Source organism: Geotrypetes seraphini, chromosome 1 (genome assembly GCF_902459505.1).
Source record: "Geotrypetes seraphini chromosome 1, aGeoSer1.1, whole genome shotgun sequence".
Lineage (NCBI taxonomy): Eukaryota > Metazoa > Chordata > Amphibia > Gymnophiona > Dermophiidae > Geotrypetes > Geotrypetes seraphini.
In genome coordinates, this window is record NC_047084.1 from 311,622,582 (window position 1) to 311,744,477 (window position 121,896).

The following is a 121,896-nucleotide window of genomic DNA, read 5'->3' on the forward strand; positions in this document are numbered from 1 at the left end:
ATTGTTTATTTTAATTATTTGATTAAACGCCTTATCGATTCTACAAAGCGTTGTACAGAATAAAAAAAAATTTTCCTTTAGACAAACAATATTACAATTAATACATACTTTTTTTTTTTAAAAAAAAGAAAACTACAGACGAACTATAATACATACAAAGTTGTTGTGGACGAACGAACAAAAGACACACAAGGTAAAGAGGGGAGAAATACAATAGTTATAGTAAATGGAAGAGACATTAATGGAAAGAACAAAAGGGCAGGGAGATTAATTTAAAAAAAGTAAAAAAGAGATTAAAATTAAGACGTCAATTAAAATTAAATTTAAGATAAAGTAAAACTTCAGTTAAAAGCATCTTTAAATAGGAAGCATTTTAATTTGCTTTTGAATGATGTTAGATTATTTTCCATTTTTAAATACAACGGAAGAGAATTCCAAATCGTTGGGGCTGTTACCGAAAAAATGGTAGTACGACGTGTGCCAATCATCTTCAGTGAAGGGATATTAAGGTTAGATTGGGTTATGGATCTCAAAGATCTTGGTGGGTCATAAGGGATCAATAATCTATCAATGAACGCTGGAGAATTGTTTGCATGGTTTTAAATGTTAAATCAATACTGAAACTTTTGGATGCCACTTATTCCAACAGATCTTCCTTTTCAGTTTAAGAGATTGCTAATTCCAGTGAGACTTGCATTCATTCACCACTATAAAGTATCTTTATTTGAATCCATTTACAGTGTTATTGCTATAATTAAATACCCGTGCAACGCCGGGGCTTCAGCTAGTGGTTAGTAAAGTGAACTGGGGTCAATTTCCACTGCAGCTCCTTGTGACCCTGGGCAAGTCCATTGCCCTCCATTGCTTCAGGAACAGAACTTAGATTGTGAGCCCACTAGTAGAGAATGGTATGGGGAGAAAGTTTGTCTCCATCCTCACCCTGTCCCTGTCCCCACTTTGAGACTTTTATATTAACGGTAAATCTTTTTATTAAACTATAAAAAGGGACAATACAGTATTTTGGGCAAATGTTCATAAATCAAAAATAGATCATTCCATTTCACTCTGGTTTTGGTATAACTTTCCCAAAGAATCGGTTGCTGTGTTTTTATATCATCTGGAAAGATAATTGGATTGTCTTTAAGATATGGGTGCAGAAGAAAACCAACACAGTGTAGCGAATGAACAAGAAAATAAGGACCTGGATTCTACAAGAGCTGCCAAATGTTAGGCAGCAGCTGCCCATGGGGTTTTTCTTATCTCCTAGTAGGCGGCAACAAGGTTTATTTGCTCTTATTCTTTCATTGTGTCGTTAGTTAATTCACTCTTTGGCCATGCCCTGTGGCCACGCTCCGCTACAGCAGCGTCCTTTTCACACACAGGAGATGGGCCTAGATGACATCAGGCGTCCATCTTCTGCGGTGCCTGGCAAACAAACCGGCAACAGTCCAAAGCAGTCAAGATGGTACCAAATGGAGCCGCTGAGGCAGTCAGGAACAGGCAAAAAGTCTCCTTCAAATACCAACAGAGCAGGTACTTCCTCTGACTTTTTTCAACAGCGGCGACCTTTTCACACGCAGGAGATGGGCCCAGATGACATCAGGTGTCCATCTTCTGCGGTGCCTGGCAAACAAACCGGCACCAGTCCAAAGCAGTCAAGATGGTACCAAATGGAGCCGCTGAGGCAGGGCCGCCATCAGGGCAGAACTATCAGTCCTGCATTCAGGGGCCCGGAGCTGACAGGGGGCCCGGGCTCCCCCAGGGTCCTAGGCCACAGTCTAGGGAGGGGGCGAGCCGCCCCAGGTGCACAGGAGAGAGCTGGACGGTGAACCCGCGGAGTTCAATACATCTCGAGCCGCGAGGCTCGTCTTCTATTCCTACCTGCCCTGCCGCTCACATATAGCCGATCGGAAGTGTTCCCCGATGTCAGCGCTGACGTCGGAGAGAGGGCTTAAGCAAAGCCTGCCCTCCGACATCAGTGCTGACGTCGGAGAATACTTCCGGTCGGCTATTTGTGCGCGATAGGGCAGGCAGGAAACAGAAGACAAGCCTCGCGGCTCAAGCTCCGTTTTGCTGAGAAAATTGCAAAAATGGGCTGGGAGGCAAACGCGGAACACAAAAGGGGGGAGGGAGTGCGGTTTGGACACAAGGCATGAACTTGGGAGAGAGGAAGGGAGGGAAAGAGATGCTGAGGTGGGGGAGGGAATGTGTTTTTGGACACAAGGCATGGACTTGGGAGAGAGGAAGGGAGGGAAAGATATGCTGAGGTGGGGGAGGGAATAGGTTTTTGGACACAGAAGGCATGGACTTGGGAGAGAGGAAGGGAGGGAAAGAGATGATAGTGTACACGGGGAATAGAAGAAAGGAGAATTTTTGGTCATAGGGAGGGAGTGAGGTACAGATAGTGGCATACCAAGGTGGGGGAGGGTGGGGGGGCGGTCCACCCTGCCCCGCCCCGCCCCGGGTTTATGTCCCAAGGGGGTGCACAGCTGGCCACCCTCCAGTGTTCTCCCTAGGCCGGCAAACTGCGGCTCTTTAGCCACTTGAGTGCCACCACCGCCATCGGGAACAGGCCGGCGCCGAGTTCTCCATGCATTTCCCTGTGGGGCCGACCAACTCTCGCCACTTGTGTCAATTCTGACGTCGGAGAGGACGTTCTGGGCCAGCCAATCGCTGCCTGGATGGCCTAGAATGTCCTCTCCGACGTTAGAATTGACGTTGGGTGGCGAGAGTTGGTCGGCCCCACGGGGAAGAGAAGCAGGGCAAACTCGGCGCCGGCCTGTTCCCGATGGCGGCAGTGGCAGCCTATTCCCCAGTGGCGGTGGCAGCATTTTCCCAATGGTGGTGGTATAGGGGAAGGCAGGGAGAAAGAAAGAAAGGGGGGGGGGACAGGAAGCCAGAAAGAAAGAAAGGGGGCAGGGTGAAACAAAGAAAAATGGGGCACGGAGAGAGAGAGAAAGACAGACATACAGGACGAAAGAGGGTGTGGAGAGAGAAAGAAAGAAGGGGGCAGGGTGAGAGAGAGAGAAAAACAGACATACAGAAAGAAAGGGGGTATAGAGAGAGAGAAAAAGAAAGAAGGGGCAGGGTGAAACAAAGAAAAAGTTTGGGGAGGGAATGAGGTCTGGAGGACAGGAAGTGCAACCAGAGACTGATGAAATTACCAAAGGTAGGAAAAATGATTTTATTTTCAATTTAGTGATGAAAATGTGTCTGCTTTGAGAATTTATATATGCTGTCTATATTTTGCACTATGGCCCCTTTTACTAAACCGCAATAGCGTTTTTTAGCGCAGGGAGCCTATGAGCGTTGAGAGCAGCGTGGGCATTCAGCGCAGCTCCCTGCGCTAAAAACCGCTATCGCGTTTTATTAAAAAGGGAAGGGGAAAATTTGTCTATTTTTGTATAGTTGTTACTGAGATGACATTGCATAAAGTCATCTGCCTTGACCTCTTTGAAAACCCGCGGAATATAAATGATAATTAACATTTTCTCTGCGTACAGCGTGCTTTGTGTTTTTAAAATTTTATTGTTGGTAGATCATTTTGACTTGGCCACAAAGGTAAGGGGGAGGGAGGGGAGCTGCTGAAAGACATTTAGTAATCCTTGCAGGCTTGACTGTGCAGGGAATTATTTTTGTAAAATCATGTTTTGTTATGTGACTGGCATTATTTAGACTTTAATTTCTATGAATGAATAAAATGAAAATGATATAAATTACTTGCTTGTTTTTATGTGCGTGCGCTGAAGGAAAGTGGAGAGAGAGTGGGCTGAGGACGCTGAAGGGAAATGGGGAAGAGAGTGGGGAGAAGACGCTGATTTATAAATTGACAATTGTACAGAATATTGTTTCTTTTTTATATTCATCCATAGCTGCATGTTAATGATGTGCTCATATGCACTTATTTATCATCATAACATATACATCATCATTAACATGCAGCTGTGGATGTGTAAGGACAGGCTGAGGAGGATGGTTGGGAAGGAAGGAAGGTGCACATATCAACATATACATTTTTAACATGCATGATGCAGCTATAGGCAAGCTGAGGAGGATGGGATCATACAGATGTGTATGTTCAGATATGCGCTCAGATGTATAGTTTTTTCTGATATATTTATTAAGCTTACAGTATTTATAAAAACACATTTAATACTTGTTACAAAAAATATTGTGCAATTGTGATCTACTTCTGGCCTACAAAGGTCAAAAGAAATCCCAGAAACAGGCAAAAAGTCTCCTTCAAACACCAACAGAGCAGGTTCTTCCTCTCTGTTCTTCTCGCTTTAAACCTTTTTTACCCACTCATAAACCTTTTGTTAATATCCGACGGTGAATTTCCACAGATTTCACTCCCTCAGTCCAAAGAAAGTGCACTACTGCATGTTGTTCTTCAATGGTGCAATCTTGCAATGGAGCATCCATGTTTCTGACCTCGTGGCTGCTAACACGATTAAAGGCTGCACTGTGCAAGGACGAACTATCCAACAGGCAACGTATGAGTACATATGTTGCATTTCACTAGTTCTGTTCTGGTTATTGCATAATTTAGCAATTGCCTTTAATTTTTTATTTGCCCTTGTACATCTGGTAGCACTATAGAAATGATAAGTAGTAATAGTACAATATCTTTCGTCAAAGCCTTACAAACATTGTAAAGATGGAGATGGTAGCTAACTGTTATTAAATGTTGGTTTTTATAAAAAATAAAGTCAGGTCAATATTCAAAATGTTTTTAACTGGTCAGAAACAGCTCCAGGCCAGTTAAATCCATTGTTCAGGGCTGACCAGTCATTTTCAGTGGCACTTAACCGGTAAGTACCACTAAAAATGTCCAGTTAGCACCTATCTCAAAACGGGCTATTCTTTTTCAGGGGGGGGGGCATTTTGGGGTTAGAGTTATAACTTGACTAATTAAATGTTGATATTCTGCACTTAACTGGCCAAGTTAACTACATAAATAGGATTGCAGAAAAGTCAGGCCTAACATTTATGTGGTGCCTCATAACTGGCTAAGTGCTGAATATTAAACTTAACTGACTGTTCTTTAGCCAGTTCCGCAAACCCAGAAATTCAATGCCGGAGCCTGGACATGGCCCGGCATTAAATTTCCAGGTATACTACAGGTGGCAGTCAGCAAAATGCTGAGTGCTGCCAGCTGAATAGCAACCCAAGTGATTTTATAACTGTCATGAAAGAATACATTGCTGTTTTTCCTTGTTTGAATAGCTATTTATTGTGGATAGTTAATGTAGCTATTGGCATGGTATTGAAATTTGATATCTAACTGGGCTGAGAGTGCTAATTAGATTGTGGTTGGATTGTACTTTAATTAGTTTAAGCCGATCCAACAGCTGCGACCCTACTTGTCACTAATAAATCTAGCGATGAAGGCTCATACTAAAGTAACAAGCAGACTGGACTACTGTAACTCCTTATTCTTGAGACTGACTGAGAGGGAGGGAGTTTTGCCACCTTACGGTAGATGGTGCTAACTTGCTGCATTAGAGGCTGTCAGAGGGACGGGGCTAGCCTGTGAGGTAGTTAAATGCCTTGGAGCAGAATGGATCAGAAAAGCATGAGGAAAGAGCAGGACAGGATTAATTCATCAAGGGCCCCTAGGTACACAAGTACACTGGGCCCCCCTGCCCTGCCCCACCCCACCATGCGCCCAGGCGGTAACAGGAAGCTGCGTCAGAGGGAAGCTATGGGCAAGCAGCAATGCTTCCACAATTACAGTTCCTGTTGCCTTTCTTACCCGCGTTGCTTGCTTGTCTTACTTTCCGTTGATGGGGGGCCGCGTTGCCGATCGATGCTGAAGGGGCCCATCGCCGTTTGGAAAAAACAATGTTGATGCCCTCCTTCATTGGGTCCCCCTGACCATTTCGGGCCCTAGGTACGTGCCTACTTGGCCTATTGGTTAATCCTGCCCTGGGAAAGAGGTAATCTAGCAGGAACCCTGAGCAAGGATGTGCCCGTGGAGTTCTGGCTTGATTGTAGTAGCTGAGGAGAGGAAGAGGACTGGCTCCAGCTCAGACCCTTGCATTCCTGTGTGATTTAAAATTCATGTTTATGCCTCCCTTTTTGGAGAAGTGAGCAGTAAACGCACAATACACAATTTAGGAGCAGATTAATCAATTTAAACTACCAAATGGGAGGAAAAAAACAGAATTCTTAGCTGGTACCAGCATCTGAATCTAAAAAATATGATAAGAATTCCACCATTGGCTGCCAGTTTGATAACAAAGCTGACATGTGGCCAAATATTTTGCTCACAAGGTTGAGGTTTATTAAATTTTCCCTCAGTTAAAGGTATGCTTTATAAATGAGTATTAGACAGGTCATGTTTGTTTCAACCAACACACATTTGGAACAGTTTATCTTTATTAGACAACTTATTTTTGGGATGAAACAAACATCTTCAAGGTTATATTTAGTTATTCAAGACTTGTTATATTGCTTTAACTAACAAGTAGGGCAAAACAGTGTACAATACTAGTAATATAGCATTACATAGAGGAAGGGAACTCCAAAGAAGCATAAGAAGGGGAGACATAACAGAAATTCTCAGCGACTAAAACAGGGATGAGAAACACCCGCACACCAAATCCAGCCTAGTCCTCAAAGATTTGTAAAAAAAAGAAAACAGCTAGGTTTCAATTTTAGATTTAAAGAGGGGCATAATCAAAAGAAACGTCTAAGTCCAATTTGGATGTAGGGCGCTAGTCTCCCAAAGTCGGCAGCGGCAAAATGTCCATTCTCGAAAAATATGTCCAAAATATTTTTTTTCAAAAATTATCTAACTGTACGTCCAGGCATTTGATCATCCAGACCTCCACTTCATCTATCTTTAAACCACATTCTTGACCACAAATTCATCCAAGTCTGAAACATCCAGAACAAGACCTTTTGGGTGTGGGAGAGGTCAGCAAAGTGATGGACTGTCTACCCAGACATGGCAACAGAGCAGTGGAGCATTGCTGTGAACTTCACAAAAAGGGTGACACATAAACATCTCACCACAACTCCTTTATAGGTCATAGTGTAGCCCCCCCTAACCCACTAAACCCACCTGTCTATAACCCCAATAGCCCTTATGGCTGCAGGTGGCACCTATATGGCAGTACAGTAGAGTTTTGGGGATTTTTGGTGGGCTCCCATTTTCTAGCATTGATGTAGAGGTTAGAGTGGCTTATGGGCCTGGGTCCTCCTCTCTATGGTTCACTAGCCCACCCCCTCGACTACTTAAGCTACCTCTGTGCAGCTCTACTAGGCTTTCCTATGCCAGGTGCTGATGTTCTGTAGGCAGGTATGTATGTTTTTATTCTGAACACTGTGTGGGTGCAAGGGGGTCAGTGATCACTGGGGGAGTGTGTGGGGGTCTGTACTTTGTGTCTACAGTGGTTATCTGGTCACTTTGGATACCTTCTGTGCACTTAGACCTGTTTTTAGATCGCCTAAGTCACAACATATAAGTTCTGTCCAGGCAGCCTCGTAAAACTTTCGATTATTCCTGCAGTACCATTAAGTCTAGGTCGGCCCATGTCCTACCCTCACCATTCCTCCTAAAATGCCCCTTTCAGCTCTGGGCATACAGTGGCATTCAGAGGCCTAAAAAGTTCCTGGATACGTCTAAAAACCCGTTTTGATGATCAACACTTGGATGACCTGTCTTTTATGTCATCCCAAGTGCCAATTTAGGCGGGTTTTTAGACGTATTTCTGTTTTATGAGCCCCTTATTGAATAAGTTAGGCACCTAGATCAGCTAGGTGCACTGATCTAAGCGCCTAACTTAAGGCGCCATTTATAGAATCTGGGCCTACATGACTATCACTGAAAACTCTTCTTGCTCTACATAGAATTCTCTCACTAACAACTCCCAACATGGGTTACTATCGGATGGTTCACGGAAGTTTCGCCCCCCACATTTCGCCCCCAGCAATTCGCCCCTCACATTTCGCCCCCGCACATTTCGCCCCCCGGATGTTTCGCCCCCACACATTTCGCCCCCGCACATTTCGCCCCCCGGATGTTTCGCCCCCACACATTTCGCCCCCGCACATTTCGCCCCTGAGTGTCAGACTATTCCTCTCGCAGGCGATTTCTTTGCCGACACGACGGCAAGCTACAAATTCAAAGTGCACAGCTGGCTGTTCTCACTGCCTCTAATGTCGGCCCTGCAGCTCCGGACTTCCCCACACCTGCTCTCTCCCCCCCCCCCCCCGATCACTATTATTTTAAATGTTATGGCAGCCACGGCGCTGTATCCATCGGAGGAGACTTCTAACCTCGGCCTGCCCCGGAACTCTTCCTGCAACAGCAACTTCATGTTCCTGCCTAGGCGGGTGGTGGCTGCAGGAAGAGTTCCGGGGCAGGCCGAGGTTAGAAGTCTCCTCCGATGGATACAGCGCCGTGGCTGCCATAACATTTAAAATAATAGTGATGGGGGGGGGGGGAGAGAGCAGGTGTGGGGAAGTCCGGAGCTGCAGGGCCGGCGTTAGAGGGAGTAAGAGCTGATGGTGCCACAGGGTCCCGCGTTGGGGGGGGGGGATGGTGCCACAGGGTCCCGCCCCTCCCCTCTACCTTGACTGGCTGACAGGCTAGGCAGACGCTGTGCTTAAGTAAGCGTGTCGCTCCTTTTAGATTCAAAGCTCAAAAGACTGGGAAGGGGAGGAGGAGACGTGGCAAGAACAGGCTCATCTGCACCCCCTTAACTGTAATTGGTTGATAGAATTGACAGACAGTGCACGCTACCTCGGCCTGCCCCGGAACTCTTCCTGCCCCTTCCTCTCCAGCCGGCCAGCGATTAAAGGTTAGTGGGGGAGAGGTCCGGAGGGGGGGATGTTAGCATGTGTGGGTCCGGAAGGGGGCCTCCTCCATCAGAAGTGGTTGGGCACCCTCTTGCCGGCGATTGGGGGAGGCGTCCTCCGGCAGGAGAGGGTGGGCATCCTCCTGCCGGTGATTGGGGGGTTGGTCGGCCTTTGGCAGGAGGGGTTGGGCACCCTCCTGCTAGCGATCGGCGGAGTGTCGAGAGTGTCCTCTGGCAGGAGGGGTTGGGCACCCTCCTGCATGTGATCGGGGGGGGGGGGGTTGGTCGGCCTTCCAGCAGGAGGAATTGACAGACAGTGCACGCTACCTCGGCCTGCCCCGGAACTCTTCCTGCAGCCACCACCCGCCTAGGCAGGAACATGAAGTTGCTGTTGCAGGAAGAGTTCCGGGGCAGGCCGAGGTTAGAAGTCTCCTCCGATGGATACAGCGCCGTGGCTGCCATAACATTTAAAATAATAGTGATCGGGGGGGGGGGGGGGGGGGAGAGAGCAGGTGTGGGGAAGTCCGGAGCTGCAGGGCCGACATTAGAGGCAGTGAGAACAGCCAGCTGTGCACTTTGAATTTGTAGCCTGCCGTCGTGTCGGCAAAGAAATCGCCTGCGAGAGGAATAGTCTGACACTCAGGGGCGAAATGTGCGGGGGCGAAATGTGTGGGGGCGAAACATCCGGGGGGCGAAATGTGCGGGGGCGAAATGTGTCTGGGGGCGAAATGTGGGGGGCGAAATGTGAGGGGCGAATTGCTGGGGGCGAAATGTGGGGGGCGAACCTTCCGGATCCCCTATCGGATAGCGGTGCCCATTACCAGGAGAAGATATGATTAGATATACAACTTATGACAGGACAACTTGTGTTTTGTTCTGCTGAAGATCATATTTCAACCAGAAAATGCTTAAACAAGCTGGCCCCCAAAGTAGTAATGCTAAAATGTCTTTTATCAAACTTTAAAATAGTTTGTGTTCTCTACTGCAGTAAATTCAGAAACAGAATTGTAATCCTGGCCCACCCTTTGATAGTTTACCACTTTTCTTGCACACAGGTATAGGCACAGACACGTGTGGTTTCGAAGTGGACTCAATGAGCCACTTCTAGTGATAAACTGCTGTTAACAGTGATCTCCAGTCGTGGCTGGCATCGAACCATTGAAAGGATTGCCTTGCGGAATCTAGGAATCAAAAAACAAAGTATGATTCATTAGTTATATTTTAGATTATACAACAACAGACCACACTAGAAGAAACAAATTATCTACACCTTGGGCTGTAAATGCTGATCTGAAAACAAGAGTCCTTTATCTCACAATAAGTTCCCATTTTCAGAACAGTTAGTGCTATTAAATGTTTATGTTTGAAAGGTTTCTACTGCTTTGTTTCTATACTGCTGTTCACACGGTGGAATGATATAGAAATCACAAGCCAAGGAGTGGAAATGTCCAAAACAGACTTGTGGACTCAGATGTATTTCACCAAAGATCCTTTATTTCATCAAACAAATAACTCAGTGATATGACATGTACATGTTTCAGCCAAGATGGCTTGCCTCAAGAGTCTTGCAAATCACATGGTTGACAGAAAAAGATTGGGCTACATAAAGACATCTACTCAAGTCGTGCATACAAAACTATGGATAATTGGAAGCTCCGTACTGAACGCTAGAGCACAGCCATTTAGAATGCTCTTGGAATTGGCTGTGCTCCAGCATTCAATACGGAGCTTCCAATTATCCTAATGCTGCCTAACTTGCCATTATTAGAATCTGATCTTAACTGGATAGTGTTATGGTGGTCAATGCTAATATACCGTGGTATTATATTTTTGTCACCGAGTATTAGTGGTTAGGCCAGCAAGCATGATCTAACTAGGTGAAGGGGCTCATTTTCAAGGCACTTAGACACACAAAGTACCATGGAAACATATGGTACTTTGTATGTCTAAGTGCTTTCAAAATGAGCCCCTGAATCATTTTGAATACTGGTCCCTTTGTAACCTGATCAGTGAACAGTGAAGAGTCCAGGCTCTCCCTGGTTTCATGGTCCATGGAGTATGCTTAGGTTTACCATATGTAACCATAGGTATGCTGGCAACCTCAGTTTGAGCCTAAGTACTCAATTTAGAGAATGACACGGTGACAAAATTCATCACCGTTCCCGTCTCCGCGGATAACCGCGGGAAATAATCCCATGTCATTTTCTAGTGTCTATTTCAACCTCAGTCCTTCTACACCAGCATTCTTCAAAGCAAAGCTTCCGGGCCAGTGGTTGTGCCCAATTATACTCTGATTCTTCCCTCTCTCCTTAAAGAATGACATGAAGATGGTTTCCCGTGGTTATCCGCGGGGACGGGAACGGTGATGAATTTTGTCACCGTGTCATTCTCTAGAAATAACACCACCCCCTTCCAGCAACCACTAATGATATATTGACTGATGTTTGTATAACTCCTCTGAGGGGCATAATTATCAATGTAAGTTACCATTAAGAAATGTCATTTTACCACTAGGTCCCATCTTATATAATTTATTTATTGTAGTATTTATACAGTATACCATTTATACCCTAAGCAGTTTACATTCCGATACTCAAATATTTTCCCTGTCTGTCCCAGAGGGCTCACAACCTGTCTAATGTACCTAGGGCAATGGAGGATCAAGTGACTTTCCCAGGATCACAAGGAGCAAAGCAGACTTTGAACCCACAACCTCAGGGTGCTGAGACTGTAGCTCTAACCACTACGCTACACTCTCCAGTTACTAATGCTGTAACTGGAGTTAATAGTAAAATAACACATCTTAACAGTAGCCTATGTTGATAATTATGAGCCTGAGTACTCCGATATAGGCAGAATAGATCATCTTGCAGGAGAAAATTCCATTTATTTGGGATTAAGCTTAGGAAACGAGAAATGGCTGCAATTGATTCAAAATGCTGCAGCCAGACTGATTTTTGGAAAGAAAATTTTTTTAAAAAAAATATATTTATTCAAAATGGCAGATGACCCAAACAGGAAACTACAAGGGGTAAAAGAACTGTACAGGAGGCATAATAATAACAGTAGGATGTCTAGCAGAGCCAAACCTCCCCAAACATCAACTACAGCAAGGGGGAGGCCAGCAAAAATGTAAACAATGAACCAATCCAAAGTCCCCACCATCCAGGACAAGTAAAAGGCCCGAACAGACCAGCAACCATAGCATTTAAATATTAAGAAACTCAACTACCCGCAAGCAAATCCATAGCATCCCAAACACCCCAATCCACACAACAGACATACATCAAACATACAACAAGCAATGCAAACATACTACTCAGACTGACCTCCCCGATGAGCCCCCCCTCCCCCTTGGAGTGCAAGCAAGGAAGGCCCGAGGACCCAAGCGGGCCTCTCCGGAAAGCAAAGGTGGTGCCCCAGTCAAAGGGCTATCATATGGTAAGGAGATCCAGCAAGCCCCCCCCCCCCCCCATAAAGTCACATAATGCTTCATGTCCAGTCTATGGGAATGCTCATAGGAATGAATCTTGAATTGAGCCATCTCTTGCAGCTTGGCCCACCATTGAGCAGTGGGAGGTGAGTCCTCAGACACCCAGTAGGTTAGGATCAATTTTTTGGCCACTAAGAGGGCATTGTACAAAAATCTACATTGGAAAGGGAAAAACCCTGCTCTCGCAGAGAGCCCTGGAGGCCCAACAAGAGGGTGTCATAATCACACTCTATGGGTCTGTGGAGGACAGATTCGAGGAGACCCAAGAGTCCCTGCCAAAGGGTAAGATCGGTGCACTCAAGAAACGAGTGTATGTAAATGCCAGGCTTACATTTACACTTGATACAGAGGCCACTATCCCACAAGTCAAGCTGCGCCCCCCTGTGCCGGGTGATGTAAGCTCAGAGCAAAATTTTATACTGCAGCTCCTGATAGTTTGCGGACTTAGAGAAAAGATAAAGAGTCTGGAAACAGTCTAGGAACTGTGGGTCAGGAATGCTCTGGCCCAGATCCACCTCCCAGTGCTCCCTCAGTTTACTCATCCCAGGAACCCGGGAAGAGAGCTGCAATGCACCATACCAGTGGGACAACCAATTGAATACCGGTGGGGTAGCCACAAAGATCTGATCCAGAGGTACAGAGTCCCAACCATCCACACAGTCCTGACTGGTGGTGGTCCAGTAGTGTCAAAGCTGAAGGAAGGAGAACATATACTTAGAGGGAAGCGCCCACTTCGCCTCCACCTGATGAAAGGAGGGAAAGGGAGCTTCCACAAGGTCCAATAGCATCCCTGCTGAGCCCAATCTTGAAACACACTGACAATCCCCAGCCAGGCAGAAACCCTGAGTTACCCTCAAACATCAAATATGGGGAGACCACAGCTGGTAAACCCTGTCGCCTCCACCATCACAGTCAGGCCTGCCGAAAGGGTGACAGGAAACGAAAGCGACCCTCCCCTTCCCCCCCCCCCCATGTGGGCAGTATGGTCTGGTTGAGAGTACGGTAAATTAAAGAATTGGAAAGGTTGGCTCCAACCCACAACCCATCTGGAAGGAAAATAGCGATCAGACCCCGTATAACCCTCGTGAATCCAGCGCATGAGAGCAGCAACATTGTACAACTATATGTCCGGAACATTTAACCTGCTGGCCCTCTTATTCAAGGTCAATTTGGCCAAAGCCATGCGGGGGGCCTTAGACTTCCAAATGAACCATGAGATTAAAGATTTAAAGCGGAGTTTGTCCTAGCGGTGGAGCCATAGCGGCACTGTTTGAAGGAGATAAAGTAGTTTAGGGAGCAGGACTATTTTTACCAGTGCCACTCGCCCCAACAGACCCAAGGGAAGATCCTGCCATCCCTGACATAGTTTTCCTAATTAGATCAAGATGGCGAAGGACATTCATAGAATAGAATGTGGCAGGATTGGTACTCAACTAGATACCCAGATAACGAACAGGGGCAACCGAGGGCGGGATAGGGAGCAGAGTGTGCCACGGTTCCGCAGTTCTGCTGAGGAAACTACATTTGCTTCCATTTCAATTGAGAGTTTAATTTTACATGGACTATTTGTTCCTTTGATGTCTTTATCTCTAAACACCATGAGATCTTCGGGCATGAGAACAACTCATATGTATAAACTTTCTTTCCCATCATTAAGAGGAATCAAGTCCATTAGTAAAATTTCACACTCCTTTCCATACTTAATAATAATAATAATAACTTTATTTTTGTATACCGCAATACCACAAACAGTTCAGAGCGGTTTACAGGGGAAGAGACTGTACATATACAGCGATGATACAGAGAAATATTGTCAAGTACATTAGTAACCAATTTCAATTACAAGAGAGTGCCGAGAGGGGATAGGTAAAACCGGAGGAAATGGAGTACATTGGTATGCAGAGAGAGGAATGGGAAAACAGGAAAAGAAAGAGATACGGTTAGTGTGATATGGAATGGACTACCTCCTCAACTCAGATCGTGTTTATCTCTTCAGATCTTTCGCAAAACCTTAAAAAACCACCATGGGGATCCAAGATGGCCGTGGTGCAGACGCTCTGAGAGCAACGCTTCTGACCGCTCCACTTGTTTTTCCTTTTCTATCAATCAGCTTAACTATTACTTATTTTAGATGCCGAAGAGAAGGGGCAGGAGCGCAGCTGGTGCCTTGCGGCGCCCCAAGGTGCCCTCCTTCAGCAGAATCGACGAGATATTGTGGCGGTTGGAGGAGGCAGTCCCTTCAATGTCAGGAGCAAGCCCGTTGAGAGCACCAAAGGGGGCGAGACTGGGGTAGGCTCTCCAGGGCTGGAGACCACCTAAGCCCCGACTTGAGAGCTCCACCTCCGTGTCCCCGGTCAGCCAGCTCTCCAGGGGTGGAGGAAACCCCGGAGATGGGAGAAGTACTTCCTCTTGAGGCAGCAGAGTCACCAAGGAAAACTGAGGAGGCAGTACTCTCCGATCAGAGAGTAGCTGCAGAAGAAACCGGGGCAGGACAAGCAATCGGAGGTGAAAGATCCCAGCCAGTACCTAACCAGGGAAACTTTTCTTCTTCTGACGGTGAGCATTTTTACACTCAGCAAAGTTTTCCAACTTTTGAAAAACCAGCACAAGTGACTTTAGATTCATTATGGGACTTGATTACAAATTTCACTAGGACTATTAGCCCCAATTTCCAATACATTGAGGGGAAATTGATTCAACACTCTAGAGAGCTGAAAGATTTATCAGCGGATATGACTGTTTCAAAAACCACGACTCAAAAGCTTGATCAAGAAATTTCTATGACCAAACAAGTACAGGAGTCCCTAATTAAAGACAATATCAATTTAAGAAGAAAATTAGAGACACTTGAAAATAATTCCCGGAATAATAATTTGAGATTAATTAATTTTCCTAGATTGACTTCGACTACTCCTAGGGAAATGCTTAGGAGATATTTGATAGAAATATTAGAAGTGTCAGAAGAAACTTTACCACCATTTGTCCAAGTGTACTACTTGCCAAATAAAGAAGGGGCCCAAATGCAAGTTAAAGTATCGAATCAAGCATTATTGAATGTTTCTGAGTTGCTAGAAACCTCAGATAGAGAAACAGTTGTACTCTCCACATTGATTTTGACTGTAGCTCTTGCTATTGATAAAACATGGCTATTGAGACTTTTCTTTAAAAATAGACATAATGAGTTCCTTGGCTGTAAAATACAAATATTTCCTGACCTTTCTAGAGAAACTCAAAAACGACGTAGAGAATTTTTGTTGCTGAAACCTGGAGTCACTTCACTGGGCGCAACTTTTTACTTGAGACATCCTTGCAAGTGTATTATTTGCTACCGTTCACTTAAATATGTTTTCTTTGAACCACAACAATTAACAGCTTTTCTGGCTATGTCTCGACTGGATAAAGAGAAAACAACAGCTCCATAATTATATATCTGCCTATCTCTCAGTTTAGTCTGTAATCTATTTTCTAATAATATTTCTTTGTTCGCTCCAATGAAATCTTGGATCCACATTTTGAGGACTTTAGTTGACTTAGAAGGAAGATTTTCTTGTATTTAGTTTTTTTTATTGGATTGTATATGATTTATATTGGATATAGGTCATATCCTTACTAACTCACTTTCTGTACAAGTGAATATTGATATGTCATTTGAAAAATTAATAAAAATAAAGATAAAAAACCACCATGTTTCATCGTTTTGTAGGCTATAGTGCCAATGAATGTTAATGGATCTTTCTTTGTGATCTAATTGTGTAAACTGAATCAAGCTCCTATTTTTAGGAGGTGATTCGGTATATAAGACTAAGAATTAGATTAGATTAGATAAGACAGGGCTCCAGGACAATTCCCACTGAGAGATGACCAAGAGCCTGAGAGTCATGGCAGCAGCTGTGCTTAGATGATGAGTGAGGTGTGCTCTCTGGGCACACTGTGAGCCTTGCCAATGGAAAGCTTGGGAGAGAGCATACAAGAGCAGAGTGGTAGAAATCTGGAACGCTCTTCCAGAGGCTGTTATAGGGGAAAGCACCCTTCAGGGATTCAAGAAAAGGTTAGATAAGTTCGTGCTGGACCAGAACATACACAGGTGAGGCTAGACTCAAATAGGGCACTGGTCTTTGACCTAAGGGCCGCTGAGTAAGCAGACTTCTGGGCACGATGGACCACTGGTCTGACCCAGCAGCGGCAAATCATATGTTCTTATTTAGAAAGTTCCCTTATCACACAAATAACTGATGTCTGCTACAGTTGATGGAATCATGTTAAGCAACAGATTCAGGCCACTGAAATTAGGAGCTATAGAGTGGCATTTTAGAAAGGATGTTCCACTCAGATCTATAAATGTCACCTAAAGTTGGATGCACAACTGGGCATGCAGTTGTAGAATAGGGCCAGTTATACACACAACTTAATTAGGTAATTGGCACTAAACTGTTCAACAAGCAATAAAACCGATAATTGGCTTTAACAAGCACTAATTTGCAGTTGCATATGTAACTGATTGCACCCCTATTCTTTAAACTGCATGCCTAACTCCTCTCATGCGCAAATGCAAAGGGTTGTTAATGTGGGGAGGGGGGTGGGCAGATCAGGAGTGTTCTAACTATTCTTGTGTGCTCTTTATAGAATAGTCGCATTTAGGCATGCAACTGACGCATTTAGATACAATCATTTACACCAGCCATAGACATGGCATAAGTTGTTGCATCTAAAGTGTGGTGCAGAACCGCAAACTTAGGCCAGTATTCTATAACAGATTTGGCATGCAACTCTGCCATTCTAGAATATTTAAGTTCAATATATTTATTTATTTTCAATTTAACAGCAAAGCAATACATTACCGAGTCATACATAATGATGATAAGACAAAATAAAGAAAGGAAAAGGAGACAGTCAAAAGTATATAATCAACAGTCTGTAGTACAAGATGTTAATAGTAAAGTAATCGGACTATGAACAAATGCAGCAAAAAAAAAGATTAATAACAGCAGTATCTCACTTCAGGCTAGTTGCGCTAGAGAGTCGCAATAAGAAGACATTAAATGCCAAACATCATCATGAGAACGAGAAGTACCTCTTTTTTCAGCAAAATGGTTTTCATATCTCATTATTAAGCAAACATTATTCCACCATAAATTATAAGTCAAATTGTCAGCATGTTTCCAATTAGTTAGCACAAGTTTTATAGCAACCATTAATAAACATCTCAACAATTTTGCAGCAGAGTCATCAAGCTGAGCATGCAAGTCATATCTACTATATATTATTATTGACAAGGATAACCCTTCCTGAAATCCAAAGATCACAGAAACAGTCTTCCAGACTCTAAGCCAGAACGTATGAACAGGAGGGCAATAAAAGATCATGTGATCTAGGGTTCCCACATTAGACTTACAAAACCAACAACAAGAGACATCAGAGTTAGGTAGTTTAGCAAGCTTAGAAGGTGTCCAGTAAGCTCTATGCATTAAGTAAAACAAGGATTGTTGAATTGATGAGGAATGAAGTGAAGAGTAAATTTCTTTCCAGATTTTGGGTCTAGTCGAATGATTGATGGTAAGGCCAGTCTCTTGTGACCATACATCCCATAAACTCAGGGACGAATTGATTTTCAAATCAATAAAGATAGCATACCACGCCACAGTATGACCCTTGGGTTTACACGTCATTAACTCATACAATCTCCAAATGGAGGGTTTTATATTTTTGGAAATGGACAGGTTATAGCCTGCCTTAATGGCATGACATAGTTGCAACCATCTGTAATAATGTGAGTGAGGTAGATTATAAGTTTGGCGTAAGGAATCAAAAGGTATCCAGGAGCTATCACAATATAGGTGATTGAGGAAAGCAATACCAGCTCTTCTCCATGTGGGCCAGTTGACTGATTTTCCTTGTATTTTAATTTTGGCATTATTCCACAAGTATACATATAGAGTATCTTCCCATTTCGTTTTTAATAATTGATCAGTATCTCTAAGAGCCAACTTAGTGGATTTAAGTGGTTCAGGTAAAGTGGATACTGATGATTCAGTGAAGGTAGAATAAAAGATGTCAACATCAGTATGTTCCTGTTCAAGTAGTACCCAGGCAGGGATGTTCGAGGAGGGGTGCCTGGTATGCAAGTGTGACCCCTGACATAACAACATAGCAGTGTGGTATTTGTAAAAACTGGGAAAACGAACACCTCCATCTAATTTGTCTTTTTTCAATTTTTGAAGGCTAATGCGAGGTGTTGAATTATTCCACAAAAATCTTGAAAGCAACGTTTCAATGTGTTTATAGGTGGCTTTCGGTAAGTAGACAGGAATCATATTCAGAGTGTAATTTATGACAGGAGCAATCATCATCTTAATAGTGTCGAGTCTACCCCATCACGATAAACGGAGAGGTGACCAACGATTAGTAAGATTACTTACAGAGGTAATAAGTTGTTCCGCATTACAGCGCACAGTTTCTTCAATGGAAGGAGAGAAATAAACTCCAAGGTATTTAATTTTTCTTCCTGACCAGCGTAGACCAAGCTTTTGAATTGTATCATAAACCTCAGGAGAGTTCAATGACATCACTTCTGTTTTGGACAAGTTCAGTCTATAGCCCGAGATGCTGGAATAAGAATCGATAGTCTTTAATACATATTTAATGGAGTCAACTGTAACATACAGCAGCACATCGTCAGCATAGGCCGATAGTTTGAGGTCACACACTCAGAACATTTGATTCCATGGATATCAGGGTGTACTCTAAGTGCAATGAGTAAGGGTTCCAATGCTATGTTGAACAGTAAAGGCGACAGAGGACACCCCTGTCGAGTACCTCTCGCTGGAGAAAAAGGGGCGGAAAAGGAACCGTTTATATATATCCTTGTAGTCGGAGCCTTATATAATATCTTTATCATGGCAATAAAAGCAGATGGGAAGCCAAACCAGTGCAGAACCTGAAATAAGTACATCCATTCGATCCTATCGAACGCTTTCTCTGCGTCGAGACTCATTGCCACCATAGGTTCAGCTACATTTTGAGCACGAGTTATAACGTTAAGAAATGTACGAGTGTTATTATTTGATAATCTATTAGCTAGAAAACCATTCTGGTCTGCATATATGAGTTTGGGAAGAACCCTTTGAAGTCTCGTGGCTAGCAATTTAGCGTATATTTTAGCATCAGTATTAATCATCAATAGAGGTCTGTAATTGGAGACATCAAGCGGATCTTTATTTGGCTTAAGTAGTACAATAATTGAAGCTTCAGTAAATGAGCCCCTCACGTCTCCGGAAAAAATGAGATAGTTGAAAAAATCAAGGAGATATCTGTACAGTGAAGGCCAAATAAAATTCGACTGTAAGACCATCAGGCCCGGTGTTTTAGCCTTTGCCATAGACATGATAGCTTCTTGCAATTCACTAATAGTGAGAGGTTGACATTGTATTGAGTTGTCCGAGTCATCAACACAGTCATGCGGTAACCGAGAAAGGAATCCAGTTGCATCAATAGTCGAGTCCACTTCGGATGTGTATAACTTCTTGTAAAAAGTTTGAAATGTAGAGAGTCCATCTGCCGGATCAGTTAATATCGATTTATCCTCAGTACGAATCGTAGAAATAGTAGTCTTATCGACTCTTCCTTTCAAATAGTTAGCAAGGCTATAACCACATTTATTTGATTCCATATAATAAGTGGCAGATTTAGCAAATACTTGTTTGGCAGCTGATTTGCTCAATGAAATATTATAGTTATAACATGCGGCTTGTAATTTTCCTAATATGACCATGTTATTAGGATGTAAGTAGTGAGATCGTTCAAGGTTTTTAATCTCTTTCTCTAATTTTAGAAGGTCAGACATAACAGCTTTACGTTTGGAAGCAGAAAAAGAGATAATAAGCCCTCTGACGTAAGCTTTGAACGCATCCCAGATATAGGTCCAGTTGGATTCAGCAGAAACATTAAAGGCAAAAAACTCTTCAATTGCCTTAGATAGATAGTCAATAAAGGCAGGGTCCTGTAGAAGAGTGTTGTTAAATCGCCAGGGACTCAAAGAGAAAACTTTGGCACCAAACGCAGAGAACTTAAGTTGTACTAAGGCATGGTCTGACACACTGATTTCCTTAATGTCAGCAGAGTCTATAAATCTCATAAGTGAAGGACTCACTAGAAAATAGTCTAACCTGGAGTAGGAATTATGAGGCGTAGAGAAGAAAGTGAATTCAGTGTCATCAAGATGAGTAATCCTCCAGGGGTCAAGTAGTTGAAATTGGGAAATGACATCCTGTAACAAAAACCAGTTTTTGGACTTTTTGTATGGCATATTGGGTTTTCTATCTTTCAAGGGATCCTGTATGACATTAAAATCACCACCTATGATACAGTGATAATCCCTATGTGTGTTCAATATGTCAGCCAAGTCAGCGTAATAAGACACATCATCAATATTAGGACCATATACATTCAGGAACATGAGTTTAAAATCAGCAATGTCAAGAACTACCTGAATCCATCTACCAGCAGAGTCAGTACGATGTGACACAATGGAGATATCAGAACGCTTCCTGATAAACATCATCGATCCATTTTTCTTCCCCAGAGCAGGAGAACATATAACAGGAAATGCCCAAGGGAAGAACCACTTTTTAGCTTCTGGTTCAGTGAGGTGTGTTTCCTACAAACAAATGACATCTGCCTGAAATCTAGATAAGTAAGCATGTATTTTCTTCTTTTTGATGGAATTATTCAGCCCTTTAACATTAAGAGTTAGACAGTGTAATGGCATGTGAAATAGCACAGAAATAACAAGCTGGCACTGTAATCCATGCTGCAGCAAATTAGAAGAGAAAAATCTGACTGTGAAATACACGAGACTGTCAAAAATATAGCATACATACGTATAAAGGTCATCTCGTTATCTGTAAGGAAGCTAACCACGGGATAGTGAACTCGTGAAGAGAGGAGGAACAAATATATCCCACACAAGGAAACATCTTAAACAGTAGTATATGGTAAAATAACAAGTTATCAACATATCAGTAACTCAAATAATCAGCAAATAAGGGCATTCAGTCACAACGCAGGCTTTGACAGTAAATGTAGAATAATAACACATATCATGCAGTTGCAGGAAGTAAGCACTACATTAAGTGGCATCAATAGAGCTAGGCACCAGATTTTCCAGGTAGTCAGCCAGCTCATGAGGATGCGTGAAATCTTTAGTAAAATTGTTAAAGGTAACCCGAAGTTTAGCTGGGTAGAGCATCCCAAATTTGGCACCAAGTTGTTTCAGACGAGGTCTATATTCCAGTAATTGTTTCCTCGCCTTGGCAGTCTGCTTGCAGAGATCCGGCACAATCAGAAGAGAATGACTTTCAAACTTGAGAGGTGCTTGAATGCGTGCCTGCTGCAAAATCTCAAGCACTTGAGGATATCGTAGCAGACGGACAATCACTGGTCTTGGATATTTACCTTGGGCAGCTATGATGGGACGCGGTGCGCCCTTTCTATTTCCATTGGGTGTTTGAAATTCAAGTTGAGAATCTTAGGGATGGTATCCTCAAGAAATTTAATTAGATCTCTCCCCTCACGAGCTTCAGGTAGCCCCAGTATTCTAAAATTGCTCCTCCGTGATCGATTACTTTGGTCTGCCAGATTATTTTCAAGCAGGGCTATCTTCTTTACTTGCCGCTGTAGTGTTTTAATGTTTTCTGTATTAACATCCACTTTTGCTTCAACCATGTCCATTCGAGCGTTCAAATTAGCCAGCTCAGCTTTAAATGTAGAGATCTCCGACAGGATCTCATCCGTGGCCGATTTGTTCTCAGCCATGAGGGAGCGAAGGGCGCGCATTTCTTCCAGCAGTGAGGCCGCGGTGACGTCATCGATTTTCAACGGGGGTTTGGAGGGAGAAACCAGCTCCAAACTCCTCTGTTTTCCGGTTTTGCCCGAAGCCATTTCGTTTAGGAAAATGATTATCTCGCTGTGCACTAGAAAGCGCTGCAAAGAAAGTTGATATCAGGGCTTTCAGTGATCCTCACGCGGGAGCAACTCGTTCAAGCAGCCATCACTTCCAAGGCTCACTAGCGCCCCCATTCTAGAATATTTAGATATTTATTCAATTTTCTATACCATTCTTCCCAAGGGAGCTCAGAATGGTTTACATAAATTTATTCAGGTACTCAAGCATTTTTCCCTATCTGTCCCAGTGGGCTCACAATCAGGGTGGGATACATGCAACTTCAAATGCTTTATAGATTGAAACCAATATTACCAGTATATGATTTCCGTACTGTGGTTCAGACATTGATCCTGAGTAGGGTGGATTATTGTAATTCACTATACTTAGGAGTTGTGAAAAGGAAGTTGAGGGCTTTGCAAATGCTTATCAACTCCGCTGCACGATTAATCACAGGGGTTCCTAGGAGTACCCATATAAGTCCTGTGTTGAAGAAACTATACTGGCTCCCTATGAAACAAAGAGTGTAGTTTAAGATTGTTGCGATTATACAACAGACATGGTATCATGCTTCCCCAAAGATCTTACAAGAATTCTTTGAGATCTATAAACCGAGAAGAGAGCTTAGAGATATAAATGGAATGAAATTAAGTTTTGAGGGTAAAATGTGGACTATGCATGCTAGGATCGGGGCATCAATGATATCTGTGGCTGGTGTAGAACTATAGAATGCCTTGCCTGGTATCCTGTGGTTTTGTAAGGGGAGGATGCATGTTAAGAAAATGCTGACAACTCAATTATTTGCCAATGCCTTCTTATGCTAAGGTATATTTCAGTTAATAATTGCCTTTTAGAATTTTTTTTTGACAGCAATGTATGATTTAAAGCTTGTTTATATTTCTGAATTGATTAAATTTGCATTCTATCCCTGTTTATAACATGGACGATTAATGATGTTGTTTAGACATGTCTATGTTATTTGTGATAATCGTAGGGAAACAAGATTTTATGTATGTGATATGGAAAATGTATAGTTGTATGCAGTATATAAAATTTATAAATAAATAAATCAATCTAATGTACCTGGGGCAATGGGGGATTAAGTGACTTGCTCAGCTGTAGCTTTAACCACTGTACCACATTCTTCCTACTTTTTGGCACCTAACTTTAGCAATCTATATAGAATTTATCCCTGAGGTACCTAAATGTCAATGTTCTATACATTCAAACACAAGGTGCATAAATGTAAGCAAGTTGTTATAGAATTGCCCTTATATGGGCTTAGAAGAAAAATACGCAATCTGATAGATTTTCCCACACTTACTTTTTATTGGCAATGACATAAATGCAGGGATTATAGAAGGTGGAAGATTTTGCAAGCAATGGTGCTATGATGGCCACAACAGGTGAGATCTGCTTTGGGTCTCCAAAACAAGACCACAAGCATATGATGGAATACGGAGACCAAGCCACCAAGAACATTAAAATCATTACTATGGACATCTGTAATGCAAACAGAAAAGTTTCCAGAATTAACATACACAGCATGTACTTATCAAAATATCCTTCTGGAATTTCATTTCAAAATTAGACTCAGATAGTCCATGTCAGCACTGACATTGAATATCTGGATCTTCAATGAACCCAGAAGTTAGGTGGGTGCTAGCTGGCATTCAGTGCTTGCACCTAACCAGGCAAAGACAGAGCTGCTTTTTATGTGGTCCTATCTGGCAATGACTTGTGCCCACATAACTTCCAGGTCCACCCCGACTCCATCTCTGGACCCCGTGGCAATGCCATGATTGGGTTGCAGAGTCAATAGTTCACAGCACTACCTAGTTAAGTGCCATGAATGCTGGAGGCTGGCCACCTGCGAAACAAGGACCTTTTGGGGGTTAATTTCAAGGTGTTCTTGATGAATGAATGGAGTTCCTGATCAGATAAGTTTTGATTTGCTGACAAGTTTGGATAAGAGGCTGCAGAGACTATGTTCGTAAGAGTGTATGAAGATAATTGATGCAAATCATTTATACTTTAAACATTGCATTAATGCAAATAGTGACAGTATTAAGATTTATCAATGTTCTCGTATGTTAACTGCGTGGTGGAGGTGTTTTATGCCAGTGATGGACTGTGAGAAACATGAGTGCTCCATAAAACTCTGAGCATTTTTCCTTCACATTTGGTTAACATATAAAAGATCTACATAAAAAGGATTTTTGTAGAAAATTTGACAGTGATATTCACATAGAGTATTTGAATCAATGTTTTTAAAAAATGTATATATGGTTCTATGATCCCCCATTCCTCTTTTTCATAATTGTGTCTTTCCTATATTGAGACAAAATGTATAGAAAATGTGCAAACACTCTTATTACAGCTGATTTCAGTTCTATTTTTACAACACAGGGGTGTCAAAGTCGGTCCTCGAGGGTCGCAATCTTGCCGGGTTTTCAGGATTTCCCCAATGAATATGCATGGGATCTAAGTACCAACTGTGTTTATCTATGATTGACAAGCTTCTATGAAAACCATAATAGGATGACACTTATTACCTTTGTGACATCAATTTGATCGGACCATTCCATATTGATGCTTTCCAAGCCATTATGACTAGTGTGCTGTTTCACTGTTCGGGAAATATTATAGTAGCCATAAAACATGACCATTAATGGAACAACAAAGTTAACAACCACAACACTCATTGTATATGAAACGAAGGATCTGCAAGTGAAAAAATAAAAAGAAAAAAAACCCCATAACCAGAAAGACGATTACATCCAGTTTTCCCCATATATAGATTATAAAAAGTCAATGCAATGCTTAAATTGAACCATCCCTTTTACAGTCAAAGCAGTCCCAACTTGAGTAACACTTTCAAAGTTTGGTCTGAAGATCATGATCCAAAATGCTGGATGCTGGATAGAGTGAGGAACAAAAGACATAATTACAGATCTGAGATGGATCCTAGAAAAGACTAAAGAACACAAAATGGATATCTAAATGCTTTTCACTGACTACAGTAAGGCCTTTGACTGTAAATCATGAAAACCTCCGGGCCACATTAAGAAGTATGGGTATACCAGAACACCTGATTATTGTCATGCACAACTTTTACAAAAATTGAGAAGCTACAGTTTGAACAAAACAGTAAGAAACAGAATGGTTTAAAATCATCAAAGGTGTACAACAAGGCTGCATATTTTCTCTATGTCTGTTTAATTTATATAGAGAAAAAAAAATCATCATTATGAAAACCAGGGTGTAAAAATTGATGGAAGATACATCAACAACTCATATGTATGTTTATGCCAATGACATTAAAATTCTTACCTGGTTTGTGCCAGGTACTTGTGACCTGGATTGGCCTCCGTGAAGACGGGATACTGAGCTAGATGGACTATTGGTCTGATACAGTAAGGCTATTTTTATGTACTAACCCCATTGACATGCAATCTCTTAATCAGAAACTCAACACTGTTGCCAAATGGCTATCGACCTGTCAGATGAAACTGAACCCAGTCATGCCAAAGACTCTTATTACTGCTCTTATGGTCCCTTCTGTGCCAATTCTTATCCTAGGCCAGGGGTAGGCAATTCCGGTCCTCGAGAGCCAGAGCCAGGTCAGGTTTTCAGGATATCCACAATAAATATGCATGAGATAGATTTGCATTTCTTCCACAGTTTAATAAAACCCAGCACTAATTCCTCATAAGAATATAAGAATAACCCTACTGGGTCAGACCAATGGTCCATCAAGCCCAGTAGCCCGTTCTCACGGTGGCCAATCCAGGTCACTAGTACCTGGCTAAAACCCAAGGAGTAGCAATATTCCATGCTACCGATCTAAGGCAAGCAGTGGCTTCCCCCATGTCTTTCTCAATTGAAGACTATGGACTTTTCCTCCAGGAAATTGTCCAAACCTTTCTTAAAACCAGCTACGCTATCCACTCTTACCACATCCTCTGGCAACGCATTCCAGAGCTTAACTATTCTCTGAGTGAAAAAAAATTTCATCCTATTGGTTTTAAAAGTATTTCCCTGTAACTTCATCGAGTGTCCCCTAGTCCTTGTAATTTTTGACAGAGTGAAAAATCGATCCACTTGTACCTGTTCTACTCCACTCAGGATTTTGTAGACTTCATTCATATCTCCCCCTCAGCCTCACTAGTTATTCCCATTTCTATATCATTTATAAAATGTTACAAAGCAGCGATTCCAGCACAGACTCCTATGGACTCCCAATATCTACCCTTCTTCATTGAGAATACTGACCATTAACCCTAAGCTCTGTTTTCTTTATTTTAACCAGTTCTTAATCTACAATAGGACACTACCTCATATCCCGTGGCTTTCTAATTTTCTTAGACATACAGTCAAAACCTCGGTTTGCAAGTAACGCGGTTTGCGAGTGTTTTGCAAGGCGATCAAAACACTCGAGCAAACCGTAACTCGCAAACCGAGCATTGACTCAATTTGCGAGCCCCACCCGACCCCACCCCACCCCCAGGAACCAGCTTTGTTGCTCCCCCGAGGCCACCGGCGCTCCCCCTCCCCCACTGACCGGCCCTGTCCTTACCCGTGTGCCGCTGGTGTTGGAAAGTGCCTGCCGCCGGTTTTCTGCTGGGCTTCTGCTGGGCCTTGAGCATCTGCACATGCTCAAGGCCTTCTGGCTCTCACCCACTCCAAGATTCTCATGAGACTTGAGATCTCATGAGAATCTCAGAGAGGGTGAGAGCCAGAAGGCCTTGAGCATGTGCAGATGCTCAAGGCCCAGCAGAAAACCAGTGGCAGGCACTTTCCAACACCGGCGGCGCTTGGGTAAGGACAGGGCCGATCACTGGGGGGAGGAGGAGATCACGAAGGGAGGGAGCAGCGCCGGTGGCCTCGGGGGAGCAACAAAGCCGGTTCCTGGGGGTCAGGTCAGGTGTCGGCTCGGGGGTCAGCTCGGGGGTCGGGTCAGGTGTCGGCTTGGGTCAGGGGTCGGGTGGAACGAATCATCCAAGTTGCCATTATGGCCTATGGGGAAAGTTGCTTTGATATACAAGCACTTTGGATTGCGAGCATGCTTCTGGAACGAATTATGTTCGCAAACCAAGGTACCACTGTACTTTGTCAAATACCTTTTGAAAATCCAGAGCTTCAAATTGTTTTTAAAAAAACTGTTGGTTCTAAATTTAGGAATGTAAAAATGTTTTAATTATCCCTTACAAGTCATTTTTCCTCCAGTTGATTGTGCATGTTGCTCCAGTTGGGTCCGGGGCATAGCTGGACCAGCCTACTATGGGCATCAATGCCCAGAAAGCTGCATTGACCCATGCAGCAAGGATCATAGCTGTATAGCTGCTGGTAGTCATTCTTTTTCCTGTAGCCAATGGAACAATCCTTTTATTACCTTCATGTATTCATTTAAAAAAAAAATGCATACAATTTTTATACCATCAGCATTTTTAGGACTCTCTTCAAGGCAAAAAATAATTTAATAGTAACATGGAGTAACCCCTATTCTTTTTAACACAAGCTAAGCAGAATACACAGCTTGTACTTTGTGATACATTGCCCCTCGGTCATTGTGGTTGCATGATTAAAAGTCAGGGACTTTGTTAAGACATGGGATCTCAGATACAATAGATTGTGAGAATTGTATTGTGGGTAATCCACAATTCTTTAATTTTTAATTCTATTTTTATGATTACTACGTATACAATCATAAAGAAAAACATTATGATAATTGAAATAAAGAAATTATTCATCTCTCAAGAAATAAGGAAATAGATAAATTAACAATTTGTACACAATCTACGGGATTAAAGAACTGAAATGATTTAAATAAAGGTAATATACAATAATAAATTTTGGACACATCTTGTCAACTCAAATTGCTAAGGTAATTCACAATTCCTAGTAGATAATTGCTGCTTTCTGTTTTCTGACTCAGGGTGTAATTTTGATTCCAATCAGTCTGTTCTAGAAGATGAAAGCATTGGAAAAATTGCTTATACTTGGTGACAAATCTCCATTTCAAACAAAGTGCTCTGAGCTGAGCTTTCAACTACTATTTCAACTACTATTTGAGACTCCCAGGTGAAGTATTATTAGCCTCAGGCTCATGGTGCAAGTGAAACGTGGTGCCAAAATCCCATCCTGGCATCTCTCCATATAGGAGTTTACATGTAGACTGGACTGGGATTTTGGTGCCTTTTATCACCCTGAGCCAGTGCATCATCTGATCCAGCAGGGGGGTGGGACTTGAGAGAGAGTGGGAGATACTGGTTCACAGGTGGGGGTGGGAGAGTGGCAACAGAGATACCAGATTGCAGGATGGGGGAGAGCACCAATCCAAAGTTGGCTATGTTACCAAAGTCCCTTGAACTGGCCCTGGCTCCTTTCAGTTGAAGAATTAGATTCACCACAGCTTAATAATTCAAAGACTCTATGCAGTTATATTTAATTTCATTTCATCTTATGGTATGTTCTAAGACCCTAATATCCATAAGCAACTCCTACCCAGATATGTGATACTCACTGGAGTCAGTCGCTGACTTTTGACCAAGTATGAAACTCTTAGAAAATATGGGTTAACCAGAAGCAAAAAATCATCTAAGAATATATGATACTAGTATTTTAGCCCGTTACATTAACGGGTGCTAGAATATATGTCTGTCTGTCTTTATTTCTGTCTCTCTCTGTCCCGCTGTCTTTCGTTCTGTCTCTCTCCCTGGCCCCCTTTGTCTGTCTGTCTTTCTGTGTCTTTCCCTGTCCCTGTGTCTTTCTTCTTTTCTTTCTGTCTTCCTTCCTCCCGCTGGTGCTAGAATATATGTCTGTCTTTCTTTCTGTTTCTCTCCCTACCCGTCTTTTTCATTCTGTCTCTCTTCCTCCCACTGTCTGTCTTTCTGTCTCTCTCCCTGCCCCTGTCCCTGTGTCTTTCTTCCTATCTCCTTCCTACTTTTACTGACTGGCTATCCATTAAAACTCCCCATAGGCGTCTTTTAAGTTAAAAAGAAACTTTGGCCCGGCCTGTAGGTCAGGGGTTTCTCGGGCTGACAGCCACCCGCTGCTGGTGGCTCCATGCTCGCCTGCTGCGGCATGCAGCCGCCGACAGCCGTGGCGACCTGCAGTTGCCAGCAGCCGACAGCTGCCACGGCCTGCAGCCGCCGAAAGCCACCGCGGCCTATAGCTACCATGGCCTGCAGCCGCCGACAGCCACCACGGTCTGCAGCTGCTGACAGCCGCCACGGCCGACATCCGCCTCGGGGGAAGAGAGAAAGAGAGAGAGATTCTCGCGCATGCGCTCTCCTACCTGCGGTGTCCTACAGCGCACGGAAAATGGGAGCACGCAGGTGGGAGTGCGCATGCATGGCTTAGGTTTTTATTATATTAGATGTACAAGCCAAATAGAAGTTATGATATCATATAATATTAATGTGTATGAGGGATCATCAAAAGTCAAACCACTCTATATATCATGACTTCATAAGAACATATATATGCTGGGAGCCAACATGGTGTCTGAGTCAGATGCTAATGAGCTCCTGCACTCCTGCTTGTGTTTCATGGCAACTCGCTCATGCTTTCACATGGGTAAGAAGGCCAAAACCAGGGTTGTTCCCTTTAGCGCCAGAGGCGACCCTGCACCGAATCAAGCAACGCTGGAGAAGTTTGGAGTCTAGCTACGAGAGGAAATTGCAGTCACTTTGGCTGGGCACACTGAAATTGAGCCAGGCCAAAACTCAGAGGGAGTTTTGTTTAGTCCTTCAATCACAGCCCCACCTCAGCCTGGAAGAAGTCTTGCTGCGGGGATACATGGGAGAATGAAGGGCTGGTTGTTGAACCTGAACGTTTTTTCATGTGAGCCACAAGTTCTAAAAACCAACAATTTTCCAGATTTACAAGTATTTTCATGAGCAACCCTGTAAAATCTGTGAGTGACATTCCTAGAATGTATGAGCAATTGCTCACATGCTTAGCTTAGAGCGGTGGTCACAAACTCAAACCTTTTGCAGGGCCACATTTTGGATTTGTAGGTTCTTGGAGGGCCTCAGAAAAAAATAGTTAGGCCCTGATTCTGTATAGGACGCCCGGGAGAGGTGTTCTATATAGAATCGGGCCTACACTAACCCCGATTCTGTAACTGGCATCCATGTTACAGACGCCGGTTAGAGAATCGGGTTAGAGCAGACGCGGCCGCTACACTTATCGCAGCAAGGGCTTGTAGGCACCTGGGCCAATCAGGCCTTAGGAGTAGTGGGGATGGGCGGACCAGCTATGCCTAAGGCAGGAGGGTTTCGGCACCCTGCTGCCAGCGATTGCGAGTTTGGGGGGGCGGCGTTCTCCTGCCGGCAATTGGGAGTTTCGGGGGCGGTGTTCCAGCAGGAGAGGTTCGGCACCCTCCTGCCGGTGATTGTGAGTTTCGGGGTTCGGCACCCTCCTGCTAGTGATTGCGAGTTTGGGGGGGCGGCGTTCCAGCAGGAGGGGTTCGACACCCTTCTGCCGGCGATTGGGAGTTTCGGGGGATGGCGTTCCGGCAGGAGGGGTTCGGCACCCTCCTGCCGGTGATCGGACAGACGGCCGCGGCCACTATACTTATTGCGGCAGGGAGATCCCTTGCCACGATAAGTATAGCGGCCGCGTCTACTTACAATGTAGGCCAGCATTTTGCTGGCCTACATTTTAAGCGTCTCTTCCTCTACTAGGGAGACGCGTAGGGCCGGCTAGGTTCGCCTAAGGCCCTTAGGCGAGCTTAGGCGTCTTGCAGGCCTCCCTAGGCTCTCAGAGGCGCCTTCAATATAGGCAGCTGCCTGGGGAGCATTTTTTTAAAAAACGTGCATCCCGATTAGTTGATTAGACAGCTGAAGGATACCTACAGCTGCCTAAAATTGGGACGGCACTTTGCAGAATCAGGGCCTTAATGTCTTATTAAAGAAATTACAATTTTGAATGAGGTAAAACGCTTTATAATTTATAAATCTTTCCTTTTGGCTAAGTCTTAATAATAATATTGTCATTTATAGCTATAGAGACATGATCAAGAAACTGTTTTATTTTACTTTTGTGATTATGATAAAAATACCGAAGGCCTCAAAATAGTACCTGGCGGGCCACATGTGGCTCCCGGGCTGCAAGTTTGAGACCACTGGCTTAGAGGGAACATGGCCTGGTCTGAGGTTTGGCCCCTAGGAGAAAGGGCTGCCTCTGGGTCCCGGTGAATTGGAGGAGAGTGGCTGTTGTGAGCATGGAGTCCTTGTGGGACTTGATTCAAGGTTTGCAGTCATCTTTCCACCTTGTTTCTAATTCTTTCGGAAATGAAGTTCATTTATTGAAAGAAAATTTGGATCTGGTGCATTAGAAGAGGGAGTTAGTGAGTTGCAGAGTTTTTCTTTGGTGACTGTTAAAGATAGAAATATTATAGCTCGCAAGCTGGAGTATTTATTTATTTATTGTTTAAGATTTATTAACCAGCTTTATGATGAGATTTACCCAAGGCAGTACAGCAGGTATAATTCAACATAAAACTTATGATTTTGTTAACAGCACAACAGTAGTAAAAAGACCAATTATAAATACTATGAATGAGAGTAGTATAATGGGTACACCTCATGTCAAACTGATTGACAGGTGAGATAAGATAAGGATCGACCAATCAGCGTTCACTTCCGGGTTAAGCCCCGCCCATTGTCCCGCCTTAGTCTCCGCCCATAGCCCCACCCCCACCCATGGCCCCGCCCTAGTCTCCGCCCATGGCCCCGCCCCTCCCATAGGAATGAATGGTGGTAGCCCCGCCCATGGCCACACCCCCCGCCCATGGCCCCACTCCACCCTTCACCTAAGCCCCGCCCCTCCCATAGGAATGAATGGTGGTAGCCCCGCCCATGGCCACACCCCCCGCCCATGGCCCCACCCCTCAAGCCCCGCCCCTGCCCCTGTCCCCACCCCTCAAGCCACGCCCCCACCCATGACCCCGCCCCCTCAAGCCCCGCCCCCGGAAATGCACTTTTGATGACATCACCGGAAATGGGGGCGTGTTTAACCCCCAAAAATACGCTTTCTGATGACATCACCGGAAATGGGAGTGCCTGCCCCCTACCGGAAATGCGCTTTTCTGATGACATAGGCGGAAATTGGGTAAATGACGCGGCGGAAATGCGCTTTTCTGAACACGTAGGCGGAAGTAGGGTAAATGATGCGGCGGAAATGCGCTTTTCTGAACACGTAGGCGGAAGTAGGGAAACAGACTCGGTCAAAACACCCACCCAGAAAAGAAGCGTCTTTATTTTAACAGTTTTTAGTTAAAAGACAGGGTTTAAGAGCTCACAGATAGAGCAGAGCAGAAAACAAAAGGCATTCACAAAATCTTTCCTGCTTTTTAAAACAGAGTAGGGGCAGAAACAAACGAGAAAAAAAAAAAAAAAAAAAGTTGCATTTGCTTTTAACATCCTTTTCAGTAGGAATTCTGAGCTAATGGTTAATGGGTCAGCTCCCCTATTGTCATGGTAACAGCTGATAAGACCCTTGCAACACCCCTCCCCCTGATAAAACCAAGGGGAGAGATGCGGAAGTGTGTTTAAACATGTCTGAACTTGTCCCGGCCCCCCTACTGTTGTCTTAACAATCTGAAAAAAAAAAACACAAGGCAAAAGTCTTTATTGAAGCAAATTTTATTATGATCCACATGCGGCAGGAAGCTATGGAGGCATTAACCCTCTACTTCAAGCGGCTAAAAAGAGTGATATAACAGTTCGGAGAAAAGATGTGGTGGATTGGGTCACCGGTCAAAACGCATACAATTTACACAGACCGGCTAGAATCCATTTTAAAAGAAATAAAACAACAGACAGTGGCAAAGTGACTTAGTCAACATGTCAGCCTTTGCCCCCCTTATAACAACGGTTACAAATACATCTTAACGGTAATAGATAACCTGTCAAAATATGCACGGGTCGTTTCTTTAAAAACAAAAACCGGTCGTGAAGTTACCGAAGCCTTTGAAACAATATTTAATTTAGGGCGTACATCTGAAAAACTTCAAACAGACAAGGGTAAAGAATTTTGTGACCCATAATGATGTTAAAGCAGCTGTAGTGGAAAGATTTAACAGGACTTTAAAATCCATAATACCTTTACTTACCAAGACGTCCTACAGGCTATGGTGTACATCCGTATGGGCACGCGTTTCCGGTTGCCGCGCGGCGGCACACGTACGGCACAAAGGAAACATAAGTTTAACCCCCACCCTGACAGGTAACACCCCCGGAAATACGCTTTCTGGTGACATCACAGGAAAAGGGAGTGCCTGCCCCCGACAGGAAATGCGCTTTTCTGATGACATAGGTGGAAATTGGGTAAATGGAGCGACGGATATGCGCTTTTCTGAACACGTAGGCGGAAACAGACTTAGTCAAAACCCCCCCACCCCAGAAAAGAAGCGTCTTTATTTTAACAGTTTTTAGTTAAAAGACAGGGTTTAAGAGCTCACAGATAGAGCAGATCACAAAACAAAAGCAGATGTCACCTAACAGAGCTCTGTTAAAAAGGCAAAAGTCTTTATTGAAGCAAATTTATTATGATCCACACGCGGCAGGAAGCTATGGAGGCATTAACCCTCTACTTCAAGCGGCTAAAAAGAGTGATATAACAGTCCGGAGAAAAGATGTGGTGGATTGGGTCACCGGTCAAAACGCATACAATTTACACAGACCGGCTAGAATCCATTTTAAAAGAAATAAAACAATTGTGTCAGAAGTTGACAGACAGTGGCAAAGTGACTTAGTCGACATGTCAGCCTTTGCCCCTTATAACAACGGTTACAAATACATCTTAACGGTAATAGATATCCTGTCAAAATATGCATGGGTCGTTTCTTTAAAAACAAAAACCGGTCGTGAAGTTACCGAAGCCTTTGAAACAATATTTAATTTAGGGCGTACACCTGAAAAACTTCAAACAGACAAGGGTAAAGAATTTTTAAATAAGTCTCTGAAGAATTTATTAAAACAAAAAGGTGTTAGCCATTTTGTGACCCATAATGATGTTAAAGCAGCTGTGGTGGAAAGATTTAACAGGACTTTAAAATCCAAAATGTGGAGATATTTTACAGCCCATAATACCTTTACTTACCAAGACGTCCTACAGGCTATAGTGCACAGCTATAATTATAGTTTTCACAGAACGATACAGGCGAGGCCTGTAGATGTGACACCCTCAAACTCTTTGCAGATTTGGAAAACAGTCTACGGCAGTAACATCAAATGCGATCCCACCGAGGATCTCTTAATGAAAGGAGACCATGTAAGGCTATCAAAACTTAAAGGAAGATTTCAGAAAGGTTACGAACAAACATGGACGGATGAAATATTTATAATAAAAGATGTTTTAAACAGGGGTCAGAGAACAATATACAAGATACAGGATTACGATAGCGAAGCTATACAAGGTTCTTTTTATCCTGAAGAATTACTAAAAGTCAAACCTCTAGAGGACAGAATATACCATATCGAAAAGGTTCTAAAGGTAAAAGGAGGGGGTAAGAACAAAATTTGTCTCGTGAAATGGAAGGGGTGGCCTGATAAATTTAACAGTTGGGTGAAGGCCTCAGAGATTCAAGACATCTGATTTTGTCTTTTGAAACAGCACAGAGAGAGAAAAAAAACAAAATGAATGACGGTGGCTTTTATATCACATTGCCTAGCAATGCTTCGGCAGCTATGTTTCCCCGTAATACCAGCTCTAATTTCACCATACAAATAGCTAGGCCTTTGGACTTACAGGGGCCGTGGGAAGCGGGGCTGGTGGAAATACAATACCCACATACTTGGGAAAATATTAAGGAAGACATAAAGTACGTTGTCACCTCTGCAGAAGGAAATGTACGCCAATTTATAATCAAGAGTGGATATTATGCGACCATGGGGAAGTTATTGGAAACCATGAATCATGATATTAGAAGCGCCTATGAGTCTGAGAAACCGCCGAGAATCATATATGACCCCAATACGCGAAGAATTCATGTAAAATCAGAGGATAAGTCTGTTATTTCTACAAGGGGTGATTTGGCAACCATTTTGGGGGTAAAGGCTAATGTTAATACAAGGCTTTCTCATTTCCCAGCAAATATAGAGGCCGGCTTTAATACCCTCTACGTGTACACCGATATTGTAGAGCACCAGTTAGTAGGTGACCATTTTGTACAACTGTTGCGCTGTGTTCCAGTTCTAGGGCCAGTGGATAAGTTTATCACCCTCACGTACGATAAACCGCACTATGTACCTGTGAACAAGCAGCACATCGATACCATCACAATTGAAATAAAGACGGATCAGAACAGGAACGTCTCATTTCATTACGGGAAGGTGATCCTTAAGCTTCACCTGCGACCCAGGAAGACTGTAGTGTTTTAAAATGTTGGTGTCTAAAGATTACGGAGACCCCAAAGCATACAAAAATTATTACACAGCACAAGCCGGTTATGGACTTTCAGGATATCACGGAACCCCTGTCATGTACGGTGCCGGTGTAGGTGGCGTATTTCGTAGTCTCTTTAGAAAAGCAATACCGCTTTTGAGAAGGGGTTTTGAAATTATTAAACCACATGTGAAAGGAGCCGCAAAAAACATAGCTAAAGATGTCATGGGCCATGTCGCAACAACCGTTCTAAATAAAATAAACCATTCCGCAGAGCAGGCGGGGTCGGGTCTGGCTGTGGTTAGACGGGGTGTTAAAAGAAAGAGGACCCACCCTCAAGAGGTTCTGCAAGGACCTCCAAAACCTTTTAAAAGAAAGAAACCTCAAGGTAACAAATCACAGAAGCTATCCAGCGGATCCAAGAAGAGAAGGACCCGTTCTACGAAACGTGATATATTCTAAAAAACCATGGCTTTTGTACACAACGGCTCTGAAGAATGCGTTAAATCAGAACTAGATCTGTTTGAGCTATCCCCAACCCAAACCAGTATCGAAAAAAGCATCTATGTGGAAATACCACCATTATCAGCTTTATCGGAAACAGCACCTTTGGACTTCTACATAGCGGGGCACGGTGAAGACTACATTGATTTAAACAACACTCTCCTGCATCTGACCTGTAAAATTGTGAAAGAAGACGGTTCAGACATTGACGCAGCCGCCAAAGTAGCCCTGGTAAACTACCCGATTGCATCTATTTTTAGCCAGTTGGATGTTACCCTGGGAGACCAGCTGATTAGTCAGAGTAATAACTGTTACCCCTACAGAGCCCTCATAGAGCTGATCCTCAATTACGGTGAAGGAGCCCTCAAATCACAGTTCACAAGCGGCCTGTTTTATAAGGATACAGCCGGACATCACGATGTTAGAGATATAGGTGCACGTAATGTGGGTTTTACCGAAAGGGCTCACTTTACAGCATCTAGCCACAAGGTGGAACTGTTGGGACATTTACACAGCGATCTATTTTTTCAAGAAAAGCTACTCATCAACGGCGTAGATCTTAAAATAAAACTGTCACGTAACAAAAACTCTTTCTGTTTAATGAGCGGTGATGCTGACCAAAATTATAAACTCCTTATCTTAAACGCTGCCCTCTTTGTAAAGAGAGTTAAAGTGGCCCCTGGAGTACGCTTAGGACATGCTGAAGCTCTACTGAAAGCTAACGCCAAGTATGCGATAGACCGTGTGGGGTTGAAGGTGTTTAGCATACCGGCCGGCTCCCGAGTGACTAATCAGGAAAATCTCTTTTTGGGGCAGTTACCAAAGCTCATCGTGTTGGGTTTTGTGGATAACGACGCTTTCAGTGGTAATTACGCTAAAAACCCTTTCAATTTTAAACATTACGATATTAATTTTGCAGCTCTGTATGTAGATGGTGAACAAGTACCCGGAAAACCTCTACAACCTGACTTTGAAAATGGAAATTGTGTGAGAGAATTTTTGCAGCTTATTCAAGCGACAGGTAAACACCTGAAAGACAACGCCCTCCTGGTTGACCGTCAGGAGTTTTACAAAGGTTATATGCTGCTAGCCTTTGACCTATCGCCGGACCAGGAGTGCGCTGACCACTACTCGCTGATCAAAACCGGTAACCTGCGGGCTGAAATACGTTTTGCCAGAGCTTTACCACACACTGTGAACATGATTGTGTATGGGGTTTTCGACAACGTGATAGAAGTTAATCATAGAAGGAATGTTCTTTTTGACCATTCTTGAACATGAACACCGTGCAGATCTTCCGTGTTTTAAAGAAGGACCCCTGTGTTGCAGAATCTTTTTTAGATGTACTGCCCAGTGACTGGTTAACAGGATTAGAAATACCAAGGAGGCCTGTGGGAATTGTCGTGAACACACACCCACACAACCTACCAGGTGAACACTGGTTGGCCCTCTATGTGACCGGGGACGGGACAGGAGAATTTTTTGATTCTTACGGACAACCACCGGATAGTTTATTCTTTCCTAACAGCATTATGAACTTTTTCAATAAACACTGTAAAGCTGTATTATATCATAATAGACAGTTACAGCACCCGCTGTCTGAGGCCTGTGGCTATCACTGTGTGTTTTTTTTACATCATCGCTGTAAAGGGCAACCTTTTGAAAATATTTTAGAAATGTATTCTGAAGATTTAATGCAAAATGATGAAATGGTACTGAAATTTGTAAAAAATAAAAAACAAGTCATGTGTAGACCTTTTCAAAACCCATTTCATACACCCCAGGGTTGTGTTTCCTACCATGAATGTCATGCTGTTTCTAAATAAAAAAAAAGTAAACCTTAAAATCAAAATGTCTGCAGTCTTTTATTTTCATTTTTAAAAAACATTATTTTATTGAAGACATGTTTTTATACACTCAGCCACCGGTAACTGGGTAATAATTTACGTCTTTTATGAGGAAGGAGTTCTTTGGTCTTGGCAGGTTTTGTATATAGTTCAGGAACCTTCATAGCTGGGCTCTCCTTGAGACGTAACAGTACCTCTCTGTTGGCTGTGTTACCTACAACCGAGGAAGGCATATTTAATTGAGCTAAGGTTTGCATGAATTCCCCCCAGCCTAGGGGCTTTCTTTGCCCTGAAAGAGCATGGGTCTGCGTAACACTGCGAACGAGGTCGAGCAGGTTAGAACCACTGATAGGTGTTCCTTGGTATACAAATGTACCATCTCCCACCCAGGATGCAACACTTTTGTTTTTTGACAGTTTGTTAAGCAGGACTTCGGCATTTTTCCTATAGCGCGTATTGATGCTGTTTAACACTTCTTGAACCACAGAGTCGGGTGGTATACTATTTTCTGGAGCGGGGGTTGTTGAAGTATCAACCGGTCCCTGTAGATACACATTTAGCTTTTCTTTTTCCATATCCCTTTGTCTGTTCAACACGAGATAACGTTGTAACACTTCTGAATAACGTTTAACTTTTTCATGGTCGGACATACCAGGGCTCTGCAGTATGTTTTTCATTTCCTCGTCTAACCTAAGTATGGTTGAGGTTCTAATATTTTCTTCCCGGTCTACGGGGTTTCTCAAGCGCTCGAGTTGTTGACTAGGGACCAGGTACATTTTTTCAGCGTGATGCATCAGCGGTTTGTCAGAAGACCCGTTATCAACGGTATAGCAAAACTTAACAAGGGCCCTATAAATCCGCCCGATTGTTTCACCAATTGCTTCTTTTTTTTCTTAAGGGTTAATCTTTTATCACACAGTCTTTTTATGGCGTGACGCTTCCCTTTTAAAACCTTTATCTGGTTTTGTGAAAGCGGGATGTTACCTTTTAGGGTGTTGAGAGCTATTTCAGCTATAGCAGCCACCAAATCATCAGAGGCTGTATTCAGGATGGCTTTTCTGTGCTGCGACGAGGCTTGGACTAAAAGTTTTAAAAGGGGCAGGTTTCTCTTTACACGGCTAGACATGTTACCTGAGACACGCCCCAGCGTATATGAAGGGGTCTGGTTATGTATTCACAGCCTTTTACGGGTTGATTGTGGTTTTACACAATATACCGTTGTCCAGTCTGGCGGGAAAATATCCGTTCTCAATCTGTAAGCCTCAGGCGTTGTGGTATTTAAGTCCACACAGAGATAGCCGTACGGTTTTCTGGTGGCATCCTCGAAGGCTTCTAAAAAGAATTGTGATTTTCCAGGGTACATCTGCCTAGCTAGAATGGCTACCTGTAACTTATCTCTAGGATTCTTAAAGAGAACGATGTATTTAGTGTTTAAAGTTATAGTCCGGCTTGTTTTACCCTGGCAGAAAACATTCTGAACTATATATATGATGCTCAGGTTTCTGTGATGTACGTACTTAGTAAAGGCATTCTCTATTTCGCCGCTTTTACAGGCAGAATCCATTAGATCATCTATAATAACCAAGTTTACTTTATGGGTTGGAAACATTCGGTCATCGTTAAAAGTATCAGGCAAAATGTCCGTAAAAGTAATAAAAGGATATTTATTTAACATTTCTTTATACAAAGGCTGCCAACAACTATAACACCAAACAATATTGTCAGGCATGACAGACAATACACGGCCAGCGTGTTCTAACAGTTTTTTAACAAAGAAGCTCTTGCCTGAATTGGACGGTCCTGCTAATATACAAGAGAAAGGGTGCGACCAGCGGACATCCACCGTTCTAGTATCCGTAGGGTAGTGTGTTGAACCCATCCTCCTCCTTCACTCTTTTGTCATACACAACTTGCTGTGTTTTTTTAATCACGCCGGTCTCTATAGCCCACCTCTTTTTGTTTCTTATAATACCGGTTTGTTGCACCCCTATCTTTTTCTGGGGTAAACCCTCTGCACCCGGTTTGTAGTCAAAAACTAGATCTTTTAAACTAGTAAATTTGATTTTCAGGCTGTTTTCTACATTTAACGTTATCCCTTTCACATTCATACAGGTCTTTCCACTTGTCAGTTTGTAACCGTATGTTTTAGGACCATCTGATACATACTCTGTTATATGATTCTCGGCGGTTTCTCAGACTCATAGGCGCTTCTAATATCATGATTCATGGTTTCCAATAACTTCCCCATGGTCGCATAATATCCACTCTTGATTATAAATTGGCGTACATTTCCTTCTGCAGAGGTGACAACGTACTTTATGTCTTCCTTAATATTTTCCCAAGTATGTGGGTATTGTATTTCCACCAGCCCCGCTTCCCACGGCCCCTGTAAGTCCAAAGGCCTAGCTATTTGTATGGTGAAATTAGAGCTGGTATTACGGGGAAACATAGCTGCCGAAGCATTGCTAGGCAATGTGATATAAAAGCCACCGTCATTCATTTTGTTTTTTTCTCTCTCTGTGCTGTTTCAAAAGACAAAATCAGATGTCTTGAATCTCTGAGGCCTTCACCCAACTGTTAAATTTATCAGGCCACCCCTTCCATTTCACGAGACAAATTTTGTTCTTACTGAAGGATCCCTAGCTAGCTGACATGGCTGGGTCACGGTGTAGATGAAGAAAGCTTTATTTTAGATCAGTGGGTCATAATCAGTATAAAGAACAACTTGTGACTCCATTTTACTGCTCTGAGAAATCACGTATGCATGCAGGCCTGTACTATGTATCTGTCTTAGTGCCTGGTACAGCCAGGAGGCAGAGGAATGTAGATGCTAGTTAGCCTAAGATGTGTAGATTATAGGATGGATTTATGGTTTTGTTTTTCTCTTTGCTCCTACCTTTTGGTCAGAACTGGTCAAACTGGTTCGGACTGGTTAGGACCCTATATAATCTTTGTGTTTGAAATTCTCAGGGTCTTCTGTTTATGCAGCCAGTTCTGCTCAGAAGTCCAGCATATGCTTGTTTAATAAAAGCCTTTTTAAATCTCTTCAGTCTCTGGCTCAAGTCTCTGCACTACTAACGGAGGTCCTTATCCTAAAAGGTACCTTCATTTGGCGCAGCCGAACAGGGACTTGATCTACAGACTTGAGCCTGTTTGGCACGATCGTCTCCCTCGGAGGATTTCAAACCTTGCCTTCTACGAGACCCGTAATAGCCGGCATTAACCTGGTGGTTGACCAGGAACGGTCTCTCGTCGAAGACAACGGATTGCACCTCGAGAAGGAACACATCGGTGGAGATTTCTGGCTCCTGGTTTTGTTGTGCCGGTACCGGACCTGTCTTGGTAAGTGAGAAGTTGATTTCTTCTCTATCCTGTCTCTACCTTTCCTGTCTAGTAACTTCTTAATCCGACGTGAAGCGCGGGGAGGTATATAGGATTCTGGTTTCTGGAAATTGGAATTTTTGTAGGGTGCATATACAGATTGTATAATATGGGTCAGAGCAGCACCAAGCCCACCGACCCCCTTCAGATTATGCTTAACCATTTTACTACCGCCTTTTCTGGCGATTATGGCGACCCTAAAATGACAAAATCTACCCTCACTAAATTTTGTGCATATGAATGGCCCACTTTCGGTGTAGGATGGCCCCCCGAGGGTACTCTGGATTTGAATATTATACGTCAGGTATATATCCGTGTCACCAGTCCCACTGAGGGACATCCTGATCAGTTCCCTTATATAGATAGTTGGTTGGATACGGTCCGACTAAAACCTTCCTGGCTTAAACCCCAATTGGACAAAGCTACCTTAGTGCATGTAATGGCCCTCCGGCGGAAGGTCCAGGAAAACTGCCCAGTTTTATCCGAGCCATTAGATAGTGGACCGGATCCGTTGGAACCCTCAGCGCCCCCTCCTTCGTATACCCCTCGACCCGATTTGAACGTTCCTGTCGGTCTTGGTGACCGTGATATTCAGGATCCCGATTTACCCCCATCCCCTGATTTGCCTCCCCAACAAGCCCTCTACCCTCAACCTGACCCCCAGGCAACCTTCAGCCCTCCCTTGCAATCTCGCCTTCGACATCGTCCTGATAAGCCCGCTGCTATATTTCCCCTCCGACATACTCTCACCGCCCAGCTCCCGGATGACCAAGGGTCTCCCCGACCTCCGATAACCCATCTGGTATACACCCCCTTTTCAACCACTGATATTTATAATTGGAAAACGAACTGTCCGCCCTTCTCTGAAAAACCTCAAGCTACTATTGATCTCCTTACCTCCATATTCCAGACCCACCTGCCCACTTGGGCAGACTGTCAGCAACTTTTAGTCTGCCTATTGAGCACTGAAGAACGGCGCCGAGCCCTTTCTGAGGCCCGGAAACATGCCCAAACTTTAGCCTCCGTGGACCCGAATCCTGACAACTGGCTTACGATACATTTCCCTGACACAGATCCCTCCTGGCAACCTGACCAACCTGCCCACATGACTTTACTAGATTCGTATCGCAAATATATTATACAGGGCTTAGTTCAGAGTTCTCGGAAACCCATAAATGTTACTCGTGTAGCAGAAATCATGCAAAAACCTGATGAATCTCCCGCTGCGTTTCTTGAACGCCTGACCGAAGCCTATCGTACTTATACCCCTTTTGACCCGGAACTCCCTGAAAATCTACGCATGGTAAATACCTCTTTTGTCAGCCAAGCCCAGCCTGACATCCGCCGTAAGCTTCAAAAGCAAGAGGGATTCGCTGGCATGACAACTACCCAGCTGTTAGAAATAGCTCAGCGTGTTTTTATGAACCGCGACACTGCCGCTCGGCGGGAAGCTGATCGCTGTCTCCGCCGAAAGGCAGACCTCTTTGCCCTAGCCCTCTGCACTCCCTATAAGGTTGGCCCCCCTTCTGCTCCCGCTGGTCCAGGGTTCACACCGGGTCCAGGAACCCGCCCTGATCTGGCCCGAGATCAATGTGCTTACTGTAAACAATCAGGACACTGGAAAAATGAATGTCCTAATCGACCCTCTCAGGATCGGTTTAATCCCCGATCCGGACCCCCAGCCGCTTCCGGTAGGCCTGGACCCCGTGCCGGTCCCTCTCTGGCTCCCCGACCACTCCCTAGTATCGCTATGGTCCAGGACACTGCCCCTGATTCAGATGGTGAATACTGAGACAGACCGGTTTCGGGAGTACGACTGACCCATGTCCTGCCCGTCTACTCCCTAGGTTCCCTTGAACCCTTGGTCGATGTCCAAATAGGGAACCACAAAGTCACCATGATGGTTGACACAGGTGCTCAGCACTCCGTTCTCACTAAACCCCTCAGTCGTTTCTCCCCAGATACAATTGAGGTCTCCGGCGCCACGGGATCCCAAGCCGCTGCCCCCATTCTTGAACCGTTGCCAGTTTCCCTCGGCCCCCATGCTATCCCTCACCGGTTCATATATATGCCTTCCTGCCCTATCCCCTTGCTGGGCCGCGATCTTCTACAGGCCTTGCACGCTTCCATTTCCATAACCACACGAGGATTTTCCCTGCACATTCCTGACGATCCTCTCCTCGCTAGTCAACCCCTAGATCGGCATTTGTCTTCCCGCCTCTGTTCCCTCATGCAGTCTCCCTCCGGGGAACCGGCTCCTCATCCCGCTGTCCCGTCCTACCTCCTTACTGTTCCTCCTGATCTTTGGGCTGAGTCTGGGTCTCCTGGATTGGCACACAACATTCCTCCTTTCGTGATTGACCTGAAACCTGCTGCCACTCCAGTTTCAATCAAACAGTATCATATCCCTAAACGGGCTTTGACCTCTATCATTGTTCATTTGGATCGCCTTGCCCGAGATGGCTTTATCCGTCCCTGTACATCCCCTTGGAACACTCCCCTCCTCCCGGTTCTCAAACCTGGAGATCCCCCTGACTACCGCCCTGTCCAGGATCTTCGTGCAGTTAACTCTCGCACCACTGATATCCACCCTCTGGTTCCCAACCCCTATACCCTCCTGTCCCATATCCCACCCTCTGCCACTGTCTTCACGGTCTTGGACCTTAAGGATGCCTTTTTCTGTTGCCGACTGGCCCCGGTCAGTCAACCCATTTTCGCCTTTGAGCGACCGGACCCTGACCCTTCCCGATCCCCTACCCAGGCAACCTGGACCAGATTACCCCAGGGCTTCAAAAACAGCCCAACCCTGTTCAGTACGGCATTAGCCCAAGACCTCAGCTCCTTTTCCCTTCCACCCCCTGCCTGCCTTCTCCAGTACATTGATGATCTCCTCCTCTGTTGCCCTGACCTCTCTTCAGCGCACACACACACCCTTTCCCTGCTCCTCCACCTATACGACTGTGGATATCGGGTCAGCCTCAAGAAGGCTCAGTTTTCTCTGCCCTCAGTCACCTACCTCGGCTTCACCATTTCACAGGGCCAGCGTTCCCTACCACCTGATCGGGCTGAGGCACTGTGTTCTCTGCCCACCCCGACTGACCGTAAATCTCTCCGCACCTTCCTCGGCATAGCTGGGTACTGTCGTCTTTGGATACCTGACTTTGCCACTCTGGCTAAACCCCTTTACGAGGCTACCAAAGGGCCTGATCGCTCACCTTTCCTTTGGACCTCCGCCCAACAAAAGGCCCATGACTCCCTGCGCTCTGCACTTCTGTCGGCCCCTGCTCTGGGCCTCCCCGATCCTGAGAAACCTTTCCACTTATACTGTCATGAACGGTCCGGAATTGCCTCAGGAGTCCTTCTGCAAACCCTCGGTTCTTGGAAACGCCCTGCTGCCTATCTCTCCCGGCAACTTGACCCTGTCGCCTCTGGTTGGCCCCCTTGCCTCCGGGCCGTAGCCGCTGCCGCTGACTTAGTGGCCCATGCCTCTAAGTTTACCTTTGGTCAGCACTTGACAGTTCATGTCCCGCATGATGTCCTCTCCCTCCTGGACTATCGGGCCCACCTCTGGTTATCAAATGAGCGTCTCCTGAAATATACTGCGCTCTTCTCTGAGAACCCCACCCTTTCCCTCGTCCTTGTGAGCCCCCTTGATCCCTCCACCCTGCTTCCTGTACTCCTTTCCACCGCAGCCCCCTCTTCCTTGTCACTCCTCTCCACTGCAGCCCCCTCTTCCTTGTCACATGATTGTCTTCATGCTATCGATTCTGTCTACTCTTCCCGCCCTGATCTTTCTGATCGCCCACTGTCCAACCCGGACTATATCCTTTTCACAGATGGCTCCTCCTTCTTGGACGAGTCCGGGACTCGTCGCTCCGGATATGCGGTGACCACTACAGATATAGTTATCCTTTCGGGTTCCCTAACTCCTGCCCCCTCAGCCCAGGCAGCCGAACTTGTGGCCCTCACAGCTGCCCTCCGATACTGTGCTAACTACACCTGCAACCTCTACACTGACTCTAAATATGCCTTTCTAGCTGTTCATGCCCATGCTGCCCTCTGGCGCCAGCGTTCCTTCCTCACCTCCTCTGGATCCCCTATCCAACACCACCAACTCATCCTGGACCTTTTGGATGCCATCTTGCTACCCTCCAAAGTTTCTATCATGCACTGCCGAGCCCACCGTCGCCTCCGTGATTTCATCAGCCGCGGTAATGCCTTGGCTGACCGCTCGGCTCGCCAGGCGGCCCTCCAAGGTCCGTCCACACCCCCTCTTCTGTTATCCCTTTCCTCCCCTCAACCTTTCCTTCATTCCCTTTCCCCCCAGTACACTGACCCCGAGCGCAAGTGGGCCGTGCAGCAATCTGGCCATTGCACCCTCCCATCTGGATGGATTACTATACCTTCCTCTCACACATCCACCCCCCTCCTGTACGTCCCTCAACTCCTGGCCCTCACTGTTGTCCAACGTGCACACGATTTTTCTCATGCCGGTAACCCAGCTCTCCGCACTCTTCTCCGACAGAATTTCTATATCCCGAATCTCTCTCAACTCATCTCCCATGTCCTGCTCCGCTGTGTCATTTGCCTCCGACACAACCCCTCTTCTGTCAGGTCCCCCGTTCCTGGTCACCAGCCTATCGGTTCACACCCCATGCAAGTCCTCTCTACTGATTTTACCCACTTGCCCCCCTCCCATGGGTTCCGTTACCTCCTGGTTTTCATTGATTCCCACACTGGGTGGCCAGAGGCCTACCCAGTGCGCACAGAGAAAAGTAGGGAAATAGTAAAGGCTTTACTCCATGACATCATCCCTCGCTATGGCCTGCCCCTAGTGATTGGCAGCGATAATGGCCCCGCCTACATATCACAAGTCACACAAGCTGTCTCTCGGGCTCTGCAAATCACCTGGAAATTACATGCGGCCTATCACCCCCAGAGCTCTGGCCAAGTTGAACGCATCAACAGAACTATTAAAACCCTCCTCGGAAAAGCGGCAGAGGAAAGCCGCCTGCCATGGCCCAAACTGATTCCTTCTGTTCTATTTCGCATCCGCTGTACCCCAGGTAAACGCAATCGGTTGTCCCCATTTGAGCTCATGTATGGCCGACCTCCGCCGATAGTCAGCCCAGACCCTGAGTCTCTTGAACAGATAGGGAACGCTATCACAGACGCAGAGATAAAGCAGCTAGGAAAGACCATTATGAAATTACAGAACTGGGTCATTTCTAGAGCCCCGCTACCAATTACAACCCCTGTTCACCTCTACAAACCTGGGGATCAAGTGTGGCTAAAAGTATGGAAGAAAGAACCGCTGAAACCCCTTTGGACAGGGCCTTTCACTGTCTTACTTGCTTCTCCCACAGCTGTCAAATTGTCCCGCCACGAGTCTTGGATTCACTACAGCCGTGTGAAGCCCGCTGCTGAGTATATTTGTGAAAAAGGGCCTACTGACCTTCAACTGAAAATCACACGGCTGCCCCACACTCTGGAAGAGTAATCACGCACGTCTGATCCAGAGATCTGTCAAGATATTTAATATGAACTCTGTTGTGTATATACTGCTTGTGATTTGCGTCTTGCCAACATTGTCCATGTCCCCTACCCCTCCCACGCCTGGGTGTGCCCCTTGTGTGGCACTAGTGGACAATGGGGGCAAAACGGAAAATGTTATTAGATTTCAAACTAATTATGAGTGTAAGGGTCAACTAGTGACCCCTGTATGTATATATAACAAGGTTGAATATTCTATATGTAATAATGGAGACTCACAGATCTGTTTCGACCCCAAAGCAACTAATAGGGATACTTGGATAGAGGTCAGGTCAGTCTGGGATCAGGGCCCCCTGATTCAACAAACCCTGGTCACTAATCCCTATGTCCCGGCCTCAGTCCTCTTTGATGCTTGCCATGCCATGGACCAAAACCCCACCTTCCTTGGACGTTGTGGTGCCCTGGCATGGAGGAGGGAATATATGCACAATGATAAATACATGTGCCTGGCGGGACAGAAGCCGTCCCACTGTGAAGGGTCTTCCGAACACTACTACTGTAACTACTGGAGATGTGTATCCTGGGCTACTTGGGGTATGACCCGACTGCCTACCACCCGAGCCATATTATCCAAAGGGGTGACTACCTCTGACTGTGGCCTCCAGAACTGTAATCCACTTAATTTCACTATCCTACAGCCGTTTAAATGGAACCTCGATGATAGCCTCCGGAAAGCTCGCTATCTTGTGGGCCTACAGATATACGGTAAGGGCACGGACCCTGGTACTGTCTTACACATCAAACTCGTTGAGAGACACCGGATCCCTGAACAACACAGCATTGTGTTTCCTGACTTTTATGAACATATGAAACTAGACCAACAAGACTTTGTGCCCTCTGCCACCACCCGCAACCTTTTCATACAGTTCGCTGAAGCCATAGGAGCCACCTTAAATCTGACAAGCTGTTATGTCTGCGGGGGCACAAATATGGGAGAGAAATGGCCATGGGAGGCTAAACAGGTTTCCATGCTCCGGCTGGCCAGCCTCCCGTCTTTCAACTACACCCCCAACTTACAGCGGGCACCCAGCTGGCCTCTGAAAAACTCCATTCTGGCAAAACACTGCATACAGCGTCTCGGACCATCCTTTACCACTCGTGTTGGACACCTGCAGTGCCAATCCTTATGGACTAAAAACAGCACTTCTCAGCCCGGTTGGACTTATTGGACCGGAGATCCCAAGTTAAAAATACCCAGACGATGGAATACTACTGGCAATGCTACCACATTAAATGTCTACCTCAACCTGCCTGCTTCTGCCCCTTGGGCTGCACCGGAAGGATACTACTGGATCTGTGGGAAAACGGCATACCCCACTCTACCCTCAAATTGGACTGGCACTTGTGTTCTGGGCACTATCAAACCAGCCTTCTTCCTCCTCCCGTTATCCGAAGGAGAACATCTGGCTGTCCCAGTATTCGATCAACGGGCCCGTCCTGAAAGAAGTTTGGAAATCGGTAAATGGGATGACACTTGGCCCCCGGAGCGCATCATTGCTGTCTACGGTCCTGCTACTTGGGCTGATGATGGTATGTTTGGGTACCGGACCCCAATCTACATGCTTAACCGCCTCATACGACTGCAGGCGGTTTTAGAAGTTATCACCAATGAAACAGCTAGGGCCCTGGGAGCCCTGGCCAAAGCGAACACTATGATGCGTACCGCCATCTATCAGAACCGACTGGCCTTAGACTATCTATTGGCCGCTGAAGGAGGGGTATGTGGCAAATTCAATCTTTCCAACTGCTGTCTACAACTGGATGATGAAGGATTTGTGGTTGAAGAGGTCATAGATAAAATTACCAGATTAGCTCACGTTCCTGTCCAGACTTGGAAGGGTTTTTCTGCTGATATATTTGGACTTAACTCACTGACTGATTGGGCCTCCAAACCGGGACTCTTTAAAGCCCTCACCATAATTTTCCTGGTATTCTCTGTCATATTTTGTGTTCTTCCTTGCCTGTTACCATGTTTATTGAAAACCCTTAACCGTACTATTAGGACTACGATTGACAAAAGTACCACCGCCCTAGTCCTGGCCCTTTCCTCCTATCACCCAGTCCCCACCTCTGATACAGATGGCCCTGACCTCCCGTAACCCAGTTAGTCAGCTAGCCTACAGAAGAAAAGTTGGGAATGAAGGATCCCTAGCTAGCTGACATGGCTGGGTCACGGTGTAGATGAAGAAAGCTTTATTTTAGATCAGTGGGTCATAATCAGTATAAAGAACAACTTGTGACTCCATTTTACTGCTCTGAGAAATCACGTATGCATGCAGGCCTGTACTATGTATCTGTCTTAGTGCCTGGTACAGCCAGGAGGCAGAGGAATGTAGATGCTAGTTAGCCTAAGATGTGTAGATTATAGGATGGATTTATGGTTTTGTTTTTCTCTTTGCTCCTACCTTTTGGTCAGAACTGGTCAAACTGGTTCGGACTGGTTAGGACCCTATATAATCTTTGTGTTTGAAATTCTCAGGGTCTTCTGTTTATGCAGCCAGTTCTGCTCAGAAGTCCAGCATATGCTTGTTTAATAAAAGCCTTTTTAAATCTCTTCAGTCTCTGGCTCAAGTCTCTGCACTACTAACGGAGGTCCTTATCCTAAAAGGTACCTTCACTTACCCCCTCCTTTTACCTTTAGAACCTTTTCGATATGGTATATTCTGTCCTCTAGAGGTTTGACTTTTAGTAATTCTTCAGGATAAAAAGAACCTTGTATAGCTTCGCTATCGTAATCCTGTATCTTGTATATTGTTCTCTGACCCCTGTTTAAAACATCTTTTATTATAAATATTTCATCCGTCCATGTTTGTTCGTAACCTTTCTGAAATCTTCCTTTAAGTTTTGATAGCCTTACATGGTCTCCTTTCATTAAGAGATCCTCGGTGGGATCGCATTTGATGTTACTGCCGTAGACTGTTTTCCAAATCTGCAAAGAGTTTGAGGGTGTCACATCTACAGGCCTCGCCTGTATCGTTCTGTGAAAACTATAATTATAGCTGTGCACTATAGCCTGTAGGACGTCTTGGTAAGTAAAGGTATTATGGGCTGTAAAATATCTCCACATTTTGGATTTTAAAGTCCTGTTAAATCTTTCCACCACAGCTGCTTTAACATCATTATGGGTCACAAAATGGCTAACACCTTTTTGTTTTAATAAATTCTTCAGAGACTTATTTAAAAATTCTTTACCCTTGTCTGTTTGAAGTTTTTCAGGTGTACGCCCTAAATTAAATATTGTTTCAAAGGCTTCGGTAACTTCACGACCGGTTTTTGTTTTTAAAGAAACGACCCATGCATATTTTGACAGGATATCTATTACCGTTAAGATGTATTTGTAACCGTTGTTATAAGGGGCAAAGGCTGACATGTCGACTAAGTCACTTTGCCACTGTCTGTCAACTTCTGACACAATTGTTTTATTTCTTTTAAAATGGATTCTAGCCGGTCTGTGTAAATTGTATGCGTTTTGACCGGTGACCCAATCCACCACATCTTTTCTCCGGACTGTTATATCACTCTTTTTAGCCGCTTGAAGTAGAGGGTTAATGCCTCCATAGCTTCCTGCCGCGTGTGGATCATAATAAATTTGCTTCAATAAAGACTTTTGCCTTTTTAACAGAGCTCTGTTAGGTGACATCTGCTTTTGTTTTGTGATCTGCTCTATCTGTGAGCTCTTAAACCCTGTCTTTTAACTAAAAACTGTTAAAATAAAGACGCTTCTTTTCTGGGGTGGGGGGGTTTTGACTAAGTCTGTTTCCGCCTACGTGTTCAGAAAAGCGCATATCCGTCGCTCCATTTACCCAATTTCCACCTATGTCATCAGAAAAGCGCATTTCCTGTCGGGGGCAGGCACTCCCTTTTCCTGTGATGTCACCAGAAAGCGTATTTCCGGGGGTGTTACCTGTCAGGGTGGGGGTTAAACTTATGTTTCCTTTGTGCCGTACGTGTGCCGCCGCGCGGCAACCGGAAACGCGTGCCCATACGGATGTACACCATAGCCTGTAGGACGTCTTGGTAAGTAAAGGTATTATGGATTTTAAAGTCCTGTTAAATCTTTCCACTACAGCTGCTTTAACATCATTATGGGTCACAAAATTCTTTACCCTTGTCTGTTTGAAGTTTTTCAGATGTACGCCCTAAATTAAATATTGTTTCAAAGGCTTCGGTAACTTCACGACCGGTTTTTGTTTTTAAAGAAACGACCCGTGCATATTTTGACAGGTTATCTATTACCGTTAAGATGTATTTGTAACCGTTGTTATAAGGGGGGCAAAGGCTGACATGTTGACTAAGTCACTTTGCCACTGTCTGTTGTTTTATTTCTTTTAAAATGGATTCTAGCCGGTCTGTGTAAATTGTATGCGTTTTGACCGGTGACCCAATCCACCACATCTTTTCTCCGAACTGTTATATCACTCTTTTTAGCCGCTTGAAGTAGAGAGTTAATGCCTCCATAGCTTCCTGCCGCATGTGGATCATAATAAAATTTGCTTCAATAAAGACTTTTGCCTTGTGTTTTTTTTTTTCAGATTGTTAAGACAACAGTAGGGGGGCCGGGACAAGTTCAGACATGTTTAAACACACTTCCGCATCTCTCCCCTTGGTTTTATCAGGGGGAGGGGTGTTGCAAGGGTCTTATCAGCTGTTACCATGACAATAGGGGAGCTGACCCATTAACCATTAGCTCAGAATTCCTACTGAAAAGGATGTTAAAAGCAAATGCAACTTTTTTTTTTTTTTTTTTCTCGTTTGTTTCTGCCCCTACTCTGTTTTAAAAAGCAGGAAAGATTTTGTGAATGCCTTTTGTTTTCTGCTCTGCTCTATCTGTGAGCTCTTAAACCCTGTCTTTTAACTAAAAACTGTTAAAATAAAGACGCTTCTTTTCTGGGTGGGTGTTTTGACCGAGTCTGTTTCCCTACTTCCGCCTACGTGTTCAGAAAAGCGCATTTCCGCCGCATCATTTACCCTACTTCCGCCTACGTGTTCAGAAAAGCGCATTTCCGCCGCGTCATTTACCCAATTTCCGCCTATGTCATCAGAAAAGCGCATTTCCGGTAGGGGGCAGGCACTCCCATTTCCGGTGATGTCATCAGAAAGCGTATTTTTGGGGTTAAACACGCCCCCATTTCCGGTGATGTCATCAAAAGTGCATTTCCGGGGGCGGGGCTTGAGGGGGCGGGGTCATGGGTGGGGGCGTGGCTTGAGGGGTGGGGACAGGGGCAGGGGCGGGGCTTGAGGGGTGGGGCCATGGGCGGGGGGTGTGGCCATGGGCGGGGCTACCACCATTCATTCCTATGGGAGGGGCGGGGCTTAGGTGAAGGGTGGAGTGGGGCCATGGGCGGGGGGTGTGGCCATGGGCGGGGCTACCACCATTCATTCCTATGGGAGGGGCGGGGCCATGGGCGGAGACTAGGGCGGGGCCATGGGTGGGGGTGGGGCTATGGGCGGAGACTAAGGCGGGACAATGGGCGGGGCTTAACCCGGAAGTGAACGCTGATTGGTCGATCCTTATCTTATCTCACCTGTCAATCAGTTTGACATGAGGTGTACCCATTATACTACTAATGAGGTTGAGTTAAAATCAGTAAATTGAAGCTTAATGATAGGGCTATTATGAAACAGTTTCAAAAATATACTTATTAACAACACTGAAATTCAAGTAAGAGAAATATAATACATAGTAAAAGGGAGGTATAATACTTATGAAGCATCTAATGAGCACAAATTAGAACATTCAAATAACATTGATATGACACTAATCCTATTCTATAACACAGCTTATCCTATAGCCAAGGGGTCAAATGCAGATATTAGATGGGGACTAGATGGGTGGTACAGAGTGCTTTGGAATAAACAGATGAGAGACTAAACTCAAGGCAAGTTGTTTATATAGTTAAACAAGGTATAAGTAACTGATTTACCCCCCCACACACACACTTTTACAAAAGCGCGGAAGAGGTTTTCAGCGCCGGCAAGCGCACTGAATGCTCTGTGCTTCTCAAATGGTCATAGAGTTCGTATGAGCATCGGAGCAGCGCTGAGCATTCAGAGCGCCAGCCAGAGCTAAAAACCTCTTCCGCGCTTTTGTGAAAGTGGGGAGTTATTTGGTATGTGTGGTGAGCTAGTTCTGGTGCAGAAGGAGTGTTCCATGTTTGAATTTACAATTTTATGTTTACATACAACACAGCCCGGGGGGTGGGGGATGATCGTGCTTGAAATTATGTACAAACTTTGATGTCTTGGCTCTTGTTTTTTATGCGGATGCTTGCATTTATTGTTTTTGTCGCTCCATGTCATCAATAAATATGTTTGTGACCTTGCTTCTCAGGGCTCATAAGAGTCCAGGGCCTGGAGATGGCTGTGCCCAGATTCTTCTTGATAGTTGGAATTGGGGATAGTTGTGACATATTAGTCACTTTGAAAAAAACTGATGATGATACATTATTACTTGGTCTGTTCAAATTCTGTTTTTGTAACGGTTACCATTGTATGGATGGCCGCATTATATTGTCTACTTTCTTTTTATTATCAATAAAAATGTTTAAACCTAAAAAAAAAAAAAAAAAAAAAAAAGGCTTGGATGAAGAGCCAGGTTTTCACCTGCTTCCCGAAAGAGAGGTAGTCTGGTGTTAGATATAGCCCCTTTGGGAGTAAATTCCAGAGCATGGGGGCCACTCCTGAGAAGGCTCGCTGGCAGGTATCACATCATATAATTTATTTTGATGAGGGTACAGATAGCGATGCTCCATGTGAGGATCTCAAAGGTCTTGACGGTGTATAAAGGGCTAGCTTGTTCTTTAAGTATTCTGGTCCATTTTGTCTGAGGACCTTGAAAATCAAACATAGAGATTTAAATGTAAGCCCTGTAAGGTACTGGTAGCCAGTGTAGTTTGTGCAGAAATAGTACAATATGGTCACACATCTTGCCTCCTTCTTTCAGTCATGCTGCAGCAATCTGAATTAGATGCAGCTAATCAGGGCCGCCATCAGGGCAGTACTACCAGTCTTGCATTCAGGGGCCCGGAGCTGACAGGGGGCCCGGGCTCCCCCAGGGTCCTAGGCCACAGTCTAGGGAGGGGGCGGGCCGCCCCAGGTGCACAGGAGAGAGCTGGACGGTGAACCCGCGGAGTTCAATACATCTCGAGCCGCGAGGCTCGTCTTCTATTCCTACTTGCCCTGCCGCTCACATATAGCCGATCGGAAGTGTTCCCCGATGTCAGCGCTGACGTCGGAGGGAGGGCTTAAGCAAAGCCTGCCCTCCGACGTCAGCGCTGACGTCGGAGAATACTTCCGGTCGGCTATTTGTGCGCGATAGGGCAGGCAGGAAACAGAAGACAAGCCTCGCGGCTCGAGCTCCGTTTTGCTGAGAAAATTGCAAAAATGGGCAGGAAGGCAAACGCGGAACACAAAAGGGGGGAGGGAGTGCGTTTTGGACACAAGGCATGGACTTGGGAGAGAGGAAGGGAGGGAAAGATATGCTGAGGTGGGGGAGGGAATGTGTTTTTGGACACAAGGCATGGACTTGGGAGAGAGGAAGGGAGGGAAAGAGATGCTGAGGTGGGGGAGGGAATGGGTTTTTGGACACAGAAGGCATGGACTTGGGAGAGAGGAAGGGAGGGAAAGATATGCTGAGGTGGGGGATGGAATGGGTTTTTGGACACAGAAGGCATGGACTTGGGAGAGAGGAAGGGAGGGAAAGAGATGCTGAGGTGGGGGGAGGGAATAGGTTTTTGGACACAGAAGGCATGGACTTGGGAGGGAGGAAGGGAGGGAAAGAGATGCTGAGGTGGGGGATGGAATGGGTTTTTGGACACAGAAGGCATGGATTTGGGAGAGAGGAAGGGAGGGAAAGAGATGCTGAGGTGGGGGAGGGAATGTGTTTTTGGACACAGAAGGCATGGACTTGGGAGAGAGGAAGGGAGGGAAAGAGATGCTGAGGTGGGGGGAGGGAATAGATTTTTGGACACAGAAGGCATGGACTTGGGAGAGAGGAAGGGAGGGAAAGAGATGATAGTGTACACGGGGAATAGAAGAAAGGAGAATGTTTGGTCATAGGGAGGGAGTGAGATACAGATAGTAGCATACCAAGGTGGGGGAGGGTGGGGGGGGCGGTCCACCCTGCCCCGCCCCGGGTTTATGTCCCAAGGGGGTGCACAGCTGGCCACCCTCCAGTGTTCTCCCTAGGCCGGCAAACTGTGGCTCTTTAGCCACTTGAGTGCCACCGCCGCCATCGGGAACAGGCCGGCGCCGAGTTCTCCATGCTTTTCCCTGTGGGGCCAACCAACTCTCGCCACTTGTGTCAATTCTGACGTCAGAGAGGACGTTCTGGGCCAGCCAATCACTGCCTGGATGGCCTAGAAAGTCCTCTCCGACGTTAGAATTGACGTTGGGTGGCGAGAGTTGGTCGGCCCTGCGGGGAACAGAAGCAGGGCAAACTCGGCGCCGGCCTGTTCCCGATGGCGGCAGTGGCAGCCTATTCCCCAGTGGCGGTGGTAGCATTTTCCCAATGGTGGTGGCATAGGGGAAGGCAGGGAGAAAGAAAGAAAGGGGGGGACAGGAAGCCAGAAAGAAAGAAAGGGGGCAGGGTGAAACAAAGAAAAATGGGGCACGGAGAGAGAGAGAAAGACAGACATACAGAACGAAAGAGGGTGTGGAGAGAGAAAGAAAGAAGGGGGCAGGGTGAGAGAGAGAGAAAAACAGACATACAGAAAGAAAGGGGGTATAGAGAGAGAGAAAAAGAAAGAAGGGGCAGGGTGAAACAAAGAAAAAGTTTGGGGAGGGAATGAGGTCTGGAGGACAGGAAGTGCAACCAGAGACTGATGAAATTACCAAAGGTAGGAAAAATGATTTTATTTTCAACTAGCTGATGCTCCGGCGTTGCACGGGTATTTAATTATAGCAATAACACTGTAAATGGATTCAAATAAAGATACTTTATAGTGGTGAATGAAATTATTTTTTTACAGCTTAATAAAAAGTACAATATTCAAATTATAATGTGAAATATTTGACAAAATGAATACAATACAACTAACGCAAAACGTGATTATAAACAACATTTTTAGTTTCACCTCCTGGAGCAAGAACATATAAATTCTTGGGTGAACCCACCCTTGAGCAAGCAACATAGAGTTGTGGGCCGCGAGACCCCCAGAACATATCACCCCAGGTAGTGAGGGATCTGCATACCAAGTTTCGTTCAAATCGGGCAAGCCGTTTTTGAATTACTGTGAGAATGGCAGCTTTTTACATTTTTTCCATTGACATGAATGGGTAAAATCTGATTTTCTGTTTGTAGCTCCGCCCACATGTGCAGGTGGGACGCGAGACCCCCAGAACATATCACCCCAGGTAGTGAGGGATCTGCATACCAAGTTTCGTTCAAATCGGTCAAGCCGTTTTTGAATTACAGTGAGAATGGCAGCTTTTTACATTTTTTCCATTGACATGAATGGGTGAAATCTGATTTACTGTTTGTAGCACCGCCCACGTGTGCAGGTGGGCCGCGAGACCCCCAGAACATATCACCCCAGGTAGTGAGGGATCTGCATACCAAGTTTCGTTCAAATCGGTCAAGCCGTTTTTGAATTACAGGGAGAAAGGCAGCTTTTTACATTTTTTCCATTGACATGAATGGGTGAAATCTGATTTTCTGTTTGTAGCTCCGCCCACGTGTGCAGGTGGGACGCGAGACCCCCAGAACATATCACCCCAGGTAGTGAGGGATCTGCATACCAAGTTTCGTTCAAATCGGTCAAGCCGTTTTTGAATAACTGTGAGAATGGCAGCTTTTTACATTTTTTCCATTGACATGAATGGGTGAAATCTGAATTTATGTTTGTAGCTCCGCCCACGTGTGCAGGTGGGCTGCGAGACCTCCAGAACATATCACCCCAAATAGTGAGGGATCTGCATACCAAGTTTCATTCAAATCGGTCAAGCCGTTTTTGCGTGATCGCGGCACATACACACACACATACATACACACATACATACCTCCGATTTTATATATATAGATTTAGTGATGAAAATGTGTCTGCTTTGAGAATTTATATATGCTGTCTATATTTTGCACTATGGCCCCTTTTACTAAACCGCAATAGCGTTTTTTAGCGCAGGGAGCCTATGAGTGTTGAGAGCAGCGTGGGCATTCAGCACAGCTCCCTGCGCTAAAAACCGCTATCGCGTTTTAGTAAAAAGGGAAGGGGAAAATTTGTCTATTTTTGTATAGTTGTTACTGAGGTGACATTGCATAAAGTCATCTGCCTTGACCTCTTTGAAAACCCGCGGAATATAAATGATAATTAACATTTTCTCTGCGTACAGCGTGCTTTGTGTTTTTAAAATTTTATTGTTGGTAGATCATTTTGACTTGGCCACAAAGGTAAGGGGGAGGGAGGGGAGCTGCTGAAAGACATTTAGTAATCCTTGCAGGCTTGACTGTGCAGGGAATTATTTTTGTAAAATCATGTTTTGTTATGTGACTGGCATTATTTAGACTTTAATTTCTATGAATGAATAGAATGAAAATGATATAAATTACTTGCTTGTTTTTATGTGCGTGCGCTGAAGGAAAGTGGAGAGAGAGTGGGCTGAGGACGCTGAAGGGAAATGGGGAAGAGAGAGTGGGGAGAAGACGCTGATTTATAAATTGACAATTGTACAGAATATTGTTTCTTTTTTATATTCATCCATAGCTGCATGTTAATGATGTGCTCATATGGACTTATTTATCATCATAGCATATACATCATCATTAACATGCAGCTGTGGATGGGTAAGGACAGGCTGAGGAGGATGGATGGGAAGGAAGGAAGGTGCACATATCAACATATACATTTTTAACATGCATGATGCAGCTATAGGCAAGCTGAGGAGGATGGTATCATACAGATGTGTATGTTCAGATATGCGCTCAGATGTATAGTTTTTTTCTGATATATTTATTAAGCTTACAGTATTTATAAAAACACATTTAATACTTGTTACAAAAAATATTGTGCAATTGTGATCTACTTCTGGCCTACAAAGGTCAAAAGAAATCCTTAACTGAGATTTTACATTCAAAAGTGAATTATAGCTACTAGCACTATTATTTATTAGTTATTTATTATGCAGATGTTTGTTAGTTTGTTATTAGTTCATTATTAGACATATGTTAGTTTAGAATAGATAGGTATAGATTAGTTTAGTTTAGGTTAGGTTAGGGCCCTGCTGAAAGAGTCTACCTTGACGTGGTTGCAGGCTTACAAATATTTTGGTCAAAGAGTGCGGCCACAGAGAAAAGTATGTGTGTATTCGGCCCATGGAAGAAGGGGGGAGGGGCGGGGGGGGGGGGAAAGGGGTGCATGGGGGGCCCAATAGGATTGCTCAGTAAGGGGCCCAGAAATTTCTGATGGCGGCCCTGCAGCTAATGCAAACTCTTTTTGGTTAGACAAATGTACAGGGCATTGCAGTAGTCTAGTTGTGATGTTATCATGGCATGACCACTGTGGTCAGATTTGTCTTTTCAATATATGGACAGAGATTTTGCAGTTGCCGAAGATGATATAGATAATTTTTAAAGGTTGTTTGAATTTATGGGATCAGAGTGAGTGATGAGTCTAGTAGTATGCTGAGATTCCTGACCTGTGATTTTAGGGAGAGCTCATACTTCATAAAAGATATTTTGAAGTCAGGTATTTCCCCACTTGTGTTAGGAACCCAAAGAATCTCTGTTTTGCTTGGGTTCAGGCAGAATTTGTTGCTGTTTGCCCATTCCTGAGTTGTGGTTAGACAGGCAGCCGGTTTACTTAGAGCAGCTCAGCCAGAGGCTTAAGGTAGATATTAAATAAGATGAGTGAGAGTATGGACCCTTGTGGCACCCCACAGTTCAGCGCCCAAGGTAATGTGCTATTGCTGAACAGAACTGATTGATGTCTGTCTGAGAAATAGGATTTCAGCCATGTAAGTACTGTGCCACAGATACCTGTTTCTGTCAGTCTTGTAAGCATGATATTATGATCCACAGTGTTGAAGACTGCTGAGAAATCCAGCAACACTAGTATTGAGGCAGATCCGCCATCATGGTTTCTGTGCAGATCATCAAGAAGGGACACAAGAACTGTCACTGTTTTGTAGCCAGGTCTAAGCCAGATTGACATGAGTCTACGCAATTATTTTCAGTTAAACAAATTAATGGAGGAACTGGAGTAAATAAACCACAAATTATACACAGATTAACCTCCAGTAATAATTGCTACGATGAAATGCCATAAATTTTGGCTCTAATTGAGCAATATCCACAGGAATTAAAAAGCCTCAAAAGCTAAGAGAAAAAATTCCCTTTTTGTAGCTATGAAGAAAAGAGATTTTCTCTTCACACATCCATCATAGGCAATAAAAACCTCTTGCTAATGAGCACTTATTTGTCACAAAACTATGATCATGAAAATAATTCTTATCAGTACTGTTCATTGCAGATCATATTGCTGTTGTTGTCAAAAAACACTCTGTATGCAGAAAGAAGAGTTAATCTGACAGAGAGTACAGAGTAATCTTTTTTTTATTTACCCCCAGCTTTTACAAAACCGCGATAGCAGTTTTTAGCGCAGGCTTGCGTGCTGAATGCTCTTCACTGCTCCTGAAGCTCACTGAGTTCCTATGAGTGTCAGGAGTAGTGCAGACCATTCAGCGTGCCGGCCTGCGCTAGAAATCGCTATTGTGGTTTTGTAAAAAGGGGGGTTAATATGGAGCACATACGAAGTTTAAATAGTCTCTGTCCTCTCCTGGAATCCTTTCAGAAAATAAAGTCTCTGTGATTTTCCTCTCTTGAACTACCCTGGATTCCCTCTATCTCCTCACCAAGTGTCTTCCCCCTGCACTTTCTGTTTCTTCAGAGATTGGAACCACAAGTAGAGAATGACACGGTGGTTGTTATCCGTGGCTAGCCGTGAGTAGCCGCGGGTAACCTGCCGAAACGGGGAAAGAAAAATTGTAGTCGCTGCGGGGACGGGGACAAGGCCATTCACCGCCCCGTGGAGCGGTGAATGGTCTTGTCTCCACAGTGAGGCATCAAGGATCGGGCGGTTCCCGCAGCCCCCACCCGCCCGATCGCAGCGTTTAGCCAGCTCCCTCCCTCCTCCTCACCTTAGTTTGCAGGCTTTCTTTTTCGGCGTCCTGCACGCTTTCAAAGAGCTACGCACGCGCGGCTGCTGGAGTTGTTCAATCTTCTCCTCTGCTGCAACTTCCTGTTTCCGGTTGTGTCAGAGCAGAAGATTGAACACTGAGCAGCCGCGCGTGCGCAGCTCTTTGAAAGTGTGCGGGTCGCTGAAAAAGAAAGCCTGCAAACTAAGGTGAGGTGGAGGAAGGGAGCTGGCTAAATGCTGCGATCGGGCGGGTGGGGGCTGCTGGACTGCGCGATCGCGCATGTTCCCGGCTCAAACTAGGAAGGAGGGAGTGAAAGGGAAAAAGATTTTGGGCCAAGGGGATGAAGAGGGAAAGAAAGAAACCCACAGCAGGAAAGAAAGGGGAAGACAGACAGGTGAGCCAGATGCTAGAAGCAGGGGGGGGTATAAAGAGGGAAAGAAGCTAGATGGGGTTGAAAAGAAGAGATACACTGGTATGGAAGAGGAAAATAGGGGAAATCTGGACACAGGAAGGTAACAGAAAGAGGGGAAATTATGTGCATGGGGCATAGGGACAGGGACATGCCATGGGGATGGTATATGGACAAGGGGGGGGCAATGCCAGATACATAGGGGAGATATTAGAAATGGGGAAAATAGGAACACAGAAGCGAGATGGTTTGTGGGGATGGGACAAGGACCGAGCTCGCAGGCTCCAGTGGCTTTCACAAATTACATTGTAACGTGCCACAAAAATAAGAGGGAGGGAGGTAGATAGATAGGCCACGCGAGAGGAGCTGAAGGATGGTAGAAAGAAACAGATGGTAAAGGAGGGAAGGAAGGGTGGTGGTGGAAAGGAATAGAACAGACATTGAAAGAGGGTAGAGAGGAACAGACCCTGAAGGGAAATGTGGAAGACAGAGTGGGGAGAAGACGCTGGAAGGGAAGAAGACAGATGCCTAAACCATGGGGAAGCGCTACAAGGACTTCAGAGACCAGCCGGACTCCATCTGACCAGTAGGGGTAAGAACGTCTTCGGACACCGACTAGCCCGCCTGCTTCACAGGGCTTTAAACTAGGTAAGTCAGGGGAGGGTACCCATTCACATATTAGTGCAGAAAGGAATTATCCTGATGAGGTGAGTCGAAACTCCGCTTCCATGTCCAAGGTAAGTACCCACATTGCAAACAGTTCTTTAGGAGTCACACTGACTCGGGTAGGATACGCCTCACAGGGACCTAGCAAACACAAGATATGGAGGGCCATGTATGTCAATGCATACAGTTTAGGTAACAAAATTCTAGAATTGGAGGCTGAAATAAAGAATGCCGACCTAGATGTGGTGGAAATATCTGAAACTTGGTTCACGGACTCACATGGGTGGGATATGGCTATACCGGGCTACAATCTACTTCGTCAGGACAGAGAGGGCAGGTTAGGAGGGGGGGTAGCTCTATACATTAAAGAGGACATCAAAACCACCAGGATCACAGATGTCAAGTACACCGGGGAGTCCCTCTGGGTAAACCTGGCAAGAGGCAGAGAAAAATGCCTATATCTAGGTGTGGTATACAGACTCCCAAGACAACTGGAAGACATGGACGCAGAATTAATTGAAGACATAGAGAATATCACTCTACGAGGAGAAGCTGTACTGCTAGGGGACTTCAATATGCCTGATGCAGACTGGAACTCATTTTCAGCGGCAGCCAGCGGTAGCAGGAGGCTCTTAACCTCCATAAAGGGAGCACATCTCAAACAAATGGTAACGGAGCCCACTAGGGCCCAGGCGATCCTCGACCTGGTACTCACCAACGGGAAAAGCGTCTCAGAGGTCTCAGTAGGAGATACGCTAGCCTCCAGCGACCACAACATAGTATGGTTCAACCTTAGGAAAGGCTTCCCTAGATCAAACACGAAAACAAAGGTACTCAATTTCCGGGGCACAGACTTCGCACGCATGGGAGATTTCGTCCATTGGATGCTGCAGGACCAAGCGGAGACTGATGATGTAGAAGCTAAGTGGTTAACACTGAAATCAACCATACATGAAGCAACTAGCCGCTTCATAAAATCAGGTAAATAAACGACAAAGAAACAATAAACCCCAATGGTTCACCGCGGAGATCTCACACCTCATTAAGGAGAAGAAAAAAGCGCTTCTCTCTTATAAGCGCACGGAGAAAAGAGAGGCAAAGGTAGAATATAGGACCAGGTCTACAGCGGTCAAAATGGCAGTTAGGGAGGCAAAACTTCGAGTGGAAGAAATTCTGGCAAAAAACATTAAAAAAAGGGGACAAATCCTTCTTCAGATATATTAGTGACAGAAAAAGGAACACAGGCGGGATAGTACGCCTTAGAAGACCGGATGGAAGTTACATGGAAGCAGATTCCGATAAAGCCGAACTACTGAATGAATACTTCTGCTCAGTCTTCACCTGTGAGGCACCGGGACACGGTCCGCAGTTGAAGGCAACACAAAGCACAGAAGACCCGTTTCAGAATTTTGAGTTCACACCAGGTGAAGTTTACAGTGAACTGGCAAGACTCAAGGTGGACAAAGCCATGGGACCAGACAATTTGCACCCAAGAGTGCTCAGAGAATTGAGCGATGTCCTGGCGAAACCGTTGGCTGAGCTATTCAATCTCTCCCTAAGTAAGGGGAAAGATCCCCTTGACTGGAAATTAGCTAATGTCGTTCCTCTGCATAAAAAGGGTTGCAGGGCAGAGGCTGCGAATTATAGACCGGTGAGTCTCACATCAATAGTGTGCAAACTCATGGAAATACTAATTAAAAGCAAATTGGACACGATCTTGAATGAAGGGAATCTTCGGGATCCCAGTCAGCATGGATTCACCAAGGGTAGGTCCTGCCAATCCAATCTCATCAGCTTCTTTGACTGGGTAATAAGAAAGTTGGACTTGGGAGAGTCTTTGGACGTCGTGTACCTGGACTTCAGTAAAGCTTTTGAGTGTCCCACACCGCAGGCTGCTAAGCAAGATGGAATCGATGGGGTTAGGAGAGACACTAACTGCATGGGTCAATGATTGGCTGAGTGGCAGACTTCAGAGAGTGGTGGTTAATGGTACCCTCTCTAAAACATCGGAGGTGACCAGTGGAGTGCCGCAGGGCTCGGTCCTGGGTCCACTCCTTTTCAACATATTCATAGGGGATCTGACTCAAGGGCTTCAAGGTAAAATAACATTATTCGCCGATGACGCCAAACTATGTAATATAGTAAGTGAATGCAGTTTACAGAATTATATGGCGCAGGACCTGCTTACATTGGAAAGTTGGTCCTCAACCTGGCAGCTAGGCTTCAATGATAAGAAATGTAAGGTCATGCACCTCGGAAGCGGAAATCCATGCAGGACGTACTTCTTGAACGGAGAAACTTTAACTAGGACTTCAGCAGAATGAGATTTAGGAGTAATCATCAGTGCAGACATGAAAACTGTCAATCAAGTGGAGAAGGCTTCATCTAAGGCAAGGCAGATATTGGGTTGTATCAATAGAAGTTTCGTCAGCCGAAAGCCTGAAGTCATAATGCCGTTGTACAGGGCCATGGTGAGACCTCATCTGGAGTACTGTGTGCAATTCTGGAGGCCACATTACAGTAAAGATGTGCGCAGAATTGAATCAGTTCAGTGGACGGCCACCAGGATGATCTCAGGGCTCAAGGGTCTCTCGTACGAAGAGAGACTGAACAAATTGTAGCTCTACACTCTCGAGGAACGTAGGGAGAGGGGAGACATGATCGAAACATTTAAGTACCTCACGGGACGTGTCGAAGTGGAAGATGATATTTTCTTTCTCAAGGGACCCTCGGCCACAAGAGGGCACCCGCTCAAACTCAGAGGCGGAAAATTTCATGGCGACACCAGAAAGTATTTCTTCACAGAGAGAGTGGTTGATCATTGGAACAAGCTTCCAGTGCAGGTGATCGAGGCAGAAAGCGTGCCAGACTTTAAGAATAAATGGGATACCCATGTGGGATCCCTACGAGGGTCAAGATAAGGAAATTGGGTCATTAGGGCATAGACAGGGGAAGGATAAGCAGAGTGGGCAGACTTGATGGGCTGTAGCCCTTTTCTGCCGTCATCTTCTATGTTTCTATGTTTCTATGGGGGAGCGGAGGGAAGAAGATGGGTGCTAGACCAATTGGGGGGGGTGTGAAGGGAGAGGCACAGTAACAGCAAATGGAAGACGAAGAGAGAAGACACACAGTGGTTGGAAGGAATTGAATGAGAAGATGTGGAAATCAGAAACCAGACAACAAAGGTAGAAAAAAATAATTATTTTTATTTTTTTATTTTTTGCTTTAGGATAAAGTAGTATATTAGTTGTGTTGATATAAATTTATAAACAAAGCCCTGCCAGCTGAACATCTCTTTTTCTAGTTCAGCAGCAGGAACTTTGATTTATAAGAAAGGAATAAGCTAAATATTACAGTATTAAGGCTTATATGGATGCTGCGGGGACGGTGACGGGGCGGTGAATGGGATGGCAGTGGCGGTGACGGGGCGGTGAAAGGGATGGTGGTGACGGGGCAGTGAAGGGAACGGCGGTGATGGGGCGGTGCAGAGGAAGATGGGCCGGGGATGGGGCGGTGACGGGGACAGATTTTTTCCCCGTGTCATTCTCTAACCACAAGCTCATGGAAGGAATGAGAGTAAAACCAGGATTGGCTCAGACTGCCTACTAAACTAGGCATGGAAAATGCTTTCTTTATATTGTTGTTTTGTTACTTCTTTCATTTTGTTTTGTGAATTTTGTGACAGGGCCAGGGATAAGCCTAGCTCTGGCAACCCAGCTCCCGCCCAGGCACAAGTATTAGCGCTCTTTGGAGGACCACTCTGGAATAAGAACAGCAGAGAAAAGAAAAAAAAAAACTTTCCACCAATAATTTCCAGTTCCAAGTTTTATTACCCAGTTCAATTGCACTGGTTCTAAGGCAGCCACACTGGCTGATGAGGCTGGGAAAAGATTTATCACAAACAAAAGTTCTCTTTTACAGCAAGTCCGTGCTTCAATCAGGAAAGAAACACCCCCCCCCACCCCCCCCACCACCACCACCAAAACCATTTCCTTTTAAACAGGATTTCTCTTTCTCATAGTTCTGCTGCCAAGTTTTGCACAGTTCGGGCAAGCCTTCTGGTTTCAAGAACCCAAATACAAGAGTTTAGCTCCACTACTTTTTAGGCTTGGCACAATTATTGTATTGCGCCTTCTGTTTCTTCAGGAAGTTCTCCCCACCTGACTACCTGAATTATAAATATCCCCACTACCCTTTTATTTCTGGGTAGGGGCTGGGAACCATCCACCCTTGTTTTAATGGTCTAAGATTCCCCTCCCAAAAGTTCCCACTATCTGGGATGTGAAATGTCAGGTCACTGAATCCACTCCAGGCTTTATTTCTCATTTTAAGGTTAGTTAGTATTACCCATTCCCCACTCACTATGCTTCACTTGCATACAGGGATTCTGGTTTAATTTCTGCTACTAACCAATCCTCATATTCACACATCAAACTCTCATTCATTATACAGTCCCCCATGAGTACAGAAATGTTTCTTTAAGTACTTTAGACCAATGGTTCCCAACCCTGTCCTGGTGGACTACTAGGCCAATCGGGTTTTCAGGATAGCCCTAATGAATATGCATGGAGCAGATCTGCATGCCTGTCACTTCCATTATATGCAAATCTCTCTCATGCATATTTATTAGGGCTAGTTTGAAAACCCGATTGGCCTAGTAGTCCTCCAGGACAGGGTGGGAACCACTGCTTTAGACCATTGTTATAGAACAAACTATCATTCCCTTCCCCCACACAGTACCTTACTCACTCATGCTGCATTCAGACATATAGTCTAAGGCAGGGGTAGGGAACTCCGATCCTCGAGAGCCGTATTCCAGTCAGGTTGTCAGGATTTCCCCAATGAATATGCATGAGATCTATTTGCATGCACTGCTTTCAATCCATATTCATTGGGGAAATCCTGAAAACCCGACTGGAATACTGCTCTCGAGGACCGGAGTTCCTACCTCTGCTCTAAGGCTTCTGGGCTGCAGTCCATTTCATTCCCCTCAAGCAGGGGTCTCAAAGTCCCTCCTTTAGGGCCGCAATCCAGTCGAGCTTTCAGGATTTCCCCAATGAATATGCATGAGATCTATATGTATGCACTGCTTTCAATGCATATTCACTGGGGAAATCCTGAAAACCCGACTGGATTGCAGCCCTCAAGAAGCGACTTTGAGATCCCTGCTTGAGAGATATCTCCCTCTACTTCCATAAGAGATTCCTCACTCTCTGAAGCTGGGTACAAGCTATCCTCTGGAACAGCCTTGGGCCAGCCCTGCTCATTGAGCTTTCCCCTTCCAATTAGCCTTTGCTTATGAAGCAGAGTTTTGTCTGTATGGAACAGGGGGTTTCTTAGCAGAAGGCAATAAGACAGAGCTCCTAGCCTTCAGTTCCCTCTGTGAGGACCGTCTTTCCCTCCAGGTTCCTGATTGCTTGTGGGTGTTCTCAGCTGGCTTTGATTTATTCTGCTGTGTAACTTTCACTGGCGCTCTAGCCACATTCTGCCTGTCAGCTCTACCCCTTTCCTTAACCCTTACTGTAATTGCCTGACCAGAGGTTTTACTAGAGAATTAACAGATGGTTTATAAAAGGGATTATAGTGGCTTGGAACAGGTATTCTGTTCTTCTCTGCCACCCCTTCTCTGTTCTGCCCTGCCTTGCCTGTCTGATCTTAGCACTGGGAACAGAGTTAATGGGCAATTGCCTTGGCTTAGGAATAGGCACATTTGTTTTAGTGGCAGAGTTTAAAGCAGGTTTTAAACCAGTGACAGGGGCTTCCCTGTCACAATTTGCAAATATTAAATTCAGGTTTAAAAGGTACAGTCATATTCATGTGCATACGAGGAGCCACTGAAAAGTTCTCAGCCCAATCAAGAAGAGAATGATTTGGAGCCATGACATAAATGATTCCACACTTTTCATTTCATTTCATATCATTGGTTGGGCATATCATTAATTGGTTGCATATAAAATATTTACGTATGCAAAAAAACAAAATGAAATTGAAACGAATGGCCTCCTTGAGAAATGATGTGACTAAATTCTTTGGCAATAGATAATACTGAAGCTGTACCTATATCAGGCCTACAGATGGTTAGGTAACGATCAATGGCCACCACAGTAAGCAAGCCAATACTAGCCATTCCAAAAAAGATATTTAGTCCAGCGTAGATCTGAAAAAAAAGGAAAATAAAATATTTTCTTTCATACAAGCCAATATTGGTGTTTTAATTTTTTCCATACATGTATTCAAATAGAATTTTCATGTAATACAATCGTGTTAAAGCTTACAAGGCTGAAATTCAACCCAGTTATAAAAAGATATTCTTCCACCAGATTTTAAAAAACATAATGGATTAAAAGCCAGATTCTATACATGATGCTCAAAAATGGACACTGGAAAAGAGTGATGTGAAGTGTAATTCCCACACCCGAACTATGGATGCCAGACTTGTGCCTTCTGAAACCTGGTGTAAATGCTGGTACCCAAGTTGGGCATGCTAGCTAATTATTCTGCAACTTTTTAGAACATCCCTGACCTGTCTTTGCCTCTCCCATGGCCACACCTCTTTTGAATTGCACGCAATGGGATTTGAGCACCAAGCATTATAGAATAGTGTGCAGCCAGATGCGCACACAAAACCTAATTGGTGCCAATTAACATCAATAATTGGTTGTCAGTAGCCAGTTATTGCTTGTTAATAGCTCATTAGCCAATCAAGTTGCAGGTGTATCTCAGGCAGGGCCGGTGATAGGAGAGGGCAAATAGGGCAGCTACCCTAGGCCCCACAGCTCCAGGAGGCCCCACAGTCCGGGAATCTCTTCCCCTTGTCAGGTTATCTCTTCCCGTTGTTGGGCCATCTCCCTCCCTTCCCCTCACCTTCATGGCACTTTTCCAAATCAAAGTTTTCTCTCTCAGAGGGGCCCTGATGCAGCAGCCATTCTCACTAACTGCATGCGGCTGCCCCAAAGCTTCTCTTCTGATGTAACTTCCTGTTTCTGCCGGATTGCATCAGAGGAGAAACTGTGTGGCAGCTGTGTGCAACTACTGAGAACGGCTGCCACATCAGGGCCCCTCTGAGAGAGAAAACTTTACTTTGGAAAAGCGTTTGCGAAAGTAAGGGGAAGGGAGGGAGATGGCTCGACAAGGGGAATTGGTTGAGTGGCGCTTTAGGTTTATTGTGTGGAGAAAGTGGGGGACAGACGCTGGATGGAAGTAGGGAAGAGAGAGAGGGGAGCAGATGCTGAATGGGATAGAAAGAGGGGAGCTGACGCTGAATGGAAGTGGTAAAGAGAGAGAAAAAAGGGCACATGCTGAATTGGGGGAAGAAGATAGAGTTAGATACTGGAAGGAGTGAGGGAAAGAGGTGGCAAACTGTAGGTAGACACAATGAAAAGAGGTAAATTGAGGACTGGATAGTAAGAAGGAATTTAATCTAGACAGGCAGAAAATAAATTGAGAAGGAATAGCAGGGAAGAAAAGGAAGGGGGAGGATAGAGAGATGCCAGATCTGAGGGGAGGAAAGGAGAAATGCTAAAATCCAGTGGGAGGGGAGAGGGAGGGAAAGATGGAAGGAAAGAAGACAGATGCCACACCATGGGGGAGTAGAGGGAAGAAGATGGATGCAAGAACAATTGGGGGGGGGAAGGAAAGAAGGAAAAGAGAGGAAGACAGTTTCTGGAAGAGGCACAGAGACGGAAAACAGTGGATGGAAGGAAGAGAATGATGAGAAGATTAGAAAAGCAGAAACCAGACAACAAAGGTAAAAAAAAAAATTATATTTCTTTTATTTATTTTGCTTTAGGATAAAGTAGTATTATAGCTGTGTCGATAAACGTTTATAAACAGAAAATGGAAATAAGGTGATCCTTTTTATTGGACTAATTTTAATACATTTTTGACTAATTCAGAGACCAAAACCTCCTTCCTCAGGTCAGGACTGGGATATTATAACAGCAGTATACTTTACTGACCTGAAGAAAGAGGTTTTGACCTCTGAAAGCTAATTGAGAAATGTATTAGGCCAATGAAATGGTGGGCACTAAATTTTCTTCCCACCATGCTCCTACCCAAATGCAAAATATAAATACTTAAATTGGGGGCTTCCCAAAGCCCTGCTGGCTGAAGATCTCTTCTAGTTTGGCGGCCACTTTTCAAGCTCTGCAGCTGTTGGCAGCTCAGACACACTGCCGTTAGCTGCAGAGCTTGGAGATTACTGGCTGCCAGACTGGAGGAGGTCTTCAACTGACAGAGTTTTGGGATCCCCACCTGCTACAGCAAGGGAAATGGCTAATTTTTTATGGACCTGGGCTTGGGATCCCTGTGTGTTCAGTACAGAAAGAAGTGCATATCTGATTTTATTTCTCCAGTGTTGTAATACTTGCTGAGTTTAATTTATTGGGGTTCCCAGTTCAATTTCTATTTGTGTTCCTTTGGTAAAGGTCTGTCTGTGTTTTATTTGTAAAGAAGTCATTTAAAGTTGTTTTATGTATGGTAGTAATGGGAGGTGGGGATATCGGGGAGGGAGGGGGGGTGTACAGAGAGAAGAGGGGATCAGGTGCCTCCTCCTTAATTTCTGCCCCAGGATGTCTAAAACTGGCCCTGATCTCAGGATCATGCCCAAATCAGGGTGCAATATCTGCAGTGTTGAAAATCACTAACTAAAGGGATTCACATAAAATTATCCCGCTAACTTTAGGACAGTGATTTTTCTGACTAGACTTATAATAATAATATTCAGTTTCTATACTGTAAGGCTGTAAAGTTCTATGCGGTTTACAATAGTTAAAAACAAAACAAAACACAATAAAAGAAGTTGAATAGTACTAAAAAAGTTAAAAGCCAATGATTAGAGACACTGAGAACTAGTTATCTAGTTAACAGATAATTGTGTGCCCAGCACGCCTATGATCCCGCCTCCTTTTAGCTGGTTATATTTTGAGCAAACAGAATTAACCAGACACAAGGTCAATGTGCAAAATATTTCAAATTGAAACTTTATTAGATTAACGTCTGACATTAACAGTCAACTATTTTGAATATCAAACCCATACACTTCAATTTGTGGCATTAGCCACAGTCTGAACAACATTTTAGTTACTACTTGAACTTAAAAATTTAAGTTTTTGCCATCTGTACTTGTTTACGCACATCTACACGTACACATACATCGTGTGCATTTGTTAGTGTGCCTTAAAAAACTTAAGGACCCTTCTACTAAGCTGCAGTAAAAATGGCCTTAGTGCACCCTTAGGCTATTGTTATCATTGCCGTTAAAAACAGGTAATTTTGATTTTTTAAAAAATATATGTCTGTAAGCTAATGTTAAAAAAACCAAAGTATTGTAAAGATTAATTTGAAATTGTTTCCCTTATACTTATCGATTTAAGGTATAGGGAGGGGGAATTTTATTATTACATGTTTTATATGATGATAAAATATAAGGGTGGGTGGGATGGGAAAGGGGAAGGGATATGTTTTTATGTAATATATCAATGATTGTTTGTGAGTGAGGTAGTAAATGTTAATCTGAATGAATATTTTTAACACTGAATGTAATTTTGAAAATGAATAAAGAATATTAAAAAAACCTCAAAAAACAAAACCATTACTGCAGGAATGCTTACCACCTCCTATTTAGTAATGCAGTAATGAAGATGTACTATCTAGTTAGTGGAGACGCGTCCACTTGCTGCCCCTGACACTCCCCCCTCAAAATAAAAAAAAAAAATACCGCATGCTTATTGAGCTCAAAAGACGAAACTAATCCATAACATTTCAGTGCAAGTTCGTGCCTAATGCAGCTTAGTAAAAGGGCTTGTAAGTGCACACCAAATTGATTTAGTACACACTAATCAACTTAGGGCTCCTTTTACGAAGGCGCAGTAGCGGTTTAATGCACGTAATAGCGCGCGCTAAACCGCCGGCCGCGCTAGCCGCTACTGCCTCCTCTTGAGCAGGCGGTAGTTTTTTGGTTAGCACAGGGGGTTAGTGCGTGATTAAAAGTGGCGCGCGCTGAAGCCGCTAACGTGGCTTCTTAAAAGGAGCCCTTAGAGCTTGTTTTACAAAGCCATGCTAGCGGCTGCCGCACGGCAACAGCCCCGAAGCCTTTTGAATCTCTGTGGGCTTCGGGGCCGTTACCGCGCTGCAGCCGCTAGCGTGGCTTTGTAAAACAGGCCCTTAGTGTGCCTTAATTTATCAGTTAGTATGCCTTAAATCACTTTTAGTGTACATGAAAATTTCCTATTAGAGCAAATGTGTGATAGAAATTGAAAAGACCCAGCATTCATAAAATAATTGACAAAAAAATGAAAATTAACCAAATTTTTATTGCTTGTGCATAGCTCTAAGATATGGATTTCTGGGATTTTTCTCACCAGAAAGCACAACGAGAAAACAGACTTACATAGTAAATGACTACAGATAAAGACCTGAATGGTCCATCCAGTCTGCCCATTTATTATACCCATTAAAAATGCAAGATTAAATGAATGTCTCTTCTTTGATATTTCTGGGTCATAGATTGTAATGTCCACCTGAAGTTACTATCCAAGCTCACTCCAGCCTATCCAACCATCCTGTTTGCAGGATATCTACCATAAAGTCTGGCCAGTAATGTCCTCATGTTCCAAGTTAGTGGAGTTCCCTCTGTTGCACTCCCCAGCTCATCCTACACCAAATCACCACATATGGGACACAGACTGTACAAATCAGTTAAACAGTTTAACAGTTCATAGTTTATTAAAATTTGATAAAACGCTTCTCCTGTAATACAAAGCGTTGTACATTAAAAATCAAAGCTATGCATACTACTGTTACCCCCAACCTAATCCTACCTCTGGGAACATTTCCACCAAAATGTGTGCCATGGAACAATATGTGAGCTTTTATGTATATACAGGGTGCACAATTATCAAGAAAGTAGCTTTGAAAATCACTAGAACATAAGAACATAAGAAGTTGCCTCCGCTGGGGCAGACCAGAGGTCCATCCTGCCCAGCGGTCCGCTCTCGCGGCAGCTCATCAGGCCTAATTGCCTGAGCAGTGTCCCTGACTAATTTTGTAACTGCCTCTAATCCTATCCCCAATACCTACCTCTACTTCTATCTGTACCCCTCAATCCCTTTGTCAGCTATCTCCTTCTCCTCTTTTACCACTCCCTTTCTGTCTCCATCATCCAAGGGTCCCACTTCCTCCCTTGCTGGTTGCTTCCCCTTGACGTACCTGAAGAATGATTTGAAGTTTGTTGCTTCCCCGGCCAGTCTCTCTTCATATTCTCTTTTTGCTTTCCTAACCACTCGGTGACACTCCTTTTGGTGCTTTTTGTGCTCCTTTTGGTTGTCCTCTGATTTGTCCTTTTTCCATTTTTTGAATGATGCCTTCTTGTCCCTTATCGCCCTTTTCACTGCATTTGTTATCCACACTGGGTTTTTTGTTCTATTTTTTTTGCACCCTTTCCTGAACTTGGGGACGCATAGGTTTTGTGCTTCGTGCACCGTGCCCTTGAGTAAGGTCCAGGCTTTTTCTACGGACTCCATCTTCCTTGCGGTGTCATTGAGTTTCTTTCCCACCATTTTCCTCATGGCATCATAATTCCCTTTTTTGAAGTTCAGTGCTGTCGTTGTGGTTCTTTTCACCTTTGATGATCCAATTTCTAGCCTGTACTGGATCGTGTTGTGATCGCTGTTTCCTAGTGGGGCTAGTACCACCACCTCTTTAGCAGGTCCCCCATGTCCGGTGAAGATTAGGTCAAGAGTGGCATCTCCCCGCGTTGGTTCCGTGACGAGTTGTTCCATGAAACAGTCCCTCGTGACCTCAAGAAATTTGGTCTCCCTCATGCAGTTTGAGTGCCCTATACTCCAGTCTATTCCCGGGTAGTTGAAGTCCCCCATCACCACCATACTTCCGCTTTTGCATACCTGCCCCAGTTCAGCCTCCAGATCCTGGTCAATTTCTTCCGTTTGTCCCGGTGGGCGATAGTACAGACCCAATTTTATGTCTGCTCCAGTTCCTCCGGATAGCTTAACCCATAGTGATTCCAAGTCATCCGCCCTTGCTGTTGTTTCCATCCTGGTTGAATGTATGGAATCCTTTATATATAGCGCTATTCCTCCACCTTTTTTGTGTGGCCTATCTCTCCTGTAGAGTTTGAACCCTGGTAAAGCCACATCCCATTTATTGTCCTCAGCCCACCACGTTTCTGTGACTCCGATTATGTCAAGGCCCTTTTTGTTGGCTAAGACTTCCAACTCTCCCATTTTAGCCCTTAGGCTCCTAGCATTTGTGTATAGGCAATGTAAGTCCAGGTTATTTGCCTCTCTTGCTGGTTTTCCTCGTGGTTTGGCAACTTAATCCACCCTATGTCCACTAATACCCTCTTTTATTAAACTACGATAGCAGTTTTCAGTGCGGGGAGCCACGCTGCTCCTGACGCTCATAGAATTCCTATGAGCATCAGAAACAGCACGAGGCATTCAGCACGACTCTCCATGCTAAAAACTGCTAGCGCAGTTTAATAAAAGGACACCTAAGTCTGTATTTTTAAGTCTGTACGTTATGTCTACACTGTAAATGCTATAATCTGAACCCCCTTTTTCTATACTGTAAATGCCATAAAGTCTGTATTTCTCACTAAAGTTTGTCCTAACCATACTATGAATGTACTTTTGTAATCCATTCTGGGCTCCTTTTGGGACTAAATAAATAAATAATAAATAAATAAAATCATCTAGCTGCAGAGTGTGGTCCGCGGACGTGTGTTTGAAGGGGTGGGCCCAAAGGGGCAGGACATGCCCCTTTGGAGCTCAGAGACCAAGTAGATTGCGGAAGCTTTTTCTCTTGTTGGATATGGGAAAAAGGAAAGCGAAGACAGTATCAACTGGTCCCATTAAGGGGCCCATGGATCTTCATTATGTTTCTTTGACAACTATCGCTAATACCTAGAGAAATGGGTGAAAAAGTGGCAGATGAAATTTAATATAGAAAAATGCAAAGTGATGCACTTGGGCAGGAAAAACAAAGAGCATGAATATAAAATGTTAGGTGTAACATTAGGCAAGAGCGAATAAGAAAGGGACCTGGGGGTACTGATAGACAGGACCCTGAAGCTGTCGGCTCAATGTGCGGTGGCAGCAAAGAAAGCAAACAGGATGCTGGGCATGATAAAGAAGGGAATCACGAGTAGATCGGCGGACATCATAATGCCGCTTTACAGAGCAATGGTCAGACCATACTTGGAATACTGTGTCCAACACTGGTCTCCCTACCTAAAGAAGGATATAACCCTGCTGGAGAGGGTGCAGAGACAAGCCACGAAGATAGTAAAAGGTGTGGAGAATTTGGACTACAAGGAACGCCTCGAAAAACTGGGTTTGTTCACCCTCGAGAAGAGAAGATTGAGGGGGGGATATGATAGAGGCTTTTAAAATACTAAAAGGTTTTGACAAAATAGAGCAAGAAGCATCGTTGTTCACATTGTCTAATGTGACTCGGATAAGAGGTCATGGTCTGAAACTGAGGGGCAACAGGCCCAAGACTAATGTCAGGAAGTTCTGTTTCACACAGCGAGTGGTGAACGCTTGGAATGCTCTCCTGGAGGAGGTTGTGAGGGAGACCACCATTCTGGGGTTCAAGGGCAAATTGGATGCACACTTTCTTGCAAATCACATTGAAGGATACGGGTAAACAGGGTCTCCATCAGGGAGCACCTAGCTTGGCCTCTGCGCGTGCGGGTTGCCGGACTAGATCGACCTAAGGTCTGATCCGGTGAAGGCATTTCTTATGTTCTACTGATCAAGTGAGTACACTTTCACAATCTGCTTCTTTATCCTCAGGGGAATCATCACCTCCCCCTCAACCTGGAACATCGCATGAGATAAAGGAGCCATTTCCCAGGATTGGTAATGGCTTATCTTCTCAGCTAGAATTGGATCCACATTTAGGGGTCTCAGAGCAGAGTGGGGTGCCTCCCGGGTCTTTTTCTCTGGTCCCAGTTCAAATGATGTCACAATCAGAGCCGACTTTGGTGGATAAAATAGTAACTTTACAAGATATTTGGAATGTAGTTAATCTTATAGAAATGTCTCTGCAAAATACAGTATCTAAATTATGCCAGTTTTCTTCAGATGTAACAATTAAAGTGAATCAGCAGGGAGCTCAATTGGCTACAATTGAAAGTAGATTAGAGAAATTGGATACATCTGTACATTACATTACATTAGTGATTTCTATTCCGCCATTACCTTGCAGTTCAAGGCGGATTACATCCAAACTAAAACAAGAATTACATTCAAAATTTGAAGGAATAGAATAAGCGATGACATAAAATTTTTAAGGTAATAAAACGTTGGGTAAAGAGTTACCAATGGGAAGTAGAGGTCTTTAGGTTTCAAATATTAGAGATTCTACTTCTTTGCGTTTGAATCTGGAGAGAATGGAAAATCTACTAAGGGTTAGGAACCTTAGGTTCTTAAATCTCTCACTATTTAGCAGCATTGGAACTCCTGAAGACGTTCTTCAGTATTTATATGCTGCTAAATTAATACCTGAAAAATTTACTATCTTCCGAAAAGTCCAAGTAGAGAATGACATGTGGAAAAAATTTATCACCGTTCCCGCCCCATCCCCATGAGCTTGTCCCCGTCCCTGCCCAATCCCCGCGAGCTCAGTCCCCGTCCCCGCCTTGCAAACTGTCAGATCCCATCCGTACAAACCTTGAATAGTTATGATTTTATACTGAACTTATTTTATTAAAGTATAAAAATCGACAATATTCTGTATAATTGTCATTTTATAAACACAAATAATACAGAGCAAGTATCAACAAAACCCATCTCCCCTCCCTTTCATAAATATCCCCTCCACTATTGTGAAAACTGAACAAACCAAATTACTACAGAATGCTATATAGAAAAATCAAGCTAACAGAATACTTCAGTCACACATGGCAGGAATAGTGTTAGGGGAGAGCAACTAGGGCAACTGCCCCCTGATCAGAGAGAGAGCCCTAAGCCAGCTGGAAGCTAAAGCACACAGCCAGTCCTTCGCCTAAAAGCTGGATTCTGTAGCCGGTGTCTGTCAAAAACAACACCGGTTACAGAATCCCCCCCCCCCCACAACAATCCAAGAAGGAGGGTGCCCAAGCCCTCCTGCCATGTCGAACCGCGATGCTTGCGGTGGAGGGGTAGGCAGGTTGCGTTTTCGGCACTTAGACGTGTCTTGGCTTGGGCTAAGTCAAAAACGTATAAGTGCCGACTAGGCAACCTGCCTAAGGTTTTGGTTATACCTGTTGTACGCCTAGGTGTAGGTCGGCCCCCTCCCGCCCACCGCCCGCCCTTTCCCCTCCTCTAAACATGCCTCTTTTCTCTCTGTGCGTCTAGAGGCAGGGGAAAGGCCTAAGTTGGTTTTACATATGTCTAAAAACCAGCTTTGGTTATGGATACTTGGACGATCAGGCATTTTGATCGTCCAAGTAGCCATTTAGGACACTTTTTAGACATTTTTTTCTTTTGATTATGCCCCTCCACGTGCGCATGCGCGCTTAGAGTTTTATTATATAGGATATTTCCTCTATTTGATTTATCTTTTATTTCTATAATTTTATTATGTTTATGTAATAAATGAATAATTATAAAAAAAAAAAAAAAAAGATTCTGCAGTTTAGATCTTGCTTTTCTGGCCGAAGTACTGCAGAAACACCGATCACTATCCCTAGGTTTTCCAGATACTGCTCCGACACTTAGGGCTCCTTTTACTAAGGTGTGCTAGCGTTTTTAGCGCGCGCTGCCCCCCATGCTATGCGGAAAAACTAATGCCAGCTCAATAGAGGCGTTAGCATTTTTAGCGTGCGCGGCATTGCAGCGCGCGCTAAAACCACTAGCGCAGCTTAGGAAAAGGAGCCCTTAAAGGGCAATTCTATAAACTGGCAAATCTTGGGGTGCAAATTGGGCGCAGATCCTTGCTGTTCTGTAACACAGCGTGCATCTTTAGTGTGCACTCCTGACCCACCTATGCCCCTCCCATGATCATGCCTTCTTTTGAGTTGCGCACAATTCAATCTAGGCATCTACTGTTACAGAATTGTGCGTAGCCAGACCGGCACCCAAATCATTGGTGTCAATTAAGTTATTGTTAATTCCAATGATCAAATCATTGCAGCCTATTAACAAATTATTTTTGGTACCAATCTGGGTGCCCTTTATGGAATCTAGAGTTTAGTGTACACATGGGTGGGCCATGGGTGTACACATGGGTGGGCCATGGGCATATTACCGTGAGAGGCATATAATCGATAGCAGTGTTCTTCAACCACCGGTCCATGGACCAGTGCCGGTCCACAGAAATTTCCTGCCATTCCACAGTCCATGTGCATCAGGCCCAAAACAGTGTTCTTCAACCTCCGGTTCGCAGTGCGACTGATGCGGTGTTATCTTCGGGCCGGCTCCCTCTTTCTCACTGACTCAGTGCACAAAGCCACGGGCAGCGGCTCCCACGCACGTCCTGCGCCTGAACTGAAAGCCTTCTCTCTAATGTCGCAACATCAGAGGGAAGGCTTCCAGATGGCCCACGACTTAGCTCAGTGTTCTTCAACCGCCGGTCTGCAGACCGATGCCGGTCCACAAAATAGTTCTTTTATATCTGCCTGTCCATAGGTGTAAAAAGGTTGAAGAATACTGATCTATAGAATGCTATCGACTGTTGCACGTTGCTATCCCCATGCACGTTGCATGGGGAACTTGGGCATACCAGCTTACACCCACCATTGGCCCTGCAGTAAGTGGGTGTGCCAAAGTTTCAGTGCACCAGGCCTTTATGTCAGTATTCTTTGAAAATCATTAGAATTGAGCTAGAAGAAAGGCTTGCCTAATTATCATCCATTTTACTCTAAAAGTATAGATTTTGTAGAAAATGTGTGGCACAATGAACTTGATATAAAAGGAGGATCAATGAGGAGGATGGCTACGGAAATCTCAGAACTAAAACTGATGTTGTGAGTGTAGCCGCTGAGATCTTGTGAAAGTTTTAAGGTAAAGGTATTTCGAGCAAAAGAGGTACAAGTACTCAATTGTCACACTAAAAAGTCTAACTTCACTGTGGTCAAAAGATAATGGCCTAGATTCACTAACCTTACTGATCGTGTCCCGACCAGTTTGTGACCCCGACCTGATTCACTAACCTTCCTCCCGATTCGATCCGCACACGATCTGATCCATGCATGCAAATGAGGGGAAATGGCATGCAAAGTAGGAAGGCAGCGATTCACTAAACAAAATCAGGAACACTGACTGGACTGGCCGATCAAAAAAGAAGCGACTGCTGGGGGACCAGTCGCTCACGACTTTTCCGACTGTCCTGCTCTCTGCTGCCCTGCTTCTCTGCCACCCTTCCCTGCAGTGTGAGCCCTTTCTTCCTTTCAAAGCCGTGGATTAAAACCACGGGTTCGCGAGTAACCTGCAACCAAAAAGGTTTAGGATGAGCAGGTTACATTTCCTCCCCCCCCTCCCCGACCTTCAGCCCTTCCTTTTATTTTTGGCTACATTGTTTCCTATGACTCACAGGGCAGAAGCGTGTTCTGTTCCAAAGCCGCCCCCCCCTTCCTTCCTCGCTTGTGCAGAGAGCAAGCGCATGCGCAGACCATCTACAGGCAAAGAAGATCTGCGCATGCATCAGGATCGCTCTGGGGTCGCTGTGAGGCGTGCCTCTGATCGGAGCAATTTGTATGAGGAGGCTTGGTGAATCGGTCGCCGGAAAGAATCGGCCACGGATCGAATCGCTTAGGCATCCTTCCGCCACTAATCCCTCTATCCTTCCTCGCCCAAACGCCTGCTACCACCAGATCCGCCCACAGACATAAACTATCCTTCCCCTCTCTACGTGGCATCCCCCACGCAGGCAAACTGGGAAGATCCCTCCTCTCCAAAATCACGGGCCTCTGGAACGATCTCACTATCCCGCTGCGAAACCTGGGCTCCCTCCAGCTGTTCCGGAAACAACTGAAAACCTGGCTTTTCTCTAATATATAACATCTCCTTCCTACTTCCCCCTTTTCATATGCCCTTGTAAACTCTCTCTCCCCTCTTCTTGTATTTTTAAGCTTTGTAAACCGTGTCGAGCTCCGCTTGCGTGGAGATGATGCGGTATATAAACTTAAGGCTTAGTTTAGTTTAGTTTAGGTAAGTTTAGTGAATCTAGCCCAATCTCATTCCACTTGGCACATAAACATAGATAATAACAGCAAATAAAGCTGTAAAAGTTCTCTTTGAAATTCCAAGTGGTTGCTGAAAAATAGCAAAAAACCTCTAGGGGGATACCTTATTTTCCCCCTTACCCCTTTTGTAATTGATGCATAACTATTAGCACCTACTTTATTTAATTGCCCTTTTGGTGGTTGGCTTAAGGTGACATAGAACCCAATATTAGAGGAAGTTGCATCTCATTCTCTCAGGACATTGTCATTGCAGAGCCTGGATAATTAAGATAGAGAATTCCTTTTTTTTTTTTTTTTTCTCACATAAAACTCTAAAAATTTCATTTATTTATTCACAGCAAACGCTTACCTGGCAACCTACATTTCCAAACTTCCAACTTCCGTGTAAGTCAGAAGCAGCAGACATGGGATACCCAACACCACTGACTCCGATGTCAGTAAATGCTAGGTTCATAATGATTGCATTTGTTACTGTGCGAAGTTCTTTATACTTAATGAAGATTCCTAGCACAGCTATGTTACTAAGGAGACTGATCACTCCTGAAAAGAGACAGAAACCGAAATGACCTTGATCCGTTAATTTCAAAAGCAAACGTAACATTGGTGTTTAACATTGCAAATCTCGCGAGGCTGACATTCCAAAAGTACCTATGCAGTTAAAGTACATGCAGCTGTACCGTTGAATGCTGACCTCTGTGTACTCGTATTTTGGAGAATGTGGTACACTTACACAGTAACTGTGTGCACATCCTCCTGTATAGTATAACACTAACGCACCTATTACACAGCTCCCCTGCCATTTGTGGGATGCTTTGTTGATAGATCAGACAGGATAGTGAAAAATATATATCAACTGTATAGAAAACAAGAACTACAATAGGTTGATGATAATAGATAATCCTAAATGGAGGAAAAGATCTCAGATAAACCACTAAGGGAACATGTATTTTTTCTCCCTTAATTATGTGGTATTGGGTTTCTTTCATCGATCAAAAAACCTCCACTAATTACAAAATTGCTAGCCATTATAATATTTTTTATAATTTTAACTTTTTATATATAAATTCTGAAATTAATGGCAGCTTATTTAACATTTTGAATTGACATTCATGGTATTTACCATAAGCAAACAGCAGAAAAAATTATTACTTATCTGCAACTGAAGAGATAGGTTAAAGTGCTCGGGTGCTCCAATAAAGTGCAGAAATGTCAGTGCTAGAAAAAATTGCACAAAAGATAAAGTGCAAAGTGCTGGTTAGTATTGCACAATATAACAGCTAATACTGCTGATAAAACATACAAAAGAGAAGAACACTTATCTGCAAAAAAACAGATCCGAAGAGCAAGTAAAGTGCAGTGTGCTCAAAGGCAAATCAACTGATAAGAACATAAGAACATAAGCAGTGCCTCCGCCGGGTCAGACCATAGGTCCATCCTGCCCAGCAGTCCGCTCCCGCGGCGGCCCAAACAGGTCACGACCTGTCTGAATCACCAGAAGGGGCACCCTTGCCACCTTGGTTTCTCATTGAAGTCCTATCTTCCCATCAAAGTCCTAACCCTCCGGTCTTGCACATGCACGACCTGGTTGGCTTTCTATACTTATTACCTGGTTAGCTTTCTATACTTGTGTTACATCCCAGCACCTCTCTCAGTATCCCACGATCCCTTTATCCCTCAGGAATCCGTCCAATCCCTGTTTGAATCCTTGTATCGTACTCTGCCTGATCACTTCCTCCGGTAGCGCATTCCATGTGTCCATGACCCTTTGGGTGAAGAAAAACTTCCTTGCATTTGTTTTGAACCTATCTCCTTTCAGTTTCTCCGAATGCCCCCTCGTACCTGTTGTCCCCCTCAGTCTGAAGAATGTCCCTATCCACCCTCTCTATGCCCCTCATGATCTTGAAGGTCTCTATCATATCTCCCCTGAGCCTCCTTTTTTCCAGAGAGAAGAGCCCCAGCCTATCCAATCTCTCGGCGTATGGGCAGTGTTCCAGCCCTCTTACCAGTTTCGTTGCTCTCCTTTGGACTCTCTCAAGTACCGCCATGTCCTTCTTGAGGTGCGGCGACCAATACTGAACGCAGTATTCCAGATGTGGACGCACCATCGCTCGATACAATGGCATGATGACTTCCCGCGTCCTGGTAGTTATGCCCCTCTTTATGATGCCCAGCATCCTGTTGGCTTTTTTTGAGGCTGCATCTGCACTGTGCAGATGGCTTCAGTGATGCATACACCAGCACACCCAAGTCTCTCTCAAGTCTGCTGTCTCCCAACAATGCCCCCCCCAATTTGTAGTGGAACAACGGGTTCTTTTTCCCTATATGCATGACCTTGCATTTTTCCACGTTAAAGCGCATTTGCCATTTGTTTGCCCAGTCTTCCAGCTTGTCCAGGTCCTCACACTCCTCCCTGGACCTAACTCTGCCGCACAGTTTGGTATCGTCTGCAAATTTTATAACCTCGCACTTTGCCTCCTTTTCCAGGTCATTGATAAATATGTTGAAGAGTAACGGCCCCAGCACCGATCCCTGTGGCACACCGCTCGTGACTCCCTGCCAGTCAGAATATTGGCCCTTTACTCCGACCCTCTGCAGTCTGCCCGACAACCAGTGCTTGATCCATCTGTGCACATCCCCTCCCACCCTCTCTCAGTTCTTTTGTATGTTTTATCAGCAGTATTAGCTGTTATATTGTGCAATACTAACCAGCACTTTGCACTTTATCTTTTGTGCAATTTTTTCTAGCACTGACATTTCTGCACTTTATTGGAGCACCCGAGCACTTTAACCTATCTCTTCAGTTGCAGATAAGTAATAATTTTTTCTGCTGTTTGCTTATGGTAAATACCATGAATGTCAATTCAAAATGATAAATAAGCTGCCATTAATTTCAGAATTTATATATAAAAAGTTAAAAATATAAAAAATATTATAATGGCTAGCAATTTTGTAATTAATGGAGGTTTTTTGATCGATGAAAGAAACCCAATACCACATAATTAAGGGAGAAAAAATACATGTTCCCTTAGTGGTTTATCTGAGATCTTTTCCTCCATTTAGGATTATCTATTATCATCAACCTATTGTAATTCATGCTTTGTTGATACCCAGAAAGCAAAAACAGGCTAACCTCCTTGATAAAGGTTTGCAAGGAGCAACCACATAGGAGAAATTGTATGGCGAATGAGAAAGGAAGAATGCGCATGGCTCACTTTGGATGTACAGTATTTAAAAAAAAAAAATCTGCTACTTAACATGATTAAATGATAGCATTCAGAGCCTTGGGTAAAATATACAGCAAATTGTGAATGACCAGATTTGTACTAGAGAATGGCACAGGGACACATTTTCCCCCCGTCGCCACAGGAACTCATTTTTCCATCCCATCCCGGCGAGTTCTTTTCCTGCCCCTGCCCCATTCCTGCAATCTCTGTCCTCATCTGCACAAGCCTCAAAGACTTTAAAATCTTAAGTGTTCGAGGCTTGTGCAGTTCAGGCAGAGCTTATAGGAATGGGACAGAGATAGCGACAAAATTTGTGCGGATGGGATGGGGAAATTGAGTTCCTGCGGGGATGGGGACAAATTTGTCCCCGTGTCATTCTCTAATTTGTACATCCATTTTCCAACCTCGACATCTGAACCAAAATCAGGTTTTAAAATTATGCAGAGAATTTGGTCACTTCTGAATTCTGAATGGCAGCATCACATTATGCAGCTATTAAATTTTGTTACCATATAACTCATATATACTTCAGCATGATTATTTAAACAGAGCTCAGTTGCCCCTTAATTCACTCGTCTCATTTGTTAAAATGCAATGGCAAATTCTACTGATGCTAGTAGAGGCTGTTAGTTAGCCCCAGGGTACTGTGTATTCATTTTTAGGTGATTTTCCAGATAGTCCATAAAAATCTACATTAGAAATACTGACCTGATTTTGACTAAATGAATCCAAATCTCTCTCAATAGTCCTGGCTTCCTTGGAAATGTTTCCTGAATTATGTAATTGTGGAAGTGCCTTTAGTAAGAGTTTCTACTCATGTGCCTCTTAGTGAAATCATTAAATTGTGCTTGTTTTAGAGCAGTGGTCTCAAACTCGCGGCCCGCCAGGTACTATTTTGAGGCCCTCGGTATGTTTATCATAACCACAAAAGTAAATTAAAACAGTTTCTTGATCATATGTCTCTTTAGCTATAAATGACAATATTATTATTAAAACTTAGCCAAAAGGAAAGATTTATAAACTATTATAAACTATAAAGAGTTTTACCTCATGCATAAGAACATAAGAAGCGCCATCTCCGGATCAGACCTTCGGTCCATCAAGTCCGGCGATCCGCACACGCGGAGGCCCTGCCAGGTATACACCTGGCTTATTTTATAGCCAACCATATCTTTATATGCCTCTCTCAAGGAGATATGCATCTAGTTTGCTTTTGAAGCCTAGGACTGTCAATTCCGCAATAATCTCCCCTGGGAGAGTATTCCAGATGTCAACCACTCTCTGTGTGAAGCAGAACTTCCTGATATTAGTCCTGAACTTGTCCCCCCTTAGCTTCATTTCATGTCCTCTTGTCCGTGTCAAATTGGACAATGTAAATAATCTTCTCTGCTCTATTTTGTCGATTCCTTTCAGTATTTTGAAGGTCTCGATCATATCCCCACGCAGTCTCCTTTTCTCAAGGGAGAACAATCCCAGTGTTTTAAGTCGATCCTCATATTCCAGTTTCTCCATACCCTTCACTAGTTTAGTTGCTCATCTCTGCACCCTCTCCAGCAGTTTTATATCCTTCTTTAGGTAGGGAGACCAATGTTGGACGCAGTATTCCAAGTGAGGTCTGACCATTGCCCTATAAAGCGGCATTATAACTTTCTCCGATCTACTCGAGATTCCTTTCTTTATCATGCCCAACATTCTATTTGCCTTCTTTGCCGCTGCTGCGCATTGTGCCGACGGCTTCAGGGTCCTATCTATCAGTACACCCAGGTCCCTTTCTTGTTCACTTTTTCCCAGAGTTGCACCTGACATTCTGTACTCGTATTCCTTATTCTTACTGCCTAAATGCATTACCTTGCATTTCTCCACGTTGAACTTCATCTGCCATTTCTCCGCCCATTTTTCTAACCGACACAAATCGCTCTGGAGTTCCTCACTATCCTCCTGCGATCTGATTGCCCGGCAGAGTTTTGTGTCGTCTGCAAACTTGATGATCTCACTGGATGTTCCGTTTTCCAGGTCATTGATATAAATATTAAAAAGGATCGGCCCATTTGTCATTTCTTTAATAAGACATTAACTATTTTTTCTGAGGTCCTCCAAGTACCTAAAAATCCAAAATGTGGCCCTGCAAAGGGTTTGAGTTTGAGACCAATGTTTTAGAGGACAGCAGAGCTGACATCACCAGTGAGAGCAGGAAAAATGCCTGTCTACCCTGTTTCCTCATGTACTGGGAGGGGGGAGAAAGAAGGGTCATTTTCTGCCAGTGGTGAATTTTCCTTCATGTAGATGTATATCTGTGCAGCTCTTGTGACTTTTCCATGCAATCTGGCATTAAAATACACTGTTCATTTAAAATATGACCCAATAAACACAGTGTGGTATAAACAAACAATAATCACATCACATGTGGTGCAATAGATGGAGACTTCACCAAACACAAACCAACCCAATATAGCCCAGCAAACACAAACCAACCCAATATAGCCTGCACGAGTTAATTTAAATGCAAAAAAGGAGGAAAAGCCTCAGAAAATGTAGCACAAGCCAGCCGCCACAGCGGCTTAAGACCTGCCCCGACAAAACCGCATGGGAATTTAAAAAACCTCTCCTTTTTGCCAAATTCAAAATGACTCTGTGCAATGCAATGAATAAGAACCAGATAATAGTGCAAAAACTACTTATCTTGTCCTGTGCAGAGGATCAGCGCACCAACGATGGCCAGCGTTTCACAATTCTATTTTGCCTCAGGGTGTAGCCGCCAGTCAATCCTCTTTGGGGAGCTCAAACAAACGTCTCTCCCTGCTTTGCACAGTCATTTTGAATTTGGCAAAAAGGAGGTTTTTATGCCCATGAGGTTTTGTTGGGGCAGGCCTTAAGCCGCTGTGGCGGCTGGCTTGTGCTACATTTTTTGAGGCTTTTTACTCCTTTTTTTTGCATTTAAATTAACTCATGCAGGCTATATTGGGCTGGTTTGTGTCTTCATCTATTGCAGCACATTTGGTGAAAGTGTTATGTTGCATTTAAAATATGACTACAAGTTTTACACCTGTTTTGGTGAAAATGTTCAACAGTACACTATTTTCAAACAAGATAACTATTTAAGAAAGTAGAATATCCAAACCTGCTGTTATCAAGTAAGATGCCACTATGTTGTGCTCAGTCTGTGAGAATGCAGAACGGGTTCTTTTCTCAGTTTCTGACGAGTTGTTGGTCGATTCATTCCCTGGGAGTCTAGATTGGAAAAACTGGGGAATGTCTTCCATTGTGAGACTTGCAAGAGTCTTTTAACACTCGCTCAGCAGGCACAGCCTTTTCGGAATGTTTTCAATATAATATGCTGACCAAACTGAAAGAGCGACAGAGAAACTAGGCTTTTTTTCCCTTTGAGGATGCTCCCCGTCTCCCCACCCCACGGGATTAATGGGAACTGGGACTAAATGAGATTCTGTTCCCATGCTTTGACAGTGGGATGAAGGCCAGAACAGAGTTGCTTGTGTGTTCCAGTGAGGTGATTACAATTTCAAGTTGCTGAAAGGATTAACAGTCATATGCTGGCCTTTCAATCACATTAATTATATAACACTGTTTTAAAAATGCAAAATCCGTTAAAAAAAAAAAAAAAATTACATCTTAGTGCTATATTGTGAATGATGACTATAGCATGCCAAAAAAAACAGAATAGTCTCAAAGGAGAGCAGAACACACCCAAAAGCCTATTATTTAATTAATTAATTAATTAATTAAACAGACAGATAGCTATAACCCACTTAGATTTTTTATAGAGAATGTGGGAGAGCAAACATTCATAAACTTCAAGACATACAGACAACATACATTAAAAAACCATATAGAAATTTAAGATTTTTTACAGCCCATTCCAAAGCATATGTTTGCTGAAACAAAAAAAAACTTTGAGATGTTTTCTAAAAGGCATGATTGCTGATGCTTAATCGTAGAAGCAAGATAAACGGTAAGAAGGATTTGGCAAATGTATTCTTGCACTAGCAGATTATAGCCAGCTGCCCTTCCCCTCCTCACCCTCCCTCTCCGCAGCAACTGTGGAAAAAGTAACTAAACAGGTGTTAATATTATAAAAGGGCATCCAGGCAATCAAGGCACATGGCTGTGCAGTATATATTGCACCTAGCCCCCCAATTCTATAAACCAGTGTTTCTCAACTCGGTCCTGGAACCCCCTTGCCAGTCAGGTTTTCAGGATATCCACACTGAATTTGCATAATCTTGTTTACATACACTGCCTTCATTATATGCAAATGACTTTCATGCATATTCATTGTGTATATCTTGAAAACCTGACTGGCAAGGGGGTACTCCAGGACTGAGTTGAGAAACACTGCAAAAAAGTAACTAAAACATAGGTAGAGGAACATGGTGCATAGAACCTGTCAATCTTCAATGGATATTGTCTCTGAAAGCGTTTCAGGCCATTGTGAGAAGATGGGGGTCATCAGACATTCGACTTCATGGCAACTGCAAAGAACAAGAAGGTTGACTAGTTCTTCAGTCACAGATACAAGCCTGGAAATGCAGGGCTAGACGCCCTGGTTCAACCATGGCCAGAGACTGGGCTACTGCATGTGTTTCTCCCTTGTCCCATGATAGGTCAGGTGATCCGTCAGATAGCTCATCACATGGTAACAGCTAAAAAAGAAAGATCAATATATCAAAGACAGGTGCAGAGAGAGAATGAAACAAGACAGGAGAGAGGAGAAAAGGCATATGGACAGCAACCACTAGAAAGAGAATTATCAGAAGACACAGGAAAGCAGAAGTGACAAAATGGGACCAACATGATGGAAAAATAATGTCCAGATAACAAAGGTAGAAAAAGTGTTTTATTTTAAATTTATTAACCAGAATATGTTAGCTTTGGGATATGTTTATTACATATCTTTGTTTTGTGTTCGGTGGTTTAGCAGACAGTGGATGGGGGAAGGGGGAGGGTGGGCAGTGGCCCTGAGCCATCCTGAGATCGGAACCTGCCAGTTGGGCTGCTGGAACATCCTGCAGCAGTTTCATGGGACTGCTGCTGTAAGTCTTAGAAGCAACTTTTAAGGACAAGGATACTAGTGGGCTTCATTTCTAATCCTGGGGAGGACACCAGACCACCATGTTTTCTTAAAGTAGGATGTGGGGGAGCTATGGGTGGCTGGGCAGCCTGGAGGTTGCAAATAGTGATTGCAGAGGGGTGTGGATGTTCGGGTTTCAGCTGCAAATGCCAGTATTTTGGGGGGAGAGGGTGTTCACCTTTAGCCAAAAATGCACTGGCTGAAGCTCAAACCCAGATTTTGGGCTGGTTTCAATACTGAATCTGAACCCAAAATTCGGTCAGCCTCTAATATGCTATGATCTAACACAATTTCATGATGCTTGATATACAGCTTGTTCATTTGCAGTCGCTAACTCTGTATCAAACAAAACCAGATAGCCATCCAATGAGCTAATCCTGGAGGAACAAAAAGCATTTATTTATGTTTTCAGGAAATGATGCAAGACCCCAATAAAACAAAATGTGTGAATGGTTTATCAAGCTTAATTTCTGGCTTTAGTACCCAAAAATAAAGGTTAACAAAAAATAAGATTATCAATCCAATAAAAAGCTAATGCCTTATTTATTTTTGTTAACCTTTATTTTTATGCATTCAAATGGGCTAACAACACCACCTTTTCTTCAGCAAGAAATGTATATATGCTATGATATTTGTTATAAGAATTTATTTAATAAAGCAAATAGAGTTTTCTGATAATCACAGCTTTAATAATGTTTGATGACATTACAACTTAGCTGAAATTTCAATTGAACAGGTCTGGTTTTCTTGTAAAAAAAAGAAAACGAATAAAAACAAACATGGATTCTAAATATTAGGGCTATCAAAGGCATGTGTAAAGTTAGAGCCGGGAGGGGGGGGGGGGGCAGAAGTACTCTAGTATGTGTGACAGAAATCTGAGTGAAAATGTCCAAATGTGAATTTTACAAGGCCACTTTGGCTAAAATTGGAAGTGGCAGGAAGATTTAATAATGAAGTCCATGCTATTTTTTTAGGGGGGTGGGGGTTGTCATTGTTTAATGCTCAACAATAAAATTAGATTTCCTAAACTGGTGACCAAATATTACTGACCCCAGAATCCTAGTCCCTGTCTTCCAAGTCTTTCTGATACAAATATGAACATGCCTTTATCAAAAAGGTTTCCCTCTATTCAAGGGCTAAATTAATAGTACAGCAAGGCTATAAATATATGCCAAAAACCATATTATAAAAAAGTAAAATACAATGGCATTTACAGATGTAGAGGCAAAACAGCACCAGATATTCATCCACAGAGAGAGGTGTTTTGGAACTAAATCACAGATTGTAATAACAAATTTGAACATAAATGTCAGTTGCATCCAAGAATTGTGAATATGATCCAGCCAACTTGGTCTTAGGCAAATACCCAGAATGCAGGCAGGCGTTGCATTTTCAGCTCCTCACTCTAATCACAAATGCACCAAGTCCCAAAATGTCCTGGCTGGTCTGAGCAGAAGCTTCTTGCCCGGTCACTGTCCTATGGATTACATTCTTACCATTGTGAAAAACTTAAGTCAGGGAACTGCTTGTTTTTGAAATACAGATAGTCTGAAAAGAACAAAAGATTTTAAAAAGGAGTAAATGTGCTAAAAACTTTTTTTAAAATGTTCAAGTATATTTCCGAATGTTGCATCCATTTCCTAGACTGGTGTTCTGGCCACCGTTCTGACCACATACTGTCACAGAGCAGAACAATTAACACTGGCAGCATGTTGATATTCCCCGACATCCAATATTCTCTTTAAACTTTGCCATCCATTGGAAAATGGACACTAAAATAGCTCCTCGCTCAAGAATTTGATTCGGAGTGGTCAAGAAATTTCAATCCATTTTATCGTCCACCTATACATAAAGAAAAGCATCAATCAGCATTCAAGAGAGCTTATATTTCTTTTACTATTCATCCCTGTTATTTCATATTAAGGCACTATGGGGCTCATAATCGAAAGAGAAAAACGTCCAAAAATTGGCCTAAGTCGGCACTTGGACGAACATTTCTCAAAAACGTCCAAGTGCCGATAATAAAAACGGGTTTTGGACGTATTTCTAAACGACCTAGGCCTTCATAGTGCCACTGAACGACCAAAGCTAAACGGGGCATTTTGGGAGGCGTGTCGAGGGCGGGAGTTGGGCCGGCTTAGATTTAGTCGTACAGCATTTATAACCGAAAGTTTTACAACAGAGTCTAGACGGAACTTGGACGTTGTGACTTAGACCATGTAAAACATGGTCTAAGTCACAAAAACCCACCTAAAGTCACCAGATAAGCATTGCAAACACATAAAACAGACCCCCCCCACCACCCCAGTGATCACCAACCCCCCCACCCCCATAAAAATTTTAATCATAACTTTTAAATTCAGCCTCCAGACCATCATCACCTGGCCGCCTGGCATAGGAAAGCCTAGTCGTCCAGCACAGAGACATCTTGGGGGTGGGTTAGGGACCCATAGAGAGAAGGACCCATGCCCATAAGCCCCTGTAATCACTGCATTGATACTTAAACATGTGCACTGCCCTATACACCCCCAAAACCCTTTTGCAGTGGCATATAAGTGGCTCCTGCAGCCATAAGGGCTATTGGGGTGGTAGATAAGTGGGTCTAGGGGATTCGGGAGGTGGTTTGGGGGGCTCATCATGACCTATAAGGGAGCTGTAGGGAGGAGAAGACATGGCACCCTTTTTGTGAAGTTCACAGCAGTGCCCTGTAAGGTACCCCACTATTTAGGTGGCAAGTCTGGGTGGCAAGTCTGGGTGTTCAGTCCATCACTTTGCAGACTCCTCCCACGTCCAACAGGGCTTGTTCTAGGCGTTTTGGACTTGGACGGAAATGTGGTATAAAAGATAGACGATTTAGTAGCTTGGACGATCAGATCGGCAGGACGTATAATTACACGATTTTCAAAACAAAAAAAAGTTGGACGTATCTTTCAAAAACGTGTCTTAAGCTGTTTTTTTATTTTGGACGACTTGCGAGACTTAGGACATCCCTTTCGATTATGCCCCTCCACGGGTCCCTTTTACAAAAGCATTGAAGCCCATTCAATTTCTAAGGGTTTCAGTACATTTACCGTGACAGTATCGTTAACGGGCTTTATAAAAGGCTCCCTAAGTGGGTGGGTGAGTTTTTAAGATGCAGCAAAAGTTGAGCTTTTACCACAGCTTAGTTTACCACAGAAGCCATTAAAATGTTTCTCAGTACTGTAGATCAGCGATTATCACAGTACATATAAACATGGTTTGCATTAACCTTGCTATCAGCATTATTCACATTGAGAGCATCAGGTCATTAAGTTATAGCCTGATGCTCCCAAGCCACATCTTAAAGGGGCCAGGCATTAGAAAGAATCTTCTCCTCTTCCCCTGCAGTGCATCCCTCCCCCAGAACATAAACCCCATCTCCCTACCCTTCCTTAGACCCTCCCCACCCCCCAAGGCCTATCTATTCAAACCTTTGTTGTCTAGAAGTTCCGGAACAGGAAAGAACCCTAGTCACTCTTGCCCCATGCTGATGTTGAGCTCAAATGGCCCTGGTGATCTAGCAATAACTTGATGGTACTACCACTAGAGGGTCAAGCTACTGTACAAGGGCCTTTTATACTATGATCACCTCGTACTCACCTCTAAAACCACGGCCTCCTCCACCGCCTCGTCCTCCCCGGAAGCCTCCACCGCCTCGTCCTCCCCGGAAGCCTCCACCGCCTCGTCCTCCCCGGAAGCCTCCTGCACGTAAAAGAGGCAACATTGACAGGTGCACTGTTAAATTGTTCCCACACGGTGCTACTACAGAGATGTGCACAGAAATCCAAGTATCCAGAACATTCACTCCATCAAATGTCAAGATATTAATGGTATTAAAACTAATGCAGTAATCTTCGGTGACAAGACAAATCCATAGGCAGCAAAGACAACAGATGCTCTAGTCATTAGGAAAAAAAACACCTTTCTGTCTGGGATTTCAGCTACATGACTACCATTACAACTCATTTCTGCTGATCACATAGCTGGCCAGAAATATGTTATTCCAACATTTTTGTATTATGCGCTGTAGCCCGGATTCTCTAAACAGCGCCATGGTCGGCGGCCGCTGATCGTGTGCCAGTCATGCAATGGCGTAATTTAGAGAATCAGACCTCCGGCACAGGTAGGCACCAGAAACGTAAGCCAGGGCTTTCAAGGTTTACATTTCTGGTGCCTACTTTTGACGTGAATTGTACCTCTGGAGGTGCCTACTGGCACCTAATGCCGCTTCCAGCATTAGCCACACCTACAGTGGCATTAGGCATTGTAAAGCCCCTATGGAGGTGCGATTCTGGCACCGGTAGGAACCCTGAAAATCAGTTTCAGTGGCAGTTTTTTACTTAGCTTAGACGCTGGTAGGGTGGCTACCGGTGCCTAAAATACCCAGCGCTGTTTATAGTATATGGGCCTGTGTTCACAAGGGTGCTGCTCAATACCATTTAAGAGGTCCATGTCTGTTAAAGAACTTCCCAATGTAGGAACCTATCCTGCCAGAAAATTCCACACTATGAATATCTGACATCATTACCTCCAAATGCTTGTTAACATGTAGTATATCCTTCTGCTATGATGAATGAGGTGGAGATTAGCAAGATCTGCTCTCTGAATTTAAGATATGGCGGATGTATTCTTTCAGTAGTCCTATGGAACAGGTATTACAAAGCTGGACTCCTTATAAGAGGGCTGTTCAAAAAGTATCAGACCTTTATTCATAAAAAAATACTCATATTCAGGAACAATAATCTTATACTAATCTCCTTCAAAGTAGTCCCCTTGGGCTGCCACACACTTCTTCCAATGGTTCTGCCACTGTCGGAAGCAGCGCTGGAATGCCTCTTTTGAGATTGTTTACAACTGGTCTGTCGCATTCTGCATGATGTCTTCTCTTGACTGAAATCTGGTCCTTTTCAGCTTGGGAAAAAAACAGAAGTCACACGGAGCCATGTTGGGAATGTAGGAAGCCTGAGGAATCACAGGTGTGTTGTGTTTGGCCAGGAAACTCCGTATCAAATGTGAAGAATGGGCAGGTGTGTTAGCGTGATAGAGCTACCAATTGACCGCTGCCCACAGGTCTGGCTGTTTGCGTCTCACAGCGTTACGAAGGCGACACAGAACCTCTTTGTAGTACCCCTTGGTGATGGTTGTGCTGTGTGGTACGTACTCATGATGAACCATGCCACTGGAGTCAAAGAAGACGGTCAGCATGACTTTGACATTGCTGCGGCCTGTCTTGTTTTTTTTGGCCTCGGGGATATTGAATGCTTCCATTGTGATGACATCAACTTGGTTTCTGGGTCGTACCCATAAACCCAGGACTCATCGCCAGTGATCACTGTGCTGAGGAAGTTGGGATCACTGTTCACAGTCTCCAACATGTCCTGTGCGATCTCCAAATGGAGTTGTTAGCAGCTTTGGCACGAACTTTACTGAAATTCTCCTGAAGCCCAAATCCGGAGTCAAAATGGAATGAACGGATCCAACGCTGATGCTTGCCTCATCTGCTAGTTCTTTGATCATGATTCGACGATCCTGCATCACCAGGGTCCTCACTTGGTCAATGACGATCTCATTTCTGGATCTTGAGGGCCTACCAGAACGTGCTTCACTCTCCACTGATGTGCGGCCATTTCTGAAGCAGTTGTACCACCCTTTATCTGTGTGGTGCCCATTGCTTCGTCCCCGAAGGCCTGTTGAAATTGTTTCCATTTGGGAATCACCAAGCTTTACACAAAATTTAATGCAGTAGCGTTGTTCAACTTTTTCTGTCATTTTGTCAAAAAAGAAAATCTGACGGCGCTCACTTACACTTCCTCACTCACTGGCGGTCTGCCGGTGACTGACAGCTTCTGTAGGCAGGAAAAAATTCAAGCAAGCACATTAGGGTCGTCTACATACGTGCACCAAACCGCACCTCCTTAGCTTTATTTGTTTACGCAAGAAAAATTAAGGTCTGATACTTTTTGAACAGTCCTCGTATAGGGTAGAAAAGTCTCATTTACAGCTAGCCATATTCCTGTTTCATGTTGATGTGAGCCATGAAAATGGTTTAGTGAAGGACAGCTATCATTAAATAATGGAGAATAAAGATTACAACAAAAGTTTTCTTGTCTCTAATGTTTTCATAAGTGTCCCTTATATGTCAGCAGCTCTGAATGCTTTTGTGGGGTCAGACACACTAACCTCAGTATTTAAACATTTAGTATGACCTTTGAAAATATGTTAGTGTAATTAATTTTTTCTTAATCATAATTTGTGTTCACAAGTGTCCTTTAACCCTGACAATTCATGGCATCTTCAATTCCACCGAGTTGTTGGCTCAGCAAATTCTAGAGTTTAATTAAAGGCTCAACTCTTTTGCAAGCTCAAAATGCTGGAGCTCAATTCTATTGAAAAATAACGTACTCAGAAATGTCTCGAATGTTGGGCAGAAGTTTCTGCTGCAGTAGGATATTTTTGGGTTATTTGGAAAAATGCTGGATGTATAAGTCCTTTTTGTTCTTCCTTCACGGGTCCAACGCTGGGAGGTTAAGTGTGATATTCAGCTTAGTTGTTGTAAACATTCTTGTTCAACAGGAAAATGGAAATCTCTTGGTGGCAGGGCCATGCCCAAGAAGAGAATCAAGGTTCGTACATTTACTCTGCTCATTCTGCAGCATTCTCACTCCTATGAGCTACCTGTGATCAGAGAGGGACCTTACCTAACCATGCTGAGGTGAACCACTGGTGTTGGGGGTCAGTAAACAAGATAAGAAGTCGTAAGATGTGAGTGTGTATAATATGGGGGAAACCAGAAGTCAATTTGGGGATAATTCTCCTAAAGAATGGAGTCTAAGGACAGTTGCCACTAATCTCATTTGCAATTTTATTTAAATTAGTCTCCTATTTTCTTCATCCTGTTTATCTTCTCTCTCTCTCTATGTTCCATCTATGCTTATGCCCTATGTTTTATCATGTATTGTATTGACATCGTAATGCAGTATACTATGCTATATTTTGTATTGTTACTTGAATGTTTTTGCTGCTGTAATTTACTGCCTATATCTGACTTCTTCAAAAAAGGAGGTAAATTAATCCCAATAAAATAAGGGACTCATTTAAGTACCTATGGTACTTTGTGTATCCAGGTGCTTTGAAAATGAGCCCCCTAGTGTCTCCAGCACAGTTAAACAGATCAGGAACACCTACGGGATTCTTTTGATGTGCAAACTCATTCTAGACCAAAAAATCAAAAGCATCCCTGGTCTCTAAAGTAGAAAGGGGATAGATTTCGTACATACGTAAGGAAGTTCTTCTTCACCCAGAGTGGTAGAAAACTGGAACGCTCTTCTGGAGGCTGTTATAGGGGAAAACATCCTCCAGGGATTCAAGACAAAGGTAGACAAGTTCCTGCTGAACCAGAACGTATGCAGGTAAGGCTGGACTCAGTTAGGGCACTGGTCTTTGACCTAAGGGCCGCCGCGGGAGCAGACTGCTGGGCACGATGGACCACTGGTCTGACCAAGCAGCAGCAATTCTTATTCATTCATTTTTCTATACCATTCCATCTACAGTCAACTATAAGACTACAATCTTGCCTCAGAACAACTTAAATGTTATTACACCATCTAACAGTTATCATCTATACCAGTGTATTGCAAACTGTGTGCAGCGGCAATTCCGGGTGTGTCTTGAGATGCTGGTGCCAGCTTACAGGACGTGCCTCTCGCTGTGAGAAGCACATCCTGTAGGCAGTCAGCTACTGCCTCTCCTTCTTTCCGCCCTTCTCCTCCTACAGTACCCCCCTTCCCACTGGCATGGCAGTTGCAGTCTGTCTTGAGGGCCTCTGCGCATGTCGATGTGATGACATCGCACATGTGCGTGATGTCATCGTGTCGACGTCAGCGCATTTCCGGACACCCTCCAGCTGTGACCCCAAAGTTTAGGGTGCCGCGGCTTTAGAAAGTTTGCAGGACACTGGCCTATACAAAGGACAGGTTTTGCTCCATTAGAAAAATGATATTCTTCTACTGTTTCCAATAATCTGGAACTTAATGCAATTAGAACATTTCTTTTGCCTTATTCTACAGTCATTTGGATCCTGGATTCATCTTATTCTAGAAATCCCCTGCTCACGTGTCTGTTAGGTCGCAATATATTCCTTTTTTACTGCTTTATCAGAGAATGCTTCCAGAAACTTACCTCCACCTCTGCCACCACCGCCTCGACCGCCACCCCTGCCTCTACCACGACCACCTCTTGGAGCTCCTCTCTCACCGGGAGGCCTTGGCAAAAACCTCTGCAAAGGCAGTAGCTTATAAGGGTCGATGTAAAACTGCAAAGTTTTTTTTTAGGTGTAAGAGAGAACAGAATTTGTTATAAGCTTAAAAATTTAAGCGTTGTCGCACAAATTTCCATACACTATCATAGATAATATTGAGAATAACAGGGGTCTCAAGTGCTCTTAACCAGAGGCTCGAGATATTTTTCACAGCCAAAGGTTATTTTGGTGAGCTATCATCGGTCCCGTTATTTTTTCTCTAAATCTATGAATTGTGCCAAAATTTAACCCAATAATTTAATTATAAAATGTATATCTCTCTAATCATAGTGATTTGCTATTTCGATTAATACATAACCATATTCATTGTTATGTTATATTTTTTTCTTTTTTCTCCAACTAAGATACTCAGTCAAACTACTTAGCTCTTATTTTTCTTGTTGATTTTTTCTTTTATTATTTCCATATTTTTCTTTTGTTGGTATTTATCCTGTTGGATAAAAATATCTCGAGCCTCTGGTTAAGAGCACTTGAGACCCCTGTTATTCTCAATATTATCTATGATAGTGTATGGAAATTTGTGCGACAACGCTTATATATATAAGAGGATAGTGTGACACACGACATTATTTAAGAGGTTAAATAAGCTTAAAAATACCAATATAAATTTTGAATTCCTGACATCTCAACTGACACTGTTCAAGTGTCATCTAGTGCTAATAGCTTATCAGTACAAACTCTCACAAGAGATCTAACTTTAAGAATCTTAACCGTTTGTAAGTCTGTTTCATATTTGTGCTTTAAATAAAGTATAAGAACATAAACGCAGGATGATAGGATTTGTCTTTCAGAGATGTTCAGATTCCTTTTTTAAATTGCCTTACAAAGTCAGGACAGTATCTTGCCAGTGATCCACAAGCTGCTCTTAAAGCAGTGCCAAAAACAGCACACAAACAAGTGAACAGATCCCTCTAATCTGTGAAGGGCAGGACAATAACCTATGCTGGTTGCAAAACTTGCTCATCTTGAAAGCAATGTAAAAATTTACAAGGAAAAAAAAAAAATCACAGCAGCAGCAAAATGGATTCAAACAAGGCACCCTGTTTCCATTTCTGGAATTAACATAAAGCACATTTTCAACTGCATACTTTGTTTAGCGACTGATGGGTTTTTATTCTCCTCCACCCCCCCCCCGGGCTCTACTGAACAACTATTCCGAAGGGCAATCATTGGAGCTGGTGGCACAAAGACAGCATGCGCAGGGCTGTAAAGTTTCAAGAGCGGTAAGGAGAAAGCTGAGGACATGCTGTGGAAACTGGGATGAGGGCCAGAAAGGGAGCATAAGCCCTGTGCAAGCTGAATAATACTTACTTTTTGTAACTTTTTAAAGGAAGATGCCTTCATGTTTTCAGATAGCTTAACAGAAACATACTGTTTGCATTGGTTAAGGAATAGAGATTAGAAGACATGCTCAAACCACTGAATAAAGAGCTTAATTTACTAAGGCTTTTCTCCCATTCTGTGTCTACGTGGAAAATATTTTATAGACAAGACCTTCTCTCTTAAAAATGGCTCAAGTCAAAAACACAATATCCTGCCAATTTGTCAAAAAATGGAAATAGGGAATAGTTTAACTCTGACTAGACTGGAGTCTTGTGGGAAAAGGCACAAGGCCTGTAAAACACAGCCCTGCAGAGCCAACCCCTCAATGATACGTAGACTACTACTTGCCCCTTGTACAAAAATAACATAGAATAATGCAATTCAAAAGCAGGATTTTATTAGTATCACAAATACATCCAAAATCAATTGCAATGGACAGAAAATGGACTTAAAGCTGTCAACAGGTGAATCAACACATAGCTAAAATAGGATCCATGTTTTAAAACATCCAAACAAATTCAAATTGCTCATATACTTCCGATTAGATGTTTCCCATATTCCATCTACTACTACTACTCATCCACTGCTTATTCCTTGGATAAGCAGCATAAAATCTGTTTTACTACTTGGGATCTAGCTAGGTACTTGGGTCCTGGGTTGGCCACTGTTAGAAACAGGATACTGGGCTTGATGGACCTTTGGTCTGTCCTAGTATGGAAATTCTTATGTTCTTATTTCTATACGCAACGTTGTACACTAAAAAAAAGAAGAGACAGTCCCTGCTCCAAAGAACTTACAATCTAGTCAATATTCCATCTAAGACTTTCTTGGAAAAGGGATTCAAAAGATCTCTTCTATTCTATAAGTCTTCTTCCAAAACTGAGTTTCTGCCCAGGTCCAGAAACCCTAAGGAAAAGTCTTAACCCAGAAGCAATATGTTGGACCCCCCCGTATCCAAACCTTTTAAAAACTGAGCCATTTATCAATCCAGATCATATTTACTGGCAACAAATACCATGGCTTAATTGTGTTTTGAATGAAAAAAAAAAATAACGTCTTAAGTTTGTTAGTTTAACAGAGTGGACCCAAATCCTAGTACTGTTTAATATATTAAAAACCTGAGGCCTCGTTAGTCTAATGTTAATGCAGTGGGCTGAGAACCAGAGGAACTGGGTTCAATTCCTACTGCAGCTCTTTGTAACCCTAGGTAAGTCACCTAACCCTCAACAGCCCCAAGCAAAAAACAGATTGTGAGCCCACTAGAGACAGAGAAAGTATCTGTATGTAATATGTAAACCACTTTAGTTGTAAGACAGAAAGACAGTATAGTAAATGAATGACCCTTAACTTTAGGAGCAAGCCTTACAAACTTAGGAAACTTTCTTACTTCTCCTTCCCCACCAACAGTCCCCAGTGAATTGAAATTGGAAGGGGGGGGCAGGAATCCCCTTCTATATCAGCAGTAGCTCTTTAATAAACATATTTACAGGTACTCGTCGACTTACGACCTATGCTAGTTACAACTGTTCGACTTTATGATGCGTTTACAACAGTTTCCCCTGCCAGCTGTTAGCAGCCCCAGTCTCCCGCACTCCCAAGTCTTGCTAGGAAGCAGTAATAATATAAAGAGGAGGAGGCGCCACAACAAATGTTCACCACAAAGGGATTGTGCTGTGCTTGATTTAGAAAGGAAGAAAATGTTGATAAAATATTACTTTAAGATAATTACAATATCATTACCCAGCCTAATGCAGTATTCTTTCCTTAGTCTAACACAGGCCGACTTATATCCCGATCAACTTACGACCTGTCAGTCGGAACCGATTGTGGTCGTAAGTCGATGAGGCACTAAGGTTGTTCTCTCAGTCTGTTATCTGTGGGCAAAGAAACTAAGATCCAAAATTTTATATATTAAAAATACATTTAAGCAGGTGAGAATATAAATTCTAACAAGTCTGTTCACAAACAATATCGTCACAATTCAAAGGATATTCTTAAAATTTCCAAGAAAAACTATCCCCAAACCCACCCATCCCATTTGCAGAGTGAAAAACCATACATTCATACCTGTACATACATACCTATCCATTCTTTAATAACAATCAACAGTATACTAAACTAAATAAGTCCCTCATGGTGCCTCTGGAAATCACTAATAGAGGCCAGCAGTCTCCCTTTCTCAAGCATGCTTTCAACTATGGGACAGCCCCCCCCCATAGGTTAAGCAAAGAGGCAATTGCCTCTTTCTCTCATATCGTCACAGCCTGGGTCCGTCTTGGCACTCATTCTCTCTCCAGCCTTCACCTAGTCTCTTCTCCCTTACTCATCTCTGACCCACAACTTTCAGCCAGCCTCTCTCTCGCTGATACCCCCCCCCCCCTAAGCTTTACCCAGTCTCTCTTTTTCTCATTCATCCTCCCCATCTTTGCACAATCTTTCTCTCTCTTGTAGCAGTTACTCCCAGGCAAATGATGTGCCGAGTCGTCACTTAAAGAGGGGCTGTTGAAAAGATCTCAGCCCAACCAAGAAGAGAATGATGTGGCGCCAAGAAGCTTGCTAGTTATTCCACACTTTTCTTTTCAATGATATGAAGTAAGTTTCATGGCTCCACATCATTCTCTTCTTGGTTGGGCTGAGAACTTTTCAGCGGCCCCTCGTATTCCCCTTACCTTACTAGCTCTTGAGCTGCCTCACAATGCATCTGCATTGCATCTGCATTGCAATTTGGCTCTCTCTGTATATTTGTTACAATTTTCAGAAGTTTTGATTAGTCTCACGGTTTTCCTGTGAGACTCGAAGCTGTGAGACTTCCCCAACTTTCTACATTGTGCAGTTCATGCTTATAGGATGAAAATCCACAAATTTCAAACTACTCATCAAAAGAAACCCAATAACAAGAGATAAAACCTGCTAGAAAGATGATACATGTTTGACACTGAGTATTCCATGGGACCTTTGGCAGTCTGCAAAGTTTACATTTTAGAGAATGGAACGGTACAGTTTAGGGGGTGAAGAACTTATGTGCAAGACAGAAGAGCGGGACTTGGGTGTGATTGCATGTGATGATCTTAAGGTGGCCAAACAGGTTGAAAAGGTGACGTTGAAAGCTAGAAGGATGCTAGGTTGCATAGAGATATGGCCAGTAGGAGAGAGGCATTGAGACCTCATTTAGAATACTGTGTACAATTCTGGAGGCCGCACCTTCAAAAAGATATAAAAAGGATGGAGTCTATCCAGAGGAAGGCTACTAAAATGGTATGTGGTCTTCATCATAAGGCGTATGGGGACAGACTTAAAGATCTCAATCTGTATACTTTGGAGGAAAGAGGGGAGATATGATAGAGACGTTTAAATAAATGAAATGCAAATGGTACCAGCCAGTGGCAAAGACACGCCTGACAGAGAGAACTTTAATATTGTTAATCGGCCTGGGGCTCATTGCTTGAAAAGGTGTGTAAATACATTGATGCTTTTTTGAGTCCTATGGTCTCTTCTGTCCCATCTTTTATTCAGGACACCACTCATTTTTTGAAATGTTTAGACCATTGGTCTCAAACTCAAACCCTTTGCAGGGCCACATTTTGGATTTGTAGGTTCTTGGAGGACCTCAGAAAAAATAGTTAATGTCTTATTGAAGAAATGACAATTTTGCATGAGGTAAAACTCTTTATAGTTTATAAATCTTTCCTTTTGGCTAAATCTTAATAATAATATTGTAATTTATAGCTAAAGAGACATATGATCAAGAAACTGTTTTATTTTACTTTTGTGATTATGATAAACATACTGAGGGCCTCAAAATAGTACCAGGTGGGCCGCATGTAATCCTGCGCTGTGAGTTTGAGACCACTGGTTTAGACTCTATACCATCTATTTCTTCAGTGACAATGATGGCCACTTTAGCTGTAATGTCACTTTATACTTGCATTCCTCAGACAGAAGCTCTAGAAATAGAAAAAATATTTGAAGACCGTGCTTGTTTCTACTAGTTTCCTGTGTAGGCTTACAGCTATAGCCATGTTGTGCAATTATTTTATTTTTGATAAAAATATTTTTTCAGCAAAAAATGGGGGCTGCTACGGGAGCATCATTCGCCCCTGCAAGCTCAAATCTTTTCATGGCTAAATTTGAAAGTAAATGGATCTACAGTTCTAAGTTTTTTTCACATGTTGTCCTATGGAAGCGATATATCGACTAATACCACTAAAAATAGGCTAGTGCTGGATTGAGTTGTTCTTTATTATATCTACCACATGAGACTATGGATCTTAAGTGCCTGCAGCCCGTTTGCGCTTCAGGAAGCTCACATCAATGGATTGAAGATGCGGAGGCAGCATAAAAAGCATATGCAATTGCAAAAAAACATTTCCTGAAGAAGCTCTCGTCATAAGGGTGAGTGAAACGGAGATCTTCCGTCGTAGCACTTCAGTAACACTCCTGGAAGGCCGGGTAGAGAACTACATCCGAGCTAAGTATCAACTTATTAGAAAAAAATCCTATATAAAATGAAAGTATTTGAATATTTATATGTTTAAATAATATTTATATATTTAAAGAAACACTATTTATATGAATACAGCTTTAAAAGAAGTCCAGAGACAAAAAAAATAAATTACAAAATCAAAAAATTAAAAAAACAAAAAACGGTTGGACCGATGATAATCTGCATATAGGCTATTAGCCAAGACTTGTTCTAATGGCTAATATCTGCAGGCACTTGAGATCCATAGTAGAGAATGACACGGTGACAAAATTCATCACCATTCCCGTCCCTGCGGATAACCACGGGAAACCATCTTCATGTCATTCTTTAAGGAAAGAGGGAAGAATCAGAGTATGAATGGCCACAACCACTGACCCACAAGCTTTGCTTTGAAGAATGCTGGTGTAGAAGGATTGTAGAATGACAGTCTCTGGTATCCAAAGCAGATATTGTGATGTCATAATGCCTCATTCCACCAGTGCCTAAGAGTCAACCTCGTCAGTGATGTCACAATGGCTTCATTATCCTTTGCTCACATAAGAATCAGAGTATGAATGGCCACAACCACGGACCCGCAAGCTTTGCTTTGAAGAATGCTGGTGTAGAAGGACTGAGGTTGAAATAGACACTAGAAAACGACATGGGATTATTTCCCGCGGGGACGGGAACGGTGATGAATTTTGTCACCGTGTCATTCTCTAATCCAGGGGTGCCCACACTTTTTGGGCTTGCGAGCTACTTTTAAAATAACCAAGTCAAAATGATCTACCAACAATAAAAATGCTAAACATATATATATTTATATTTATAATATTTTTTTATTATACAGCCCCCCTCCCCCAAAGGCCTGACCACCCCTGAAGGTCTGCACATTCCCCCTCAAAGGTTGACTCCCCCCCTGAAGGCCTGCACTACCCCTTGAAGGACTGCACTTCCCCCCCCCCCCCCGAAGGCCTATCCTCCCCACATCCATTTACCTAATTCCAGCAGGGAGCAGTCTGCAGAGAGGATCGCTGGTACTTTAGCGATCCTTGCAGGTTGCCATAGGCCTCAGGAGCTGTCTTCCCTCTGCCTCAAGCCTGTCTCTGACTTAGAGGAGGGGCAGGACCACGGCAGAGGGAAGACAGCTCCTGAGGCCTATGGCAACCTGTAAGAATTGCTAAAGTACCACCTGCCACCGGCCGTCTCCCATTCGTCCCCTTTGGAGATCCCCACAGGAATAAGGAAGTTAAATTAATAGAATACTTAGGCACAGAAAAACAAAGAAATACTTCCAAGAACTGCCTGTCACAATGCTCCTTAGTAGAACTGAATAAAAGACAAGTACAATGGATTTAGAAGGAGGACGATCCGCCCGGGTGCACGGCTTGGAGGGGTGCACAGCCGGCCAGGTCCGGGTCATCCTGCCTTTCTTTTCCCCCGGTCCGCGCTCGGGGCTTGCGCCTGCCTGGTCCCGCGCCGACGCTCGAATGGTGCCGTCAACTCCCGCGAGTCTCGCGATAACCAACAGCACCATTTGGGCGGCGGGTGCTAGCCCCGTGCGCAGACCGGTGGAAAGGAAGGGCAGGAGGACCCGGACGGCTGTGCATCCCTCCAAGCCGTGCACCCGGGGCGGGGGCGAACCGCCCCACCTCGGTACGCCACTGATTGGGAGGCCGATTTTGGGGGTTTTAAAATTGTATATCGGGCAGCATTAGGCCTCGCTCTTACCTCAATCATTACAGGTGCTTCTATTTCTTGTGATGCGCTGAGCTCCGTCCCCCACCGACCTTCACCCCGCCCTTCCAGCACTCTGATTGGCCAGCGTTCTTTAAGAGGCGGGCCAGTCAGGAGGGGAAAAAAAGAGAAGGGAAGAAGGGAACCTGCTGTGCGATCGACTGGGGTCGCCTGAGGGAACGACCTGTCGATCACGATCGACGCGTAGGGCACCCCTGCTCTAATCCATAGTCTCATGTGGGAGATATAGTAAAGGACTCAATCCAGCACTAGCCTATTTTTAGTGGTATCAGCGATATATCGATGACATATTTGTTCTCTGGGACTCAACTGAAGTGGAGTTGAATGAGTTCAAAGTTTATCTGAATGAATGTCACAGTAGAATTAAATTTGATATGACTGTTTATCAAACTGAGGTGGTGTTTCTTGATGTTAAGATTTCTAGACAACAGAATGAATTTTTCACTACAGTCCATTTAAAAACCATCAGACCGCAATACGTGGCTTGAATATTACAGTATGCACCCGAGTCCTTTTAAGAACAATTTACCTATGTCTCAGTTTTTTCGTTTTTGACGTTATCTGTCATACTACAAGTTTGAAATACATGCTGAAGGTCTGAAACGTCGTTATTATGAAAAGAGGCTATCCAAAACCTGCGGTGTCAAAAGCATATAAGCGTGCACGATATAGTCCACGTAATCAACTATTAGAATATCAAATTAAGAAAAATGATGATAAGGTTCCTTGTATTCTTAAATTCTCTTCAGTAGCACAAAGGCTGGGTAGGAAAATAAAAGATCTATGGCCTATGCTACAAACGAAACAATGTTTTCAAGATGTGGAGTGCACTATCACCTTCTCTAGGAATCAGAATCTCTTTGATGCCTTATGTAAAGCGGACCTTTGGACTATTAAGGAGGGTTCATAGTCTTAAGCGCGCAAGACAAACGAGCGCCGACAATTCAGCGCAAGACTTCAGTGCGTCGCAGGAAAACCTTCTTTTAAAGGGCTCCGACGGAGGGTGTTGGTGGGGAACCCCTTCACTTTACTTAATAGGGATCGCGCTGGCGTTGGGGGGGGGGTTGTAACCCCACATTATACTGAAAACTTAACTTTTCCCTATTTTTTAGGGAAAAAAGTTAAGTTTTCACTATAATGTGGGGGGGTTACACCCCCACACACCCCCAACATGGCAGCACGAGGCAGCACGATCCCTATTAAGTAGAGTGGGGGGGTGCCCCCTTCACCCCCCCCTTCGGAGCCCTTTAAAAGAAGGTTTTCCTGCGGCGCGCTGAAGTCTTGCTCTGAATTGTCGGCGCTCATTTGTCAGCGCACGTTTGTCTCGCGCGCTTTTGTCCCATCACCATTAAGGAGACTAGTAGAGTAGATCATTATGAATGTGGTAGATGTACCGCCTGCCCAAATATGTTAGAAGGAACAGAGGTGCAGATTTCTGGTAAAAAGAAGATTGTACCGCGGAGTACACTACTTGTGATACTGAAGGGGTAGTGTATATGCCCTTGTAAATTGGCATATACACTTTCTGGTTATACAACAAGAAAGTTAAAAACAAGACTCTGAGCATCGACCTAATAGAGTGAATAAAAAAGAGACTGATGTTCTAACACAGCATTGTGTTACTATGAAACATAATTTTGATACCTTTCAATGCAGTGTATTAGAACATGTTGCCATGACAGACTGTACAGGTGACATCAAACGGATACTTTACCAGCATGAGCAACGTTGGATTTTCTTTTCTAATACTCTATGGCCTCATGGCCTGCATCAACATATTGAATGGTGTGCATTTTTTGGATCATTTTGATTGGCTCTTGTCTGAATTCAACATCATGTGATCTGGGTGGATCCCAGAAGTCTGCTTCCATTTTCTGCTATATTTGCGAGTTCCTTCTTAGTGCCATTAGTGCACGGCTGTATGGAAAGCTTCAATTACGAACATCCCTGAGGCAGCCACTTACGGCGATACAAGGCTCTTGTCGGCTGGCCGCGGAAGGAACAGGCTCTGTTGAGCTATCGTAGAAGGCATATGAAGTGATACCATCAAATTTTCATGTCACGCAGCAAGGTGAAAGTACTTCTCCTTTTTTGCCCTGTGCACAGCGATGGGCTGCAGCCTGATTAGAGAGTACCTTATATTAAAAAGTGGCGTTTTTAATGTTGATGAAGAAGCAAATGATCAGCTTATAATCAGTATTGATTGCTGTCAAAAATACTAGTGTCAAGGCTTTTTCTCCACAATTTATAAATATTAAAAAAACAATATTAAAGTTCTCTCTGTCAGGCGCCTACTGGCTGGTAACATTTGCATTTTATTTATTGATATTTTGTTGCATCTATATTTTTTGAGAGATGTTTAAATACCTATGTAATGTAAATGTGCATGAGTCAAGTCTCTTTCATTTGAAAGGAAACTCTGCAATGAGAAGGCATAGGATGAAGTTAATCTAAGGAAATACTTTTTTACAGAAAGGTTGGTAGAGGCATGGAACAGTCTCCCAGAAGAGGTGGTGGAGACAGAGACTGTGTCTGAATTCAAGATGGCCTGGGATAAGCACGTGAGATCTATTGGGAAATAAAGAGATAATGGTTACTGTGGATGGGAAGACTAGATGGGCTATTTGGCCTTTATCTGCCATCATGTTTCTATGTTTCATCCATCTAAATTAGAACTCAAGTAGGGAAGCTGATTCCTACATCTTCGTTTAGAAGGAGCACACCAGTGTTGTAGATCCTTAAAATGCTACTACTACTACCATTTATCATTTCTATAGCACTGAAAGGCGTGCACAGTGCTTTACATTTAACATTCAATAGACGGTTCCTGCTCAAAAGAGCTTACAATCTAATTTGGATAGACATACAAGACATCTCACAACCTTGTCTATCACTTGGCTCCCTGTATATTCAAGCACAGTACACATTCCAGCATTCTATGGGCAGGTTAATGTTGCCTACAAGATATACCTGACAACCTCCTGCAGATCATTTATCCCTCAACTACAAAAGGATACAAAGTCCCTTATTTGTCCAAATATTTCATCCACCTTCCCAATCTGCTCTTTGTTTTCTAAATAGACTGGTGCATTAAAATAAGGCACTTTGTTTTCCTCAGTTGTACATTTTAGAACTATGTCATCTTCACATGGATGCATGAACTCTCCCATCACTAGGGGAAAAAACAAACATTTAAGTTGAAATCCTCAGTGTTCAATAACTTTGCATATATAGTATCAAAAGATGCTGTTAGCACCAGTAGGTAGCAACAAATGTTGATCTGCCTGGCTCTTACTTCCCAATTTACCAAATTCATGGATTTCTTAGAACCAAACTTGATTATTCTCAAAGCTCTCTCTCCCGAGCTTAACCTGAGCACTGTAACATTATCAAATGCGTTCACATACTTATGTTACATCACTCTTCTTCTAGCACTCTAAGTACAAATGTGCTGCACTAGCCTACACAGGATGATAATTTTATGTATGTAAAAGAAAACAAGTGGCAGGAAATAAACAGAGAATATGAGTTACCCCTGCTCAACCAATGATAGGCCTTGAATCAAGTGATCATTAGGCATGATGGAAATATATATCACATTTTTTGGATTGGAAACTGGTTAAAACTGGTTAAAACAAACGCAAGGAAGTACTTTTTCACACAGAGGGTGGTGGACACATGGAACACCCTTCCGGAAGCCGTGATAGGAAATAGCACAGTACAGGGTTTCAAGGAAGACCTGGATAGGTTCCTGGAAGACAAAGGGATTGAGGGGTACAGATAAGAGCAGTGGAAGGTTTAGAGATAACTGTAGAGGTAGGCAATAAAATTAGTCAGGGACCGCTGACCAGGCAATATGCCTGATGGGCCGCCGCGTGAGTGGACCGCTGGGCTGGATGGACCTCTGGTCTGCCCCGGCGGAGGCGACTACTTATGTACTTATGTACTTATACCACCATTCAAGATCCATCATGATAGCAACAAGAGGATAAGCATAATGGAACATATAAACAAAGAATACAATAACAGGAGGAAGAAGAAAGTGGGAGGGAGAACAGGAAAATAGTGGAAGTGAAATACATACCAGCTTGCCCCTTTCCCTTTTAAAAGCAACCTCTTACCCCATCTTTTCAAGAGCAAAAAAGCACTTGTGAGCAAAACAGCAAACAAAAAGGGACAGAAAAGCTTAAAAAGAGGAAGGAGAGGACAAGAACAAAGGAACCCCCCCCCAATATATTGTGAGAGCAAACAGCTATATTTCTTGCCGATTCCTAAATATTTTACCCGAAGCTTCAATTTTAGAAATATTTTTCCATACTTGACATTTAAAACTTTCTGATCAAACATAGCACAATAAATCTTAATAGCTATTTAGATGAAAACCACTGATCGCAAATAGCCATATCCATTGAGCATTAACAGGTAAGTAGGGCTATCTCAGATGTAACATACCAACTACTGTCTCAGGAGGTCCTTGGTCAAATCCACCTTTATTGAAGCCTCCCCGTCCGAAGCCACTGCCTCCTCTTCCTCCACCTCGTCCTCCACCTCGCCCGAAGCCGCCTCCACCTCGTCCAAAACCGCCACCTCCACCACGTCCAAAGCCGCCACCTCCACGTCCTTGACCACCACCTCGACTGAAGCCTCCTCTCCCCCGAAAAGACATTTTTCTCTCAAAAGAGTTCCAAAACAACTGGGAGAACAATTGCATAAAAAATTAGTACAAAAAAAAAAAGCATCAAAGCCTAGAAACAATCGAGATTATTTTAGGGTTAGTACAGTTACTGAGACATTAACTGAATTAGCCAATGATTATGACATAGATGAGCTTTTAAAATATAGAAAATATGAAGAAGCTACAACTCTGAAATATAATAATGTCTCCTCCACTTTGAAAAATCAGGCACTACTGGACAACTATTGTGGACAAAATTAAATGAGTCTAGTCTGGCACTGTATAAAAATATTCTTTTTTTTGTTATCATTCTGTTTTACAGCAAATTTTCAAAATATTTTTTATACTTTAAAGTTTTTGGCATGATTGAAAAATACATAATAGGACATAAACAAAGAAATTCAATTAAAAGAAAATTTTAAATATGTAGTCCGTTCATGTGGTATCAATGGGAGAGGAGATGAGTGTGACAATTGCCACACAAAAGTTATTCTCCCAGTAAATATCTTGTTGTAAGCCGTTGTGATAAATGCTTCTCAGTTTTCAGCTTCACTACTCCCTTTATGCCAAGTCACCAGCAAAGGCCATTATGTTTTATTAACATTTGATATACCGCTTAAGCATATTACAGATCTAAGTGGTTTACGATAAAATACAGCTACTTAGAACTTAAATATAATATAAATGATAGAAGCAGCATACTAATGGCCACCTTGCTGAGCACCACACCAGAGCTGGGCGACTTCAATTCAAGGTTGCCAGATGGTGAAAAATGTTCTAGCCCTATTCATGCCAAAAATTATCCCAAAAATCTCAACAGCAGCTCCTGATTGGTGAGGCCCGACTTTTGTGCAGGAAGAGGCGGTATGAGCATACCGCGAGTGATTTCCTTCACTCTCTAGCGCTCTGGCTGCTCTCTCCTGACTCCCCCGCTGAAAACCGTATTTGCAGTTTTCCAAGATTCACAGGGGTTCCTAAAACGGAATCCCCGCGAATATCGGGGGAGTACTGTACTCCATTTAGTGTAACACGAAAAACATTTGCTGGTTTAGTGTGCTGGAGCTAAAAAAAGTTTGAGAGACACTGTCTAAGACAGAGGAAGAGATAATGGTTACAGTGGATGGGCAGACTGGATGAGCCATTGGGTTACTGTGGATGGGCAGACTGGATGAGCCATTTGGCCTTTATCTACTATCATGTTTCTATGTAAAACCTAAGCTCCACTGCTATATATAGCTCCTGCCCTCTTCCTAGTCTTTCCACTTTGCTAATATCAGTTTTAGAAAAGACCCAGCCTTACGCTTTCCAATGCCTACTTTTCTATCTAAACACGAGTAAACCAGTGCATAAGATAAACAAAGAATATCCCATTTTCTTACTTTTTTCAAGAGAAGTGTGAAGATAGTAACAAAAGAAATGTTACTCTTACACTTTGTTCTCTACCTTCCAACTTCTTCGGGGTAGCTAAATTCAGTCAATACATTACTGTGAAGCACGCTATAGAAAGAAGGGGTTGTGCGATAATGAGGTTTGGAACGCATGGAGAGAAGCCATTGGAGCACCAGAATGAGGCTTGGAACACTAAGCGAAAAGCTATTGGAGTACAAGAATGAGGTTTGAAGAAGACAGAGAAACGCTATTGGGGTACCAGGAGGTGGCTTAGACTTCCGGCTTAGACTTCACAGATGGAGAGCCCGGATCTCCGACACTGACGCTACAACACGTCTTTTCCTGCAGAAGTAGGGAGCGCAGTCAAAAGACCGCCCATCACCCTTGCGATTGGACAAATCCGAATAGGCAGCAATGTGGGAAGACACGTGCCTGCCGCCCACTGTGCACGTGCTATCCAGGTTTGGAAGCTGGGGGCGGAACTAGACAGAGAGTGGCTTTTGATTCCCTGATGTTTACGTGACTTTCTTGGTATAGGGGAGGTGCTTGTTCTGTGACGTAGATCATGTGTTTGGTGGGGATTGAGGAAAGTTAATGGAAGGGGGCGGTGTTAACTGAGGAAAGGGAGAGGGGAAGGGTAGTTGCGGTGGTTTGAGCTGAGCAGGGTGGGGACGAAGTTGGGTTTTCACAAAAAATCCAATGCTATTTGTTTTATTCTTCTCAGAATACGCAGCAAGCAAGGAATTTTGATATCCAAAAGCATATAAATTGGCCAAAGCTTGTTTAAATAAAATAACTTTAGGTGTTTTTCTGCTGAGGCCTAAATTCATAGGTAGAGCTGCAACCTTGACGCTGCACAAGTAGCAGTCTCAACTTTAAAAAGTAATTCTTTTGTGCGCAGGGCAGCATATTTAGGGGAGCTATACGAACAGCTAGGTTTGCTACAGTTGCTGCCTTTTGTGTTTTACCCCCCTCCCCCGAGTTTAGAATGCTGTGGCCACAGCGGCCCTCAACTAAATTTTTGCCCCACACAGTATCAGTAGCCAGAAAGATGAGAGGATGGGGACTTTGCTTGGTTTGGTCCAAACAGAAAGATGTTTTACTGCCACTTTATTAAGTCTGTTGGAATACTATGTTACTTACTAAAGCTATATTATCTAGTTGGAAGGTGCATGCACACAACTTAAGTACCTAGATTTGAACTACCAGGCAGATAAGCCTATCTTGTCAGAAAACTACCACCAAAACTCAATACAGTACTTTGGAAGTACTGTTTATTTTATTTTAAAAAAATTATTATTTGCTATATCCCACAATTCTATGTGAGTTACATAGTTGCTGTAGATAGAATGAAATAATATGGGCAGTGTTATATTTGCCTGATACTCTAGTCTGGTGTCAGAACTATACAGACCAAGAAAGTCTGCTGTGGGAGGCACACAAAAACTAGTCTGGGTTATGTTTTCTGCTTGATAGTCCACCAAAACCTGTTAGCAACTGGTGCACAAGATGCACATTATTAATCTAGACAGTATTCAAGGTGCTCCATACTTTTTTTTGTCAAGATATAACTGGTGTCTTGCTAAAGGAATGATGGCAGCCCTAGAGGTACTGCATAAAAAAAATGTGTAAAGCGCTTGTTGCTTTAGTAGGGTAAAAAATAGCAAAGCACAACAAACCAGGCACATAAAGTGAAATGTAAAGGGTCCTGGTGAATAGGAGGAGAGAGCTCAAAGCCCGAACTGGGAGTACATAAAAAGATATGAAACAAAAAGACCAAATATTGTAAAGTAAAATTCCTTTATTAGGTGATCATTTCAAAATAAAGTATAAACTGCTCTTATTTTAGGCAAAACAAACAGATGATTTTGTTCATAGTCCTTGGATTTCAAGATCACCTTTATACTACTTTCTTGGGTGGGTACACTATTTTTCTGTCTCCTTTGATGAGGCTCTTCTTGGAGAGAGAGACAACTTCTTTTCAGACTTTCTTTTTCAGATTAAGCACATTTGATTAATACATTTTAGACACAAAGCTACTCAATCCCTTGAAGCCAGGCTTGTCCAATGAGTGCACTTATGCTCTTTCTGGGAATTGCACGTTCACTCTCAGAATGAAATTTTAATTACACGTTGCAGTTATAAAAATTTATATGCACATTTTAGATAGGATCTTCTCCTTTCTCTCTCTTCTCCCCCCCCCCCTCAAATGATCCAGCAATCGCTTCTCTTCTTTCCGTCCCCAGGCTTAACATCCTTCCTTCTATGGGTCCAGTATCACTCCTCTCCCTGCCTTCTGTTAGTCTAACTTAGACTGGCATGTAAATCCCTCAGCACTGTAGCTGCATATATCTACAAAGCAAGCCTATGTAATGCTGTCAGTACAGCCAATGTAGTGATTCAACTTGCACCACTACATGTGAAAAACAGCCATTAAAAGTGTCTCATGTCCTTGATCTTGAATCTACTCAAACACTGTAGAAGGAGCTGCACTTATGGAAGCATTGACTAGGCACCAAATGCACACATTGCTCCAGTGATACTTCTTTCAAACAGGTTTTAAAAAAATATATATAGTCAAATAGTTAAAAATTTCTCACACAGATTCTCAGCCACAGGAGGCTGCAGCAGCACATGTGCCAGTTATGCGTTTGTTTGTTTTTTAATCACATTAAACAGTGAAACAACCAACATTATTAACTTTTTTCCACAATCAAGTAAAAGCAGAATATATTGTGAACACCTTAACAATTAGAACATAAGTGTTGTCATACTAGGACAGATCAAAGATCCAATAAGCCTAGTATCCTGTTTCTAACAGTGGTCAGCTCAGATCACAAATACGTGGCAAGATCCCCAAAGAGTAAAACAGATTTTTATGCTGCTTATCCTAGAAATAAGCAGTGCAATTCCTAAGTCCATCTTATGTATGCACTTTTCTTTTATAGTAACATAGTAGATGACGGCAGATAAAGACCCAAATGGTCCATCCAGTCTGCCCAACCTGATTCAATTTAAATTTTTTTTTTTTTTTCTTCTTAGCTATTTCTGGGCGAGAATCCAAAGCTTTACCCGGTACTGTGCTAGGGTTCCAACTGCCGAAATCTCTGTTAAGACTTACTCCAGCCCATCTACACCCTCCCAGCCATTGAAGCCCTCCCCTGCCCATCCTCCTCCAAACAGCCATACACAGACACAGACCGTACAAGTCTGCCCAGTAACTGGCCTAGTTCAATCTTTAATATTATTTTCTGATTCTAAATCTTCTGTGTTCATCCCACGCTTCTTTGAACTCAGTCACAGTTTTACTCTCCACCACCTCTCTCGGGAGCGCATTCCAGGCATCCACCACCCTCTCCGTAAAGTAGAATTTCCTAACATTGCCCCTGAATCTACCACCCCTCAACCTCAAATTATGTCCTCTGGTTTTACCATTTTCCTTTCTCTGGAAAAGATTTTGTTCTACGTTAATACCCTTTAAGTATTTGAACGTCTGAATCATATCTCCCCTGTCTATCCTTTCCTCTAGGGTATACTTATTCAGGGCTTCCAGTCTCTCCTCATACGTCTTCTGGCGCAAGCCTCCTATCATTTTCGTCGCCCTCCTCTGGACCGCCTCAAGTCTTCTTACGTCTTTCGCCAGATACGGTCTCCAAAACTGAACACAATACTCCAAGTGGGGCCTCACCAATGACCTGTACAGGGGCATCAACACCTTCTTCCTTCTACTGACTACGCCTCTCTTTATACAGCCCAGAATCCTTCTGGCAGCAGCCACTGCCTTGTCACACTGTTTTTTCGCCTTTAGATCTTCGGACACTATCACCCCAAGGTCCCTCTCCCCGTCCGTGCATATCAGCTTCTCTCCTCCCAGCATATACGGTTCCTTCCTATTATTAATCCCCAAATGCATTACTCTGCATTTCTTTGCATTGAATTTTAGTTGCCAGGCATTAGACCATTCCTCTAACTTTTGCAGATCCTTTTTCATATTTTCCACTCCCTCTTCGGTGTCTACTCTGTTACAAATCTTGGTATCATCTGCAAAAAGGCACACTTTTCCTTCTAACCCTTCAGCAATGTCACTTACATACATATTGAACAGGATTGGCCCCAGCACCGAACCCTGAGGGACTCCACTAGTCACCTTTCCTTCCTTCGAGCGACTTCCATTAACCACCACCCTCTGGCGTCTGTCCGACAGCCAGTTTCTGACCCAGTTCACCACTTTGGGTCCTAACTTCAGCCCTTCAAGTTTGTTCAACAGCATCCTATGAGGAACTGTATCAAAGGCTTTGCTGAAATCCAAGTAAATTACATCTAGCATATGTCCTCGATCCAGCTCTCTGGTCACCCAATCAAAAAATTCAATCAGGTTCGTTTGGCACGATTTACCTTTTGTAAAGCCATGTTGCCTCGGATCCTGTAACCCATTAGATTCAAGGAAATACACTATTCTTTCTTTCAGCAACACTTCCATTATTTTTCCAACAACTGAAGTGAGGCTCACCGGCCTGTAGTTTCCTGCTTCATCCCTGTGACCACTTTTATGAATAGGGACCACATCCGCTCTCCTCCAATCCCCAGGAATCACTCCCGTCTCCAGAGATTTGTTGAACAAGTCTTTAATAGGACTCGCCAGAACCTCTCTGAGCTCCCTTAGTATCCTGGGATGGATCCCGTCTGGTCCCATCGCTTTGTCCACCTTCAGTTTTTCAAGTTGCTCATAAACACCCTCCTCCGTGAACGGCGCAGAATCTACTCCATTTTCTCGTGTAACTTTGCCAGACAATCTCGGTCCTTCTCCAGGATTTTCTTCTGTGAACACAGAACAGAAGTATTTGTTTAGCACATTTGCTTTCTCCTCATCACTCTCCACATATTTGTTCCCAGCATCTTTTAGCCTAGCAATTCCATTTTTTATCTTCCTCCTTTCACTAATATATCTGAAAAAATTTTTATCTCCCTTTTTTACATTTTTAGCCATTTGTTCTTCCGCCTGTGCCTTCGCCAAACGTATCTCTCTCTTGGCTTCTTTCAGTTTCACCCTGTAGTCCTTTCTGCTCTCCTCTTCTTGGGTTTTTTTATATTTCATGAACGCCAACTCTTTCGCCTTTATTTTCTCAGCCACTAGGTTGGAGAACCATATCGGCTTCCTTTTTCTCTTGTTTTTATTGATTTTCTTCACATAAATTTTATGAAATTATCCAAAAAATTTTAAACCCTGCTAAACTAACTGTTTTTACTATATTCAGAGTTTAATTACACATTAAGTGACAAAATATTTTCTCCAATTTGTTTTAAATTTACTACTTAGCCTCATTGTGTGCCCTCCAGTCCTTATATTTTTCAAAAGAGTAAAACAGGCTATTCATGTCTACCCATTCCACTTCATTCAGTATTGTATAGAACACTTTATCATATCTCCCCTTTATCTTCAAAATTTTATTCTTTATTACTTATATATGTCTAATTGATGTTAATTTGATTATAAATGTCTAAACAATATGTTTAGTTAAGTCTTGTTTTCAAAATTTCAATGTATTGGTCTATTTGTCTTTGCTATTTGATTTTATTATTTTCTGTTTAATAATATATATATATATTTTTTTGCTTGATGTGATTTTATTAGTTTATATTATGTGTTTCATATTATTTTTACCATTGTTTTTAACTTGTCACGGCTCAATAGACTCTTTGACAAAGGCATAGATGCCGAAACACTGTCAGTGTCGAGTCTTCGCAGTGCTACTATCAATAAAGTGAATTTTGAACTTTACACCGGTGGCTGAATTATTGACATCTCATCCCCATGACTCCTTTGTTGTGCTTTGATTGTCTCGTCGTTGAGGCCAACTTGGGCTCTCTTTTTGGTGTGATAGATGGGAAACATATATACTGGAGGAGAGAACAAGCTTTAACAGAGAAAAAGGCACTTAATAAAGCTCAGAAGAGCCACCAAAAATAACTGATATCTAAAAGGTTTAGTTCTTAAAGGAACAGGAGCATCTAGAAGAAAAGTTAGAAAAAATAATACCATTCTATTGTTTCATTTAAGCCTGCTGGTTTCTCTGACCAATCTAAAAAATACATTATTGCTCTCTAGAGCAGTATAAGTCTTCTGTCACCTCCTCAGCTGTGGGGTGAAACTTGGTCATTCACAAAACATCTTAAATCTCCCAACTTGTGATTTGCTGTCATCTAGTGGTCAACCAGCGGTTCATTAGTTTTCAAGTGAGTGATGCTGCTGCGGTGTTCTCCCAGTCGTATCCTGATCCATCATGAAGTATGTCCCAATGAATGGATTTTTAGATTAGGATCACAGGAATCAGCAGGCTTAAAAGCAAAAATATAATGGTGATTATTTCTCTTTTAGTATACCAGCTCCTTTGCCTTTCCTTCGTAGACTCTCTTGGTCTGATAGTCTCTTTCCCCTTGTATGTAGATATATACAAATCAAGCCTAGCATTTTTGAGAATGCTGCTCTGGAAAATTTGTGGATTGTATTCCTATAGTTAGTGACCAAAGTGGGTCAGTGAGGTATCAGCATCAACAGCATCCATGCTTTGCTTGGTTCCAACTAGTAGGCACAGTTAGCCTTTTCTTTGCTCCCTGGACTCCTGTTGAAGGAAGGAGGGAAGACCCTGGAAATCAGCTTTTCATGCTCTTTATACAATATTCTAAAATCTGCAGGTATTTCTCCTTATTTTATGACTGGCAGAAGAGGTCAACTCAGGAATCAGCTGCTGCGGTGTTCTCCCAGTCGTATCCTGATCCATCATGAAGTATGTCCCAAAGAATGGATTTTTAGATTAGGATCACAGGAATCAGCAGGCTTAAAAGCAAAAATATAATGGTGATTATTTCTCTTTTAGTATACCAGCTCCTTTGCCTTTCCTTCGTAGACTCTCTTGGTCTGATAGTCTCTTTCCCCTTGTATGTAGATATATACAAATCAAGCCTAGCATTTTTGAGAATGCTGCTCTGGAAAATTTGTGGATTGTATTCCTATAGTTAGTGACCAAAGTGGGTCAGTGAGGTATCAGCATCAACAGCATCCATGCTTTGCTTGGTTCCAACTAGTAGGCACAGTTAGCCTTTTCTTTGCTCCCTGGACTCCTGTTGAAGGAAGGAGGGAAGACCCTGGAAATCAGCTTTTCATGCTCTTTATACAATATTCTAAAATCTGCAGGTATTTCTCCTTATTTTATGACTGGCAGAAGAGGTCAACTCCATTACCTCATATTATATTAGGAATCACAAAGGAGCAGGTTGCCTCGAATGTCCTTTATTGCAGAAACAGAGGTCACATTGTTGAGACCTCTTCTACAAGAGATACACACACACACAAAAACAATAACAAATTTAGGTAATAGAGTGTGGCGCAGTGGCATGACCACTGAAACCTGTCTCTAAATAGGGGATTCAAACAATCAAAAGTCTAGGCAGTAGCGCAGCTGTCTGATAGTCCATTGTGGAACTTAAGACGTACCAATGCCCAGTTAGACAATGGTCTGTTAAGCAAGCATCCTGTTCCTTCAATGAGCTAGAAGGACCCAGCAGATCCATATTGTTCACATTCTGAAGTAAGAGTGGCAGAAACATGTGCTGTGGACCTCTCGGATCAGTGGGGTTGAGGGACATCCCAGAAGGTGATGTGCAGGCAAGTTAAGATCTCTGGCTAAAACACACAAAATCACCCCAAAACCTTTCACAATGCACTCAGATTAGCAGAGTCCCCTAATGGCAGGCATAATTGTTGATTAGTGTTAGATAGAAACAGTAAAGTTAAAGTTGGCAGTTCTATAAATTGGCCCCTCAGTTTAGGTGCTCCAGTCTTGTGTGCGCAGCACCAATTCTATAATACCATCTTGGCTCTCATATTCTATTAAAGAATACTAGCGCAACTCAAGTTTTCTACGAACTTCACACATAACTGGGAAACACCCTCGTCCCCCGCCCACATGTAGCACCTAAATGTCATAACACTTAGCTGTATCTTATGCACCTTTCATGCATGTACATGGTGTGTACTTCCTACGCTGGTTGTGACGTCTCCAGTGCCTCTTCTTGCTACTTCTTTTCCCAGCATTTTGAGGCTTTGTTCCTCTTTTTTTGTTCTTTGTGTACCTCTAAGCGCCAATTTGTAGAATTGCCAAAAAGTTCCCATAACTCTCTAATTACATATAAATATAAACAAAAGAAGGAATATAATGCATAAGGACAAAGTAGAATAATTGCAAAAAACATCAAAATGTTGCAAAGGATTTATAACTCTTGGTCTTCTCTGAACTTGAGTTCTGCTTCCAACTCTTTATCTTTCTTATCTGTTGACAGACTGGACAGTTGTTAAAATATTTTTTCCTCTCTTATGGTACCTTATCCTTTTTTGAAGATGGGTAGATCCTGTATCAGTTTTTCATAGTTATACTCTCTCTTATAAGCATAGGTTAGGCTCTGTACTTCACTCACCCTTTCTTTTGGTAAGCCAACAGGTCGTCTGTGCTCCAAGCACATGTCTCTTCACTCTTTCACTTGTGGTTTGTGTTTCCTCAGCGTTCCTCTTTGATCAGGCAGGTTAAACAACAGCCAAAATTTGTGTTCAAGTGTGTTTATTGATTTTCAAAGACATCACAAAACACAAAATATGTTCAGTAAACAATGCAAAGAGATCAAATGACAAGTCATTAACATGAAGAGAAAAAAAAAAAGGGCTAACATTGTTATACTTCAAGTACCAAACATTATATTCAAGGTACAAAGAAAGACCTCAGTGCAGATTGAAACAGAATCCTGGAGAGGAGAAAGGAATAAGAAAGGAAAAGGAAATGTGTAATGTGAAGAGACAATGTACTTGAAAGAGAAGATAAAAAGTCGAAAGAGAAAGAAAGAAAGAAAGAAAGGGGCGGGCATCAACATTCAAACGATGATATATATTAAAAGTAGATCGCAGGAAATCTTAATGGATTTCACCGGAATGTCATCGGTTAAAACGAAAAGTGTTGTATAGGTTCCCAAATACGAGATATGATCAGCGATCTATTAGAGTATTCGGCTGCTTTATTCTCATAAAGATGAATCATGAGTACTGTATTCCACCAGAATACTATATTGAGAGTATCAGCAGATTTCCAGTTATGGAGGATCATCTGTATCGTAAGGGCAATCAATATATTAAGGAGGGAGTATTGACTGGAGGTAAGTGAATCAGGCACCGCCAAATCTCTAAAAAGGAGAATATCAAAGGTAAAGTTAGATGTAATAGGTAGTATGCGTCGAATAATACCCCAAACCTTAGTCCAGAAAGAGTCAATGATAGGGCAGGCATAAATCATATGATAAAGATCTCCCAATGCAGCCGAGCAATGCCAGCAGAGGTTGGAGTCCCTAAGACCGGCACGAAACATTTTGGAAGGTGTCCAAAATACTTGATAAGCTAGAAAATATAGAGATTGTGATAAACTAGCAGAAGCGGTAGGTCGAACAGTTTTACTAAAGTACCGTTCCCAGAGATAAATGTTGCCCAAGTGTTAGTGGTCCTAGTAGATTTAGGAAAAAGATTAGCTCTGAGTGTTTTATAGAAAAGAGAAGTCGAATGTCCTAGAAGAAATCCCCGCTGAGACAGGGTGAGGAAGTTGGAAATTTGCGAGAAGGAGAAAATGGAGGGAGAGCATTTCTTCAAACAATGTGAAAGTTGAATCCAATGAAAAAATTCTGAAGGGGGAAGATTGAACTTGTTCATAATCTGGGAGAAGGATAACACTGCACAACAATTTTTTGGTTAAGTCTTGATTCCTGAAAAGTTTTTGGTGATTATGACAGGTACCAACTTGGTATGCTCAAATATGGTTTTGGTTTTACTGCATCACGTAAGAACTATGAGAAATAGACATTTTTATGTTTACTGACAATAAAATATATAGTCAAGTTTACGTTTCGCACAAGCGACTAAATGAAACAGAATTAAAAGTGTTTTGCTCCCGAGTTTCTTTTATATTCAGTGTCTGGTGCATCACGTTGTAGCATCCAACAATAGTCGGCAAGCATTGACGGATTCCAATTGCCCTGGTATCGTTTCTCCATCGTAGCTATGTCTTGATGAAACCTTTCACCGTGCTCGTCACTCACAGCACCGAGATTTGCGGGGAAGAAGTCCAAGTGTGAATGGAGGAAATGAATCTTGAGTGACATATTGCACTTCATTCTCTTGTATGCTTTGAGAAGTTTGTCTACCAGCTGAATGTAGTTTGGGGCTCTGTAATTGCCCAGAAAATTGTCAACAACGTCTTTCAAGGCTTTCCAGCCAATTTTTTCCGGCCCAACTAACAGATCTTCAAATCGCTTGTCACTCATAACATGTCTGATCTGGGGGCCAACAAAAATACCCTCTTTGATCTTGGCATCAGTTATTCTTGGGAACATCTGTCTTAAATAACGAAAACCTTCCCCTTCCTTGTTCATTGCTTTCACAAAATTCTTCATGAGTCCCAGTTTAATGTGAAGAGGAGGCAAAAATATCTTTGTCGGGTCAACAAGCGATTCATGTGCTACATTTTTCTGTCCTGGAACTAACTTTTTACGGAGTGGCCAGTTCTTTCTAGAATAGTGCGACTCTCTGTCTCGGCTGTCCCATTCGCAGATGAAACAGCAGTACTTTGTATAGCCAAGCTGCAGTCCTAGTAACAGAGCAACGACTTTGAGGTCTCCACAGATATTCCAGTTATACCTGGTATACTGGACATACTTTAGTAACATTTCCATATTCTCATATGTTTCTTTCATATGTGCTGCATAGCCAACAGGTACTGAAGGATAATCGTTGCCATTGTGCAACAGAACAGCTTTCAGGCTTAACATTGACGAATCAATGAAAAGACGCCACTCTTCCGGGTTGTGATCACAACCAAAGACCGAGAACAATCCTTCAATGTCACAACAGAAACAGAGACTGTCGACTTGTGCAAAAAATTTGGTTATATCATGATGCCGGTCTCGAAACACAGAAATTTTCGTACCTGGTGATAGCAAACACCATTCCTGCAGTCTCGAACCTAGCAGCTCAGCTTTTGCTTTTGACAGACCCAAATCTCTGACCAAATCGTTCAATTCGGACTGTGTTATCAGATGTGGATCGCCTGATGAGGATGGTTCAAAATCCGGGTCAATGTCACTGTTAGAACCCTGCACTGCAGTTTCTTCATCTGGTTCGTCTAAGGTCCAATCCTCTGGTGGTTTCGGAACTGGAAGACTGTCATCATGTGGCATGGGTCTCATTGCTGAAGGCAGATTAGGATATTCAATTGACTTCTTGTTTTTGGCAGAGAAACCAGACACATTAGTCAAACAGAAATAACAGTCCGTCACATGGTCTTTCTGTTCTCGCCATATCATCGGAACAGCAAATGGCATCGTCTTTCGAGTACCTCTGAGCCAGGCTCTCAGACTAACAGCACATGTCGCACAGCAAATGTGAGGCGCCCATTGCTTGTCTTGATCACCTATTTTGCAGCCAAAATACAGATGATAGGCTTTCTTTACAAGGGCAGTCATCGAACGTCTCTGAGGCGTAAGTGTATATTCCCCACAGATATAGCAGAATGTGTCGCGGCTGTTACGACACCGACGAGACATATTGCCCGACACCAAAACGTCTATAGCATCAAGCTTACTTACTGTTATATTGCTACAGCTACTATACTACTATACTTTACTATACTGATACTATATACACACACGGACTATCTATATTAACCAAATGAGCAGGATCGGTGTATGGAAGCCACCATTATAGCATGGTGAGACAGCGCAAGCTCGTTCAGACCTGCCCAGACATGCCCAGGATGTCATCTTCCATAAAACAGCTTCCAACCTGGCTAGATTTTATGCATGGACATACCCAGGCGGCACAAACCGTTGTTGATAAGACACTTATGGGAGAAAAAATTGTTTGCATCCAAATATAAGAAAAAATCACGACAAAATTGAAGATTTCTCTGAAATGGTACGTGATGGGTAATTTTTGATGTAATATTCATGATCAGCACCCAAAATTCTATAAGAAACACCCAGCAGTGTTCAGGAAGCAAAAACTTTGTTGTGCAGTGTAATAGAGTGTCCTTGTTCATAACGTGATCTAAAGTCCATATTCCTTTATCAATCCAGGAATGCCAATGAATAAAACAGTTATCTATATTGAATAAGGAATTGTACCATAGAGGAGCAGATAAAGTACATCTTCTATCAAATTTAGAGAATTCATCAAAATAACGTATTGCCTGAAGAGTCGCAGAGATAGAAGTAGCTTTACAAGGAAGAGAGGAAG

The 121,896-nt window shown here is 43.4% G+C and overlaps 2 protein-coding genes across 5 annotated transcripts; both read right to left on the reverse strand.

Moving 5' to 3' along the window:
* Positions 1–23,560: 23,560 nt before the first annotated feature.
* RRH (retinal pigment epithelium-derived rhodopsin homolog) lies at positions 23,561–85,803 on the reverse strand. Its single transcript, XM_033960076.1, has 6 exons — positions 85,662–85,803; positions 79,669–79,859; positions 67,187–67,286; positions 27,452–27,605; positions 24,796–24,964; positions 23,561–23,743 (listed from the first exon to the last, which is right to left on the reverse strand). Exons 1-6 carry the CDS (start codon positions 85,801–85,803, stop codon positions 23,561–23,563), a joined length of 939 nt encoding a protein of 312 aa, XP_033815967.1.
* Positions 85,804–88,260: 2,457 nt separating this feature from the next.
* On the reverse strand, positions 88,261–109,970 carry GAR1 (GAR1 ribonucleoprotein). Of its 4 annotated transcripts, none has more exons than XM_033956055.1 (7): positions 109,834–109,970; positions 107,963–108,203; positions 106,528–106,682; positions 97,279–97,338; positions 95,829–95,961; positions 91,251–91,352; positions 88,261–89,471 (listed from the first exon to the last, which is right to left on the reverse strand). In XM_033956055.1, exons 2-7 carry the CDS (start codon positions 108,174–108,176, stop codon positions 89,461–89,463), a joined length of 675 nt encoding a protein of 224 aa, XP_033811946.1. In that variant the 5' UTR covers positions 108,177–108,203; positions 109,834–109,970; the 3' UTR covers positions 88,261–89,460. The 4 variants fall into 4 exon arrangements, with proteins under 4 accessions (XP_033811946.1, XP_033811965.1, XP_033811955.1 ...); XM_033956074.1 differs by lacking the exon at positions 109,834–109,970 and adding an exon at positions 109,565–109,813 and having other exon boundaries at positions 95,829–95,925; XM_033956064.1 differs by lacking the exon at positions 109,834–109,970 and adding an exon at positions 109,615–109,809.
* Between the last annotated feature and the right edge of the window lie 11,926 nt (positions 109,971–121,896).

Coding starts and splice junctions, on each gene's coding strand:
- RRH (XM_033960076.1), bottom strand. CDS start 85,803: ATGGAAGACATTCCCCAGTTTTTCCAATCTAGACTCCCAGGGAATGAA. Junction 79,860..85,661: donor ATCTTACTTGATAACAGCAG/GTTTGGATATTC, acceptor GTCTCTTTTCAG/GAGTGATCAGTCTCCTTAGT. Junction 27,606..67,186: donor CATCTGTAGGCCTGATATAG/GTACAGCTTCAG, acceptor CATTGGCTACAG/GAAAAAGAATGACTACCAGC.
- GAR1 (XM_033956055.1), bottom strand. CDS start 108,176: ATGTCTTTTCGGGGGAGAGGAGGCTTCAGTCGAGGTGGTGGTCAAGGA. Junction 97,339..106,527: donor TTGGACAAATAAGGGACTTT/GTATCCTTTTGT, acceptor CAATGCAAACAG/TATGTTTCTGTTAAGCTATC. Junction 95,962..97,278: donor CCTTTAAAAAGTTACAAAAA/GTAAGTATTATT, acceptor AAAACTTTGCAG/TTTTACATCGACCCTTATAA.